At 41.2% G+C, this 144,179-nt stretch overlaps 1 long non-coding RNA gene across 2 annotated transcripts; it reads left to right on the forward strand.

Annotated features, from left to right (window-relative positions):
• The first annotated feature begins 10,804 nt into the window (after window positions 1–10,804).
• On the forward strand, window positions 10,805–100,531 carry LOC138753863 (uncharacterized). 2 transcript variants are annotated; one of them, XR_011351469.1, is made up of 5 exons: window positions 10,805–10,885; window positions 47,842–47,934; window positions 56,651–56,748; window positions 94,970–95,094; window positions 100,355–100,531. It is a non-coding gene; the product is annotated as an uncharacterized lncRNA (long non-coding RNA). The 2 variants fall into 2 exon arrangements; XR_011351464.1 differs by lacking the exon at window positions 56,651–56,748.
• Window positions 100,532–144,179: the final 43,648 nt, after the last annotated feature.

Below are 144,179 nucleotides of genomic sequence, written 5' to 3' on the forward strand. Positions count from 1 at the left end.
ATATGAACTGCTCCAAGACCATCCGCACATTCATCTTCACCGCTGGGTGAGCAAGGTTGAGGATCATGCTGAAGACTCTAGCTCTCCAGCGCGATGGGATTTATGGATGTGGCGTACCTGTCGAAACATCGCAGAGCAGCGTGTCTGGGCTGTTGGGCACTTGAACGCCCTTGAGTTCGAGGCCTGAGATGGCGGTCCACAGGGCTTGTATCTCCACATCATTTTTCTGGTTCTGAGCCAGTTGAGCATAGTCCAGGCCAGGGATGAGAGTGTTGATGGCTGGGCGTGAGAGTGCGTCTGCCACCACATTGTCCTTGCCGGCCCTGTGCTGGATGTCGGTAGTGAACTCCAACACGTACGAGAGGTGGCGCTGTGGTCTGGTTGACCACAGGTCCTTGGCCATTACCAGTGTCTGGGAGACAGGCTTGTGATCCGTGAAAACAGTGTGTGGGGGGGATGTGTGGGGGGCGGGTTTGGGGGGGGTGTGTGGGGGGGCCTGCTGTCCAGAAAGTAGCGAAAATGTTGGATGGCCAGGAACAGCGCCAAGAGCTCCCAGTCAAAGGCGCTGTATTTGAGCTTCGGCAGGCACAGCTGATTGCTGAAAAAGGCCAGTGGGCGCCATTGTCTGTTGAGCCACTGTTCCAGGACACCCCCCACTGCTGTAGCTGAGGCGTCCACAGAGAGTGCCATGTGCGCATCCGGTTGTGGATGTACCAGCAGCATTGTGCTAGCCAGAGCCTCCTTTGTTGCCACGAATGCGTTGTCCGCCTCTTCCGGCCAGGCCAAGGTTTTTTCTTTGGTGGCCATGAGCGTGAACAGTGGGTGCATGGTGTGAGCGGCCCCAGGGATAAACTGATGGTAAAAGTTCACCATCGCCACGAACTCCTGCAGACCTTTCAGGGTGGAGGGTTTGGGGAAGTGTTGGATGGCCACCACCTTCTCCGGCGCCAGGGCAGCCACAGCCACCAAATGGTGTGCCCCAAGAACTGGAGAGACTGTGCCGAACTGGCATTTGGTCACGTTGACCGTGAGGCCAAAATATGCCAGCCGGGCAAACAAGGTGTGGAGGTGGGCTTTGTAGTCTTCACTGTTGCAACTGGCAATCAGTATATTGACCAAGTAGATGAACACAAAGTCCAAATCATTTCCCACCACGTCCATGAGGCGCTGGAATGTTTGGGCCACGTTCTTTAGACCGAAGGGCATGCGGAGGAACTCAAAGAGGCCAAAGGGGGTGATGATGGCCGTCTTACCCATGTCATCTGGATGCACCGGGATCTGATGGTATCCTCGCACAAGGTCCACTTTGGAGAAAACCCGTCCTGTATGTGGGGCACCAGGTACCTGTCAGGAATTGTTGCATCATTCAACCAATGGTAGTCCCTGCAGGGTCTCTAGCCCCCAGACAATTTCAGGACCATGTGGAGCGGTGATGCCCAGGTGCTGTCTGAGCGCCGGACTATTCCCAGCTCCTGAAGCCTCCTCTTTTGCCTGCTGGAGATTTTCGGACAGCAGTCATCTGGGCCTAGCATGCAGAGGGGAGCCTTGCATGGCGATGTGGTGGAAGACCCCATGCCAGGGCAGGATGGCGTTGAAGCATGGCTCCAAGATGGCAGGGAACTTGTGGAGGATGTCAGAGAACTCGTCCCTAGCAGCGGCTACAGTGGTGATTTTGGGCCGGAAGGTGTCTGCTGTGTCCAACTGTATAGAGTTGAACGTGCGGGCGTTGACCTGCCTCTTGCCCTTCATGTCAACTAGGAGACTGTGAGCCCTCAGGAAGTTAGCCCCCAACAGTGCGGTGCCCACTGAGGCCAGGTTAAACCTCCAGTGGAATTTCTCCCTCCCGATTTGAATCTGTGCCCTGCAGGGGCCATAGGTCCTGATGGTGGAGCCGTTGGCCACCCGGAGAGTTGGACTGCGAGATCGGGTGCGAATCTCTAAGGCTGTGGGGGGGGGGGGGGGGAAGGCGCTCAACTCTGCCCGTGTCCACCAGAAAGCAGCGGCTGCTGGATCTGTCTGTAACGTGAAGGAGGCAGTTCACGTGACCAGCCGTCGCAGCCATCAACAGCGGCTGGCCTGGCCATTTCCATGAAACCCACAGGGTTGCCGGCACTTACAGGTTTGCGCTCCCCAGTAGTGGTGGTAGATACACCAGACTGACTGGCTCTCCTCTGCCTTGGTCTTGGGTGCGGCCTGCAGATGCTTGGGTCCCGGTTGTGTTACCTGGTTGAGGGCTGCCTCGTTCTCCCTCTTTATTCGCCAAAGGGCATCCGCGCGGGCCATTGCTTTTCATGGGTCTGAGAAGTCCTCATCCATAAGGTGCAGTCGGATGTCCTCCGGCATCTTCCCCAGGAATATCTGGTGAAAGAGAAAACACAGTTTGTGGTCTTCCGACAGGGCCAGCATCTTGTCCATCAGCACCGAGGGACTATGGTCTCCAAACCCAGCCAGGTGTAGCAGCCTGGGGTTGCTGGGGAGTGAGCCTGTATGTTCCCAGCATCAGATCCTTGAGGGCAGTGTAGCTTCCCACAGCCAGGGGAGTGGTAGATGAGGTTGTCCACCCTTGATGCTGTGTCTTGGTCCAGCGTGCTCACGACGTGGTAAAACATTGTGGCGTCTGCAGAGATGTTGCGAAGCTGGAATGGCACATCCACTTGCCCGAACCATGTTCTCTGATGGTGGGTCCAAAAGGGGGGAAGCTTGATGGAGACAGCGATAACCTCTGCCGAATCCATGTTACTTGAGTCCAGAAAAATGTCTGGGGTCATGGGGGTCACCACTGGGGTGGTGGGAGAAATGTAAGAACCACAACCACCACATGCTCTTGGGTAGTGTGATCAGATCCGTGGGGTGGTCAGCGGCAGGCAGGGCCGTTTCGGGATCTCCGGCTCTTGCCAGGTCATGGATCGGTACAATGTCCTCGTGGCCATCAGGGTACCTCACAAACGTGTATTGGGGGTTAGCCTGTATGAGGTGCACCACTTCCACCGGTGGATCCATCTTATGGACCCAGACATATTTCCGTAGCAGGACCGGCCCTGGGGTTGCCAACCAAGGAGGGACGAAAGAACCGTTCGCCGATCTCCTAGGGAAAGCAAAGAGGCATTCATGCGGGGTGGTGTTAGTTGTGGTGCACAGCAGCGATCGGATGGCGTGGAGCACTTCGGGCAAAACGTCCTGCTAGCGGGACACTGGCATGTTTCTGGACCTGAGGGCCAGGAGCACTGCCTTCCAGACAATGGCATTCTCCCTTTCCACCTGGCCATTACCCCTGGGGTTATAGCTTGTGCTCCATCCTCAACATTCATTAGAGTGACTTCATCCCTAACATCGAAGTACTCGAGATGGCAGAGGCCGACAGCATCGAGTCCTGCGCTGGGTGGGTCACGTCTCCAGAATGGAGGACCATCGCCTTCCCAAGATCATGTTATATGGCGAGCTCTCCACTGGCCACCGTCACAGAGGTGCACCAAAGAAGAGGTACAAGGACTGCCTAAAGAAATCTCTTGGTGCCTGCCACATTGACCACCGCCAGTGGGCTGATATCGCCTCAAACCGTGCATCTTGGCGCCTCACAGTTCGGCGGGCAGCAACCTCCTTTGAAGAAGACCGCAGAGCCCACCTCACTGACAAAAGACAAAGGAGGAAAAACCCAACACCCAACCCCAACCAACCAATTTTCCCCTGCAACAGCTGCAACCGTGTCTGCCTGTCCCGCATCGGACTTGTCAGCCACAAACGAGCCTGCAGCTTACGTGGACATTTACCCCCTCCATAAATCTTCGTCCGCGAAGCCAAGCCAAAGATAGCTTGTGGTCCTGCTGGTGGCTATGCCTCTGGCTAGGAAGTACCGACGCAGTTCCTCACTCATGAACGAGGACCCCCGGTCGCTGTGAATGTAGTCAGGGTACCCGAACAGTGTGAAGATGCTGTGCAGCGCCTTGATTACCATCATCCATGTCATATCTGGGCAGAGAATAGCAAAGGGGAACCTGGAGAACTCATCCACCACCATAAGGAAGTAGGCATTCCTATTTGAGGTGGGAAGGGGGCCCTTGAAATCAACACTGAGTCATTCAAAAGGGCTAGTGGCCTTAATGAGGTGTGCCTTTTCTGGCCGGTAGAACTGGAGCTTACATTCCGCGGAGATCTGGCAGCGTCTGGTCGTGGACCGGACATCCTCTACGGAGTATGGAAGGTTCCGAGTCTTGACAAAGTGGTACAGCGTCATGACTCCAGGGTGGCACAGATTGTGATGTAGGTTCTGGCAATAGTCGAGATAAGGTATCTGGGGGATCATTGAGTTTACCTGGCCGATATAAGATGTCATAATTATAGGTGGATAGATGATCCTCCACCTAAGAATCTTGTCAAATTGTGTGTAATAAACTGTTTTATTACAAGCCGCAGTCACTAGGAACATCTGTCCCGCAAGCTTTTCATTCATTTGAATTAGTTTGGGCTGACCATCAACCTGGCCAAGTGCCAATTCGGGTTAGCAACCATTAACTTTCTGGGCCAAAGAATCGACAAATATGGAGCAAAGCTGCTACTGGCAAAGGTTGAAGCAATCCGGGCATTCACCAAGCCCAGCAGTTAAAGGCCTCCAGGAGTTTGTTGGAATGGTGAACTTTTATTGCCAGTTTGTACCATCAGCAGCTCGCATCATGTGCCCCCTTCTTTGCCCTGGTGTCAGGCAAGGCAAGGGATGTCACTTGGGATGAAGAATCGTTGGCAGCATTCGAGAACGCCAAGGAAGCACCAGCGAATGCTGAATTGCTGGTCCACACAAGAATGGATGTCCCAACAACACTGACAGTGGATGCATCCAGTACGACAGTAGGAGGGATGCTTGATGGGCAATGGAAACCATTGGGTTTATTTAGCACGCACCTAAGTCCACCAGAACTCAAATGCAGTGCTTTTGATTGAGAGTTGTTGGCATTGTACAGTCATTTCAGGAGTCAGGTATTTCACAGCTTTTAAAGATCACAAGCCACTTACATTTGCCTTCACTGAGGTATCAGATCCATGACAAGCACTGCATTTGAGTTCTGGTGGACTTAGGTGCGTGCTAAATAAACCCAATGGTTTCCATTGCCCATCAAGCATCCCTCCTACTGTCGTACTGGATGCATCCACTGTCAGTGTTGTTGGGACATCCATTCTTGTGTGGACCAGCATTGGCCATCAACACATCTCAGAGAAGGCCAACAGTGGAAGATTTGCTGTCTTGCCTGGCCATACAATTCATGCAGACTTTAGCCTAAGGGGTAGACTATGTTGTACTCATGAAAGTGCAACAGGCAGATGAAGAAATTCCACGATACAGAACAGGAGACTCGAACCTGCAGCTGGAATAAATTCCAGTAGGCCCGAGGGAGATCAAACTCCTGTGTGACATATCTACAGGTTGTCCTTGCCAATTGTTCCAGTGGCCTGGAGGGTGCAGGTATTTGACACAGAAACCGGGTTGGCACATCCATCGATCAGAATGACTCTCCGGATGGTAGCCAACAAATTTGTGTGGCATGTCCTTTGAAAACAAGTCAGCAATTGGGTGAAAACATGCATTTGTTGCCAGAAATGCAAAGTGCAGCAACATACGAAAGCCCCACTACAATCTTTTAGGCCGACGTATTGGAGGTTTGACCACATACACATGGACATTGCTGGTGCCATGTGGTTCCAGTTTTCTTCTCACTATAGTGGATCGGGCCACGCGGTGACCAGAAGGGGCTCCACTGACAGACATGTCTACTGACACCTGCACCAGGACCCTCATTTCCACCTAGATAGCACGTTTTGTTCTGCTAGCACACATCACATCTGACTGGAGTGCCAAATTCAGGTCAAACCCGTGGTCAGCAATGACCACCGTGCTTGGAACAAAGTTGCACCACACAACTGCATACCACCCACAATCCAACAGATTAATAGAAAAGTTCCACAGGCATTTGAAATCAGCCCTTATGGTGCATCTGCAGGGCTCTTACTGGGTTGACAAATTGCTGTGGGTACTCTTGGGCATACGAACGGGAACTAAGGACGATATAGGTGCCTCATCAGCAGAGCTGGTCTACAGCGTGCCCTGATGGTTCCAGGAGAATTTATACCAGACACTTGAGGACAGGAGGAGGCACCACAGTGGTCCTAAGCTGGCTCCGCGAGAAGTTAATTTTCTTTAGGACCCATACTGACATCTCAACATGGTCAGGCCAAGTCCTATATACCTCTGAATTTGGTTTGAAGTACAATTTAGACATCGGAGGTAAAGAGGAAGCTTTTGCAATTGACTGCCTCAAACATGCCCATCTGGATCTGGACGGACCAGTCATGGTTTGGGAGCCTCAGCAGAGAGGGAGGCCGCCCAAATAAACAAAAAATATAGACTTTGGAGGTCTGCAGCAGGACTGCCAGTTCTGGGGCGGGGGGGGGGGGGGGGAGGGGGTTAGGGTCGTGTGGTGACCCACTTACCAGCAAGCAAACCGACTCCCAAAATGGTGGACATGCTGTGGAAAATGTGGGAAATTGACCTACATCCAACACAGATTTTTTCTGAGCTGATGACATCACTGTTGACATCACTTCCTGTCCATGTGACAGAAGCAGTGATGTATATAAGCACAGCGGCAAGCCTGCAGGTGTACATCGACTTCCCCGTGTATACATCACCTTGACAATTTGTACAGTGATTCCACTAAGCGTATACCAATGTCTAAACTTCGCTATAGGTCTTTAATTACACACACACACACACACACACACACACACACACACACACACACACACACACACACACACACACACACACACACACACACACACACACACACACACACGCACACACACACACAAGTGTGGGCCAAGTGAAATTGTCCAAATGGATAATGAAATGTTTATGGAAACACCAAACTTTCAGATATGAAAAAGGAGAGAAAAGAGGAGTTGTTTCTTCTTGTTAAGGAGTTGAAACTTACGGAGATAAAAGTGTTGATGAAAAAAAGTGATTCAGAAAATTATGGCTGACTACTATATAAAAGACGGTATTTTTGATGAGAAAGAGTTAAAACAATTTTGTGAGAGTAGATCTCTGTCCAGCAGTTAAGCTGATAGAGCATGAACTAGAGAGAGAGAAACAGAAGTTGTATTAAGAGAGAGAAATGGAAGTTGGAGGGAGAGAGGAAAAAAAGATTTGAGGGGTGAGAGAGAGAGAGAGAGAGAGAGAGCGAAAGAGAGAGAGAAACATTTAGATTAGCGGAGACAGAACAGCAAAGGAAATTTGAGGTGGATAATGCTAGGAAACAAAGGAAATTTGTGCTCAGGGAGCCAGGAAAAAAAGAACTTGAGCGGAATTGAGATTTAAAAAAAATTCAGTTAAAGTTTTAGGTGGCTATGATGTGTTAAATGCAGATCTTAAATTAAAGCGAAGTGAAACTTTTCAAAAGGGACAAAGTTCTGCTACATTTGTAGACAATTATCACAGTGTGAAATAACTTTTCAAAAGGATAACATGAAGTACCAAAATAAGGTAGAAATGAGGTAAATGAACCATTTGGTTCATTTTGTAATTATTGTAAAGTTGGACATGTGTTAGCTAATTGTCTTTTTCTTGAAGAAAAAGAGAGCGCATGCACCAGAAGCTTGTGTTAAAAGAGGTGAAATAAAAAGAAGTAAAATGGAATTTGTTGGTAAAAGTAGAAAGAAATACAAACCTTTTGTGTCAAGATAAGGTTGTCTCTGCAATTAAGTTTAAGGATGAATGGGATACTGTTGCCAACCAGAATGTTAGACAAACTGATTTAAAGTTTAAAAATCTTGCAGTGAAGAAACTACTGGACAAATTGATTTTCAGAAAGCTTGCAAGATACAGTAGCAGAAAGAAGCAGACTGTCAGGTCCAGAAAGAAACAGGCTGTGAGATAAAACAAACAAGCTTCAGGTACAGGGATCAAACTGATTGTGAGATCAAAGAGATCAACTGTGAATCACCAGTCACTTTAAATATTTATTTGTTAAGTCAGAATTCTGATTCTGATTTTAAACTGGAATGTAGTGACAGAGAAGACAGTGATGTCCAAAATGATTTAGAAGTCTGTGACAGTGCACAGCAGCTGGAAAAGGATTTTTTCAGAATCTAGAGCAAAATTGATAGAAAAAAAAGTTAGGAAAGTGATCTTGTTGAAGTTAGAGAGAAAGCACACTGGTGAATGAATTTTAAAATGTGCCAGTTGGATATTATTTCAAAGGAGGTCTATTAATAAGAAAATAGAAGTTACATGAGATTATTGCCTAATGAAAAATAGGCAGTGGTTCACCAAGTTATGAATCAATATACTGGCTTAATTTAAAAAAAGTTAAGGATTTTTTAAAGACTTTTCACACTTGTCAAGTTGCAAGGAAACCTAGTGAAGGTCCACAGTTGTACATTTAAAAACCGTTCTTTGGAGAATTTTTATCTAAAGTTATTGTGGACTGTGTTGGTCCAATGCCCAAAACAAAAGATGGAAAAAATATCTGTTGACCAGTATGAGTGCCATTTCCAAGTTTACTCAGGAATATTAAAGCAAAAACTGTGTCTGGGGCTCTGGTAAAAAATTTGTTTGTTGGGTCTGCCTAAAGAAATAAAATCAGATCAAGGAAATAATTTTATGTCATGTGTATTTCAGCAGTTAGTTTATAAACTGGGAGCTGAACAAATTGTGTTGTCTGCATATCACCCAGAATTTCAGGGAGATTTGTTGAGATTCCATTCAACTTTGATGAGAACTTATTGTTGTGAAAATGAGAAGAATTGGGGTGAAGGTGTTAAGTCTACTTTTGTTTGAAGTAAGGGAATTGTTACTTGGACATGAAGTTAGAAGAATGTTGTTAAAAGAACAGTGGGGAAATGAGGATGTGCAGATGAATTTTTTGGATTATGTTTCAAAGTTTAAAGATCACTGGTTAAAAAAAAATTGTATAGTAGCTGAAGAGAATTTAAAGTGGTTCAAGACAAAATAAAGGTTTGGTGCAACAGGAAATTTTCTGAGAGAAGTTTTAAACCAGGAGATAAAGTGTTAATTCTGTTCTAATCATCATAGAGCAAAGACCTTCAGGCACAATGAGATAACATCTCAGGTGAATAAAGCTAAAAACTCTTGACAACACACAGGATTTGAAAGATTTTTGAAGGCCAGTTTTAATGTTAATTTTACTAAGAGTGAATTTTGTCATGCTCAAGTGAGTTGCCTTGGATATGTTGCTGGCCAAGGAAAATTGGAGCAAGTTCAGGTTAAAATTCAGACAATTTCTGAATTTTTTATGCCCATGAATGAGGAAATTATTTTGAGATTTTTAGAAATGGATATTATGTGAAATTCTATAAAAATGTTGACATTGATCTTCTCTTTACTAATATTCTAAATCGAAGAAATTCAATAAACACTCAAAAGAATTATTCTGCTATTGGAAAATAATTATTGCCTCTTCTATTAGCTTTGCAACATTTTGAAGTATATGTTTGCACTGCTATGGGATTAAGCATTGTTTACATTGACCATACGCTTATCTTTGTGAGGTTTTTCAGTTGGTTGTTTTTCCAGGCTCTTTTGTGTAGGCTTCCAAAGGCGCTATTTGCCTTGGCGAGTCTGTTGTCTATCTCATTGTCGATCCTTGCATCTGATGAAATGGTGCAGCCACACTCCTGTTCGGCTCCGAATCATGGGTCCTCTACCGGCATCACCTACGGCTCCTAGAACGCTTCCACCAGCGTTGTCTCCGCTCCATCCTCAACATCCATTGGAGCGCTTTCATCCCTAACGTCGAAGTACTCGAGATGGCAGAGGTCGACAGCATCGAGTCCACGCTGCTGAAGATCCAGCTGCGCTGGGTGGGTCACGTCTCCAGAATGGAGGACCATCGCCTTCCCAAGATCGTGTTGTAGGGCGAGCTCTCCACTGGCCACCGTGACAGAGGTGCACCAAAGAAAAGGTACAAGGACTGCCTAAAGAAATCTCTTGGTGCCTGCCACATTGACCACCGCCAGTGGGCTGATCTCGCCTCCAACCGTGCATCTTGGCGCCTCACAGTTTGGCGGGCAGCAACCTCCTTTGAAGAAGACCGCAGAGCCCACCTCACTGACAAAAGGCAAAGGAGGAAAAACCCAACACCCAACCCCAACCCACCAATTTTCCCCTGCAGCCGCTGCAACCGTGTCTGCCTGTCCCGCATCGGACTTGTCAGCCACAAACGAGCCTGCAGCTGACGTGGACTTTTTACCCCCTCCATAAATCTTCGTCCGCGAAGCCAAGCCAAAGAAGAAGACATTGACCATAATTTTTGAGTAAGATTAAAAATAAGTGTAGGTGATTATTGAATTGGAGTTTAATTTTGCAAGAATATGACTTAGGTATAATGAAATTACGAGACAGTGTCTATCTAGATGTGGAATTTATATGTTTCTGAAATATTTATTTTTATGATACTGTTTAAGGCTAGGAAATCTATTAAAAACAAATGGGAGACTGCATCTTAAAATTGCGACATATTAGAAGTTCAAAATTTTCTCCGTGGGAAGGAGGTGTAACAGATGAGTGATAACCTTTAATCAAAGGTTAAACTGCTGTGAAGTATTTTATAATGAGTAACTATAGATGTCAGTGTACATATTGTGGAATTGTTGTGCATGTTGTCGAGTTGATGTATCCGCTGTGGAGTCCAGTGCAAGACTGACACCCCCAGGCTTGCATGCTGGGCTGATATACATCACTGCTTCTGTCACATGGACAGGAAGTGGCATAATCAGTGATGTCATCAGATCAGATTGAAAACCTGTGTGGGATGCAGGTTAATTTCCTGTGTTTTCCACAGCATGTCCATTATTTTGGGAGCTGGTTCGCTTGCAGGTAAGTGGGTTGCCACTTTTCTTTTATAAAAATGTCTTGGAAAAGTGTCCTGGGTAAACTTGTACCTCTTATTTTGATCGTTTTAGATTGGTCACAGTGTTTGAGCTACCGAAAGAAAATAGACACACACACCGAGAGCAGTTCAGTTTATACAAATGTTTATTACAAAATCTTAAGCTGATTTCAAACTACAATATGCTAGCCCTTCCCAACTATACTTATCAGCGCCTGGACTGGTCCCAACTGCCGAAGCGAGGCAACGACTGCACACTTGTAGTAGGTTGTCAGGGCGCCGGTAGCAGCTTTTCCACCTCCCTCGACTAGGACGTTAGCTGGACTCTAGAAGTTCTTCTTCTTGCTGAGAGATTTTGCCTCCTCTCGGAGAGTCTCCAACTTCAGCAGTGGGACCATGGCTTATATTACCCAAAAGTTGTTTACTTCATAGCTTATCTCTTTGAACAAATGATTTAATTATCTTCAAGGTCTTCTGACAGTCTGCGACCAACAAAAGAAAACTGCATCTCTGGGCCTCATGGTGGAATATAGATGTGTCATATGCATCCCTGGGCCTCATAGTGTAAATTAGATTATGTCTGCTGATTCTAAAAAACAAGCAGCTTCTCAGCCTTACAGAAGCAAAGGCTGCAAAAGTAAAAAACACAGTTTAAATTTTCCATTACAAAAAGTAACTTATAGAGTTAAAATATTGTATCTGTATTCTTAGTAAGTTAGCTGTGGGTTGGTCTAGGGTCGCACACAGATTACAGCACATTTATAGAGAACTATGGAGTCAACATATCTTGGATAGACAGAGCTAATAGCTTCTGAAGGAAGCTATCTGCTTTTAATCCAAGCCACGTAAGCCTCTTGAACAGAGATGTTATGGATATGGAGTGTTTTTGATAAAGGAACAGAATTTTGTTAGAAATAAAACTGATGGGCATGCGGTTTCCAAGAATTGGGATTCACCTTGGTGATGATATAATGGTCACATGATTAGGAGAAATATATTACCGAATTCAGACATTTTGAGTTCAGTTTGGAAGAGTTCAGTTTGGAAAGTTCAGTAGTCAAACCCATTGTCACAAAGGGGTTGAAACCTTGTGTAAGGCAGGGTTGAGTTACAGTAACCAGAATTAGTGCTGTTGTGTGTTACTCCTGGGAAAGGGGGAACACAGAATCAGTAGCTTTTGAAATAAAGAAGACCATTTTCCGGCCCTTTGGAAAAGAGGACAAATTTCTACTGGGTCTATTTTTGTGTGGCCCCTTCATTTAACCCTTATCTGGTTTGTGAATTCATCAAAGAAGAAAATAGCCACTTCGTTTAACCCTTGTCTGAGTTTGAGAATTTATCATGGAAGAAAATAACTACATTGTGAGTAAAAAGGCCTGAATATATAATGTTTAAAAGCATTTCATAATTATTTATGAATTGAGGATTTAAGACCTTCAAGCAAGATTAAAATGATGCTAAACTTTTAAAGAATGACTTTTTATAGTGGGACTTTAATTATACAAACACATACACACACACATTTACATCTGCGCACAATGGGGTTATGTTTAGAGTTAAATAAGTAATATTATGTTGTTAATAGTTTAATTAAAACTATTATTTTGAATTTACCCTAGTCTGGTGGATTTTCCATTGCTATTCCTATATTAGTACTGTTACAGGTTACATTATATTTTATATTATATTATATATAAATATGTCTTTTAAAAGAGATAGATATGGGGGGATTGGGTTTAGTGTAGGTTTCTACACACAGATATTGACATTTCACAAAAGATATCTCATTTGAAATCCAAGAGCTATGCATAAGCAGAGACTTCATGTCCACAGTGACTTTACAGAAACTTTGAAAAATGCCTATGGAGACTTCACAAGTAGGTGTTAATTGGACTGATGTTGTGCAATAAATGGAATAAATTATCTTTATAGCAACAGATGTCCAGGCTCAGAAACTGATTCCGATGCTAGCAATCTGTCTGGCTGTATTTTGCTGTTCTAAGAGGGGTATTGTGGTTTTGCAAACAGAGAAAGAGAAAACATGATTCTTTTGGGGAGAGAGAGAGAGAGAGAGAGAAAGAGAGAGAGAGAGAAACGTCAGTTCTACATTAACTTTTGGAGGCTGCAGCATGGCAAGCTGGTAGGCTTGTCGAAATCCCCATTTTGAAGATGGGTTGTGAGTTCTGTCTGTTGAACGCCCTTGTTGTCCTTAACAGAGGAAATGGCTGGCTGTCTAGAGTGTTTCTCTCTTGAAATAAGGGAAACAAGAGGAACTCTGTGGTGACCTAGAAGAAGAGGTTATCATTTGGAAAACCCATGATGGGGCAAGTTTCTTTGCCAAGACACTGACGTGACTGATCGGAAGGAATCAGTTGTGGGTGTCTAACAAGCAACAAATTTCTCTCTGAAAACCGACAAGAGCCTTCCTTAGTGGTAACCTTTTACCTTTCAAGCACCAAAGCCTGGTGAAATTTATAAATGTTAAATTCTGTGCAAAGTATAAGAATTCCCTGATACCAGTGAACTTGGAGGAGTGAGAAGTGAGATTGGACTGTCAATCAAAGAACTTTTATTGAACTTGTATACACATTACATACACATATGCTTAGAATTAGAAGGGGGTTAAGTTATGTTAAGTTAGGTTAATAGTAATAAGTTTGATCCTGTTTTTATGTTTAAAGAAAATTAAAAGCAATTTTGTTTAAGTAGCCATTTGTCATGGTGAATTTTATTGCTGCTGGATTTTGGGGTCCTCCAGACTCATAACAGTGCGAACAAAGTCCCTTTAGTCTCAAAAATAATTGAAAGGGTTGTTAATTCATAACAATATAGAGGTAGGTGGAGGAGCAGGTAGTATGGAAGAAACATGAAGGCTGCAGAAGGACTTCGACAGATGAGAAGGAGCAGAGAAATGATAAGTGAAATATAATGTCAGAAAGTGTACTTTAGTAGAAAAATATAAATGAGCAGACTATTTTTTAAATGAGGAGAAAATTGAAAATACCCAGATGCAAAGGGACCTGAGAGCTTGAAGGTAAGCTTGCACGTTGAGATTGTGGTGAAGAAGGCAAATGCAATACTGCCATTCATTTCACAGGGAATAGAATATAAAAGCAGGGATGTGATGTTGAGGCTTTATAAGGCACTGGTCAGACCCCACTTGGAATATTGTGGACAGTTTTGAGCTCCTAATTTAAGAAAAGATGTGCTGACATTGGAGAGGGTTCAAAGTTGACTAGGATAATTCCAAGAATGAGAAACATTTGACAGCTCTTGGCCTGTATTCATTGGAATTTAGGAGAATGAGGTGCATTTCATTGCAACATTTCAAATGTTGTAAAGAGTGGACAGAGTAGGTTGTTTCCCATGGTAGGAGACTAGGACAGGGATGGCCAAACATGTGGCTCTTTGACATGAATGTGTGGCTCACAGAGATATTTTGGCTGTGTAATATTAGTGGTGTGGCTTACAATTGCATGATTGTGGCGTGTGTGTCTGCTGTGGGCAGTAGAATTAGGGGAATGTAAGTGTGATCCAAGCTCCCATTGAAGCTCCCAATGCCCCAATCTTATGTCCATCTGAGCTCTCAAAACCCTAGCCAGCCGTCCATCTGAGTTCCCATCAGATCCTGGCCTGGTCCACCATCAGAGCTCCGAATATCTCAACCATGGGCTTACCACCAGGTACCAACTGGCCAGCTGCCCATGTCAGCCCCTGAAGCCTCAAACAATTCAGGTATTTACTGCCCCTGAAGCCTCAAACAACTCAGGTATTTACTGCAGTCAAAAGTTGTATGCATGTAAGCGTCGTCCCCTAAATTTTGCCCCATGATATGAATATGGTCTGTGTACATTTTAATTATTGAAATGAATGCAAATTAGCATTTTAAAACATTAATATTATCACATACATGTATTTCTTAATATATAATATCTTTTGTAACAAATTGTGCATGTATGAATAAACACATGTATGTAATATTTTTTCATGTCTTTCGGCTCTCAAACATCTGAAGTTTGTCGTATGCAGCTCTTGCATTAAGTAAGTCTGGTCTAGGATAAGAGGGCACTGGGCAGAGGGAGGTCACATCACCTGTCCTCCATCCCGCTTGGCAGAGAGAGGTCGCATCACCCGTCCTCCATCCCGCTTGGCAGGGAGAGGTTGTGTCACTGACCCCCATCCTGCTAGGCAGGGAAAAGACCCCAGCCCCCATCCCACTGGGCAGGGAGAAGTCCCCATCTCCCATTCCACTAGGCAGGGAGAGGTTCCCCTCCCACTGGGCAGGAGAAGTCACAGCCCCCATCCCACTGGACAGGAGGAGGTTCCCATCCCCTTTCAGTGTAGATGTAATTTTGTGTAGGTGCTTCCCCCTCATTGCACATGCGCCAGCCGGCACTATTTTGGAACACGCACAATTTAGGGCCCCTTTAAAATAGTTGCTACAAGCCCCACAATACATTAATCTGGCGCTGTATGTCTTACATCCCCCCACCCCACCTCCGTAGTTATCGCCAAGCACCTTAAACCTATGCCCACTCCTGTTAGCAATTTTACCTCTGAGAAAAAGCCTCTGGCCATACACACAATTTAAGCCTCTCATCATCTTTTCCACCTCTATCAGGTCACCCTTCATCCTCTGTTGCTCCAAGGGGCAAAGACCATTCATGAGATTGCTCTAAATCTAAGACCTGGCAGATTTGTTGGGATGAATGATCTCCCTGCATATCACATGAGAATATGAAAAAACAGCAATATCTTACTAACTTTATTAACATTACCAATAACCCCTTTCATTACTTTGAGTCCATACTATTGTGTTTGACAAGGAGTTGAAGCAAATTTGTCCTGCTCTTTTGTGCACTCGTACCTCATGCAGTTTCCCATTTATTACGCAGATGGCAGTGTTGTAGCAGTCTTCAGCTTCATGGCTCAAGATCTGCCAGATTATCGAGCACATCTCCAGCACTGATGCTGTCAAGACTGATACCCTTATCCACACCCCTTTCTGGATATCACTGGTTTATGTTAAACCATCTTAAGTACGATTTTTTTTTTAAAAACTGGCAATTCCTGTTTACCACACTTCAGAGGCAGTTAATTATATTGCACGGACCTGCACTCGTATATAAACCAAAGTTCATAAAAGACGGCAGAATTCCTTCCCTGAAAGACACCAGTAAAGCCAATGGATCTTTTTGTTTACAGCCCAGCAATTTCATGGCACCAGCGATCGGGACTGGGATTCAAATTCCACGCTGTCTGTAAGGAGTTTGTATGTTTCCCCCGTGTCTGCATGGGTTCTCCCTGGGGGCCCCGGTTATCTCCCACCACTCAAAACATACTGGGGGTGTAGGTTAATTGGGTGTAAATTGGGGGCACAGACTCGTGGACCGAAATGGCCTGTTTACCATGATGTATGTCTAAATTTTTAAAATCTTTTACTGCTGATTTCTAGTTCAATGTGAGGGCTCCATATATAAACTCCTGCTGCCTTGGAAAAGCAGCCAAGATATTAAAAGACCACACTCTCTCCATGCCCCTATCCCATAAGGAAGAAGATTCATAAGTATGAGATCACACCGCACAAGATTCAAGGACTGTTTCTTTCCTGCTGTTATCAGACTCTTGAATAAATGCCAAATTAATAAAATGATGCAGTTTTTGCTCTGACCCGCCTGTTCTCTCTTTCTAACTATAATTCTTTACCGCATTGTACTGTACTGTGCACGTGATGTCTAATTGGTCTCCTCGCAAAACAAACTTTCATCACTGCATCTTGGTACATAGGACAATAAACTTGGACTTAACCAGAATCCTGACTTCAATGATGGGAACTTCCAGAGAAGGCCAAGGAAAGTCATGCGTTCAGTGCACCAGACTGAAGATGGTGGCAGTGATCTTTTACACACATCCAGATTTCAGCATCTCTTTAATCTGTGAGCTAGGGGACTGCTTTGCTCTTATTATATTATGCTGGTTTGAGAACATGGACAGTCCCGGATAGTACATTCACCAAGTCGAAACCGCAATTTTAGCTGCACTTTGTACTGCTCTCCATATTTTAAACTCTCCATTAAATCAGGGTTGATCTTCTGATTTGATGGTAGTGGCTGAGGAATATACCTGGACATGGGATTACATCCTGCAGTTGTTCATAATTCTACAGCAGTGATGGCTGCCGCAGCTGGGGTCAGCAGACACTGGGGAGCAGCAGACTGGCACAGGACATCAGAAACAGGGAGAATGTCTCCTGTTTGAGGAGAACCAGAGGAGATGACTCTAAAGCACAGTGACCTTGGCAGCAGATCAACGAGAGGCTCAGCTGCTGAGGGACCTACACAGGCTATGGGCAAATTATGGTTGGGGACCTGCATGGGCTGCGGGCTGCTGGAGGCTGGCTCAAGGGAACCAGGTTTTGGAACTGGGATTTGAGAGGGTGCTGATGACAAGAAGGGCTCCCGAAAGGTCTCGTGTGCTGAAAGCTTCCTGTTGGACTTTGAGTTGCCAAGCAATTGAACAGGATTCTGTGCAGCTACAGATGCTGGCAACCAACAATAATGGCTTATGGACAGGCATCATGTATGTTACATTTTTTAATATATTATCACATGACAATAAAAGGAACTTTGAACTCTGTTCCAGAGATAACCTGCTGTTTTGAGCTTCCAGATTTATTATAAAACTGGCAAACTGGCACTATGAAGTCCATACCAACTACCAATCACCCATTCACATTAATTCTATATTATTCCCATTTTTAAATTCTCAAAATTCAAATTTATAGTATTTTTAAATATCTTCAGTAATAAATAACGTTCAAAGTAAGAGTCCTTAAATGAATCTCAAATTGAGTGTGTTGTTTAGCAGTCTGATGGTGGAGGGGTAGCAACTGTTCCTGAAGCTGGTGATATGAGTCTATACCTCTTTCCTGATGGCAGAGCCATCAACTACATTCCCAGTAACTACTCCCACTCACTTACACAATTTGCAGTAACCAATTAACTTCCCATTGGTATGAAAGTGGAACATCCAAAGGAAAACCACATGGTCACGGGGTAAGTGTGTAACCTTCACATGGGCAGCACCTGAGATCTGGGCTGAAACTGGAGTAGAGAGGCAGCAGCTCGATTAGATGTGTCGCTGCAACACTAGTTCAACAGGAAGTAGTGCCACTGATCTATCTAGGGTGAAGGACATTGAAGCCCCTCACAGTGGGGATCCTGTTGCTGCAGGTGTTTCTTCCATCTCACTCTAATCTGTGAAGACACAGGAGGCTGCAAGAAACTAACTGCCAGAGGATCCCAGCAGGACAAACACCATCCATGGACTGAAATGGACAGTAGATATTTTGAGTGGAATCCTTGTTTCAGAGTGACTAATTCATTCTGTCATAAATTTGCAGCTGACTATTTACTACAGAATGAACTAATTTATTGTAATCAATAGTTATTTGGTTCATTATAATCAAATTAAACGAGTTGTTCAACAAGGCAAATAAAGGAAAATTCAGGGGAGAAGTGAGAGATCAGTTTTTTTACTTAGAGGCTGTGATGGAGGCACAATAGGGAGATTCAATAGACAGACACATGGATGTGAGAAAAATAGAGGGTTTACAGGTGTGAGATAGGGAGAAATTAGATTGTTGTGGAGTTGGCTTACATAGGTCAGCACAACATAATTGGGTATAATGTTCTATGACAATTTGATATATTGTTATGAATAAGTTTCTTTTACAATAAAATCCATGCTATCTGGAAATCAAGCAACCGGCAGCCTCAAGCAACCAACAAAAAAAAATTGCATAAAATAAATAGGTTAAAACAAATGAAGTTTAAAATTGGCATGACTCGCTGTTAGCTCACGAATCATGTAATACGCAATCTCAAGCAACCGAGAAATTCACTTATCCAGGATCTACCAATCCCCATTGATCCCAGATACCGGAATTTTACCGTATATCATAAAACATAGAACACTACAGCACAGTACAGGCCTTTCAGGCCATTCTAGTAATGCATAGGGTTCCTGGTCAGAGTAACTGCCACGATGATTACGAATAGAGAGAACCTATTGGGGCCTCAGCATAAAAGAAAGAATGGAGCTTTAGTCCAAAACATTGATGCAGGTTAGTTATGAGATTACATGTCCACAGCTTTAACCTGTGCCCTTAAAGATTCAGTGTATCCTTTTTAAAAGCTTATACTTCATATTTCCCAGCATTTAAAGATTTGTTTTTGCTTTGGTGTGGCCTTCCTGTTATAATAAATAAATCCTGCAGGGGGCAAACTCAGCCTCAGATGTAAGGTTGATGCATCCACTCTCAACCAAACTGGCAGCTTTATTGTTGCAAATAAAAATCTAAGCATTTGAGTTTTATGAATATGATATAACCACTCTGCACAATTTCATGGCTACAAATCAGACCTTATTTTAGCCTCGAAATTCACCTGCGGCTGTTTTGAACAAAACTGGGAATTCATCAATATCTTTTTTCAAAATAGCAATTTTGCACAACTTCATTTAAAAAAAAAATTCTTTTTCAGAAACAATGGGAATCACTGGACAATGTTTTGGCGTTATTTGCACCTTTCCTCACAGTCCTGAAGTCAGAAATTAGATCAACAGTCAGAGAGGGAGTAAGAAAACAAGTCAACCTATTTACATAAATAACACCCAAAACCATTTTACTCTCCATACTTTCTTATCTACAACCCATCCAGACACTACCATTAACAGTGGCCCATTTTTCCATGTCTTTGGGATTTGAAAGGAACCCAGAACATACCCACACAGTCACAAGGAGATGAGCAAACTCCACACGGGCACTATTGGAGATCAGGAATGCTGGAGATGAAAGGCACTGACTAGACAACTGCTTCAAAGGATGAACAGTCTATACAAATAAAATTGTTCCAACCACAGCAGCTTTGACTAGAGAATGTTTTATGCTCCTATGGTAGGGAGAACACAACAGAGACATCTCAAGGGGCAGAGAAGCCTACTCAGAACAATACGTTCAGGAAGGAACCTCCAAGTGCAAAAGGCACTCAAGTTAGGAGCTTGCCAAGTAGATGCCATTCAGGATTTGAGTGGCAACACCTTTAGGAGCATTGTTGTACACCAATGTTTCACTTCCAGAATGAATGGAATTAGTATAGTTTTACAGCACAGAAACATGCCCTTCTGCCTAGCTTGTCTACGTTCACCAAGTTGTCTACCCACGCTCATCCCATTTGCCTGTATTTGCCTCATATGGCTCTAACCCTTTCCTAATCATATGGTACTTGGGTGGAGATAGTTAAACTGGACTTGGACAATATAAAAAGTAAGCAGAATATATTAAAAGGAAATATTTTATAAATCTAACCAAAGGTACATCCTGGTGAGAAATAAAGGCTTGCAAGAAAGTCACCAGCTCAGATAGTAGTAGTTCCATACACAAAAGTGCTGGAGAAACTAAGCAGATCGCAAAATGTTTCTTAGGTAGTGTGTTTGTATTGTACATAGATATGTTTTTGGGAGATAAATTGAGGCAGGTTTTTTAGTGCAGGACAGACACAAACACTTCAAAACAGATCTCATTTAAAATACTGGAGCTCTGCTCAAGCCAGACAGGGTAGCTCCTGGGGGCCTTTGCAAAAACTTTGGGGAGTGCCCAAGAGACTTCACTAATTGATTGATGTTTTGAAAAGCAACAGATGAAAGATATTGGAGGAGTAGTTCAGAGCCGTAGGCTGTCTGGGAATCCAGCTTGCTGTTCTAAGAGGGTCATGTGGTTTTTGCAAGCAGAGAGAGTTGAACAGCTTTTTCTCTGAGAGAGAGAGAGAGAGAGAGAGAGAGAGAGAGAGAGAGAGAGAGAGAGAGAGAGAGAGAGAGAGAGATCAGTTCTACAGTGATACAGTCAGCAGTAGCAACCGGGACTGGAACAGGACAAGCTGGCAAGCTTGTGGAAACCCCATTTGGAAGACGGGTTATGAGTGCTTAGTTCAGCCTGGTCAAAGCCCTTGTGGTTCATGCAAGAGGAGAGGACTGGCTACCTAATGTTTCAATTGAAATAAGAGAAACTAAAAGGAACTCTGTGGTGACCTGAAACAAAGAAGTTATCATCTGGAAAACCCTGATGGGACAAGTTTCTTTGGCAAGACACTGACATGGCCAGGAACAACAAATCTCTCTCTGAAAACTGACATTCCTGAGTGGTAACCATTTACCTTTCAAACACCAAAGCCTGGTGAACTTCATAAAGTTTAAATTCTGTGCACAATATAAGAATTGCCTGATATCGGTGAACTTGCAGGAATGAGAAGTGAGATTGGACTGCGAATCAAAGAATTTTTCTAAACTTAAACCCACATTACATTCATGTGTGCTTAGAATTAGAAGGGGGTTAAATTAGGTTAGTTAAGTTAATAGTGATAAGTTAAAGTGTGATTCTGCAAAAGTGACTTTTGTTTAAGTAACCGCTTGTCTTGGTGAATATCTATTGCTCCTCAGTTTTGGGGATTTCTGGGTTCATAACAGTAGCAAAGATATGTATGAAACCAACATTTTGGGCCTGCACCCTTCATCAAGGTATGAGCAAAAAAACAGACAGGTACCTGAATATAATAGTAGGGGTAGAGGCAGGCGGAGGAGCATAGGCCCATAGGCAAGTGGTCATATGTGGATTTGGGTGGTAGGCCAGGTGAAAAATGCTGGAGTGATGGAGGAGTGGAGAGCACTCTTGTACAGAGAGGGAAGGGGGGGTTGGGAGCTGGAGGAAAGGAGACAGGGGGCTAGGGAAAGAGGTAGGGGAGTGGCCTAATGGAAAACAGAAAAGTCGATGCTCATGCCATCTGGTTGGAGAGCACCCAGACAGAATATTAGGTGTGAGGCAGCAGATAACATAATAGTCAGTACAACACCGTTACAGCGTCCGCTACCCGGAGTTTGCACGTTCTCCCCATGTCTGTGTGTGTTTGCTCCAGTTTCCTCCCACCCTTCAAGATGTACAGGGTTTGTTGGTTAATGAGTTGCAAATGAGCAGCATGGGCTTGTGAGCCGGAAGGGCCTGTCACCGTGCTGCTTCTGTAAATTAAAAGTAATTCTCAAACAGCAGCAGCACTACTTGACGATGCCCCTCACCCAGCCAGGCAACATTGCATGTCCTTGTCATTCTCACTGGGCCTTCAGTGTGGTGTTAATCCCACAACAGCACCAGATCAGCAGCTGAGAGAGGAAAATCAATACCGATCAGCAGGAGGTCTCCTCACCCAAGTTAGATCTGATGCTATGAAACCATAAGTACACAGTCAATGCTGTAGATTGCCCTTGGGTGGCAGGTGGATTTATTCTGATGTGGTCTCTCTGAGGGTCAGAGTTGGAAGCATCTGGGGCATTGGCAGGATGATGTAAGTCTGTCCTGGCCACTGAAATTACCTTGCCGATGTTGTACTGAAACACCAAGTGATCCTAATTAAAGCCAACATCTGCGAAAGGTCATTACCACACAAATAAGAAGGCTACCACCTATCCTGTTAGTGGGACAGGAGTCACAAGGATGTTTACGGAGGAGTGTGGGATGTGATTTTGTGAGTACGATGATGGCATATTAGTCCGTGGCCACTAGTCTGTGACCTTGTGGGGTCAGTTGAGTTCAAAATAAATCGCATCAATTCTGATGCAAGGTCTTGACCAAAATCTCTGACTACCCCTCTGCCTCCACATATCCTGCTTGACCCTCTGTTCATCTGCTTTATTTTTACTACATCAGTTCACCACTTTTGAACGCTGTTCATTTGATCGATAAATAAATTAGATTTCATTGTGTAACCCAACTAATTCACAACAGAGCCTCTGTCCATGAATCGGCAGTTTGGAAGTTCAATTCAACCAGAACAACTTTAGAGCCAAGTTTTCTATTTTGACAGAATGAAATATATGCTCTCATGTTGGTACCTGCAGGTTAATAGTCAGGTAGGTTAGAACACATGGGATCGAGAGAGCTCAATTGGATACAAAATTGGCTGGGTGGCAGTGGAAGGTTATTTTCAGATTGGAAGCCTGTGACCACTGGTGTGTTGCATTACTGGGTTCTCTGACTTGGTCACGTTCCTTAACAATTTGGATGAGAATGCAGCTGGCATTTAATTTTAGTTTTTTTTTTAAATTAAATTTAGAGATAGAGCACAGTAACAAGCCCTTCTATCCCACAAGCCCATGCTGCCCAAATGTCCCCAACATGACAATTAACCTTCCAACTCTGTACGTCTTTAGAATGTGGGAGGAAGCCAAAGAACCGGGAGGAAACCTACTTGACCCAGGGAAAATGTACAAACTCCTTTCAGACAGTGATAGATTCAAATATGGGTCGTTGGCACTGTAATAGCGTTGTGCTATTGGCAGATGGAATTTAACTCAGACAAGAGCAAAGCGATGCATTTTGGAAAATTAAAACAGGGCAGGACATACACAAAGAATGCAGGACTTTAGGGAGTGTTTTTGAAGATGGAGATCTTGGGTTAAAAGTAAATAGTTCTCTAGAAATGGTAATACACATAGACAGGCTGGTGAAGAAGGTTTATATCACACCTACCTTTATTGTCTTTAAGTACTGAGTACAGGAATTGTGATATTATGCTACAGTTAAACAAAACATTGGTGAGGCTGCACGGAGTACTCGAAAGATGTTTAAATTGGAGAAGGTGCAAAAGCTATCTCCACAGCTTCTCGAAACACAGATAGGTTAGACCAGGGGTCCCAAAACATTTTAGACCATTGACCTCTTCATGGAATGATCCTTCATTGAATCCCGGTGCTGATTTGTAGGGGAGGGGGGTGGGTGGGTGGGGGAGTGGTGGTGGTGCTGGACGGGGAGGGAGTGATGGTGCTGGATGGGGGAGGGGGTTGCTCCCGAAGGTACAAAGAACATATGCATCTTTCTTCTATGCTCAGTCATTCCTCCTGTTTGCTCTCAACTTATTCAAAGGCCAAAGCCAAATAGAACATGATGGCCACTAAGGCTCACTTTCATGATCGGTTAGCCACCACTACCATAGGCGCTATTTTCCGTTGATCCGCCCCTGCTTTCCACCGCAAAAGTTCAATCAACTCCTTGGCATTATCAACTTTCATCATTTTAAATGCCTTCCTATGATATCTTTCAGCCTCCTTGACTCCATGAAGAACAGACCTTTGCCTTTCAAATCTCTCACTATGACGCAAACTCTCTGATCCAGGCAACTTAGGACAGTGAAGAAATATGTCTGCGCTGAATGTGATGCCAAAGTTAAACTAAAACTCTGCTGCTGGCACATGATACATATTCCTCAATTCCCTGAATATTTCCTGTGTCTATTTAGAGCAGTGGTTCCCAACCTTTTTTATGCCCCACACCCCTAAAAATTTTTAATATGTTCTCGCACCCCTGAAAGTAATAATTTATTTAAGAATAAAGGTGAAGGTGACCAAAACAAATTTATATGATCAATTTTTAATATATAAACAAAAATGAAACATATGGAAAAGAAAAAATATTGCAACAAATTAAAAGTTGCATAAACCCTACAAAAAATTAAATTTTCATCCATGCATGAAATTTCTTTAAAAAAATTAAAGAACTAAGCCAATTTAAATTTAATGACTCTTTTGTTCCTGTTTATTGCTTAAGAGTTTTTCAAAAAGTGGCACTTTGTTGATGATACCAGTCCGCGCGTCTGCCTATGCACCCAAGCGATTTCTAGATTTTGTCTTGATTGACAAAAAGGGCACTAAATCCAGACTCGCACAAGTATGTCGTTGCGAATGGGATGAGCACAGTTAGTGCTTTTTCACAAAGTCTTGGAAACATGTCCATTGCCAAACACCAATATTGTTCCAAAGTTTTGCTTTCAAACTGCATTTCAAGAACACGATTTGTGCGCAGTTCAATAAGATCTTCCTTCAGCTCTTCATCATCTGACATAATATCCAAATTGAAGGAGTATGGATTTATTAAAAATGAAATGTTATCTCGCACACCCTGGGATGCTATCTTGCACCCCCAAGGGGTGCAAGCACCCCTGGTTGGAAAACCCTGATTTAGAAGTACTTTAGTCATGACCATTGTATCTCCTGACAGCCCATTCCAGGCAACCATCACTCTCAATTAAAAAAATACATTTGCCCTCCTTCATTTCCTTCTCCTTCACCTTGAACACATTTCTGGTATGTGATATTTTTACCCATGATAAAGATTCTAACTGTCTAACCCAGGGGTCTCCAAAGTGGTCAATGTTGACCCCTGGGGGTCAATGGGTTATCCAAGGGGTCGAAAAATGCCAGGGGGCATTTAACGTTAGCATCACATTCAGCTCAGACATATTTCTTCACTGTCCTACGTTGCCTGGATCAGAGAGTCTGCGTTATAGTGAGAGATTTGAAAGGCAAAGGTCTGTTCTTCATAGAGTCAAGGGGACTGAAAGATATCATAGGAAGGCATTTAAAATGATGAGAGACACAGATAGGAATATATCAAAGTTTCCCATGATAGGGGTACATAAAACTCGAGGACATAGGATTTTTGTAAGAGGGAAGGAGCAAGGTGAGGGGCAAATCTGAGGAGAAAATTTTTCCACACAAAATAGTTATTGGCAGTACTTAAGAGTTATTTGTACAGGTATTTGATTGAACAAAGCATAGCGGGCTATGGAATTAATGAAGCCAAGTGGGAATAGTATAGAAGGACATGATGATCTGTTGAGAGGAAGTGGGCTGAAGGGCCAGTTTCTGTTGTACAATTATATCACTTGATGCTTCAAAGGTTTGAACCATAGTTTTAATATTTAATCAAATCCTCGTGCACTCTATTGACTGAATTAACTTGTTTGGAGTTTAAGAGGAAAGTATACAGTAAATGGGAGGACACTGAGCTTCTGGACAAATTGAGATTGTTTTAATTTGAGGGGTGGACTGGTCAAAATGCATAAAATTATGGTATCTCCCCTTCCCACTTAAGTACCAACACAGTGGCCCAACCTGAAATGTTGACCAACCATTTTTCTCCATGGATGGAACCTGACCCACCAAGTCTTCCAGTTTTTCCTTGTTCACTCAAGATTCCAGCATATACAGTTTTAATGTTTCACTAAAATGTTAAGCTTCTTGAACTACGTTATGATCTGGCTGAGAAGTCTGAATGGATAATCACCTGCCTCTATCATTCAGAGCATGCGACGAGAGGCAATTCACTGAGTTTCTGTTGAAGCCTTCTCTATTCCTTACATTTAATACTGATTTGGATGAATGAAGGTCACATATTTTAAATCATCTGATGATATAACAATAGATGCACAAATTACAAAGATATTAATGGTTGGATAAAACAATGGCAAATATGAGGTCATCTACTTTTGGCATATAAAAGATAGAACAGAGTTATAAGTACTAAAAGGTTCAAGGCCAATGAGATTTTAGGGGTCTAGGTACAGACATTATTAAAATGTCGTGGATAATGAATAATTTAACATTGCTAATGGTAGGCTAGCCTCTATGTCCAGAGGATTAGACTACAATGAATCAGCAGGCTTGCCAATGCTATACAAATCTTTAGTTAAAACTGATTTAAATACCATGTCTCAGAACAAAAATGACCTGGGAACAATAAGCTGAATAAAACCTGGATGACAAAATGACAAGTATTTGGGTTATTTTCTCTGGTGTTTGAAAGATTAAGGTACAATATGATTAATGCTAAAAAGGAAACTTGTAGTGAGCCACTGAACGTGCCACACCCGAAGCGGAGACCCGACACCGTGACCTAAACAGCCGGCCAAGATGGGCTATGCGCTTCAAAATTGGCGCCCAACCCAGCAGCACGCACCTGCAGCTCCCCACTCCAATGGGCTGGCCAGCGGCAGCCAATCAGGTGCAGCTAGAGAAACAGCCACACTCGGAGATGAGAGGGGCTCACTGATTGGCTGCTCCCTGGGTAGCACTAAACGACCAATCCCAGGAAGTGGATCGTAATGTCACCAGTCAGAGGGCATGATGACATCAGAGATGGGCATCTGAGCTCTTTATAAGTAGAGTTGCCAGCACAGTAAATCAGTGTTGAATTCACTCCCATAGTGAGTGTCTCTTCTTTGAGCGATACCTCTCCAGCAGTAGCAGCTGCTACAGTGGTGACCCTGACTGGTCCAACTGCCATCATGGACCTGAAGAATGAGCAACCAGCCTGCAATCCACACGGTCTAATTGAAGCTGCCTAGCTTCTGGACATCACAGCCACAGGTGTGATTCCAGCAAGCTGAGGCGCAGATTGCCATATGTTACATCACAGCCGATGACACATGCTTCTACGATGTGGCCGGCGCCCTTGAGCAGGACACGGTAGTTTGCATTACCAACTTCCTTCAGAAACCTCTGGAACACGGGAAGTATCAGGCCAACAAGGAGGTACTAACCCAAGCTTTTGGACTTTCACACCGCAAGCATGCTGCGCATCTGCTACACATAAACGGTTTGAGGGTCAGGGCCCCATCCACCCTCATAAGTGCATGCTCACCTTGAATAATGGCCATACCCCTTGTGCTCTATTCGAGCAAATTTTCCTGGAGGGGTTACCTGAGGATATCAGGCTACTTATAGCTGACGAGGTTTTCGTGGACCCAGAAAGGTAGCCACTAGAACCAATCTGCTCTGGGTGGCAAAAGGGATGCCTGCATTTCATTGGACCACATGGCCTTTTCTTGTCAACAGTGGCCTACCAGGAAGCCACTCGACAGACCGACCAGCAAGCCTTCCCCCAAGTCTGAAAAGCCCGGTGAGCTGTATTGTTTCTACCATCAGTGATAGGATGCTGAAGCCTGCAATGCCAGTCACCCTGCGGGTTCCCAGGAAATGCCAACACTGGCTGTTGTTAGTGGCTGCAGCGGCGAGCCTACACAACACCCTTCTCTACGTCTAGGATACAGTACCAGGCTGATGCTTCCTGGTCGACACTGGGCCGAGGTCATCGTCCTTCCCCCCCCTCCCTTCACCTCTGACACTCGCCAACAGAAGGCAGGGCATGGGTTACGGGCTGCCAATAACTCTTCATTACAGACTTAAGGCACCTGTACTATCCCCCTCCATTTTGGCAACCAGTGATTCACTTGCCAATTTGTCTTAGTAGATGTCCACCAGCCTCTCCTTGCACCAGACTTCCTGCAGGTCAACTTCTAACTAGTCAACGTCAAGGGCCGCTGGCTGGTACGTGCAAACACCTTTCAGACCCTTGGACTGGAAGGTACCACACTGACCGCTTCCCACCTACACTCAGTGACAAGTCAAACCAATGAGTTCACCAAGATTCTAGCCAAGTTCCTCTCCATTGTGATGCCACACTTTAATTCCACTGAGCCTGAACATGGAGTAAGACATCACATCCTCACTAAAGGCTCCCCCACTTCACACCAGAGCAGGCTACCTCATGCCAGATAAACTCAACTTCGCCAAGAAGGAGTTTTTTAAAATAGTGGAACTCGGCATTGTCTGCTGCTCCAACTGTCCCTGGGCCTCCCCTCCCTCCACATGGTCCCTAAGGGTTCAGGGGGTTGGAGACCATGTGGGGACTACTGCCGGCTAAATTAAGCCACCATGCCAGATAGATTCCTTGAACCCCATATTCAAGACTTTGCTGCAAACCTGCAGGGGGCACGGATATTTTCCAAAATCGACTTAATCTGTGGCTATTATCAGATTGCTGTCCACCCTGAGGATATCGCAAAGACTGCCATTATTACACAATTTGGGCTGTTTGAATTCCTCAAAACGCCCTTCAACCTAAAAAACGCTGCATAAGCCTTTTAAAGGCTTATGGATGCTGTGGGCAGGGATTTGAAGTTTGTGTTCATCTACCTCGATGACATTCTGATTGCAAGCCGCGACCATGCCAAACACGCCATTCACATCAGACAATTGTGCCACAGGTTGAGTGAGTTTGGCCTGACAATTAATCCAGCAAAATGCCAGTTCAGCAAAGACTCAATTGACTTTTAGGTCACAGGATCAACTGCCACGGGGCTAAACCATTACTCGACAAGGTAGTGGCTTCCCAAGCCTACAACAGTAAGGGGACAACAAGAGTTCATCAGCATGGTGAATATTTACCACAGACTCCTGCTGGGGTGGCTCGCACCATGAAACCTTTATTCTCCCTTATGACCGGTACGAAGATGATTTTGTGGAACCAGGAAGCATCTGATGCGCTCCAGGTAACAAAAGATACCCTAGCTAACGCTGCCCTCCTGATACACCATAAAACTGGTGACGTAAATTGTGGTCCTCTATCCAAAATAACATGCACCGACCGGTAAACCAAAATGAGACACCCAAGAACTGAGGAACGCCCGAGCACAAGTGTCTGTGGTAGCATCGACCACAGGCACAGCTTTGGGCCACTGCGTAAACCTGTTTATTACTGTAGAAAGATAACTGTATGCTCTTGAAACAGGAAGCGGACCAACAATGTCCATGTGGACACGTGCAAAATGCCAAGTAACTGCAAGGAAGGACTGCAGTGGTGCCTTAGTATGCCGCTGAACTTTTGCTTTCTGACAGGCAATGCAGGCTCTCACCATTTGTGTAATGTCATTTTTAAGGCCATGTCACCTGTCCGAAACCATACAAATGGTTGATCAAATTGATGGATGTGAAAGACCATAGCTAGAGTCAAATACTTGACATTTCCATGATGCCAGAACTACTGGGCGTGGGTGTCAATTGCAGGTTCGTGATTGAAAATCCAATTGCATTCATCTCATGGTCATGTTCTTGGGCCGAGGCCAAAGGTGTGCAGTCAATACCTTGGTCTACAGACAAAACCTCAAGTGAAGCAGAGCAGGAAAATACATCAGCTACTACATTGTCTTTTCCAGAAATATGTTGATGAGCTGACCAGGGCTCTGCGACATTGGAAAATGCAAATGTTCAGGGCTTGTGGTTGGTGTACATAGTAAACTCTCTGCCCTCCAACAATTAATGGAAGTGTTGAATAGACAAGTAAATGGCCAAAAGCTCCTTATCAAAAGCACTGTATTTCTTCTCTGCTTCATGAAGATAGCAGCTGAAGAATGCTAATGGTTTCCATTGCCCATTGACATTTCCTACGGCCATACTGGAAGCATCTGTAGAAAGGGTGGTGGCTGCATTTAAAACTGGGGAGATGAGCATAATGGCAGGAGTCAGCAAATCTTTCGTTTTCAAGCATTGTTTTTCTCTTCATTCCAACGGAGGGTTCTGGTATTTCCAGACAGTAAATAGAAAAGAGGCTTCATGATATGAATTGCTCCTAGAAGAAACCAATGGTAAAATTCACCATTCCCAAGAATTTCTATAGGCTTTTAACTGTAGCAGGTCTTGAGTATTTGTTAATGGCCTCAACCTTGATGGCAGTGGAGTCATGCCTTCCTGAGTAATCCTATGCCCAAAGAAGTCAATAATTCTTTGTCCAAAAATGCATTTATCTGGATTGATGGTCAGTCCAAAGTTTTGAAGATGAATAAAAAGTTTACGAAGATGTTCCAAATGCTCTTCCTTTGTCCTACTGGTCACAATGTCATCGAGGTAAATGAAGACATTGGTTATACCATGTCCTAAAGCATCCATCACCCATTGAAATGATTAAGCAGCATTCTTTAATCCAAATGGCATTCGTAAAAATTTGAACAACCCAAACAGAGTAATTATTGCTGTTTTTTGGAAATGTCCTCTGTCTCTACTGTTACTTAGTGATAGCCATACACCAAGTCTATTTTGGAGAAGATCTTTGCTCCATGCAAATTAGCCGAGAAATCCTGAATGTGAGGTGTCAGATAACAATTAGGAATGGTGGCGTCGTTAAGCTGCCTGTAATGTCCACATGGTCGCCAAACTCCATTGTGTTTCAGGACCATATGTAATGGAGGTCCCAGGGACTGTCGGACCTACGGACTATGCCTAGTTCCACATTCTTTGCAAACTCTTCCTTGGCTCAAAGCAGCTTCTCTGGAGGCAAGTAGCACAATTTAGCATGGATAGGAGGGCCCTTAGTACAAATACGGTGAGTGACACTGAGCTTTGCAGTGGAGGTAGAAAATTGTAGAGTAGTAATCTCAGGGAAATCTTCCAACATTGGAGAATTCATCTACTGGTTTACTTGATGTTAGGAGTCGCAAAGCAAGGGTAAAGGCATCTGCCAGAGACATAGTCTGAAAAGTTGCTCCATCTATTAGCCCGACACACTTTTAAGTCGATGAGAAATGAATGAGCCCGAAGAAAATCTGCACCAAGCCAAGGTCGGGTTACTGCTGCAATAATGAATGGCCAAATGTAGAGATGATTCTCGAACTTGACAATCATCTTCCTGGTGCCAAAGGTTGGAATTTTGGAATTGTTAATTGCTCATAGTTTCAGATCCAGGTTAGGAATGAATGTGTCAAAACCGATGGGTGGAAATGCACTAACATGTGAACTCGTGTCTACCAGAAATGTTCCCAGGGACAACTGGTCCCATATATACAATAGGCTTGCAGGTTTCTCACCAACCGCCGAAGCCCTTACTGGCGGTTGGCTTTGGTGTTTCCTGCAAATGAACAGTGGAAGGCACTTGTGGGCATTTTCTCCCCAACGCCTGTGGTAATAAAACCAAAGCAATGTCCACGAGCTGCTTGCTTGTCTTGGGGCATTGCCTGCTTATTGGGAGAGATGTGCTAAGAGCACTAGAGTGTGACACAGGGTCAAAATCGGAGGAGTTGATTGTGCAGACTTATTGTTCCTTGCTGTGCCGCTACAGCCCTTGGATCTTCAAATGGACACTTGGATAACAAGCGTCAAATATCATCTGGCATTTGCTCTAAGAAATGCTGCTCAAATAACATATTGGGACTTCCCCAACTGCCAGGAACAGCATCTCATCCATTAGTTCTGAAGGGACGCAATCTCCCAACCCATTGAGATGTAGTAGCTTGGCAGCCTTTTCTTTACAGAGCATACCATATACATGTAATAAAAGTGCTTTCAAAGCATCATACTTGCTGACACGTGGTGAATCTCGTAGAAAGTCATCGACCCTCTTAGTGATTGTCTGGTCCAGGGCACTGGTGAGATGGTAATAAGGGGTGGTATCCTGTTCAACTTTGCGAAGGTGAAACTGTGCTTCAGCCTGTTGGAACCACAGTTCAGGCTCAGCCATCCAAAAAGGTGGTAGAATCACAGCATTGGCTACAGAGTCCATATTTCTCCAAAAATACATTTTTTTAACTCATTAGAGGTCACCTATTGTGGCCACTGGAATCACAGTTGACACGATGAAATAACTACACAAGGCATTTTTAGAGCAAATCAAACAGATTTACTCTTCATCACCTGCACAACCTTTTAAAAGCCAGAATCACACACTCATCATGCCCTGACATCATCATGCCCTGACATCATCACACCCTGACATCATCATGCCCTGACATCATCACGCACTGACATCACATAGCCAGTTCGATGAATTCTAGGCCTTTTAGTGCCACCATAGAGCTGCTTCTATAGCGAGTTGCTACAGCAGAGAGTGGAAGAATGACACACACTAGATGCAGTTATAGACAAGATTGGTTTATTGCACTCTCTACCCCACTTATATAGGCCCAGTTTCCTGCCGCTAGGCCCGGTTTTCGCACCATTGTCGGCGGAAATGACGTCAACGACATTCCAGTCCTTGATTGGTCAATGTTCCCACCGTGCAGGTAGTAGGACGAGGAGGAAGGTCATTAGTCAATGTGGGCCTTGTGCAATTGCTGTGCTTGACTGCCATTTTGTGTCGACCTGCCACCTGGGTAGCTGGCCGCTACATGAACCTCCTCCCCCCTAGAACCGGAGATCCGAATATTGTCCTTTTCCTTTGGTGGCCTGCCCCTGCGTTCCAGGACCCATGTAGAGACCAGCTGGCTGGAGTCTATATGTGCTGGCTTGAGGCGGTCGATAATGAAAGTCTCTTCCACACCGCTGATATCCAGCACACATGTGGACCCATTGGGCCTGGTCACTTGGTCAGGCCCCTATTATGGTCATTGCAGGGACAAAGGGTGTGCTCTCTGTCATACAAAGACATATTTACATGTCTTTATATCCTTGTGGATGAAAGTCTTTGGTTGACCGTGCGGCAATGACTGTGCTGGGGCTAAGGTGCCTAGTCACTCTCTTAGCTTATCCAACGTTTCTGCTGATGGTTCTTCTGAGTCCTTGGCAGCGGGCAAGAACTCCCCTGGTATGACCAATGGTGCACCGTACACCACTTACGGTGCCAAAGGGTTGAAATCCTCCTTTAGTACTGTGTGGATACCCAGGAGGACCCATGGTAGCTCATCTGTCCAATGCAGTACGTTGAGAAGAGCCTTCAGGTATCTGTGGAACCGCTCCACCAAATCGTTGGCCTGTGGGTGATATGCCGTTGTGTGGTGGAGTTGGGTTCCCAGAAGGTTGGTCAGTGCTGCCCAGAGTCCCGAGGTGAATTGTAAAGTCATATGCTCTGTTACCCCAAACCTTGCCACCCAGGTATTAATCAATGCTCTGGCACAGGTTTCGGTAGTTGTTTCCTCTAGTGTAACCACTTCTAGCCACCTTATGGAGCGGTCAACCATCATCAAAAGGTACCTTGCCCCACCGGGAGACTGGCAGCGGTCCTACAAAATCAATGTGGGCGTGAATGAACATTCGCCATGCTGGGAGAATGCTTTGGTGTGCGTTTGTACCTTTGATGTCTGACAGGGTGTGTAAGTCTTGGCCTATTGACTGACCTGCTTACGGAGGCTGTGCTAGATGAACTTGCTGGCTACCATCTTGATGGAGGTTCTGATGGCCAGGTATTTCAGGATGTCACCACTTTGAAAACCTGCCATCTCCAGGACATGTCGCATAGGAGCATCTGGTTGCCTGAGCCGATGGTGACGTCCTCTAGCCTGAGCCCTTAGAATGCCATCCTGTATGCAGGAATCTCGAGGTATGTCTGTTGTGCTTTGGCCAAAGCCGTGTAGTTTATGCCCAGGACAGGATCTAGGTGGTCTGAATCACCAGTCATGACAGTGCATCAGCCACTACATTGGTTTTACTGGCGATGTATTCTATGTCTGTGGTAAACTCTGATATGTAGGAGAAGTATCTTTGTTGCCTGGCTGACCAAGGTTCCAATACTTTGTTGAAGGCAAAGGTTAGTGACTTTTAGTCTGTGAAGACCTTGAAACACCTCCCTTCCAAAAAGTATCTAAAGTGTCGGACCACCGGGTATAGTGTCAAGAGTTCATGATTGAAGGCACTGTATTTGAGTTCAGGACACCAGGGGCTGATAATGTCCTTTGGCCAGCTGTTCAAGTATGCAGCCGACCGCCATGTTGGAAGCGTCTACTGTGACGGGCGGTTGGGGCATCTGTCCTAGGGTATTCCAGAAGCATAGCATTGGCAAGTGCGTCTTTTGCTTGTTGGAATGCCCCTGATGCTTCCTTGTCCCAGGCTACTCCTTTTTGTTCCCCTGCCATGAGTGTGAATTGGGGGGGGGGGGAGGGGCGCATGACGCAAGCTGCTTCTGGTATGAAATGGTGGTAAAATTAATCATACCAGTGAATACCTGGAGGCCTTTCATCATGTGGGGTTTGTTGAATTGTCTGATGACCTCTAATTTTTTAAGCAGAAGTTTTGCCCCGTGACTGTTGATTCTTTGGCCCAGAAAGTCAATTGTCTCTAGCCTGAAGTGACATTTAGCTGGGTTGATTTTAAGATAGAAGTCACTCAGGTGAGTGCACATTTGTCTTAGGTGGGCTCTTTGCTGGCTATCACGATATCATCCAGGTAAATGAACGCAAACCTGAGGTCCTGGCTTACCACGTCCATGAGTTTCTGGAAGATTTCTTGAGCCTGAAGGGCATCCTTAGGAATTCGAACAACCTAATGGTAGCAGTTTTAGGAATGTCATCAGGGTGGTCCGATATTTGATGATAGCCCTGGATGGCCAAGGTTGACCTTGAAAAATATTCATTTCCACCCCCCCTGCGCACCGCCCCCCCCCCCCCCCCCCCCCCGTCTCCACCTTGTAGATTTGCAATGAAATCCTGTATATGTGGTATAGAATATCTGTCTGATGTGGTGGCTTTGTTGAGGTCGTGGTATTCTCCGCATGGCCTCCACCCTCCCATTGCCTTTGGTACCATGTGTAGGGGGGAGGTCCAGGGATTGTTGAACTGCCGCAATATTCACAATTCCACCATTTTTTGAATTCCTCTTTTGCGAGGTTGATTTTCTTGGGAGGAAGGTGGCTCACCCTGGCATGGAATGGAGGTCCCGCTGTCAGGATGTGGTGCTGTACCCAATGCTCAGCTTCGGCCAAGATAAACTGGGGTGTCGTGATGAAAGGGAATTCAGCCAGGATACATGTGAACTTGTTTTTGGACACCATGACAGAGTCGAGATGGGGGGCCGGTAGTTTGGCCTCATGCTGAGAGAAAGTCTGGAAAGTCCTGGTGTGCACAAAACACCGTCCTTTGAGGTTCACTAGCAGTCAGGGGGCTCAGAGTAAGTCTTCCCCCTGGAGTGGTTGTGCCACCACCGCCAGTGTAAAAGTCCATGTGACCTGCATGTTGCCAAAACAAAGTAGGATAGTGCAGGTGTCAAAGATACTAATACTGCTGCTATTCGCCACCCTCAGAGCCAGACTTGGTTTCCTGTTCCAGGGAAGGACACTAACCTCGGCACCCTTGTTGACCAGGAACCGCTGTCCCGAGAGAGAGTCCCAGAAGTGGAGGAAGCTGTCTCGTTGGCCAACCGCCATAGCCACTAGAGATGGTTGGCCACAGCATTTCCCTGTAACGTGCAGGGAAAGGAGCATCGGCCAGCTTCCATACCCCAATTCTGACAGTAGCAGTACTGATCGGTGGGGGAGTCCACTTGCCTTTCTGATAGTTGTTGCGGCCTTAGCGTTCTCTGTGTTTGTGACCTAGCAGTTTGTTCCACCATGAAGCTGCCATTTCCAGAGTCTGCCCGAGTGGCGACTTTCCTAGGGTCGCTAAAATCATCATAGGTGAGCAGCAGTCGGATATCCTCAGGCAGCTGTTCCAGAAAAACCTTGTCAAAAACCTTGACCTCGGCCAAGGTCAGCATGTCACTCATGAGGACGGATGTGACCCTGTACCCCGGGAAGTCCATTTGCAACAGTCGGGCGCACTCACGCCATGAGAGTCCAAAATGTTTGGTTAAAAGCTCTTTAAGGGCCCCATATTTGTCTTGTTCTGGAGGCTGCCACAGAAAATTATCGACTCGTTCTGCTGAGTCCTGGTCGAGTGAGCTCACCATGTAATAGTACTTCTTGGCGTCAGCAGAGTTTTGTCGGAGCTGGAACTAGGCTTCGGCCTGCTCGAACCACACCAGTGGCTGCACTGTCCAGAATGTCGGCCGTTTCAAGGAAACTGTGCGTAGAGTTGACTGGTCAGTCATCTTCAGGTAAAATGTCATTTGAACCGGTCGGGGTCACCAATATAGCGAGTCACGACAGCAGAGAATGGAAGAACAACAAACACTCAATGCAATTATAGGCAAGGCTGATTTATTGCACTCTCTGTCCCTGCTTATATAGGCCCAATTTCCTGCCATTGGGTCCATTTTTTGGCGGAAGCGACATCAGTGGCATACCAGTCACTATTTGGTCGATGTTCCAATTGCATGGGCAGTCAGCCGAGGAGAAAGGCCATTAGCCTGTACGGGCCTTGGGTGATCACCACATTTGACCACCATTTTGTGTGTTGGGCTGCCACCCAGTTAACAGGTCATTACAATACAATAAATGTATAGGTGGAATATTAACATGGCTGCTTTCACTGCTTTTAAAATCATACAAGATTTACAGAACTCAGCCTTTTGTAATAAATTAAAGCTGCAGTCAACTTTTTAATGGTGGAATAGCAGAACATATTTTTGCAAATCACAGTTAAAAAATTGATTTTTTTTAATTTGAAGCAATTTTTAAAGTCTCAATCTGGAGAATACAAATTGTCTGAAAATAAAGCTCGTAAGTGTGCTTTGTTCATTTTAATATACCCAGTAGGCCACAAAAGAGGCAATTACTTTTTGTGTTCAATTATGACATGTTTATTCTTTGAAATGCCTTTTCTTGATTCAATGCAGATTGAACAATTATATGCAGGAACTAATTATCTTTGCACTGTGACAGAACCTAGGGACTGTGTAATGGACAAGGGAACAGGAAGATTAATCTCAACTAAAAACTAATTCTTCACTTGGCAACAAGATTAACAATAATAGTGTCAACAGTGTGTACTTTTAATGGGGTACAACTTCCAAGGTCAAACATACACAAAGAAAGACAAATAATTACCATTTAGCACCTCCTTCGATTGATGAATCAGTCCTCCACTACTGACTAATGCTTTGAAGAAGCACCAAAAGTGGTCAGAGCACACGATATACTTCACACAGGAAATTTCAGTATTCAAAACCAAATATAGGATGGCCACAAATTTACAATGCTGGCAAAGCCTTGAATGATATAGCTATCACTCTTACGTTAAAATCGAAAGGTCTCCTCACCAGCCGCTTGGAAGGTGTGCTGCCAGAAGCATTAAACTCTATCCGTACACTGCTTTGTACAGCTACCAATGACACTCCTCACCTACGTCTTTTTGTTTTCCCTAGAAAATCAAAAACAGGATCAATCTTGCCAACTGGCTATCTAGGCCTGGAGTTTTATTAAGAAAGATTGTTAGACTCAGCAAAGCTGACCCACTTGTAAAGCGTGTTCAACTGCTTCATGCTAATCCACAGTATGCTCATGTTACTTTTCCTGATGGAAGAAAAGACACTGTTTCCCTTAGGGATCTAGCCTCGCCTAGTCTATAGCCTGCTAGTCCTTCCACTAAACTGACTCCTTCTCTACCCTCCTCATCACGAGCAACACTCGAAGAGCAATACTCTCTTCATGGGAATGTTTCCTCATGCTCTCCACTCCCTTCCACACCTAGCGATAGAAGTCCTTCGGTTAGAGATAAGACTCCTCATCTGTGCCCTTACGAAGAACAACACGAATCTCAAAGCCTCCACAGAGGCTCTGTTATGACCATTTCTAATCTTAGCCATAATTACAGTGAGTGGAATCACCCTGTATTACCTCAGGTTTTCAGACTTTTTTTTCTTTCTGCTATGTGTTCTCATCAATTTCTAACTCTTGAGATTCCTTGATTTTTTTTTGCTTTTACCATTATTGTATTTTATTAAAATTGGTCAATTTTGTGGAAGGGGGAGGTTTATTATACTGTGTGCTTGCTATTGGCTATGGCTGTAGAGATACTCCACCCTACTGGTATAGCAGATGGAGATGCTTTCCCACTGGCCAGTTTAGTGGTGGTTATCTTTTCTTTGGCTTGGCTTCGCGGACGAAGATTTATGGAGGGGGTAAAAAGTCCACGTCAGCTGCAGGCTCGTTTGTGGCTGACAAGTCCGATGCGGGACAGGCAGACACGATTGCAGCGGTTGCAAGGGAAAATTGGTTGGTTGGGATTGGGTGTTGGGTTTTTCCTCCTTTGCCTTTTGTCAGTGAGGTGGGCTCTGCGGTCTTCTTCAAAGGAGGTTGCTGCCCGCCAAACTGTGAGGCGCCAAGATGCACGGTTTGAGGCGTTATCAGCCCACTGGCGGTGGTCAATGTGGCAGGCACCAAGAGATTTCTTTAGGCAGTCCTTGTACCTTTTCTTTGGTGCACCTCTGTCACGGTGGCCAGTGGAGAGCTCGCCATATAATACGATCTTGGGAAGGCGATGGTCCTCCATTCTGGAGATGTGACCCATCCAGCGCAGCTGGATCTTCAGCAGCGTGGACTCGATGCTGTCGACCTCTGCCATCTCGAGTACTTCGACGTTAGGGGTGTAAGCGCTCCAATGGATGTTGAGGATGGAGCGGAGACAACGCTGGTGGAAGCGTTCTAGGAGCCGTAGGTGGTGCCGGTAGAGGACCCATGATTCGGAGCCGAACAGGAGTGTGGGTATGACAACGGCTCTGTATACGCTTATCTTTGTCCTGCTTTGCGGAAACTGCCAAAATGTTTGGCCTGGAAGTCAGCCTGAAGAAAACTGAGGTCCTCCATCAGCCAGCTCCCCACTATGACTACCAGCCCCCCCACATCTCCATCGGGCACACAAAACTCAAAACGGTCAACCAGTTTACCTATCTCGGCTGCACCATTTCATCAGATGCAAGGATCGACAATGAGATAGACAACAGACTCGCCAAGGCAAATAGCGCCTTTGGAAGACTACACAAAAGAGTCTGGAAAAACAACCAACTGAAAAACCTCACAAAGATAGTTATAGTCTGTTAATAAAACCCCTGTATTAGTATAACACTTGTCTGGTCCATGTCTATGACATATCAATAATGTAGTAAAGAAGGTATATGGCACACTTTTGAAACATATTTTATTTACAAATTTTAAACCATAATAATAATTACATTACATTTTTTATTTGTAAAAACCCTACAGATTTGCTTTCACCCCAAAATCCAGCAGCAATAGATATTCACCAAGATAAATGGTTACTTAAACAAAAGTTGCTTTTAATTATCTTTAAACATGAAAACAGAATCACACTTTAACTTATCACTACTGACTTAACTAACCTAACTTAACCCCCTTCTAAGCGCACGTGTATGTAATGTGTGTGTAAATTCAGAAAAGTTCTTTGATTCACAGTCCAATTTCACATCTCATTCCTCCAAGTTCACTGGTTGCAGGCAATTCTTATACTGTGCACAGAATTTAACATTTATAAAGTTCACCAGGCTTTGGTGCTTGAAAGATAAATAGTTACCGCTCATGAAAGTTCTTGTCGGTTTTCAGAGAGATTTGTTGTTCTTGGAGACCCACAACTGATTCCTTTTTAATCAGCCACTCCAGTGTCTTGATAATGATACTTTCCCCCTCAGGGTTTTCCAGATGATAGCCTCTTCTTTCAGGTCACCACAGAATGCCTTTTCTGTTTCTCTTATTTTAAGTGAAACATTAGACAGCCAGTCCTCTCCTCTTGCATGAACCACAACCACAGGTTGAACCAAGCACTTATAGCCTGTCTTCCAAATGGGGTTTCCACAAGTTTGCTAGCTTGTCCTGTTCCAGTCCCAATTGCTGACTGTAACACACTAGAACTGATCTCAGTCTCTCTTTCTCTCTGTGAGAGAAATCCTGTTTGACTCTCTCTGCTTGTAAAACCACATGACCCTCTTAGAACAGCAAGTTCCACTGCAGACAGAATGTAGCTCTGACAAGCTCTTTCATCTGTTGCCTTTTGTAAACAACAATCCATTAGTGAAGTCTCTTGGGCACTCTCTCCAAAGCTTTTGCAAAGACTGGTGGCCCCAACATGTCTAGCATGGGGCAGAGCTCCAGTATTTTAAATAAGATATGTTTTAGTGTTTGTATGTGACCTACACTAAAACCTGCCCCAATTTATCTCACAAAAATATATATATATTGTCACACATTGAATTCAAAAATTAATACATGTGGTATATAAACACCCCCACCCTCCCTCCTCAGCTCCCCAAACTGCTAGAAAGAAAAGAAAATAGAAAAATAAAGACCAGAGAATGCCAAGGTTATATTGCATTTATATCACAAAGTCTAATATTGGAGGTTACCACTAGAGAGGGGGCTGTGTTAGACCTACTGTTGGGGAATTAAATAAGGCAGGTGACGGAGGTGTGCGTTCAGAAGCACTTCAGATCCATTGATCATAGTTTCAGCTTAATAATGGAAAGGAATAGGTCTGGTCCGAAGATAAAGGTCTTTGAGTGGGGGAAAGCCAGATTTGAAGAAACGAGAAGGGATTTGCAGGAATAGTTTGGGTTGCTCTTTTTTCTGGAAAGGACGTAGAGGAGAATTGGAGAGCATTTAAAGGTGAGATGTTGAAAATGCAGAATCTTTATATTCCTATCAGGACAGAAGGCAATGCCAAATGTTCGAAGGAGCCGTGGTTTTCTAGAGAGATTAGGAAGTTGGTTTGGGATAAGAGAGCAGCCTATGTTAAATACAAGAAGCAAAGGATTGATGAGATGCTTGAACGATACATAGATTGTAGAAAGAACATTAAGAAGGAAATTAGAAAGGCAAAAAGAAGGAACGAGGGGGCTATAGTAAATAGGGTGAAAGCAAATCTGTAGGGTTTTTACAAATATGTAAATAGCAAAATAGAGTTAAGGATGGAATAGGTCCAAAGGAAAATTGGAACAGAGGAATGTGTGAGGAACCATATGAGATATTGAATGAATTCTTCTTGTTGGTATTCATGAAGGAAAGAGATATTGAATTGTGTAGGATAAGTGAGGCAAAAGATAGGGATTAGTAAAGAGGGGGTTTTAGAACTTCTGTGGTATATAAATGTAGATGTCTCCTGGTTCTGATGGGATTTTTCCCAGGACCTTAAGGGAGGTCAGGGAGGAAATAGCAGGGCTCTGACAGTGATTTTTCAACGGTCACTGGAGGATGGTGTGGTGCCACGGGATTGGCGGGTTGCAAATATGGTTCTGCTGTTGAAAAAGGGCACAAGGTGTAGGCCAAGTAATTATCAGCCAGTAAGTTTGACATCGATTGTGGGGAAACTAATGGAAGGTATTCTTAGGGATAATATTTATAAATATCTGGAACTGCAGGGATTGATCAGGGGCATCCAACATGGGTTTGTGAGGGGAAAGTTGTTTTTGACTAATCTTGTTGAATTTTTTGAAGAGGTGACTAGAAAGATTGAAGATGGAGCAGTTAATGTGGTCTATTTGGATTTTAGTAAGGCTTTCGATAAGGTTCCATATGAAAGGTTAGTGAGGAAATTTCAGTCTCTAGGGATATTAATATAGAGATAGTCAGATGCATTCAACGGTGGCTGGAAGATAGACATCAGAGTCATGGTGGACAACTGTCTGTCAGGATGGAGGCCAGTGGTGAGCGGTATGCCTCAGGGATCGGTGTTAGTTCCTTTGTTGTTCATCATTTAGGTTAATGATTTTGATGACGTGGTGGTAAATTGGGTGAGTAAATCTGTGGACGATACAAAAATAGGAGGAGTTGCGGATAGTGAGAAGGGTTTTCGTGGACTGCAGAAAGATTTGGACTGTTTGGAAAAGTGGGCTGAAAGGTGGCAGATGGTGTTTAATGTAGATAAATATGAGGTGCTTCATTTTGGGAAGAATGACCAAAATAGGATGCATGCAATGAAGGGGAGGGCATTGAGGAATGTAGAGGAACAGAGGGATCTTGGAATAATGGTTCAACATTCTTTGAAGGTGGATTCCTATGTATATAGGGTGGTGAAGAAGGCTTTTGGTATGCTGGCCTTTATAAAGCATAGCATAGAATATAGGAGCTGGGACATGATGTTCAGACTGTTTAAGGCATTGATGAGGCCAAGTTTGGAATATTGTTTGCAGTTCTGGTCTCCAAATTATAGGAAGGATATAAATAAGGTAGAGAGGGTGCAAAGAAAGTTTACAAAAATGTTGTCTGAATTGCAGTATCTTGAATGCAGAGACTGGGTCTTTATTCATTGGAGTGTAGAAGGTTGAGAGGGGATTTGATGGAGGTATTTAAAATTATGAAGGGAATGGATAGAGTAGATATGAATAGGCTCTTTTCCCAGAGGGTTAGGGGGAAAAACTTTAGGAGTAATATAAGAGGATGCTTCTTCACTCAGAGAGTGGTGGCTGAGTAGAATAATCTTCCAGAAGAGGTAGTTGTGGCAGGGTCAATTCTGTCATTTAAGAGGAGGTTAGATGAGTACATGGATGTGAAGGTGTTAGAGGGTTATGGGCAGGGAGTGGGTAGATGGAACTAATGGATTTTCACGTAAATTGGTGTGGACTAGTAGGGCCGATATGGCCTGCTTCCATACTATGAATTGTTATATGGTTATATTGCTATATATTTCCTAGAAACTACTAAAGCAATTTGATACATAGTTAATTTTAATTTACATCTTATAACCTTAATATTACTCAATAAAAATAAAATTGATCCTGTGGGAACCTAACCACCGTAATTTGTTCCAAAAATTTATCGACTTCCAACCAGAAATATTTAACTATAGGACACTGTCAAGTAGAATGCGAAAAAGATCCAATCTCATGTCCACTCCTAAAACATAAATCTAATAATGCAGGATTCAATCTGTTTAGTTTTTGTGGAGTCAAAAAATTGATGCAAAAACAATTATATTGAACTAACCTATACCTAATGTTTATAATTTTTGTCATATTATTTTTACATAATTCCATCCAATCTTTCTCATTTATTTGTCTATTTAAATCCTCTTACCATCTTCATCTCAATTTATGCACCCCTAGTTTGGTGGATTTCCTTTGAAGTAAATTATACATTACAGAAATAAATTTATCTACAATACTATTATGAATTAATTCCAATTCACTCCAGCTAGGTATTATCAAACTTGGACCTATTTTATCAATCAAAAATGCCTTAAGTTGATAATAGCAAAGGAAAGTATTATTAGGAACATAAAATTTATTCTTCATTCACTCAAATGTAATAAATCTTCCAGCCTCAAAACAATCCTCTATCAATTCAATATCCATCAGCATCCAAATCCTCAAAAATTGATTATCTTTAGAAAATGGAATAAGTCTGTTTTGACAAAGGGGCATTTTTCATGAAGCTAAACCTTTCATACCTTTCATACCTATTTCAAAATCTATCTTATTTCTCATTCAATCAAGTGTTTCAAAATTGGTGTTTCCCTACTAGCCACCAACAATTTAGAATTTCATTTATAGATAAAATCCTGTAAATTTATTTCCCCTGTTTTACTAAGTTCTATATTAACCCAAACAGGAATTTAATCTAAACAGTACATTAATAAATCTCAATGAGCAGCTTTATAATAATTCTTAAAGTGGGGAAGTTGTAAACCCTCCAATTCAAACATAACCATATAACCATATAATTCCAGGTCAATTTTTCCAAAGAAACCCTCACCATTTTCGCTTTGCATAAAAACTTACTAAAAATTGCATCTAAATCTTTACATTTTTTAAGGCGTTGAGATGGGGATCAACTGAAAAAGATATTGAACTCTCAGAAAAATATTCATCTTAACACAATTTACCATACCAACTAAAGTAATAGACAGGGTATTCCACTTTTTTCAAATCCTCAGCAATTTTATTAAATAAAGGTAAATAATTTAATTTATATAATTTTTTAAAATCATTATCTACCTGAATACCTAAATATTTAATTCCAGTATTTGGCCACCTAAATTCAGTCACCATTTTACACTGAGTATAGTCACCCTTAACTGAAGGCATAATTTCACTTTTCTCCCAATTAATTTTATACCCAGATATTTCCCCATATTCTTCCAATCTTGCATGTAATTGAGAGAAAGAATTTATAGGATCATTCAAATAAACCAAAATATCATCAGCAAATAAATTAATTTTATATTTCTCTCAATTAACCTTTATACCTATAATCCTAAAATCTTGTCTTATAGCTTTGCTAAGGGTTTTATTGCCAAAATAAACAACACTGGAGATAAAGGACAAATCTGCAAACTTAATCTAATTAATTAAAAAGTAGAAGCTTGTCTATTAGTCACCACCTTTGCACAAGAATATTTACAGGACTTTAACAAATTTATAAATGTCAACCCAAAGCCAAACTTTTCTAATACTTTAAACAAAAAGTCCTATTCTAATCTATCGAAGGCCTTCTCTGCACCCAAGGCTACTGCCACACTTAAATCACCTCCTTTCTGAGCTATAAGAAATAGGCTAATAAATCTAGCAACATATCAGTAGATTGTTGCTTTTTGACAAATCATGTTTGGTTCATATGAATTAAATTTGGTAAATATTTAGGGAATCTATTTGCTAAGATTTTTGCAAAAAATTTATAATCAGCATTCAGCAATGATATTGGTTGATAAGATTCTGGTTTTAATGGATCCCTATCTTTCTTTAATATAACTGTAATTATTGCAGTTGAGAAAGATTCTGGTAAGGAATGAGATTCCACTGTTTGATTTAACATCTCCTTAAAAGGAGGTATTAAAAAGATCCTTAAACTTCTTAAAAAGTTCAGGCAGAAAACCATTTTCCCATGGTGCCTTACCATTTTTGCAATGAACTAAGTGCTTCACTGACTTCTCTTGCCACGAAGGGAGCATCTAAACCTCTTTGATCTTGACATTTCAAACTAGGTAAATTTATCTGAGATTAAAAAAAATAATTTTAATGATCTCTATTAGAATCATATTTATATAAATTAGAACAAATGTCTTTAAATAAATCATTAATTTCTTGAGGTTTATAAGTAATGATCTTTGGGCTTTTTCTAATAATTATTCTCAAAGTTTGTTCTGTTTTTAACTGCCAATCAATAACCTTATGGGCCCTTTCTCCTAATTCATAATACCTCTGCTTGGTTCTCTCAGTTAATTTTTCTTTTTTAAGTCTGAATCATATTATAGTGAAGTTTTTTATTATTATTTTCTTGTCTAAAACCTTTCTTTGTAAATCCTTCTCCAACTCTTCTATTTCCATTTCCAATTGATCAACCTCTTTCATATAACCTTTCTTAATTTTCATTGTAAAACTTATTATCTGACTTTTCAAGTATGCCTTGAATACATCCCAAACAATAAACTTATTAACTACTGAATTAGAATTTATTTCTAAAAATTCTTCGATTTTCTTTCTTATAGTCACAAAAATCCACTCTCTTCAACAATGTAGAATTAAATTTCCACCTATAAACCAATTTCTCGTTCTCAGGAACCAAATATGTCATTAAAAGCAATGAAGGATCAGACAAAATTCTGGCTTTATATTTCACGTATGTAAATCTTCCTTGCAGTTGTGCTAATATCAAAATAAATCTATTCTTGAGTAAGAGTCATCCTTGTGTGAATAAAAAGAATAATCCTTTTCTTTAGGATTTAACCTTCACCAAATATCTATCAAGTTCAACTCTTTCATTACACTCAAAGTTACCTTTGCTGCTTTAGCTTGAATAATTGATTTTGTCATTTTATCCAAAACCGGATCAAGACAACAATTAAATTCTCCTCCTATCAATATTTTTTCATGCACTTCAGCTAAAAATATAAAAGTATCCTTCACCATCAACATTTGGTGCATAAATACTCATAGTGTCCACATTTCAGAATAAAGTTGACAGTGGATCAAGACAAACATCCCCATAGGATCAGGAACCACCCTTTGAATTTTAACAGGTAACATCTTAATCAATATCGCCACACCTCTTGCTTTAGAATTAATCATTGAAGACATATGGCACATTTGAACTGGAAACTTTGGGTCTGCTTATGGCACAAATTCAATGCATTACATCATGCTGGTTCCTGCTATTAAAAAAATAAAGAGTTTGTGTCTGTGATAAACACCCCTTGGCTAAATATCATCTTACACTGTACCTTCCTTCTCAGAGGTTATGATGATCAACTTTAATTTAACTTTGCATAAAAATGTATTTCTCTTATCCATCTTTTTAACCCTGAATTGCCCTTGTGGATAATAAAAAGTGGATCGTATTTATAATTAAGATACAGGCAATAAAATTACACTTCTGCCATAATTAGTGAAATCAAGATTTTCTACAGAAGTAATGCATCTCAGCATCAAGCATGAAATTAGTAAACCGCAACTCTTTGAACTATTGAAATTTATGGGACGGGGAATCAACCGGAATAAATTAAAGTGGAAATAAATGACTATTTTTGGCAACTTCACCAACTTGAATTGAAATTAGTGCTTGTATTGATTCAAGGTTATTAACAATAATTCAACATCGTCCCTGAGGCTGAAGTGTCATTGAAAGTACAATCTTTCTTTATTTTGATTATTATAGACAGTATAGATGTCCTATCTCTGAAAATGAGATGAACAATTTTATTCCACTGCCATGGTTATTAAAACCCTTATTTCTCAAGTTCCCTGTGAAAATACTGAGGTAACCTACAGTGTAATGAAAAGTAATAAAACCTTATGTAATGATACTGAAGTTGAGATGTGTTTTATTGCTTTAATACTTGTAAGGAAATATCAAATACAATTCACAAAAGCAAAGAAATTCAGAGATAATACTTTCTCCTGGGTAAACTAACTATTGACTATTGCTTTATTGAAAAATAATGTAGAGTGCAATACATTATTAAGTGAAGTTATGAAATTTGCTTTTGAAACTTTACTTGTCAAACTTTCACCACCAAAAAGTTAGTCTTGAAGGTTAGATCACATAGGAACCAAGGGGAGGTATCTCATTGGATTCAAAATTAGTAGCAGAGGCTTGTTTTTCTGATTGGAGGCTGACGACCAGTGGCACGTTGTTCGTTATCTATAGCAACTATTTGGAATGCAGTGTAGTTAATGTGATTAGTAAGTTTGCAGATGACATTAAACTTGGTGGTGCCATAAAAGTGAGAAAGGATATTTAAGTTTACAACAGAAGTTTGCATTGGGTTGGTATGAAACTTTGACAAATTTCTACAGATGTGTGGTGGGAAAAGATGACCAGCTAAACCAATACCCGAGTGCAAAGCCCTGCAAAAGCTGGTGGACACAGCCCAGGATATCACAGGCAAAACCATCCCCACCCTTCAAGAGCAGAAGCAATCATCAAGGATCCACACCACCCTGCACATACTCTGATCTCGCTGCTGGCATCAGGAAAGAGATGTAGGTGCCACAAGACTCTCAACCAGCAGGTTCAAGAAAAGCTGTTCCCCCTCCACCATCAGACTCCTCAACAATAAACTCATTTAATGACACTATTCCACTTTATTGTGGATTTTTTTCCTCTCTGTATTGCAGTAATTTGTTTACATTTATTTGTTAACATGTGTACATTGTATACAGTTTTTTTTTGCACTACCACTAAGTGGTAATTCTGCCTTGCCCGCAGGAAAATGAATCTCAAGGTTGTATATGATGCCATATAAGTACTCTGATGCAGGGCACAGTCAGATTTGGACAAGTTCAGGTCAAGTGCAATCAGGTAAGACTTTATCTTTTGTTGGGGGGAGGCACTGTCCAGTGAGTGAGGGGCTCAGAGATGGCAAAGGGATAGCAGATCTCCAAGGGGGAGGGGTGGGGTGTAAATACCCTCACTTGGCCCTGGACACATTGGCTCGGTGCTGGGTCGCTGGAGCCCGATGCATCCCTCCTTCTCTCCTCACAGCCCTCCTCCCCCCCCCTCTGCTTCCCCCCCTTTCTGTGGCTTCTGCTCTAATCCCCCATTTGGTTCCTGCTCCTCCCTTCCTGGTCCCCACTCCTTCCATTCCCCCAGTCACCACTCCTCCCTCCCTGGTCCCTGCTCCTCCCGCTCTCCATTCCCACCCCCCACCCCCACTTCTTTGGTTGTCGCTCCTTCCTCCCTGGTCCCCGCTTCTCCCAATCCCCTTGTCCTCACTCCACCCTCCTTGTTCCCTGCTTCTCATGCTCTCCATTCCCCCACCCACATCTACTTCCCCGGTCCCCGCTTCCCCCCCACCCCCAACCACACCTCCCCAGTTCCCACTCTCCTGCTCTCCATCCCTGGTCCCCGCTCTCGCTCTTTCCCTCTTCAGTCTCCAGTCCCCACTTTCTCTCCCTGGTCACTATTCTCCCCCCTCCAGTCCTTCCCTCTCCCTGCCCGGTCCCTGCCCTCCACTCTGGTCCTCCCCAGTCCCTGTTCTCTCCCTCCTGTCTCCTCTCTCTCTCCCTGGTCCTCCCTCTCTCTCCTTGGTCTCCATTCTACCCTTGACCCCAGTCCCCAACCTCTCCTTGTCCCAGGACCCCACCCACCCTGGTTCCCAAATAACCCCCACATCCTAATTTGTTCCCCCTTCCCCATGCTCCCCCCACTCCCTCCCCTCCCTCGTCCCCATTCCTTACCACTCTCCCCATTTCCCCCACCTCACATCATGCCCCGATCTCTGCTTTCCCATCCCTTTCCCCACTTCGTCCCCAGTTCTTATTCCCACAGTCCCCGGGCCACCCTCCCTGGTCTCTGATTTCCCTGATGCTCCCCTGATTCCCACTTCCCCCTCACTGCTTCCCTCCCCCCCTTCACCCCCAAGGCTCCCGTTCAATGCTAAACCCTGGATGGATGGTTCAGATTCCTGCAGTGATCCTATGAACATTCGTAGGCTAGACTTTAATTTTTGGGGGGTTGCAAGTAGCTGGCCTTGCATAGGGCACAAAATAGTCTGGAACTGGCCCTGCTCTCATGATAAATCTGAATCTGATCGAGATCAGTTGAAACAGTGGGCCAAGGAGAGTAAAATATATTTCCATCTTGGAAAAAAAGTATGACAATCTACCCTATCTATGTAAATCATAAAATTCTGTAGACATTGTAGTTGAAGTAAAACCACAAAATGCTGGAGAACCTCAGCAGGTCAAAGAGTGTAACAAAGGCAAAATACATAACTGACATTTTGGCCTTGAGCCCTTCATCAAAGTATGAGAAAATGCAGGCAAGCATCTGAACAAAAGAGTAGGGGGGCGAAAGCAGGGGGGTTGGCAAAAGCAGTAGTTGATAGGTGGAGAAAGGAGGGAGATACACCAGCAGAGAAAACATTCTAAGTTTGTCCAAACTCTCCTTTTTGCAAATATACTCTGATAGAGGCCAAATATACTCTGATAGAGTGAACCTTAATTGCATCCTCTCCAAACCTCTACATCTTTCAGTAACCAGAATGACCTACAATATCCCAAATATGGCTTAACCAAAATGTTATACCCTTCATCAATACTTCTCCATTGTAAACTCAGGACCCAAGCCAATGTCAAATATGACATATGCCTACTTAATCTCCCTATTTGCTTATGTCACCCCCAAGATCCCTCTGCATATCATTGCTACAAAGAGTCTCATTGATTACATACTTTCTTCTGCATTTGACCTCCCCAAAATACAACACCTCACATTTGTCCAGATTAAACTCTATCTGCTATTTCTCTATCCAGATTTCCAATTGCTCTACATCCTGCTGGATCCATTGATAATGTTCCTTGCTATCCCCACAACTCCAGCAATTTTCATGTCATCTGTGAACTTACTAATCAAACCATCCACAAGTACCAGCTCTGATCCTTGTGGAACTGCTCTGATGTCAAATCTCCAGTCAAAAAACTAGCCCTCCGTCACTATCCTCTGTCTTCAACATCTAACATTCTGCTGGGAACCTTCTAACCAGATGGCATTAATATCCATTTCTCTGGTTTCCGCTCCCCGGACACTCCCCTTCTCCTATCCCTATGTGTCATTTCTTCTAGCTCTGGCTCTCTTTCCCTCCATGTCCTTTCTTCTAGCTTTGCATTCACAGGCCCACCCCCATCTCTTGATCATCTCATCTTTCCTGTCCAATCCTTCTATTCATGTCCAATTATGACCTTTTTCCTCTTGGCCTCTTCTCTTCCCCCTGCCTTTTATTTAAGCACCTGCCCGCTTTTTGCTTTGAAGAAGGGCTCAGGCCAGAAACATTGGTTATATATCTTTATCTCCTATGGTCGCTGTGTGTTTTTACCTCTGTTTTCTATGGACAAGCCTAGTTTGAATGCAAACTATCAAGTCACCCTTGTTATAGAGTCCAGAGGACCCCAGAAACCAACAGCATCACAAGGTTACTTAAACAAAAGTTGTTTTTAATTATATTTGAACCAGAAAACAGAATTAAACTTTAACTTATTACTTAACCTACCTAACTACTTAATCCCCCCTCTAATACTAAGCGCAGGTGTGTGTAATGTATATTTAAGATTAGAAAAGTTATTTGGATCACAGTCCAAACTCACTGGTTGCAGGTAATTCTTGTACTGTGCACAGAAGTTAGCATTAACAAAGTTCACTAGTCTTTGGTGCTTAACAGGCAAATGGTTACGACTCAGGAATGTTCTTGTTGCTTTTCAGAGAGAGATTCCTCTTCCAGGACATCGGCAACTGATTCCTTCTCAATCAGTCTTGCTGACGAAACTTGCCCCCTTCAGGGTTCTCTAGATGATCCTCTTTCTTTCAGGTCACCTTTCACACTGCTCATTTTCTCCTTTGACCAGGCTGTCTTCCAAAGTTTGCCAGTGTATCCCTCTGGAACAGATTTCTGTCTCTCTCCTCTGTTTCACACCCTCCCTCTCTGAGAGCAAAACTCTTCTCTGCCTGCCAAGATCACATGCTCTCCCAGACAAGCTGCCGTCCATACTTTGTTGCCTCCTGCAAAAAGCATTCTGCAAAAGTCCTGCAAATATTCTGTGATTTAAAATGTGTCTGTACAAGTTGCTCTAACAATTCCTCCCAAACCACCTCTAAATACTCTGTCACACCCTGCATTCCACTTGCCTTAACTTTTGGATCAGATGACCATGAGGGAAGTTATTTTTCTGTGTTCCAAGTAAACAATATATACTGCCATGCTTTCATCTCTCATTTTTGTTACTTCTACAAGAAACTCACCCAAATAAGAAATACAGCATTGTAAAGCTCGTCGAAAGAATCAAAGACTTGTTGATCCAAACCAAGGCTTTTATTAGCAAAAGACAGGAGTTCTTCACAGGTTGCCGACCAGTCCGGAATGGTCCAACCTGGCTAGGGACACAACCCTTTAAGGCCCAGACAGTAGATGTGGCTAAGCTCTCAGCCATTCGCTGTAAGCACAGTCATTACATTCTCTAGATACTGTAACTATATACATTGGTGATAGGTCTGTACTATAACATTCACCCCTTCTTGGAAAACTGGCCCTTAGGTGGAAGGGCTGAAGAGGGAGAAGGGAAGGAAAAAAAATGAGGGAGAGAATGAAAGGAAGGGGTAGGTTAAGTACTGTAGTGGTTAGGGGGTCTGACCATCCGGCGTGACTGCCGTGGTGCCGGGATTGGGGTCGCTGGAGTGGTGTCGCCAGTGGGCTTGTCGGGTGCGACCGCTCCTTCGCTCAATTCCCCAGCCGTGTTGTCGGCGGGGTGGCCCGGGTCGTCGGGGTGCTGTTGGTCCTTCTGTTCTGGCATTGGGCCTGGGGAATAAAGAGTTGGGGAAGGTTGGGTTGGGGGGGTTGCTGGGCCTACCGCGTCCTGAGCTAGGTCCCGCACCGAAACAGTGTCCTCCCGCCCGTCTGGGAACTCAACATAGGCGTAATGCGGGTTCACGTGGAGTAGAGTCACTCGGTCGACCAAGGGGTCATTCTTTGAGTGCCGGACGTGGCGTCGCAAAAGGACAGGGCCAGGGACGGTGAGACATGCTGGTACAGTGGTTCCTGATTCGGATTTCCTCGGGAAAAGGAATATCCTTTCGTGGGGGGTGACATTTGTTGCGGTACATAGGAGGGAGCGGATGGAGTGTAAGGCACTAGTGAGAAACTCCTGCCAGTGAGAGGAGGGGAGATCTTTAGACCGGAGAGCCAGTGTAACCGTTCTCCAGATGGTGGCATTCTCCCTCTCGACCTGGCCGTTACCACGTGGGTTATAGCTCATGGTCCTGCTTGAAGCAATACCACACTCCAGAAGGTACTGTTGCAGCTCTGCGCTCATGAATGAGGACCCCCCTATCACTGTGGATGGAATTGGGGTACCCAAAAATGGCGAAGATACTGTGAAGAGGCGGTGGTGTCTGGGCAGGGCACAGCGAACGGGAAGCGGAAGTACTCGTCGATGGCCGTAAGGATGTAGTTATTACGGTTGGTCGACGGTAGGGGCCCCTTAAAGTCTACGCTAAGACGCTCGAAGGGGCGGGTGGCTTTGATAACGTGGGAGTTTTTCGGACGGAAGAAGTGGGGCTTGCATTCAGCGCACACCGAACAGGCTCGGGTCATGGAGCGAATCTCCTCGACTGTGTAGGGTAGGTTGCACACCTTCACAAAGTGGGCAAACCTAGTGACCCCTGGATGACAGAGCGCCTCATGGAATTTCTGTAGTCTGTCCATCTGTACGCTGGCGCACGTCCCCCTGGAGAGCGCGTCAGGTGGGTCATTGAGCTTACCAGGCTGGTACAGGATGTCATAGTTAAAGGTGGAGAGTTCGATTCTACATATGGTGATTTTGTCATTTTTTATCTTACCTCGCTGGGTGTTGCTGAACATGAAGGAGACCGCGCGTTGATCAGTCAACAGTGTAAAGCGCCTTCCAGCAAGGTAATGTCTCCAACGACGCACTGCTTCAACTATGGCCTGGGCCTCCTTCTCGACCGAGGAGTGTCTACTCTCTGGATCCTGGTGACCAAGGTGGCTTCCAGGGCGAAGTCGGATGCATCGCTCTCGACTTGAAACGGGACAGACTCATCGATCGCGTGCAGCGTTGCAGCGGCGATGTCGGATTTGATTCGATCGAAAGCTGCTCTGGCTTCGGTCGAGAGGGGAAAGGAGGTGGTCTTGATAAGAGGACATGCCTTGTCGGCATAGTGTGGAACCCATTGGGCGTAATATGAGAAAAAGCCCAGGCAGCGTTTGAGCGCTTTCTGGGTATGGGGCCAGAAAGTCCATTAGGGGCCGCATGCGGTCAGGATCTGGCATCACTACCCCGTTCTCCACCACGCAATCTGGAATCACAAGTCATGTGGTCCGGAAGACACACTTGTCAAAATTGTAGGTCAGGATCAGCCAACTGGCAGTTTGAAGAAATTTGTCTAGGTTGGCGTCGTGGTCCTGCGTGTCGTGGCCGCAGATGGTGACATTGTCCAGATACGGGAAGGTAGCGGTTAGCCCGTTCTGGTCCACCATCCGGTCCATTTCCCGCTGGAAGACCGCAACACCATTCGTGACCCCGAATGGTACCCTGAGAAATTGATACAGCCGCCCATTCGCTTCGAAGGCCATGAATGTTGTTTTTCTGGCCGAGTCAGACGCTCCATCCCTTTTTAAAAAAATTATTTTTGCTAATAAAATTGTAGAGCTCGTTGAAAGAACCAAAGACTTGTTGATCCAAACCAAGGCTTTTATTAGCAAAAGACAGGAGCTCTTCACAGGTGGCCGACCAGTCCAGAATGATCTGACCTGGCTAGGGACACAACCCTTTAAGGCCCTGACACTAGGCGTGGCTAAGCTTTCAGCCAATCACTGTAAGCACAGTCATTACACTCTAGATACTGTAACTATATTCATTGGTGATAGGTCTGTACTATCACAAGCATATACTGGAAATTTGGAGCAACCACAAAATATCAGAGGAACTGAATCAACCTTGTGATGTAGGATCTGCATAAAACCAAACCATGCTGATTAACCCTGGTTGGCCCATGCTTTTCCAAATGCAGTAATTCTTGTCCCAATGAATCTTCTCCAATAATTTCCCTACGACTGATATTAAGGCTTGTTGTCCTATTGTTTGTGATTTGTCCCTGTTGACCTCCTTAACACTGGCTAATCTCCTGCTTTCTAGCATCTTATCCATGGCTAAAGAGGATACAAAGATCTCTATGAAAGCCTTGGCAATCTCCACCATTGCTTCTCTCAGTATCCTGTGATGGATCTTATCATGATCTGGGGTTCTTACTCCATCTCAAAGTTTTTCCAAGTCACCCAACACCTCCTCTTTCTTAATATTGACATGCACTAGTTTTATCAGCATTTTCCCTATCCCCTTATCTCACAGTCATCCTTGTCCTTCTCCTTGGTGAATACTGATGTAAAGCACTCTTTAAGGACCTCACTCACTTCCTCTGACAACCTGCATAAAGTTCACCCTTTCTCCTTGAATGCACTTCCCCTTCCAGAAGCATCAAAATCAGGACTGTCAGGCTGGAAAATAGCTTCCCTCAGGCTGAGAAATTGATGATCGTGTCCTGGAACCTTGGGTCTCTTATCCTGAAATTGAGTAAATTATTCCAAATGTTTATATATTTATTTGTTATTACAGTTTTATGTACATATGTGGTTATTATGAGCTGTGTGAAAAGCATATTATGTGTATGTGTGGGCACCGTGGTCCATAGAAATGGTGTTTTGTCTGATTTTATATGTACAGTCAGATGATAAGAAACTCGAAAACTTGCCCTTTATATTATAAACTGCCATGGAATTCTCCTTAATCTACTTGATAAAGACATTTCATTATTCCTTTTCGCTCTCTTGGTTCTTTTTTATGCTGCTTCATTTATAATCATCAAGAGCCTTGTCTGATTGCTTCCAAAACCTTAAACATATTTTTTTCATCTTTCTGACTAAACCTATAATATCACTTGTCACCCTGCCATCCTTCCATTCTTCCTCAGAGGAGATTTACCAGGATATTGCCTGGTTTGGAAAACGTGTCAGCTGGCAAGGTTAGCCGAGCTAGATGTTTTCTCTTTGGATCAAAGAATGATAAGAGGTGACTTAATAGAAAATAGGTGCAGAAGTAGGCCATTCAGCTTTCAAGCCAGCACTAGTGATTATAGATGATTATCCACAATCATTACCCCATTCCTGCTTTCTCCCATATCCCTAGACTCTGCTATCTTTGAGCTCTAGCTAACTCTTTCTTGAAAGGATCCAGAGAATTGGCCTCCACTGCCTTCTGAGGCAGAGGATTCCGCAGATCCACAACTCTCTGGGTGAAAAGGTTTTTCCTCAACTGCATTCTAAATGGTCTATCCCTTATTCTTAAACTGTGGCCTCTGGTTCTGGATTCCCCCAACAGCAGGAACATGTTTCTTGCCTCTAGTGTGTCCAGACCCTTAATAGTCTTATATGTTTCAATCAGATCCCCTCTCATCCTTCTAAATTCCAGTGTACACAAGCCCAGCGCTCAAATCTTTCAACATATAACAGTCCCGTCATCCCGGGAATTAACCTCATGACCTATGCTGCACTCCCTCAATAGCAAGAATGTCCTTCCTCAAACTTGGAGACTAAAACTACACATAATATTCCAGGTGTAGTCTCACCGGGGCCCTGGACATATGTAGAAGGACCTCTTTGCTCCTATACTCAACTCCCCTTGTTATGAAGGTCAACATGACATTAGCTTTCTTCACTGCCTACTGTACCTGCATGCTTACTTTCTGTGACTGATGAACAAGGACACCTAGATCTCATTGTACTTCCCCGTTCCTAACTTGACACCATTCACATAGTAATCTGCCTTCCTGTTCTTGCCACCAAAGTGGATAACCTCACATTTATCCTTATTAAACTGCATCTGCCCATTCACCCAACCTGTCCAAGTCACCCTGCATTCTCATAACATCCTCCTCACATTTCGCACTGGCACCCAGCTTTATGTCATCTGCAAATTTGCTTATGTTATTTCTAATCCCTTCATCTAAATTATTAATGTATATTGTAAATGGCTCCAGTCCCAGCACCGAGCTTTGTGGTACCTCACTAGTCACTGCTTGCCATTCTGAAAGGGACCCCTTAATCCCTACTCTGTTTCCTGTCTGCCAACCAATTTTCTATCCACATCAGTACCCTACCCACAATACCATGTGCTCTAATTTTGCCCACTAATCTCCTATGTGGGACCTCATCAAAGGCTTTCTGAAAGTCCAGATACGCTACATCAATTGGTTCTCTCTTGTCCATTTTCATAGTTATATACTCAAAAAATTTCCAGACGATTAATCAAGCATGATTTCCCTTTCGTAAATCCATGCTGGCTCGGACCGATCCTGCTACTGCTATCCAAATGTGCCACTATTTCATCTTTTATAATTGACTCCAGCATCTTCCCCACCTCTGATGTCAGGCTAAATGGTCTATAATTCCCTGTTTTCTCTCTCCCTCCTTTCTTAAAAAGTGGGATAATATTAGCTATTCTCCAATCTGCAGAAACTGATCTATATTTTATGAGAGGGGGAACAGCCAGCAACTTGTCCCAAGGACAACAGTAGCAAATACCAGAGAACATCTATATAAAGTGAGGAAAGGTAAGTTCAGGGGAGATGTCAAGGTTAAGTTTTTTAATTATTACACAGTGAATGCATTGCTGGAGTGGAAATGGAAGCTGATACAACAGGGACATTTAAAAGATCCTTAGACAGGAATATGAATCCAAGAAAAATAGAGTTATGGGTCTGAGGTAGGGAAGGTTTAGATTGTTGAGCAGATTTATATACATTGCACAACAATGTGAGCCAAAGAACCTGTACTGAGCTGTTCTGTTCTAAATAACATGCTGGTCCTGAACTTTAATCAACAAGGAGGAAAAAATTCCATCAGATGGAATTTAATTTAAAAAAAAATATTGAATTGAATTGTTTACTGTGAAATATATCAAGATATAGTGGAAAACGTTGTTTTGCTTGCTATCTAGCCAAGTCCATGTATAATTAAATATAGCAAGTAATAAAATAACAACATGTAAGTGCGGGGTGAGGTGCTAGAGAGAGAGCAGCATCATTTTACCAATAAGAGGTTATCATACAAGGAATTAGATATGAATAACAATTATAAGGCTCTGCTCAAAGTTAGCAAAGGATTACACAAATAAGGCATGTTTTAAATTCAGATATTTTTGTGAAATTTTGATGCAAGTCTTCAAAGTCAGTTTATTGGATATGATCCCTGCATTTGCAAGCTTCAAACAGAAAGGGTTAGACTTTTAATTTTCCTGGAAATCTTTACTGCTCCTTTTCAACAGATCAAAATGATCCATCAATAATAAATTCAGGTACTAAGGTGTGCTATTATACACATAAACCCGTGAGAAAAATAGCAAAGGATGGCCAGGTCTTTCTTTACCAAGACTAAAATCTAATTTCTTGATCATTCAAGCAAGTTTGATACCTGTAAGTCTTGTCACATGAAGTCATCATGAGAGTGTTATTATAGGTTTATAGTTAATTGACCATATTACCATATTAATTACATTCTTAGTCATCAACAGCTGCATGTTCCAAAAAAGTTTCAGTACTGTTTGTGCACTATAAATGCACAAAAATAATGGCGTGACATTCTTAAAACAAATTAATTACATGGTGCCTCTACAAGAGTGTGAATTTAGTTAACCATATAGCTACATTCTGCTCTAGATTCTAATTAAGCTAAACTCTCATTCATGATAATTATAGTGAGACGAGACATTCACTGAATTGACCACGATTGTACACGATGCTACAAGTGGAGATTTGCTAAAAGGCAAATGTTGAATAAGAGAGATAATGCATGTTGACTACATCCATCTGAGTGGGTCTTTTGCTGAGAATCCTAATGGTTGCCTTGATCAATTTATCAGAACTAAGGGAGATTTCAAGTGGCCATGAACATAATCCCAATTAACCTTTGCTCTTGCTGTATTTACCAACAGTGGTACACCAGCTAATAATTCCAAAGATAAGTTAATACCTATGGATCAGTTTGTGCATTCAGCATATGAATGTAATGGTTCAAAGAGGTTGCTCATCATCACTTACCCAAGGGCTATTTGCAATGAGTAATAAACGTTGACCCTGCTAGCGACCCAAAATAACTATAAAATATATGAACCGAGGCAACTGCATTCAGCTAAATTATATCCTTTATTGGTGCAATGTAATTTTGTACAATACGAATATTCACACGAGTTGGCAACATTATGTCTGCCTCTAGACTTTCTTGCATTTAATTGACCAAGATCTGATGTCAAAGACCAAATGGCAAAATTTATCATGAGAAGGTTTAGAAGAGAGTTGAGGAATTCTTTCCACTCAGAGGGAGACTGCAATCTGGAACACACTGCCTGTGACATTGAAGCATTGGAAGTCCCAAGGCAAAACAGGCTGTGGATCAAATGCTGGCAAGGTGATTGGCAGACAGGCATTGACAGTCCACATAGATGTAGTAATCTGAATGACCTGTTTCCTTTCTGTAAGACTCTGTGGCTCTAAATGCACTGTTACTGTACTTAGTACCCATTTTAATTTAGTAATTCATTGATCTCCAGGTCTGAGCTTTACATTCTTTTTTTTTAGTTATTTCACTAAAATAATATTGTGTACTATATACAGTAAACTCCACAATCTGGTGAGCTTGGGACCATTATGGTGCCAAAATGAAAGATTTTTTAATTTAAATTTTAAATTTAGACATATAGCATGGTTACAGGCCATTTTGGCCCATGAGTTCATGCTCCCAACTTACACTCCAGTCCTGGTACTTTTTGAATTGTGGGAGGAAAACAGAGAACCCCGAGGAAAACCCACGCAGACACAGGGAGAACATACAAACTCCTTACAGACAGCGTGGGATTTGAACCCCAGTCCCCATCACTGGCACTGTAAAGGCGTTGCGCTAACTTCTATGCCAACTGTGCTGCCCTCATCAACCATGCTGCCCCACTTATTTGGATATTATTTTTATCAATACCTCAACACACTTTGAATCACTCTACATACTACAGAGGATTACAATGACATTTCTGTACAGTTTTGGTCACCTATCTAGAGGAAAAATATCAATAAGACTGAAAAAGTGCAGGGAAAAATTATGAGAATGTTGCCAGGACTTGAAGAGATGAGTTCTAGGGAAAGGTGGAACAGGCAAGGAGTTTGTTCCTGTCATGATAATGAATATGTATGAGATGTACCGGAAGTCATGTAGTATGAGAGAGAGATAAGAGCACAAGCAGGAGAACAAAGGAAATGGGAGAATAAAGAACCTGAGAGGTTTACCTGATAAAACTTGTGTTTGATGTTTTATTAACTTCACATTTCGGGCCACAAATGTGACATTGGCGACGAGGTTGAAAGAAGCTTGAAGAAAATTAAAGACTAAACAAGATTACAGAGGATTACAGAGAACTTCAAGGTGATAAGAATTTTCTCTTTCTTAGTACTTTTGGGGCTGGAATATTTCCTCATGGCTGGTGCAGACGGTGACTTTCTTACACATAGTGGAATTGCTCATTTTGACCCAAGGGGTGATGCAAGCACTGTAAGTGTGAAGTGGAAGGCATGGCTGGAAGAATTTGAATCCTACGCCGACAGTCGTGGCCTATTTCTAGATACCGGTACAGTTGAACAAAAAGCGCAGAGAAGGGCGTTACTTCTTTTCACCGCGGGACCCGCAGTTTGGGAAACATTTAAGACACTTTTGAATACTGGAAGAAAGGACGAGTACCGAAAAGCGGTAGATGCATTAAATGCACACTGTGTAGTGACACCGAATTCTACATTTCAACGCCATTTGTTTCGGAGAACGAGACAAGAAGATGGACAGACAATTGCTCAGTACGTGATGAGACTACGCCAGCTAGCTGTTGGATGCAATTACATGCCAGCTGATTTGGACAACCAATTATTGGATCAAGTCGTACAGCACTGTAGATCAGATAAACTCAGAAGACGTCTACTGGAAAGAGGGAGTGAGTTGGAACTCACCAATGCTTTAACCATTGCTGCTGCATTAGAGGCTGTTGAAGAGCAATTTCATACCATGACCCTGAAAGACAACTCAAGCCAGCAAATTAAGAGGCTCTCACATCGCCATAATCAGCCAAGATATGCGTCGACACAGGACGTGGAGTATTATAGATGTGGAAATCGAGGTCACTTTGGAAAAGACCCATATTGCCCGGCCAAAGGCAAAGTTTGCAGAAAGTGTGGAGGTAAGGACCACTTTGCAAAGAAGTGCAAAAGCAAGTCCAATGCAGACCAGAAGAGGAAGAGTACAACTTCCAAAGGCAAAGCCTGAGGGAAAGGAAAGTATCCTGGAAAGAAAGATACCATTCGCCAGATAGACGGTGACAATGATGATACCCAGGAGGAATAGAGTTGTTACCAATTTACGTTGAATGAAGTACATCATGAGAAGGTCCCAGTGATCATTGGTGGAGTGACAGTGCAGGTCATTGTAGACTCAGGCAGTGACAGTAATGTGATTGATCGACATTTATGGGAGAAGTTGAAAAGGAAAAAGATCATTTGTACCTCAAAGAAGTGTTCCAAGAAACTGTATCCATACACAGCAACCAAGCCATTGCAGACCATTGGATGTTTTACTGCAACTGTTGAAGCTGGAGATAAGTACACCGAAGCAGAGTTTATGGCCATAGAAGAGAGGGGAGAAGCATTGCTGAGTATAAGACCTGGCAATACTTCATATTGGAGCTTGTGTCAATTCAATTCAGTCATACGAGGATATGAAGCAAGAATTCCCCGCAGTCTTCCAAGGAGTAGGAAAGCTGAAAGGTCGACAATTGAAGCTAGCGGTAGACGAAACGGTCAAACCCAAGGCACAACCAATGCGCTGAACTCCGTTTGGACTTCGTGGGAAAGTCGAAGCCAAAATTAAAGAATTAATCGAACAAGACATTATTGAACCGGTGGAACATTCGACACAATGGGTCAGCCCAGTAGTGATTGTGCCCAAACCAAAGGGTGACATAAGACTATGTGTTGACATGAGAATGGCCAATGAAGCTATTATTAGAGAACGACACCCTATACCAACAGTGGAGGAAATACTTCAAGAACTAACTACCAGCAAGGTATTCTCAAAAATTGATCTGAAATGGGGCTATCATCAATTAGAGCTGGATCCAGGTTCCTGAGATGTAACAACATTTGTGACTCACTGTGGATTGTATCGTTACAAGAGACTATCATTTGGAATTAATGCAGCTTCGGAGATCTACCAGTATGAAATCCATCGAGTGATTCAAGGCATTCCTGGAGTTGCCAACATTTCTGACGACATCATAGTCCATGCACCAACGAAGGAAGAGCATTACAAACGGTTGAGGCGTATACTATCTAGACTACAGGAGGCAGGCCTTACCGTGAATGGAAACAAGTGCCAGTTCGGTGTGTCAGAAATGGACTTCATGAGACACAGACTTACACGTGAAGGACTAAACCCTGCAGAGGCCAAGGTTAAAGCTATTGCAGAGGCACGTGCACCTCAGAACGCAACAGAGGTGAGGAGTTTCCTGGGATTGGTCAATTTTTGTGCAAAGTTCATTCCTAATTTCGCTACAGTGGCAGAACCACTAAGGAAACTAACCAGGAAAGGTGTACCATTTCATTTTGGATCTGAGCAGAAGAAAGCGTTCACAGCGCTGAAGCAAAGCCTGACAGATGCAAAAACTCTTGGATATTACGATCCGGCGGCATCAACCAAAGTCATAGCGGATGCCAGCCCGGTTGGTTTAGGAGCCGTGTTGGTCCAGATGCATGATGGAGGACCAAGAATCATTGCCTATGCCAGCAGATCGTTATCAGATGTGGAAAGAAGATACTCTCAGACAGAGAAAGAAGCACTCGGACTTGTATGGGCCTGTGAGAGGTTCCATGCATATTTATACGGCATTGAATTTGAACTCACCACAGATCATAAGCCATTAGAGGTGATCTATGCACCTAGATCCAAACCATGTGCCAGAATAGAGAGATGGGTACTCAGACTACAACCCTACAAATATAAAGTAATCCACATTGCAGGGAAAACAAACATTGCTGATCCGCTGTCCAGATTGGTGAAGGATGGTGGTCCACAATCCAAGTCAGAATTGGGAACAGAAACAGAGAGCTTTGTACGCTTCGTAGCTATTCAGTCGACACCGAAGGCTGTGACTACGAAGGAGGTCGAGAGAGAATCCAAACGTGATCCAGAACTCATGGAAGTAAGAGAATGCATACAGAGTGGACAATGGGACAAGTGTACTCACAAGGCTTACATTCCCATTAGAGACGAACTTTGTTGCATCGGACAGTGTGCATTAAGAGGTTGCAGATTGGTGATTCCGCAAAGATTGAGACCGAAGATCGTATCCTTAGTGCATGAAGGACACCTAGGCATTGTTGGTACCAAGCAAAACCTCAGGACCAAGGTATGGTGGCCAGGTTGTGATAAAGACGCAGAGAAATTTGTCAAAACTTGTCATGGATGTCAAATCACAAGTAGGAGTAATCCGCCAGAACCGATCCGGAGTACGCAACTCCCGACAGGACCATGGATCGACGTAGCTGTTGATTTTCTTGGACCTTTACCGAAGGGTGAATCAATTATGGTAGTGATAGATTACTACAGCAGATACTATGAGTACGTGGTGTTGAAGTCCACGACCACTGAAAAAACAATACAAGCATTAGTGGAGATATTCGCAAGATATGGATTACCTGTTACATTATACTCTGACAATGGTCCACAATTCATTTCAGAGACATTTGCGGAATAAATGAGGACCACAGGTAACTCCGAAATGGCCGCAAGCCAATGGAGAAGTAGAGAGACAAAATCAGTCCATTGAAAAACGATTGAGGATTGCACACGCAGAAGGACAAAATTGGCGAGAAGCATTGCTATCTTATGTGGCTGTCTATCGAGCAACGCCTCATGCAGCCACTGGAAAAAGTCCTGCAGAAGCATTTTTTGGGAGAAAAATCCGTACAAAAATGCCAGAAATAAAGGAAATCCGAGACGACCAGGAGATGAGGGACCACGATGCTGAAAAGAAAGGTGCAGCAAAGCTGTACACAGATTCGAAACGTGGAGCCAAGTACTCAGACATCATGCCAGGAGATAATGTTCTAGTGAAGCATGAAACTGGTGGTAAGCTAGACACACCTTATTACCATCAACCCTATACTGTTGTATCCAGAAGTGGCAGTATGGTGACAGTCAAGTCTCCGACTGGAGTCCTGTATAAGAAAAATGTATCAGGTGTAAAAAGGTACCAGTCCAGAGATACAACGAGCGAAGAGGTTGAAAGGCCAATACGAGATGCTGAAACTGAGAGACCTGATGATGTTCCAGAGGCAGTTACCAGCACTCCTGATGAAGTGACTAGAGCGCCAGAAACACCCGAAGCCGTGGCGAGCAGTATTTCCGACGCCGAGAGTGAACAACCGAGAAGCGACGACAATATCGCAGGCAGGCTGAAACGAAACCGGAAAGTGCCCAAACAATACGAAGACTTTGTGCCATAGTTTTAATAAGAACTTTGGGACAGTATTTAATCTTATATCATAAAGTGCATGTATGAGTGCTGTAGGAAGTAAATTTTATATAGTTGAGTTATAGTATTACCATTAGTTACGATGTTTGTATGTTTCCGAGGGATATTGGTAAGTGAAGGTAAAGTTTATTTCTGATTAAAGGAGGGATGTCATGATAATGAATATGTATAAGATGTACCAGAAGTCACGTGGTATGAGAGAGAGATAAGAGCACAAGCAGGAGAACAAAGGAAACGGGAGAATAAAGACCCTGAGAGGTTTACCTGATAAAACTTGTGTTTGATGTTTTATTAACTTCACATTTCGGGCCACAAATGTGACAGTTCCCTGCAGCATCAGAGAACGTATGTGAAAATGGCAGCACTGCCGGAGCCATTGAGGCGCTCTAGCAGCGGCACTGCTACTGGTGCAGACACATGGGGTGCGAGGGAGCAGAGATGCAGCATTCCTGCGGGATCCAGCCGCCCAGTCAACTGCCGTTAGCTGCGCCCAGGCTTTGAACAGCCCTTGAGGGAGCTAATGATTATTTTATTTGAAATTCCGCCACCGCGGGTGTAAGGTAAAACATCATGAGATGGGAATGTGTAAGGAGTTACCCTGTACAGGGCTGTAACAAGATGTGAATGCATCCTTGTACTTACAAGATAAGAGAGACATTGATGGATTGAGAGGCAGGAAGCTAGCAGGGAAAGGATAGCAACAGTTTTAGTCATTGGACAAGTAATGATATGATGATGTTCTAAGCACGTATCCAAGGGTATAAAAAATCACCATTTTGCTGATAACGGCAGAATACATTCTCCGACTAACATGGTTAGTTGCAAGTGTTATAATCCGGTAATAAAGAACAAAGAACCCTGATTTCGACTCAGTCTGGTGTTTGTCTCACTCATTCATGAACAAAGCAGACCTAACACGGGTCAGCGCCCAAGATGGCATTGCCTATTAATCAGCAGTAGCCACAAGGGGCTGCAGACTCTGGGTAAGCTGGACTGGAGCAGGGCACCAGAGGACAAAAAATTAACCTCTGTCTGAGAAGGAGAAGCAGAGGAGATGGCCCGCAGGGATGGTGACTACAGTGGCGGACCAATGAGGGGGCTCTGCACCTCAGGGACCAGTGCATATGGTGGGATGGTGGGCCCCCACAAGCTGTGGGTTGCTGGAGACTGCTGTCTGGAAACTCGTGCCAGGCTGCGGACTGCTGGAGACTGGCTTTAACTGGCTGGAGGGGTACCTGGTATCGGAACTGGGATGAGAGGAGGTATAGAGGGTGCTGAAGAGGTCCTGACTGTGTTGGAGGTTCTGATCTGGAGCTTGAATTGCCAATGACTGGGGAATGGACTCTGTGTGGCTGCAGGGGCTGTGGAAGCACTCGAGGAAAATCTATGGACACTCAGTGACTTTGGGGGAACACTTTTTTGCTTTTCTCTCTCTGACTGTAGACCGACTGTAAGTCTGACTTTCAGAGGTGCTTAGGCAATTCCTGCAGGTGGCGAATCTGTCTGCCTTGCAGTAGGCAAAAAGAATTTCATGTAATATGAGACTGTTTTATTACTATGAGATAATAAATGGAATCCTGAACCTTGAATGAGGGGAGATTTGATAGAGGTGTATAGATAGGGTTATTGCCAACAGTTTTTTCCACTGAAGTCAGGTGGGACAAGAATGAGAGGACAGGGATCAAGGATGAAAGGTGAAATATTTAAAAGAACTTCTTCACTCAGAGATTGGTGAGAATGTGAAATGGTGGATGCAGATTCATTTTCAACAGTTAAGAGATGATTAAGAGGGGTAATCTAGGGTTATAATCCGTCTTCAGATTGATGAGTCGAGGCAGAATAGGCATTGACTAGATGGGCCAAAGAGACTGTTTCTGTGCTGTCGTGGTCTATGGTTTCAGGTCAAATTTGATGGGAAGGTGCTTTGGAACTGGGGCACCAGTTTATGGGAAGGGAATAGGGGATAGAGTAAAAGAACAAAGGTTCAGTGAGTGGGAAAGGAATGCAGCATGGTTCACTTGGCGAGCCAGGTGCCAAAACATCAAGATGTACAAAAACCAGAAAGCAGATTATCGACGATGATCAAAATAGACGTCAATAACACAAAGTCTCTTGGGATATTTTATTACATTAAAGATATTACTTAAATACTGTTCAACTGTACTTTATAGTTGAAAGCTTTTTGTGTCATATGTTAGTTTATAATTGATCTTGTGGTTGACCAGTAGCATTATCAACTTTGTTTGAAATTAAGATCTCCATGACTGCATACTTAGATCCCACAATATGAGATTACTGAAACCTCACACAATCCCACCTGTAAAGAAAAATTTGACTGAATCTTCTAAAACTTTGAATTTTGTTATTTTTTATTTGTCAGCCAAAGGCATTTTCAATGAGTTACACAGAGAATGGTGTGTACCTGAAATGCATTGCCAGGGGTGGTGGTGGTGGAGGCTGATGCAACAGGGACATTCAAAATACTTAGATAGGCACAGAGATGTAAAAGAGGGATATGAGTGTCAGATAGATAAGGATTAGTTTGTTGTGGAGTTGGCACAACATTATGGGTCAAAGGGTCTGTACTGTGATGTAATGTTCTATGTTCTATATATCTGACCCATCGTCTGCAACATCAGCAGAATGTGAAAGATGCTCATAAAACGTCGATCAACCATGATGAAAGATGTTGGATTATCACAACCATCACAATTAGGCTGAGGTGCATGCACTTCATTGCTTCTTCTCTCCACAGGAAACCATTTCTTGCCTTGATCCCTCATCATTGTAGAATTAAAATTCTTCCACAATTGCCAACAACAGCACCATCTTCAAATTTGCTCACAATACAACTGTAATGGACTGTATAAAAAGGGGGATGAGTCAGCCAGCATACAGGAAGGAGATTGAAAACCACCTCTCAATGTCACCAATAAACCAAGGAGCTTATTGTACAATTTAGGGAAGGAAAATCATAAGGGGATCAGAGGGAGACCGGGTCAGCAACTTTAAAATTCATGGGGTTCACCATCTCAAAGGACCCGTCAATACCATTGTAAAAAAGCATGTCAGCACCTCCACTTCCTCAGAAGTTTGTGGAGGTTCATTATGTCATCAGAAACCTTGGAACATTTCTCCAGACGTGTAGTAAAAAGTGTTCTGACCAGCTGCATTGCAGCATGGTTTGAGGGTACGAATAGCCTTGAGCAAAGACTCCTGAAAAAGGTAGTGCGGTAGTGGAGACGGCTCAATACATCACAAGCAAAAACTCTTTCCCTCTCCACACCGCCCCCCACCCCCCACCCCACATTGAGAAAGTCAACATGAAATGGTGTCACTGGAGAGCAGCTCAGTTCTCGATGTTGCCATCAGGAAGGATGTACAGGTACCACAGAACTCACCTCATACCACGAGGTTCATGAATAGTTGCTACCCTGCAACAATCAGACTCTGAACAATAGATTCATTAAGATACTTTTTTTAAGAACTCATTATTTGCTCATTATTTATAGCTGTATATTTAGACATCTGTATTGGCAGTTTGTTTACAGTTCTTTCTTTCTTTGAATACAGTTTACAATACTGATAATTAGAAATGTTGTCTGACCCACAGAAAGAATCTCGGGGTTGTATGCAATATTATGTACAGTATGTACTTTGACAATAAATTTGAAGTTTGAACTTCTGTAACCAATGGATAGAAGAGACTACATTTACTCAATCATCTTCTGCCAAACCTATTTCAAACTATATTAGAAACTTTACCCATGTACAACCCATCACCACCCTTCCCTGTCAATCAGCATTGCCAACATTTCTTCACTTTTCTCTTCCCCCTTGTCCTACAACTACGGTCAATGTCAATATTTAATTAACCTTTAATTGCAACTTCTTCCAGCATTCTCCATTTTCTTTCATTCACCTTCTGCCAACATTGGTGAAAACCATTCATATTAATTGTTTAACAGAGTCCATCCAATCAAATCCCTCTGCTCATTTTATTTTAAGCCAAATCACAGAGGAAGCATGTCACTCATTCCCATCAATCATGTCACATCATCAATCAAGATCAAATTAATTAATAAGTAATAGCTTTCACTAATCACCCAGGTTGAGTGTCAATTCTCATTAAATCAATCAATGCATGAGCTGCTTAATTAATACATTACTAAGTCAGTTGAATATACATGATTATAAATTTCAGAGGACACAATATATTTTGCCATTTACCCTGATTCTGGATTTCATTCAAGCATAGAACATGACAGCACCAAAACAGGTCCTTCTAGTACATGCCAAACTACGTACTTCACCAAATCCAATCAGCTGCACCCAGACCAAATTGTAATGGATAAATATTGGGAGAATTCGATAAGATTAGTGGGTTACATACACACATTTTAAAACAGATCTTATTTGAAAGACTGAAGAATTCATATTCAGTAATATTGCAGGATCTTTGGAGACTTTTATGCACATTTCACATGTAGGTGCTAATTGAAATGATGTCATGAAATGAATAGCCATTGTTTTGGAGGAGACAAATTAGCTGCAAATACCTACATTGTGCTCACAGAAAGGTCACTCCTGGGTTTTGTTTGTCTAAGACAACATCTTGTCCAAGAAAGGAGAATCCCTGTGGTTTGCTGAAGAAGGTGGGGGGTTTTGCAAATGAGAGAGTCACATGGGCTTCCTGGCAATCTCAGTTGGAGAGAGAGAGAGAGAGAGAGAGAGAGAGAGAGAGAGAGAGAGAGGTGAGACCAATCTCAATAAGCTCTCTCAGCTTGTGTGTCTGACACTGAAAGGAGCTGAACAGTGCAAGTCAGGAAGAGCTGGTTGGAAACAGAAAGTTCCAGAGCAGTGGATGGCTGGAAGAGCTATCTGTCTTATGTTTCTCTTGGAATAAATGGAACAGAAAGGAACTCTGTGATAGCCTGAAGAAAGAGGTTAACATCTGGAAAACTCTGATGGGGCAAGTTTCATCAGCGAGACATTGAGGTACTAATGGTGGTACCACAACTGTGGAAATACTGGAACAATAAATCTCTCTCTGCAAACCCTACAAGAACCTTCTTGAGCGGTAAACATTTACCTTTCGAGCACCAAAACCTGGTGAACTTTATCCATGTTAAATTCTGTGCACAGTATAAGAATTGCCTGCATCCAGAGAACTTGGAAGAAGGAAAAGTGAGATTGAACTGTGAACCAAAGAACTTTTCTTAAATTTACACACACACATCACATATACATGCACTTAGAATTAGAAGGGGGTTAATTTGGGTTAGTTAAGTATAGAGATAAGTTAAAGTTTGATTCTGTTTTCATGTTTAAAGATAATTAAAAACAACTTTTGTTTAAGTAACTATTTATCTTAGTGAATATCTTTTGCTGCTGGGTTTTGGGGTCCTTTGGGCTCGTAACAGTATCTTCCCATCCATGTACCTGCTGAAATATTAAAATTGAACCTGCACCCACCACTGTGCTCAGAGTGCAAAAGTTCCCACGAATGTTCCCCTTAAGCAATTCACATTTTACCCTTAATCCATGCCCTCTCGCTTTTATCTCACGCAACCTCAGTGGAAAAAATGCCTCTTTGCATTTAACCCATCTATATCCCTCATAATTTATATTCCTCTGACACTCCAGGGAATAAAGCCCCAATCTATTCAACCTTTTCCTTTTACTCAGCTCCTCAAGTCGTGGTAACACGCATGTACATTTTCTCTGCAATGTTTCAGTTTTATTGTACGTTTTCTTGTACGTTCAGAAGAAAATGCTTCCAAAAGCAAAAGTTCAGAAGCTTCTAGCATCTACACATCAGTGAAGTTTTACAAAGCCAATATTTGATTTATATTGTAACCTTAAAGATTCAACTTCAATTCAGCTATGTACAAATTGTCCAAAAAAGGTGCTTCACTGTCGATGGCTACATCAAAATGAAGGGCATGGATGTGAAAATAAACTATTCCACACAGAATATTGTGAATTTTTGGAAATTCTCTGAACCGCAGATATTGATCCCCATTGATTTAGAATAATCAACTGATCCTCAACTGAAGGATCACAGGATAAGATAACTGGGCAGGAAAATGGTACTGAGATTACAAGTCAATTAGGATTTTTAGACTGCAGGCATGAAACAGCACAATCAACAAAATTTGCCATTACATGGGCAGTCTAAAAAGAAAAGTACAGGAATTTTTAGTCAATTCCTGCACCATGATTTATCCTGCAGGACCTCCACTCCTTTTCAGGGGAAGCCTGCAGTTTAAATTGCACCGCAAAACTCACCTCATGAATTCAATGTCCAGCTGATGACTCAGACCACATTGCTCCATGTAAAAGCACTGGGACTGACATGCACAGAAACCTAAGGTGTGCAGTGTTAACCACAAGGTGAGTAATTATGTTAATTTTTCACAGATTTTTCCAACGTTGCTGTCTAAAAAAGCACTAATGATTCAATTCACAGGATAAGAATGACTGATGTCCATTGATATATAAAAATACAATTTCAACATAATTGTGGAACTTCAGTAACACATTCTCTCCCATAAGAAACACAAAAGATCGTAGATGCTGGAATCTGTGCAAACAAAGAATTGCTGGAGGAACTGAAATCAGACAGATCCATGGGTAGAAATGGTTGGTCAATGTTTCAAGTCTGGACTCTTTATGGAGTCTTAATAAAGGGTCCAGATCCAAAATATTGACCAACCACTTCCATCCATGGATGCTGTCTGACCAGTTGAATTCCTCCAGCAATTCTTTGTTTGCACAGATTCTCACCTACCTCTGATAAGTTTTCTCCCTTAATAAACAATATTTCTCTGAGTCTGTGCTTGAGTTCTAAGTGTGAGCAGTTCTGATCTACTTACTTGGGGAAGGATGTACTGACTCTGGAAGCAGTGCAGAGGAGGTTCACCAGGTTGATTCCACTGAGAAAGGGGACTGAACTTGCAAGAATTTAGAAGAATGAGAGGGGATCTTATAAAAACACAAAATTATAAAAGGCATAGATTAGAACCATAAAAAATTACAGCACAGAGACAGACCCTTTGGCCATCTAGTCTGTGCTGATTTTTTTTTTGCCTAGTCCCACTGAACTACACCTAGTCCATTGCCCTCCATACTTCTCTCATCCATGTACCTGTCCAAATTCTTCTTAAATGCTAAAATTGAGCCTGCATTCACCAATTCACCAATTCCACACTCCCACCATCACTCTTTGTGCCAAGAAGTTTCCCCTAAACTTTTCCCCTTTCACTCTTAACCCATGTCCTTTGGTTTGTATCTCACACACCCTCAGTGGAAAAAAGCCTATCTTCATTTACTCTGTCTATCCCCTCATAATTTTAAATACCGCTATCAAATCTCCCCTCATTCTTTTATGCTCCAGGGAATAAAGTCCGAACCTGTTTAACCTTTCCCTGCAACTCAGTTCCTTAACTCCAGGCAACATTCTTTTCTGCAATCTTTCTATTTGGCCTCATCAATGTCTTAAACAACTTTACCATAACATCACAACTCCTATACTCAGTACTTTGATTTATAAAGGCCAATAAGCCAAAAGCTCTCTTTACAACCCTATGCACTTGTGACGCCACTCTCAGGGAATTATGTATCTGCATTCCCAAATCCCTCTGTTCTACCTCACTCCTCAGTGCCCTATCATACACTGTGTATGTCCTTTCTTGGTTTGTCCTTCCAGAATTCAACACCTCACACTTGTCTGCATTAAATTCCATCTTCCAGTTTTCAGCCCATTTTTCCAGCTGGTCCAGATTCCTCCACAAGCTTTGAAAACCCTCTTCACTGTCCACAACACTTCCAATCTTAGTGTCATCTACAAACTTGCTGATCCACTTTACCACATTATCATCCAGATCATTGATATAGATGACAAGACAACAATGGTCCCAGCACCGATCCCTGAGCAGGGCCAGCACTACCATTAGGCCAACTAGGCAGCCGCCTAGGGCGCAGACCTCAGAGGGGTGCTGTTGGGGTTTCCAGATACAGGATTGGTGCCAGGGGAAGCATTGGTGGACATTACCCCCCTCAACAAGGTATTGAGACACCCCCACCACTCATGGCTATTGCCCCCTAAATGAGGTATTGTGACCTGCAGCCTAGCGTCAGTAGCATCTAGCAGCACAGCAGGATCAATGGCCACCTTCATTATCCATAATCCCAAACCCAGCTGGAACTGCTATGCCAGTGCCAGCACCAGTGAAATGTCGTCCGCAATGCATCACGGCAATGTTGATGATACAAAGCAGGAGAAATCCCTGGGGGTCATGGGTGAGGAGCACAGGGCAGGAAGGGTCTGCACAGGATGGTATCGCATCCACCCTGTGGTACCAAGGATCTGTCAAACTATCCCCAGTCTCCACACTGATGAAAGCTGTTCCCCTGCGCTGCCTTCCTACCTGCCGCCTGTTGGGAAGGGGCACAGAGGAGGTTCATCATAGGCAGGTAGGAAACTGGTAGCTCTATATTTTTACTTTATATATATTTTGTATATGTGTGATTATTGTGTGCTGTGTATTATGAGTGTGGGTGGGTGTGTCCTAACGTTTTTAAGCCTGTTTGTCTATTTTTTGTATGTTTCTCTCCTGATTAGGGCCAAGTAACCTTAAAAGGTAAAAAGACTTAAAGGTGTGTGAGGTGAAAAGGTTTTAATGTCGCGTTGCCCTTGGTGGAGGTATGCATTCTACCGAGTGCACTTTAGTTTAAAATGATTCTTCTGCCAAAATATTTTATTTTTATTTGAGAAAATTCATCAAAGATTCAAGTATTACTTATTCTTGCAACTTAAAATAAATTTAGCAGTTTCAAGTTTATGTTTTTCATTTTTTATACAAAATATGTTTTTGAAAATCGAAGTTGGCATTTTTTTGTGGTGTGCAAATAGTTGGCCTCGGCCAGGGCACAGGCCTCCAATCTGAGAAGTCTACTACTACTCTTTGGCTTCTCAGGACCAGCCATTGTTGAATCCAGTTCACTTCTTCACCATGAGTACCTAGCATCTGAATCTTCTTGACTAAACCTTCCTTGTGGGACCTTTTCAAAGGCTTTACTAAAGTCAGTATAGACAACACCAACAGTCTTTCCCTCGACAACTTTTGGAGCCTTTTTTTAAACAATGGAACAACGTGAGTTACCCTCTAATCCTTTGTCAATATATCCGTGCCCAAGTACATTTTAAATATTTCTGACAGAGCCCCACAATTTCTACACTAGCCTCCCTCTAGGTCCGAGGAAATATCTTGTCAGGCCTTGGGGATTTATCCATCCTTATTTGTTTTAAGACAGCAAACCCTCCATTTTTATCTGAATAGGTTTCATGACCTCACTTCTTGCTTTCCATGCAACAGAGGGGCTTAACAGATACACCTTTCCTTTGGCTAAATTCTTGGATCGCCAGTGGAATCAACATGACTCAATCTGTCAAATTACTTAAGCAGATGAAAAATTGCTGGAGAACCCAGCATGTTAGACAGCATTTCGGGAAAGGATCCAAACATTGGCTGGCCATTTTCTATCCACAAAAGATGCACGACGCCCAGCAATTCTTCTGTCTACTCGGATACCAGCATATGCAGCTTTTGTATTTCTTTATTTAGTGTGTTTCCAACATAGCAAACCCTAATCTTTGAATAAGTGGGTGGTGCGGTTAGCGCATACCTATTACAGTGCCACTGACCCAGGTTCGAATACAGCACTGTCGATAAAGAGTTTGTACGATTTCTCCATGATGTGCATGAGTGTGCTTCGGGTGCTACAGTTTCCTCCCACCCCCCAAAAACAAACAGGGTTTGTAGGTTAATTGGTGTATTTGGGGAGCACATCCTCATGGGTTGGAAAGGCTATATGTCTAAACATTTTTTTTAATTAAAAATTAAATACACATAGACACAAGAGACTGCACATGCACAGTCATCAGAGCACAAAACCAAAATGATGGAAGAACTCAGCAAATCAAATCTGTGGAGGCAAATATATGGTCAACATTTCAGAGTGTCAGGGAAAGGTAATCAGCATGTAGACATGGGAGGCAGTGTGAGCAGAGGCTGGTCCATAATTTCGGAACAAAATTTAGTCATAAAAGGAAAATATTCTACACAGAAACAGACCATTGAATGTAGTCATATGGTCCAATAGAAACCAATTCTACTTTGCAACTGACAGTTCATCATAATGTTAGATATACTGCATCATCTGATCATCCAGGCATAATTCAACTGTGCCAAGAGTTTGTGCTGCAAACCACCTTTCCAGCAAGAAGTTTCAGACCCCATCGCTTTCAGGTGCTCTCCAGTGTTTGTCTTTTATCATGCACTCCATTGCTTTGTGTCCTTCACTCATACATCACATCATGTTCATTTTCGTAAACTCCATCTATCGCAATGGTCCACCTAAACTAGTGGTTCTCAATGTTTTTCTTCCCACTTACATACAACTTGAAGTAATCCCTATGCCATCAGTGCTCTGTGATTAGTAAGGGATTGCTTAAGGTAGTATGTGAATGGGAAGGGAAGGTTGAGAATCACTGCTTTAGACCCAATTGTTACTGAAAAATTGTCATTGACCCATTTCCTTTGGAGTTATGAAATAGTCCACATAACGAGTCAATTAGGTATGATTAAAACAGTGATTTTCAAACTTTTTTCCTCAACCCACATACCACCTTAAGCAATCCCTGACTAATCACAGAGCACCTATGGTCTCGGGAATACTTAGTGGTATGAGAGTGGAAAGAAAAATGTTGAGAACCACTGACCTGAATAGTATTTTGATGTTTCCTCATCATATGCAGCTTTCTTCCAAGTTTATGAACTACAATTACAAATGTTTTTCAAAATATCATAATTAATTGTTTAATTTAGCCTTTAAACATGAGAACACTATCTATTGTTCCTCAATGAGCCCATATTTGTGACTTCCCATCTAAATAAGATATGGTTCATAGAAATTATACATATGCATTGTATTTTCTTGAAGAGTTGGAAATTAAGTAATTTAACACACAAAGTTCTTCTCAGCAAATTAGTTTATATTCATAGCGAATGAAGTATTTAATCTTTTTCAAAATGTGCCAGAACTAATACTGAAAAGTTTAATGTTAAATTAAATTGCTTTCTAGTTTACATTTTTCCATCAAAAAAATTCTCTTGTTGCATTTTAGTACAAGGAAAATGTAATTTAAATAAAGGATTTCATTTATGCAGTGCCTTATCATATCTTTTTACATGATTCACATTCTGCACATTACTTTAAAGACTGAAATTATGCTGGCCAGAACAACCATTTAAGAATCATTTGATATGAATATAAAATAATACAAGTGCTGGAAATATAAAATAAAAACAGAAAAGAAGTGGCAGAGCACAGCTCTTCAGGTTTCTATGGACTTTCATCGAACTGTAGGGTCCCAAGAAAGGAGATGTGCAAGAAATGTGCATAATTAAATTAACCATAGTCCCAAGGTCACAAAGCAGTTAGTCACCTCACTGCAACTAGCATTTGTAATGTGAGTGATCATAATTGTAATGCAACTAGCAATGCCTTAAGGATTAAAGCTCCTGTTTTATTATACTTGGCTGCCAGCAGGGGCTGACACATAGCAGGAGACTGCAGTATGAAATATCAGTAATGGAGGCTTTGCAGCCTCATGGTATTCCTCAACTTTAAAGAGCCTTTTCCTTCAGCCATGTAGTCTAAGAACTCACACATACGAACACAAGATGAAACATGGTGTCACAAGTGGGATTAAAAGGAAATAATTTAAAAGGAAAAATCTAAAGTCAGGAACTGATCAGTGAAGAGAAGCTAACAAAGTGAAAAAAGGCAGGAATACATCCACCAGCGAAATTTCAGCTGACAGGGTAATGTGACTAAAAATTGGAACAGATTCAAACAACATTTTGGATTGTACTTAATGGCAGTCGGAGCTGATGAGAAAAGTGATATAGTGAAAGTGTCAGTTTTCTTACATGCCATGGGTGATGAAGCCCTGAAGGTGTATGATAACTTCACATTTGCTGCTGAAGGATACAAAATGAAAATGGAAAAAATAATGGAACAGTTTGAGGCATACTGTATACTTAAACATAACATGATATTTGAGAGGCACAGATTTTTCACGTGTACAGTAAACAGAAGTAATGACCAGTATGTGACTGAATTGAGAAACAGAAGCAAAACATGTGAATTTGGTGAATTAATTTACTGACTGACTCACTGATAAAAGACAGACTTGTGTGTGGTATTCCAGATAATAGTCTATGGGAAAGACTGCTAAGAAAGCAAAATCTAGACCTCGAAAAAGCCATAGCACTCTGTAGAGCTACAGAAACTGTAAAATTGCAGGCAAAAGAGATGTTCAGTGAAACTAGCTGCAATGTGGTTGCAGTGAGCAAGAAAGGGCAAAAAGCACGACAAAGTGGAAAGAGAAGCATGGCCAGCGAACAAAAATGCAAGGGGAAATTGAAAGCCATGTTGTTGATGTGGTACACAATACCCAACAAAAAAAATGTCCAGCATATGGAATAACATGTAATCTGTGCAAAATAATCAACCATTATGTCCGTTGCAGAAGGAACCAAGTGCAACAAAGCAAGATTCATGCAGTAGATGAAAGGGAGATAGAGAAATTCTATGTAGATGTTGTGACTGAAAATAAGAAAGAAAACAGAAACTGGATGTTGAGATTAAAAGTAAATGACATATACATTTCAGTTAAATTAGAAACTGGAGCACAAATTAATGTATATCAGAAACTGATTTTAAGAAGATTAAACCCAGACCAAAGATGTATGGAACAAATTGAAGGTGACAAGATATTCAAGTACCAGTATACCAGTGCAAGGAAAATGCACGGTCAAAGTGAAACACAAGGACAGAGAGCAAATGCTAGCATTCATCGTGGTACCAAAGGATGTACTAGGTTTAACAGCCTGTGAGAAATTGAACCTGGTTAAAAAAAAGTCCTCATTGTGGAAAGTGAAGGAGAGACAGTCAATAATGACCTATTTCAGCATCTAGGCTGCCTTCCAGGAGAACACATGATGAAAGTGGATAAACATGTGCCACCAATAATACATCCATGAAGAAAAGTTCCATTTGCGCTTTAAAAGCAACTAAAGGCAGAGTTGGACAGGATGGAAAGCCTGAAAATGATTCAAAAGATAGATGAGCCAATGGAGTGGGTGAATTCACTCATCATTGTGGACAAAAAGAATGGAAAGCTTAGAATTTGCCTGGATTCAAGAGATCGAAACAGAGCAATAAAGAGAGATCACTTTAAGCTTCCAACGCACAAGTAGATCATGTCACAGTTTGCAAATGCAAAGATTTCCAGCAAGTTAGATGCATCATCGGGATTTTGGCAGTTGAAATTGGATGAAACAAGTTCAAGACTATGCACTATCAATAGTCCATTTGACAGATACAGATTCCGAAGGTGACCATTCAGAATTGCCTCAGCTCCTGAAGTGTATCACAAAACTATCCATATGGTCTATGAGCACCTGGATGGAGTTGATACCTCAATGGATGACAACCACGAGAATGGAGCTTGATGAGAAACTAAGGAAAGTGCTGGAAGCAATAAGGAAAGCAAATCGGAAGCTGAATAGAGAGAAATGCCAGCTCAGGGTGACAGAATTAACATTTGTGGGAGATATTATTGGCAGTAAAGGCATCAGACCAAATCCCAGAAAGGTATTTGCCATTGGGAACATGCCAAGGCCACAATGCAAAAAGAACACACAAAGATTTAATGGAATGGTCAACTATATGGGTAAATTCATATCCAACCTCTCAGAAAAGATGGCTCCATTGAGAAGACGAACAGAAAAGAACATTGAATGGGAGTGGAATCATGAACATGAAAAGTCATGGAGGGAACTAAAGAAACTGCTCACAGAGGAACCAGTTCTGAGGTTTTACAACCCAGCAAGACCCATCACTACATCATCAGTCATATCACATAGTGGGTTCGGTGCAGTTCTTCTGTAAAAATATGATGACTGGCAACCCATTGCATATGCATCACGCTCAATGACAGACACGGAGACACGATGCACTCAAATTGAAAAGGAGCTGCTCAGCATCACATACGCCTGTGAAAGATTTCATCAGTTTGTGTCAGGACTGACCATAAGCCCTTGATTGCATTATTCCAAAAGCCATTAAATTAATGTCCACTTAGAATACAAAGAATGATGATTAGGCTGGAACGCTATACTCTGAATGTGGCGTACATTCCGGGTAAGCTAATGTACACAGCAGATGCGTTGTCTAGAATTGTTGACACGAGAAAGCCCGCATATCCCAAAATGGATGAAGACGTGAACACCTTCATAGAGATGATCATAAGTGCACTGCCCATAACAGATGCAAAAATAGAGCTCATAAAGTCAGACAAATAAAAATGCAAAACTTAGACAACTGAGTAAAAACATCTGGATGAATGGCCCAACATGAGGCAGGACTGCTCACCTGACATTGCAGAGTACTGGAGGTGCAGGGTGGAACTATCAGTGGTTGACGACATCATCTATAAGGGAAGTAAAATCCTTATCCCAAAGAGTCTGAGAAAAGAGATGATAAAAAGGATCCATGGATCTTGGAATCAAAAAGTGTAAGAAAAGAGCATGAGAAGTGATGTACTGGCCAAGAATCAACAATGATATAACAAATGAAGTGTCAAATGAACAATATGTCAGAAGTATCAAGCAAGCAATCCTGCAGAACCACTAACGCCACACCCAGCACCACACAGACCTTACCAGAAGGTAGGCGCTGACCTATTCGAAAGTCAAGGGAAGAACTATCATGTAGTCACAGACTATAACTCCCTGTATCCAGAGATGTGTAGACTGAACACCACCACTGCTGATGCTGTATTAACAGGTATGAAAGCCATATTATCCATCCATGCCAAGCGAGGTCTTCACGGACAACGGGCCCCAATTTTGCAATTCAAAGTTCCGACATTTTGCCAAAGAGTGGGACTTTGTACACACCACGTCAAGTCCTCATTTTCCACAGTCCAATAGTCTAGTGGAAAAATAGGTAGACAGGGAAAAGAATGATGTATAAGGCAAAAGACAGTGGAACGGACTTCTACCAGAGCATGCTAGTATACCGCATAATGCTGCTCAAGTGTAGTATGTCACCAGCACAACTCCTTATGGGACATAGGCTAAGATCAAACATACCCAATCAAACCTCCTAAAAACAAAAGAGGGGGAGAAAGTGAGGAAATTCAAAGAACAACAGAAAGAAAAGCAAAAGTATTACTTTGACAGAGGAACATAAAACCTACCAGAACTCTACACTAGTGACCAAGTAAGTCTAAAACACAAAACAAACTTATGGACTCAGAAGGGAACTGTCCTTAGTGAAGTCCAACCAAGATCATGCACCATTCAGACAGATGAAGATGCTGTTCTGCAAAGAAATTGTCGAGATCTTCAAATGTTACCAGCCACAGTGATGGAAAGATGGATACTGTTGAATGACCTGAATACACAGCTAAGAAGACATCATCTGAGGCAGCAACTCAGATACAAGAACAATCAATCAGGAGGTTAAGACATGTGAATCCTCCTAAGAGACTCATTGAGCAAATTTAAAGACTCCTGTTATAGAATGAAGAAGTGCTATCTTATTTGCTCTTGATGTTTCAGTGTATGTAAATGTGAACACACAAAACAAGTTTAAAAAATGTTAGTAAAGAAAATGTAAGTTTCTGGTGCTAAAGTTAAAATTGCAGATTTATACAAGGAAATCATGTTAGTTAAAGTAAGCTACTTTTGTTTAAAGAAAGGGAGATGTAATGATAGTGATCATGGTTACAATGCAATTAGCAATGCCTTAAGGATTATAGCTCCTGTTTGATTATACTTGGCTGCAAGCAGGGGCTGATACAGAGCAGGAGACTGCAGTATGAAAGATCTATAATGGAGGCTTGCAGCCTCATGGCATGCTTCATGGGCTGTTTACATCAACTTTAAAGTAAAGAACATTTTTCTTCATACATGTGTTGTCTAAAAACTCACACATACGAAACAAAATTGGCAGCTGTGAAATGGAGTGAAAGAAAGTCTGCAGGTACTGTGATTGTAATAAATACAGAAAAGTTCAGGAGAATCTCAGCAGGTCCCACACTGTCCATAGGAGGCAAAAATATATAACCAACCTTTCAGACTTGAGCCATTGTTCAAAGTATGGGCAAAGTGGTGGGGGTGGAACACACACCAATAGCAAAGAGGCCATAATTTCACACAATAAGAAAGCATGAGAGAAAAGCTGAGCATTGATCATAGAAAGGGTGAATGCAGAGCTGGAGGAAAGGAGAGAGAGACAAAGACAGAGAGACAAGGGGTGGGGAGCTGGAGGAAAGGATACACAGGGGTAGGGAAAAAGAGAGAGACAGGAAGGGGAATAAAGGGACTAAGGGAAACTGGAGAAGTCGATGTTTATTCTATTTGGAGTGTGTCCTGACACCACGGCCAGACATGTCAGCATGGAAATTAGATGAGGAAATGGCAGCTGTGAAATGATGTGCATCAGGAAAATATTGCTTTATCTGAAAAGAATTTTTGGCGCCCTCGAAAGTGGGAATGAGAAGTAGGTGTTGCATGGGATTGTGTCAGTGGGCTGCAGTTGATAACTGAGAAGTGGGCTGGAAGATCAGGAAGGAAATGAAAAGACAAAATGTTGCAATCATTCAACAGATCTGTCAACATCTGTGCAGAGGGAAACAGTTAATGCTTCAGGTCAATAAGATTTAGGACATAGAACAGTGAAGCAGAGAGGTCCTTCAACCCACCACACCTGTGCCGAACATCTGCCCAAGAAAACTGTGGTTACGTACCTAAATGACTATCAACCAGTGACAGTACATCAGTAGTGATTAAATGTTTTGAAAGGCTGGTGTTGAAGCAGATCACCACCTGTCTGAGCAAAGACATGGATCCTTTGCAATTCACCTACCGTAGCAACAGGTCTGCGTTAGATGCCATTTCACTGGCTCTATACAAAGCCCTGGAACACTTAGACAAAAAAGAGGTATACATCAGGATCCTTTTAATTGACTACAGTTAGCATTCAACACCATCATCACCTCAAAATTGATCAGCAAACTCCAAGACCTGAGACTCAACACCCCACTGTGTGATTGGATTATGGATTTCATCACCTCCAGACCACAAGCAGTAAGGAATGGCAAGAACATCTCCTTCACAATCTCCATCAGTACCGGAGTACCACAGAACTGTGTTCTTAGCCCCCATTCTAAACGCAAAACACCTATGACTGTGTGGTTCAGTACAATAACACCATCTACAAATTGGCTGATGTTACCATGGTTGTGGGTTGTTTAAAAAGGGCTGATGAGTCTGCGTGCAGGAGGGAGATGAAAACTTGGCTGAATGATGCAACACCAACTCAATGTCATCAAAACTAAGAAATTGATGGTTGACTTCAGAAAGGGAAAACAAAGGCTTCTTCAGGTGTATTCTCCGCTAAGAATGCGCCTGAAGAGGAGTCACATGATGGAGTAGTGGCCAGTCGGGAAAACCAGCCCTCTCCAGGAAAATAGGAAAAAAGTTAGGGAAAAGCAAAGCATAACAAAAATAAAATATAAGAAATAGAAGATAAAGATACAGAGAAGAGAAAGTAGATAGCTTCCAAGAAGAAGAAAGTAAGAACAACTGGAAAAAAAGTAGAAAAGTCACCAGAGAAGAAAGAAGAAGGCTTTACCTTCAAGAAGAAACAGGGCGCTGTGGTGGCGAGGAGCGCCCGACCCTCAAGGTCAGTGCCTGCCCTGTAGAGTCGTGACTCACCAGCCAGTGGACTACAAAAATGGCTCTCAGAGCCAAACAAAAGTGCATAATCAAAGGAGAAAGAGTACACTGGCAATAGGGGGCTCAGCAGAGGAGCGGGTTGCCACAGCGTGAACAGCTGAGGGATGCCCGACACCAGGGCTCTCAGCTGGAGGATGAGGAAGACAGCAGAAAAGGGAGGGATGAAACAGACGTGGGAGATAGACGGAGGGATGATCGACAAGAAGACCAACGTCAGGAAACACAACAAATGAGCAGCCCAGGAGGGGAGGACCAGCAACAAGAAGCCCAGCAACAAGAAGCCCGACAAAGGGATACAAGCAGCTCATCAGGGAAAATAGAAGAGACACAGAAGAAGAGGAAGAAGAAGACCAAGATCTTCACAAATAGAAGGTAAAACTGATGGACAAAGAGAAATAAAAGGTAAAACTGAATATAGATAAAGTTTTTTTGAACAAATGAGATCACTAAAAGAATGATTATCGTTAGAATTTAATGCAATTAAAAGGAAAATGAAAAGAACAGAAGATAAAATGCAAAGGTTAGAACTGGTAATGACAGAAATAGGGAAAAGAGTAGAGAATGTGGAAGAGCAGGAAACGGCTGTAAATGACATAAGAGAAAAATTGGAAGAAAGTGACAAAATTAAAGAAACACAAGAGTTGTTATCTCAGAAAATTGATATGTTGGAAAATTACAGTAGGCAAAACAACATAAAAATAGTGGGCCTGAAGGAATTTATAAAAGGATGGATCCTGAAGGTCCTGAGAATGACAGAAATGCAGGAAGAAATGGAAATAGAAAGGGCACACAGAGCATTAGCTCTGAAACCACAGGCAAATCAAAAACCAAGATCCATCTTAGTAAAATTTTTGAGATACATGACAAGAGAAAATACACTGGAATGGCCAAGGAATAAAGTTAGAGAAGATAATAAACAATTGAAATACAAAGGTCAAAATATATTTATTTACCCATATATAAATTTTGAACTCTTAAAGAGGAGGAAGGAGTTTAATGCAGTGAAATCGATTTTATGGAAAAAAAGGTTACAAATTCATGTTAAGACATCCAGCCGTGCTTAAAATATTTATACTCTGGGAGCAAAACAGACAGTTCTCGGATCCGGAGGTAAGAAAAAGAATAAGGGGGGAAAAAAAAGAAGAGAGAGAGCTTTGTTATATGTGTTTTTAAAAAAATGTTTTCTGGAGAGGGCTGCGTAGAGGGGGAATAACCATCACTGCAAAATCAGTTGACGCTGCGAACAAGATCACAATCCAAATGAAAAGGGGAGTTGTAGTTGCCCAGCAAAGGATATGGGGCAACTCAGAGAGCGGGGGAACTTTTGGGGTTAAGGAATTAGTGGATGTGGGAACTGTGGGGGTACTTTATGTCTTAAATGTGTTGTTCTACATCAAGTGTAATAAGAGTAAACTAAGAGATGAAAAGGGGGATGGAGGTGGAAAAGAGGTGTATGCAAGATATAAGATGGCCATGTTGAACTATATGACAATAAACATTAATGGAATACATAACCAAATTAAAAGGAAGAGGCTACTAAATTTATTGAAGAAGGAAAAATTAGATATAGCGTTTGTGCAGGAAACGCATCTAACTGAAGCGGAACATAACAAACTAAAGAGAGATTGGGTCGGACACGTAACGGCAGCATCCTATAACTCAAAAGCTAGAGGAGTAGCCATACTAGTTCACAAAAATGTACCAATCAAAATAGAGGAGAAAATAACAGATCCAGAAGGGAGGTATGCAATGATAAAGTCTCAGATATACTCCGAATTTTGGAATTTACTCAATATATATGCGCCTAACGAGGAGGATCAAAACTTTATGCAGGATTTTTTTTGAAGATTGCAGACACACAAGGAAATATATTGATTGGAGGGGATTTTAACCTTAATGTGGACCCAATGTTGGATAAAACTGGACAAAAGACAAGTAAAAAGAATAAAGTAGCCAAATTTATGGTTAAATCAATGCAGGAAATGAAACTTATGGATATATGGAGGAGGCAACACCCAAGAGAGAAGGAATTTTCATATTATTTAAGTAGACACAAAACTTACTCAAGGATTGATATGTTTTTGTTGTCACCCTATATTCAAGGGAGAGTTAGGAAAACTGAGTATAAAGCTAGACTACTATCAAATTATTCACCCCTATTATTAGCAATAGAACTGGAGGACATCCCACCAAGAACTCCATTCTACTTAAAAGACAGGAATTTAGGGAGTTTATTCAATGCCAAATTAAAACATATTTTGAAATAAACACAGGATCAGTGAAAGATAAACTTATATTATGGGACACAATGAAAGCCTTCATTAGAGGGCAGATAATAAGTTATCTGGAAATCGAGCAGTTGGAAAGGGAGATAGTAAGTACAGAAAAGGAATTAGTAAAAAGGGATGATATATATGTATAACAAAAAAGAGAGAATTGGCAGACAAAAAATTAAATATGGACAAAAAAATTAAATACGAAACATTACAAACATACGGTGGAGAAGAACATAATGAAAATAAAGAAGAGTATTATGAACTGAGAGAAAAAAACACATAAAATATTAGCCTGGAAACTTAAAACAGAACAAGCTAAAATAATGATATTGGCATCAAGGAAAAAAGACAAACAAATTGCATATAACCCAACAGAGATTAATGAATATTTTAAGGAATTTTATGAACAATTGCATCAAACTGAGAATGAAGGGAAAGATGATAAAATAGAGGAATTTTTAACTAAAATGGAACTGCCGAAATTGCAAGAAGAGGAATGAAACAAACTAATAAAACCATTTGAAATAGAGGAAGTACAGGATATATTAAAAAAGCTGCCGAACAATAAAATACCAGGAGAGGATGGATTTCCAATAGAATTTTATAACCTTCTGGGAGAAGGTACCAGAACATATACTTTATAAGTGGGATGAAAAGCTGGTGCAATATAAAAACTCACCAGTACTGCATCATTTACTTAATACATGGAAGAAGATCCACTTAGAAACGAAAAAAACAAATTATCAAATACTAAAATTATTATTGACGCAAAATCCGTTAATCCCTTTTACAATAGACAACCTTTCCTTTAGAGAATGGGAGAGAAAAGGAATCAAAAGAATAGAAAACTTTTTTTTTGGAAAATAATTTATTAACATTTGAACAGTTGAAGTACAAATACGGAATAACTCATGGTACAATATTTGCATATCATCAATTGAAAGCTTATTTAAAAGATAAATTGGGAATGAGCTTGAGATTACCTGAAGGAAACAGCTTTGAATATGTAATTACAGATGCAATGATAATTAAAAGATTTATAACCAACATGGACATTAAGCTGCAAGATAAGGAAAATGAAATAAACTATAAACCTAAGCAGAAGTGGGAAAAGGATCTAAACATAAAGAAAAAAAAATGAAGTATGGGAAAAGTTATAACATATAACATAACATAACAATTACAGCACGGAAACAGGCCATTAGGCCCTTCTAGTCCGCACCGAACCAAACACCCCTTTCTAATCCCACCTCCCTGCACAATGCCCATAACCCTCCATCTTCTTCTCATCCGTATACCTGCCCAACCTTTTCTTAAATAATACAATTGACTCCGCCGCCACTATTTCTCCCGGAAGATCATTCCACACAGCTACCACTCTCTGAGTAAAGAAGTTCCCCCTCATGTTACCTCTAAACCTCTGCCCCTTAATTCTTAACTCATGTCCTCTTGTTTTAAACTTTCCTCCTCTTAACGGAAATAGTCTATCCACATCCATTCTGTCTATCCCTTTCATAATCTTAAATACTTCTATCAAATCCCCTCTCAACCTTCTACGCTCCAAAGAATAAAGACCCAATCTGTCCAATCTCTCCCCATACTCCAGATGCTTAAACCCAGGCAACATTCTGGTAAACCTTCTCTGCACTCTCTCCACTCTGTTTATATCCTTCCTATAATTAGGCGACCAGAACTGCACACAGAACTCCAAATTAGGCCGCACCAACGTCTTATACAATCTCAACATCACCTCCCAACTCCTATATTCCATGCAATGATTGATAAAGGCCAGCATACTAAAAACCTTCTTCACCACCCTATTCACGTGAGTTTCTACCTTCAGGGAACGATGTACCGTCACTCCTAAATCTTTCTGCTCTTCTGTATTCCTCAATGCTCTCCCATTTACCACATATGTCCTATTCTGATTCTTCTTACCAAAATGAAGCACCTCACACTTATCAGCATTAAATTCCATCTGCCATTTTTCAGCCCACTTTTCTAAGCAGCCCAAATCCCTCTGCAATCCTTGAAAACCTTCTTCATTATCCACTATTCCACCTATCTTAGTATCGTCTGCATATTTACTAATCCAATTCACCACCCCATCATCTAGATCATTAATGTATATAACGAACAACAATGGGCCCAATACAGATCCATACAGTTGTCCACCAAGACTCTCTGCTGTCTATCTCCCAGCCACCTCTGAACCCATGTCACAATCTCTCTACTAATTCCTAGTGACTGAACCTTCCTAATTAACCTTCCATGCGGATCCTTATCAAAAGCCTTACTAAAATCCAAATAGATCACATCTACCGCTCTACCTTCATCCACCTTTTTAGTCACTTCCTCAAAAAGCTCAACAAGTTTCGTCAAACATGACTTTCCTTTTACAAACCCATGGTGGGTGCCCCTAATCAATCCCTGCCTATCCAGAAATGCATATATACTATCTCAAAGAATACCCTCCATAACCTTCCCCACCACCAAAGTCAAACTTACTGGCCGATAATTACTTGGCCTCCACCTACTGCCTTTTTTGAACAACGGAACTACATTTGCAACCCTCCAATGCTGTGCTACCACCTCCTCCTCCAGTGATCTTTGAAAAATCACTGTCAGTGCCCCTGCAATTTGTTCCCTGACCTCCCTTAGCGTCCTGGAAAAAATCCCATCAGAAGCAGGAGACTTATCCACCTTAATTGACGCTAGAAGCTCCAAAACTCTCGCTTTACTAATCCCTATTCTTTCCATAACTAAGCCCTTTGCCTCTCTTATCTCGTGAATACGGACGAGAAAAAATTGTTCAATATTTCTCCCATCTCATGCGGTTCCTGACATAGTTCACCGGTCCCATCATCCAGTGGACCTATTCTATCCTTACCCTCCTTTTACTGTTCACATATCTGTAAAAACCCTTAGGATTCACCTTCGCCTTATTAGCTATGGACACCTCATACCTTCTTTTTGCCTTTCTAATTTCCCTCTTAAGGTTCTCCTGCAATCTAAGTAACGACCATACATCTCCACAATCCCTTGTTTTTTTTTAATATTTGGTATAGGCCTCCCTTTTGTCCCGAACCTTAATTTCACCAGAAAACCACAGCTCCCTCGAACCTTTAGTCTTCCCCTTTGGCCTGACTGGAACATAAAGATCCTGTATTCTCAAAATCTCACCCATAAATGCCCCCCAAATTTTCTCTACATCCTTTCCGGCAAAAAGATCAGCCCACGCAACTCTCTGCAAATCCCTTCTCATTTCTTCAAATCTGGCCTTCCCCCACTCGAAGACCTTCAATCCCAGACCAGATTTATCCCTTTCCATCATTAAGCTAAAGCTAATGGACCCATGATCACTGAATCCGAAGTTTTCTCCAACGCTTACCTCCGTCACTTGCCCCAATGCGTTCCCAAACAACAGATCTAACACCCTCTAGTTAACATATGGATCAACCAGACCTACTGGTCAGGAGTTCTTCCCGTCAATAATGCTTCCTTTGTGGGAAATTGTTAGGTCTGCTTTGTTCATGAATGAGTGAGTCAAACACCAGACTGAGTCGAAATCAAGGTTCTTTGTTCTTTATTGCCGGATTGTAACACTTGCAACTAACAGTGTTAGTTGGAGAAGGCGCATTCTGCCGTTATCAGCAAGTGGTGTTTTTTATATACCTTAGGATACGTACTTAGTAAATTATCATACCATGACATTGTCCAATGAATAAACTGTTGCTGTCCCTCTCTGCTAGCCTCCTGCACGTCAATTTGTCATCCCCACTCTTATCTTGAGAGTACAAGGTCACAACTGCATCTTGTTACGGCCCAGCACTGGGTGACTCCCTCTACATTCCCAGCTCATGATGTTTTTACCTAACAGAAATACAACCACCAACCAGAAAACTGTTTCTTCAAAAATTCTAAATGCAACTATTGCAAAACAGAAGGACATATCAAAACTAAATGTCCACTTCTAAAGCGCAGGTGGCCTGTAGATAAGCAGGCAGCTAAAGTCAAAACAATTGCAGCGAGAGAGAAAGAGGCAACCTAGCAATGATGATGATGACAGCCCAGCAGCTGAACTTCAATCTCCTGAAATTTCAGCTCCTGAGATATTACACATCCAAGGAATAAAAGGAGGAAACATAGCAATCTTTATAAAGCTAAAAATAAATGGACACCCCCTGAAGATGGAGCTAGACACAGGGCAGAGGTGTCCCTAATGCCATTACATGTAAAGGAACCCTTGCTACCAGGCCTCCCAGTAAAAACAACTGAAATAACTCTAAGATCTGTTACAGAAGAAGGAATCAAAGTGTTTGGAAAATGTACAGTCCAAGTACAATATGAACAACAGCAACCAAAACACTCTCTTTCTACATCATAGACACCCAGGTACTGCACTTTTCAGAAGAAACTGCTATAACACATTCCCCTAGACATCCTGGAAATCTGTTCAATACTAAATGTAAACCACATGGACACCTCCCACCTAGAACTCGACAAAAGCCTCAACAACCACGCAGTGGTTTTCCAACAAGAATTGGGGAAAATCAAAGGTGTTCAAGCTAAACTGCAATTAAAAGATAATGCAGAACCAAAATTCTTCAAAGCCAGAACAATCCCATTTGCTACGAAAGGGAAAGTTGAGGCTGAATTAAATATACTAAAGCATGAAGGCATATTAGAACCAACGAAATACAGTGTTTAGGTAGTGTTACGAGCCCAGGGGACCCCAAAACCCAGCATCAATAGATAATCACTAACACAAATGGTTACTTAAACAAAAGTTGCTTTTAGAAAACAGGATCAAACTTTAACTTACCATTATTAACTTAACTAACCTAACTTAACCCCCTTCTAATTCTAAGCACACAAGTGGGCAAGTTTTGTCAGCAAGACACTGAAGTGGCTGATTAAAAAGGAATCAGTTGTGGGTGTAGAATGAGCAACAAATCCCTCTCTAAAATCCAACAACAATCTTCCTGAGTGGTAACCACACTAGTGAGTGTTATGATCAGTTCTGGTTACCTAATTGCAGGAAGGATATAATGCTTTGGAGAAGGTATTGAGGAAATTTACCAGGATGTTACATGGGTTGCAGAACATGTCATATGAAGTAAGGTTGACAGAGCTCAGACTTTTTTATTTTGTGTGATGAAGGATGAGAGGCAACTTATAGAGGTGCATGAGATTATGAGGGGCTGAGTCAGGATGCACAGCCAGCATCTTTTTCCTGGGGAGACAATACCAAATACCAAAGGACACTGATTTAAGATAAATGGAGGATCATTGATGAAAGATGTCAGAAGTAAGTTTTTTTTAAACTCAATTATAAGAATGCATTGCCAAGTGTGGTGGTGGAGGCTGTACAATAGGGGCATTCAATAGACACATGAAAAATAAAAGTTTATGGCATGAAGTCAGGAAAAGTTAGATTGTAGTGGAGGAGGTTTCCATAGGTCATCACAACATTGTGGGCTGAAGGGCTTGTTCTATGCTGTAATGTTCTGTGTTCTCCATTCTATGTAAAACTACTGAGAGTTAGCATGGGAAGGATACATTCATATTGAATGCATTCACTGAAAGTGCCATGTCAGGATGCATACCCAAGTCATACAGGAGCTTCTTTACTGAAGATTGCAAGAAATTGCAGAGAGTTGTGAACTTGAGCCATCACACAATTCCCCCCTCCCCTACATCGATTCCATCTACCCTTCATGCAGCCTTAGAAAAGCTGCCAATATATCAAAAGACTCATCCTACCCTGCTCATACTCTTTTCACCCTCCTCCCATCAAGAAGAAGACTCATTGTATCTGTAATCACATATTCAAGGTTACTTCCCTCTGGTAAACTCAAATTGCTTCCTAATTTATCTTTCAAGTAGGATCTCAGTTGGTAATATGCCAGCGCTGTATCTCCAGTTATATTGTACATTTGTTCAAAGGATAAGAATCTACTTCCTGAAAAACAATTTTCTATTCTTTTAAACCCTTTTTTTTCCCATTCTCTAAAGGAAAGGTTATCTATTGTAAAAGGGAGTAGCTTATTTTGCGTCAATATTAGTTTTGGTAATTGATAATTTGTTTTATTTCTTTCTACATGAATCTTCTTCCAAATATTGAGGAGATGATGTAATACTGGAGAAGTTCTATGTTGTACCAATTTTTCGTCCCATTTATATAATATGTGTTCAGGTAACTTTTCCCCTATTTTATCTAATTCTAATCTCGTCCAGTCTGGTTTTTCCCTTGTTTGATAAAAATCTGATAGGTATCTTAATTGTGCGGCTCTATAATAATTTTTGAAGTTTGGCAATTGTAAGCCTCCTTGTTTATACCATTCTGTTAATTTATCTAGTCAAAAGATTTATAACAAATATGTATATTAAACTGCAAGAAAAGGAGAATGAGGAAACAAATGGTAAAACTAAACAAAAATGGGAACAAGATTTAAATATAAAGATAAAAAAGGAAACATGGGAGAAATTATGTTCTGGAACGATGAGAAATACAATAAATACGAGGCTACGTATGATACAATATAATTGGTTACACAGACTATACATTACACCGCAAAAGTTAAATAAATGGGACTCAACAGTATCTGATAGATGTTTTCGATGTAAAAAAGAAATGGGAACAACAATTCATGCAATCTGGACATGTGAGAGAGTAGAAAAATTTTGGGATGATCTCAGTCAGATATTAAATAAAATAACAGAAAACAATATACCAAAGAATCCAGAGATCTTTCTCCTAAGTAACATAAAAAACAAAGAATTTGGAATTGATTTGGAGGATGCACAAAAAAGATTTGTTAAGATAGCCCTAGCTGTAGCAAAAAAATGTATTATGTCAACCTGGAAATTGGAAGGTAATTTGATAATACAACAATGGTCTATAGAAATGAATAAATGTATTCCATTAGAAAAAATAACATATAGTTTAAGAAATAATATTGAAATATTCAAACAAGTATGGGAGCCTTACATTAAATACAATAGCGAAAACCTACCGGGGACAAACATTACCTAAGTTGATGGAAGGAGAAGGAAAGAAAAGAATGGACTCAGTAGAATTTCTGGTGTATTTTTGTTGAATGACAACATTGTCTGACTGGTTTAATGCAACCTAGATTGTATACCTAAAATGGATGAGAGGGGGGGTGGGGGGTGGCTTGGGAGGTGGGAGGGGGGTGGGGAGAAAAAGTCACTGTATATGTGTGAAAAAGAAAAAGTGTATATCATGGCTAATGTGATTTATGGTGTGAAAAATAAAAAAATTTTAAAAAAAAAGAAGACTCATGAGAGCAAGATCATGCACCAGCAGATTCAGGGACAGTTCACCTTTCCCACCATTAGCAGACTACTAAACAAATGTCACAACAGTAAGATAATGTTGCCTTTCCTCTCTTTCAAATTATAGCTCCTTGCCACTCTGCTCTGTGTCAGTACTGCTATACTATGTAAGGCTGGCTAACTGGACTCTCATACAACAAACTTTCTCACTGTACCTCAGTGCGAGTGACAATAAATATGAACATAATGTACAACACCTGCAGTACATTGGATTCTCAAGTTCAAATCTGATTCCTGCAATGCGGGAAGGATTTCAGAGCACTGCAAAGTGCATCGGCTGATTTGTAAGTGAACCACTACAGTCCTGGCCACACCCTTATCAAAAGAGGTTTCTGAGGCTATTAAGCTGAGGTTCTTTGCCATGAGCAGACGAGGCTGATACAAGATTAAATTGAAATTCATAAAATTATAAATGGCCTAAATAAGAAGGGCTTATTTTCCCTTAGCAGAGAGTTCAGTAACTCAAGGATATAATGACCGAGGGATTGAGGAGTTCAGTTATAATAGAGAACAACACAATGGTATGTCAGTTTTGGTCATTAATATATTGATATAACATTGGGTATCCCTGATGGCCTTAGGTCTTGTGCACGATCCAAAATACATTGCATATTCTGGTTGTCAAAGAAGGGTAGCACACTTAGCATAGTAGTTAATGCAATGCTCTTACAGTGCCAGCAATCCAGACTCATATCTGATACTGTCTGCAAGGTGTTTTTTTGTTCTTCTCCGGGTGCTCCGGCTTCCTTCCATATTTCAGAGTGTACAAGGTTAGTACGTTAATTGGCCATGTGGGTGTATTTGGGTGGTGAGGCTGTATCTCTAAATTAAATTAAAATGCTGTTTGGTGAGAGTTTCATTGCTCCTGTTCGGACAAAATCACAACAGGAATAGATCAGGTAAAGCAGGAAGTCTTGTCGAGTGCAAGGACATAAGTGACCAGAGGACAAAGGTTTAAGGTGAGGGAGGAGAGATTTAACAAGAACCTAAGAGGTAATTTATTTTAAAAATACAGAGAGTGGTGGGTGCATGGAACAGGCGGATGGAGGAGATGAATGAGATAGATCCTACTGCAATACTATTGTATTTAAGAGCTGCAAAGCATTGGACTGGAACCTAATACAGAGGATCATCAAGAAGACTTTGAAGATCACATTCACCAGAAGCATTGCCCAAAAAGAGCTGAAAAAATTATTAAGGACCCTTTCAATCCACTCTCAGTTATCTTTGACCCACGGCCGTCAGAAGATTCATAAGTATCAAATTCAGGACTACCATGCTGGAAAATAACTTGTCCTGCAGCTGAGAGATTGATGAACCTGTAACTGAGTAAATTAATCCAAACTATTTATATGTATGTATTTTACATTACATATTTCTGTATATATATGATTATTTGTGCTGTGCATTGTGTGTGCACCATCGTACAGGAAAACACCGTTCTCTCTGATTGCATAGGTACAGACAGATGATAATAAATCTGAACTCTTATTCTTTATATGTATAAATTCCTTTGGAATTCTCCTTTTTGCTCTCCTGGTCCTTTTTCATGCTTTTTCATTTATAATCCTCAAGAGTTTTGTCTGATTGCTTCCTAAACCTTACACATTTTGAAAATAATGGATAGGTATATCGACAGGATGGGTTTAGAGAGGGATATGGGCCAAATCCAGGTCCATGGGATGAATGTGAGTCTGACATTTTGTTCAGCAGGGGAAAATTGGGCCAAAGGGTCTGTTTGCATGCTTTCTATCTCATTGACTCAGACCACCAGCATCTAGGTGAGTGGTGACGGTGACCCTGACATCTCCCAGCATTTCAAAACAAATGTTGAACAATGGGTGGTATCATCAAAATAAGACATCAGCACACAGGTTGACGAAGGCAGATGCATCAAGGTAAATTTCTGGCATAGTGTTGACCTCGACTGAAAAAATTCCCCTGGTGTCAATTATTTATCAAGTGATTTAGGATGCAGTTGGAGGTATTGTGAACAGTGAAGAAGGTTTTCAAAACTTGCAGAGTGTAATGGTATGGATTGTGCTTGCTAATTGGCTCGGGCTGGCCTGCCTTCTGATGACACTGTTCACCTGGACTCCTCCCCTGGGATCCTGGCAATAAAGGTCGGGCCACCTCTCCCTTCCCTGCATTTCCCTAGTTTGGATCCAGGCCAGCTCGAATCTTCTGTACAATAAAGCCTATCTTTCCCCTCAGTCTTTGTCCTTGTAATTATTGGGGCAACTGATGGTGTCCAACACAGAGGAATCTGGACCAGTTGGGAAAATGGGCTGAACAATGGCAGATGGAATTTAATATAGACAAGCAATCTTCCCTCTAACTTTTAGTAGTTAGTGCGCGCAAAAATCTATGTTGTGCATTTTTTTTCCTGTGACAAAAGTACGTGCGTACTGAATACTTGTGCAAATGTAAACTCAAAATAGTTTCAAGATAATTTTGGCACTGACTATTTCTCATGGCTAATTAAACTTTATTAGCTTGTTTTAATATAATACAAGTATGATTAACTATTTGTTTAACCGACTAACTGGTTAACAGAAATAGTTAGCTAAGAGATTATTTTCAATAAGTGTAATTATTACATTTTCTTCATCTTTATGACTGTTTGACTCTGTTTCTCCAGGCCATCTGCAACTCCTGTTGACAGGAGAGCTGGTATGGCTCGCTTGGGTGTAAGCTGTATCTGCACCACCTCCCTCGTTGAGGGCTTGAACCTTCCACTCCCACTTGATGATCTTCTTTAGTTGAATGAAGAGATTCTGCAAAAGCCCTTGCTTCTCCTGCTGCCACGAAAAACCTGGATTGATTATTGTCCAAAAATACCTTTAATGTAACTAAATGTCTCAACGTAAACTTGTAACCTTTCTTCCAAAGAATCATCTTGACTGGATTAAACTTTTCCTCTATCCACTACTGCCTTACTCAAATCTGCATAAAATATTTTTTTCCATCAATTAATCATAGGTCCCATATTTTGTCTTGCTTTATGGACCACTATTCTTAACTTTTTTTTTGTCTTGATAATTTAAGCATTTAATTAATATAGCATGGTATATAGATCTATGAGCTCTTTCCAATTCAATTCTATTCTATTGGGAAAATTTTCTTCTCCCAGAATTCCTTAGGAATCCATTTTTGGAAAAATTCCACATGATTTTTTACTTGTTTCAGAATCTTCTTTAAGACCAACCATCTTAACATTGTTACATCTACTACGATTTTCCAATGTGTCAATTTTTTCCAACAATTCATTCCTCTATTTTTCCCAAACAGTTTTAGAACTTTCAACCTTTTCAATTCTATGAAAACAAATATCCACATCATTTTTAACAATCTGCATGTCCAGTTCCATTCTCTGAATTTTTTCTTTACCTTTACTAACCTCTGCAGCATATTTCATCATGTCTAACATCCTTACAATTGACCCATCATTAATGAGGAAAGATCCTGTATAGTTGAATCTTGATCTTCTTCCTACTCTTCATCTGATTCTTCTTTGTCTACCTATCAAAAAAACCAGGTGTTTCTGACATCACTGTTGCAAGTCGTAGTTCCTCATTTCTGACAGAGCTAGAAGTGGCTTTGTCGAGTCTCCATTCAGAAGTTTGTTGTCTGTTTCACACATGCATGGGAATAAATCTTCATGCACGCTCTCCACATTTTTGTGCTCCTCCAGGGAGATCTAGACAGCTCCAGCACCATCTTCTCCGGTTCCCCATTGTTACCCGTTTCAGGTAAGCCATCATCGCCCGCGTCTTCCGTGAAGGCCTCGGAACCTGAGCCCCAGGCTCCAATGTTAAGGTAGGCTGCATGTTCTCCATTTTCTTCATTTTTAATTTTCTCATAGTTAATTTGGTTTTATGTGTCTTCTTTCCTCTACCAGCCATACCCAGCATGATACAGCTAAGTTCCAGGAGTTTTTAATAAACAAATATTTTTTTTAAAAAAACATTATTATTTTTGGCATTTAATTTTTTTCCCCTGGAAAAGACTTCATTCCACCTCCTTTCCTCACGCCATCATGCTCCGCCCCCAGGTTTCAATAAGATTGAAAGAGTGCAGAGAAGATTTACTAGGATGTTAGCCAGACTTCAGGAACTGAGTTACAGGGAAAGGTTAAACGTGTTCGGACTTTATTCTCTGGAGTGTAGAAGAATGAGGTGAGATCTAATAGAGGTATTTAAATTTATGAGGGAGATAGACAGAGTAAATGTAGGTATGCTTTTTCCACTGAGGGTAGGTGAGATACAAACCAGAGGACATGGGTTAAGGGTGAAAGGGAAAAGTTTAGGGGACATGAAGGGGAACTTCTTCACAGAGAGAGTGATGGGAGTGTGTAATAAGCTGCTAGCTGAAGTGGTGAATGCAGTCTCAATTTTGACATTTAAGAGGAATTTGGACAGGTACATGGATGGGAGAGGAATGGAGGGCTATGCACTGGGTGCAGGTCAAAGGGACTAGGCAAAAAAAAAAAAGTTTTGGCACTTACTAAATGGGCATAAAGGGCCTGATTCTGTGCTGTAATGTTCTATGGTCCTAAATCAAAAAGACCATTCATGGTAGATTTAAATTTTAGGTGATTGGAAAAATAATTAGAGGGGAGCTAGCATCTTGTTCATCTCAGTATTTAAATTTTTTTTTAATGATATAGCGAGTAGCAGGTCCTTCTGGTCCATGAAACCCCTGCAGTCCAATTAACCTACCAATCCCGTGTTTTGAAGAGCGGGAGGAAACTGAAGCACGCGGAGAAAATCCATTTAGGTCATGGAGAGAACGTACAAATACCTGGCTGCCACACTTAACCAGGCAGGAGCCCAAAATGCTCACAATAGTCCAAGTGAGATCTCACCAGTGCATTATGAAGCTTCAACATCACATTCCTGCTCTTATATGCTATTCCTCTTGAAATGAATGCCAGCATTTCATTTGCCCAGTGGCCAACCATTTTAATTCTGCACCCAGCGCCTCATTCCAAAACTGACATGTTTGTCCATGACCTCATGTACTGGAGGAGCAACACCTAATTTTCCGCCCAGTCACTATCCAACTGGATGGCTTAACATCAACTTTGCTGGTTTCTGCTAACCTACTCTCTCTTTTCCCCATCCTGCTTTACTTTCCTCCAGCTTTCCACTCTCTTCCCTCTCAATTCACAGAGCCATCCTCCTCCCTTTGTCTGCTGGTGTGGCTTCCCTTCCTTATCCTCCTATTACCTCCTGCCTGTGGCACTGTATCCTCCCTCTGTCCCCCCTATTTTGTTCGGAAACCTGCCTACATTTTGTTCATACCTTGATGAAGGCCTCAAGCCGAAACATTTGTTACATATCTTTATCTTTGCCTCATAAATTACACTGATTGACCTGCTCAGTTTCTCTAGCATTATATTTTTACTTCAATCACAGTGTTTACAGACTTTCATGTTTTATGCCAGCATTGCATTTGGATTCTTCACCACTGACTCAACCTGCAAATTTACCTTCAGTGTATTTTACATGAGGGCTTCCAGATCCACTTGCATCAGGATTTTTTCAATTTTTTTCTACCAAAATGTATGACAGTACAATTTCCAACATTGTATTTCCTATCTGTGTACTTGTCCAAATTTCTCTAAAATGCCGTAATTGTACTCGCCTACACCACTTTCTCCGGCAGGTCATTACATGTTCCCACTACCCAGTGTGCAAAAATGATCTTTTAAATTTTCTCCTCCCACCTTAAATCTACCCTGAGCGAAAGGCTGTGACTATTCACCTTATCTATGCCATGGATGATTTTGAATACCTCTTCAAAGTTCCCCCTGAACCAGGGAGAAAATCCAAGTATCTCCTTATAATTCTAGCCAACCAGTCCTAGTAATGCACTGGTGATTTATTTTGGAGTGACAATTTTAATATTTGTACTATTTTAATATGGCATCCCACCTCCTGTCCTGAATGCTCTGACCATTGAACACAAGCCTGCCAAAACCCTTCTTCATCACCTTGTCTATCTGTGTCACTACTTATTAACACCTGATTAATACCTGAACTGATTAATACTTTTGATTTTCAACCAACCATTTATGCTAGGAGTAATTACAGTCACCAGTTAACAGCCAGAATGTCATTGTTTGGGAGAAAAGGGGAAAACTCAAAGATAACCAATATAATCACAGGAAAATGGGCTTATGCCACACACAAACAATGCTAAAGGTCAGTCTTGCGTGATCAATTACACAAAGACTGAAATTGCCGACACTGAAGACTTTTATTTACAAGAGATGGACAGCATCCCTGTGTTGGTCGCTTACACTGACTTGGACTCAAACTGGGGGCAGGGTGTGGCATGACAGCCTTTATGGGAAGGGGGAGGAGTTACGAGCCTGCCAGTGAGAGCAGGGTCAACCAGGCATGCAAATATATACATTAGTGGTTTCACCACTAATGTATATATTAGTAATGTGGTTAACTGCCCCTTATAAGTTCAGTCTGTCCAGTGGTCTTCTTTGATGTTGTGTCCAGCAAGTCCCCGTCCGGGGATCCATGGTAATCTCTGCTGGTTTTGGCTGATCCATCCTGGCTCAGGGGGTTTGGGGTGTGTGTGTTGACTGTCAGCCTGGTTGGGGTGGTGAACATTGGGAAGGTGGGCCCTGGAGAGCTGGGGGAGGGGCGTACTGTGACAGAGTATATAGAAATATTTTGGGGAGATAAATTGGTGAAGGTTAGAGTAGGTTACATACAAGCACTTTAAAACAGATCTTATTTGAAATACTGGAGACTTCATGTCCACAGGGACTTTACAGAAGCTTTGAAGAAGGCCTATGGAGACATCATAAGTAGGTGTTAATTGGACTGATGTTGTGGAATAAATGGACTATTGTCTTTTAAAGCAACAGAGGAGACATAGTGGCTTCTCACATTTTTTGCAGGAGCTTTGAAGAGTGCTCAGAGAGGTCACTGCTGGGTTCTTGTTTACCCAAAAGCAATAGATGAAAGAGCAGGCTGGTGCCCCATTGTCGACAGAAGACTTGTTATTGTAAGAGGGTCATGTGATTTTGCAAGCAGAGAGAGTCGAACAGGCTGTCTCTGCCTCAGAGTGTGTGTGAGAGAAAGATAGAGAGACAGCAGTGTCAAGCAACAGAAGTTGCTGGAACTGAAACAGAAACTCCAGTGTGGAAGATGGCCTAGTTACAGTCTTGTTGTTCATGCAAGAGGAGAGGACTGGCTGTCTAATGTTTCACTTGGAATAAAAGAAATAAAAAAGGCACTCTGTGGTGACCTGAAATAAAGAGGTTATCATCTGAAGAACCCATCAGCAAGACGCTGAGGTGATTGTGGGAAGTAACTAAGTTGTGGATGTGCTGGAACAACACATCTCTCTCTCTGAAAACCGACAAGAACCTTCCTGAGCAGTAACCATTTATCTTTCAAGCACCAAAGCCTGGTGAATTTTATACATGTTAAATTCTGTGCACAGTATAAGAATTGCCTGCAGCCAGTGAACTTGGAGGAATGACAAGTGAGATTGGATTGTGAACCAAAGAACTTTTCTGAACTTATATACACATTACACACATGTGCGCTAAGAATTAGAAGGGGGTTAAGTTAGGTTAAGTAAGTTAATAATAGATAAGTTAAAGTTTGTTTCTATTTTCATGTTTAAAGATAACTAAAAGCATCTTTTGTTTAAGTATCCTTTTGTCTTGGTGAATATCTATTGCTGCTGGATTTTGGGGTCCTTTGGGCTCCTAACAATACCTGTCCACTGGCTGGGGGTGGGGGGGGGGCCCTATGCTCCCGCGTGTGCCAGGTTCCAGATAGACACCATATCCTCGTGCCCATCCGGGAATGCCACATAGGCATACTGTGGGTTCGTGTGGATCAGCTGTACCCTGTTGACCAGAGGGTCGGTCTTGTGTGTCTTCACATACCTATGGAGTAGAACCGGCCCCAGGGATGTCAGCCAGGTAGGTGAGGTGGTTCCTGAAGCTAATTTCCTGATGAATGTAAACAGATACTCATGGGGTGTCTCGTTGGTGGCCATACACAGGAGAGACCAGATCGTGTAGAGCGCTTCTGCAAGAAGCTCTTGCCAGTGGGGGTTGGGGAGGCCCTTGGACTTTAAGGCCAGTAGAACTGCCTTCCAGCCTGTGCCATTCACCCACTCCACCTGGTCATTCCCTTTGGGATTATGGCTCGTGGTCCATTTAGGGGCGATGCCCTTGGTCAGCAAATATTGACCCAGCTCGTTGCCGATGAGGGATGAACCCCTATTGCTGTGGACATAGCAGGGGTATCTGAAAATGGTGAACAAATTGTTCAGAGCCTTTATGACGGTAGCTTCAGTCAAGTCCAGGCAGGGGATGGCAAAGGGGAACCGTGAGTACTCATCGATGATCTTGAAGTACACATTGCGGTTCATGGAGGGTAGGGGTCCTTGGAAGTCCATGCTTAGATGTTCAAAGGGGCGAATAGCCTTGACCAGGTATGACCGGTCGGGCTGGTAGAAGCACAGTTTTCACTCCCCGCAGACACGGTTATAGGCGCGTCTTCTGCGTCTTGCATAAATATCTTCTTTTTGAAATTGACTTGCTTTCTCATGTATATGTCGAACAATCAATTCAGAAATATGAAATTCCTTAGCTAATATAATTGGATGTTTCACTTCAAGCATTACTGCTTTTTCTAATCTTCCACCTACTTTCAATACATCATTGATAAGAATAAGATTTAGCTTGTAAACATTACTTGTTTTTTGTAACATTCAGATTCTTCAATTTTGATTTCTCTTTATCAAACATCCTTTTCTGACAAAAATGAATTATTTCCAATTCAGCATTCATCAACTCATCAACTGTTAGGTGACGGCCCTTTCGAGTCTTCAGATTGTCTATCTTGATATGATTTAAAAGCATAGCTTTTATCCTAAAAATCCATGCTACTGCCTTTTTCAAACAAAACCATGAAGTGTGATAGGAAGTTAACTGAGTGATCAAATCATTTTCATTAGATATTTGAATAATACTTACACTAGTGTTTTGGATTTCTGGATCCTCCATTGAAATTTCTTTTAACTCTTCCAGAATTTGAGGCCACTCTTCTTGAGATCACAAAAGAAATTGAGGACCGGACACCATGTGTTAACTCTTTTCAGAAAGGATTGAACCTTTGATCCTTGTGATGCCATATCAGCTGGATTTTACCACATCTCCAATGATTAGCATGCAAAACCTTTCTGATTTCATTAAATCTGTTCGTCACAAAAGGTACAAAATTGAGGCTTAGTTATTAATGTATTTAAACACTGATGCACTATCAGTCAAAAACATAGACTCTGCTAACTCCAGATGTAATTCTCTTTTTAACATAGTGTCCATTTTGGTTTGGGATTTACAGGGGGAAGGAGTCATGAGCCGGCTAGTGAGAGCAAGGGTCAACCAGGAAAGGTCATGACATTTACCTATGGCATGCAAATATATATAACAGTGGTTTCACCACAGTCAGAATCAAACCCAGATCATTGAAGCAGCAGCACTAATGTGCTATCACGGTCATTATTCCGGGTACCAGGACAGCAAACGTGCTTGAATGGGAGATTTGCCCTCAGATGTTTCTGAGACCTCTGTTTTGCTTTACACAGAGGGTGGTGAGTGTTGGAGGAGCTGGTTGTTACAACCACTACTTCAATGTTTAAAAAAAAATTTGAATAGATAAATGGAGTAGGGGGATTTGGGAAAAACATAGGCAGGTAGGACAAGCATGTCTGGGACATTTTGATTGGCAAGTTGGACTTAAGGGCCAGTTTCCACTCTGTATGACTTTATGACTTCAGAAGATTGTAATAAAGAGCAAAAGAAAACAGTACAAGCAAATCAAATTTGGCAGCATGCTTGGGAGAATGTAGCTTGGGAGAATGTACCATAGCAGAGAACATATCTGTAAAAGAACTATCAATGACTTGAGGATTAGACAGGAAATTCTGCAGACAATGAGAAGCTGGAGGAACTCAATGGGCCAGACTGCAATCATGGGTAGAAATGGTCAGTCAATGTTTTTGGAATGGGACCCTTTACTGAGTTTTGAGAAAAATAAAAGTGATGCTGTATTTCAGATGCGGCCTCACCAGTACCTTGTACAGTTGCAGCATGACCTCCTGCTCTTGAATTCAATTCCTCTAACGATGAAGGCCAACATCCATTTGCCTTCTTAATAACCTGCTGAACCTATAACCCAACTTTTTGCGATAAATGCACAAGCACTTCCAAGTCCTTCTGCACTACAGCATGCTGCAGTTTTTCACCATTTAAATAATAATCTGCTCTTCCATTTTTCCTACCAAAGTGGATGACCTTGCATTTACTAACATTGTACCTCATCTGCCAGACCTTTGCCCACTCACCTAACTTAACTATATCCTTCTGCAGCCTCTCCACATCCTCTGTACAATTTGCTTTTCCACTCAATTTAGTATCATCCGCAAACGTGGCCACACTACACTCTGTCCCTTCTCCCATATCATCAATGTTAATGGTGAACAGCTGCAGGGCCAGCACCGACCCCTGCGGCCCCCCCCCCCTTACCACTGTCTGCCAATCATTTATCCCGATTCTCTGCCTTCTGTCATTTAACTAATCCTCAATCTATACCAATATACTTCCCCTGACTCCATTCATCTGGATCTTAATGATAAGTCTCTTGTGCAGCACCTTATCAAAAACCTTCTGGAAATCCAAATATACAACATCATCCTGTTCCTCTCCAACTACAGCACCTATTATATCCTCAAAGAACTCCAGCAAGTTTGTCAAACAAGACCTGCCCTTTCTGAATCCATGCTGCATCTGCTTAATGGATCCTCTTCATTCTAAATGTCTTGCTATTTCATCCTTAAGAACTTCAAGCATTTTCCCAACTACAGATGTTAAGCTAATTGGCCGATAGCTGCCCGTCTTCTACCTACATCCCTTTTTAAAAAGTGGCATGACATTTGTTGTCTTCCAATCTGATGGGACCTGCCTAGAATCCAGAGAATTTTGATAAATGACTACCAAAGCATCGCCTATCACTCTCACCATTTCCCTCAGTACCCTGGGATCCTATCAGGACCAGGGGATTTGTCCACTTCCAGCCCTATTAGTTTGCTCATCACTATCTCTGTTGTAACAATTATTTTATCAAAGCCCTTACCTCCCTTTGTACCCCTATCACCACTCTTTAGATGGTCACATTGTCCAGGTAAGGAAATGTGGCCTTGAGTCCATGGTCATCTACTATTCGGTCCACCTCCCTCAGGAAGGCAGAAACTCCATTGGTGACCCCAAAATGGACTTGGAGGAAGTGGTAGAGGCAGCCGTCTGCCTCGAAGGCAGTGTACGGGCTGTCCTCGGTGGTAGGCCGACTTGAGGTCAATGGTTGAGAAGACCTGAAACTGGGTAATATCGTTTACCATGTCAGCTATGCGAGGGAGTGAGTAGGCATCCAGCTGGGTGAAACAGTTTATGGTCTGGCTGTAGTGAATGACCATGTGGTGTTGCTCTCTGCTCTTAACAACCACCACCAGTGCACTCCAGGGGCTGGTGCTGGGTTTTATGATCACCTCTGCCAGAAGCCTTTTGACTTCTGCTTTGATGAAGGCTCCGTCCCCCGGGCTATATCACCTGCTGTTGGTGGTGACCGGCTTTCAGTTGGAGGTGAGGTACTCGAACTGGGGCGGCGGTGGGACCCGAAGAGTAAAGAGTTCATAGATCATGTTCTGGGGGTGGGGCGAAGTGGGTCGGTTGGTTTAAGAATTTGCAGTTGCAGACCGTGAGGGGTAGGAGTGGACCATCAAACTGCATTTGGATGCTCTTTATCTGACATTGGAAATCCAGACCTCTGGCATGATAAGGAGTTTAAAGTTCTTATACTCCATGCCCCGAGAAGTCAGTATAACAGTGTAGAAGCCATGGATCTCAGTCGAGTGGGATTTGGAGGCCAGGGAGGCTTTCCATTGTGCCAGGATTACCATGAGGGAGTAGCACTGCATTGTGCCCAGATAAATGAAGCTCTCCATGTGTCCTGTATCGAATAAGCTGTTTGTGATACAAACATTTACTTCAATAATCATCATGGCCCTAGCCAGTTGACGTGGGCTGCCCTGATCCAAGGTAATCTAGGCCAACGTCTGGTTGCTGTCTGAAACTCTGCTGTAGAGTTGGTTCGGAGGCACCCACCAAGATGGCTTCCCCCATGCCACACACGTGTTGCTGCTCCTCACTGCTGGAAGTGGTGCCATCCCAGTTTGCCACTCCCATGGCCCTGCTGAGCCATTTCATGTGATCAGAAGTGATACCAGAGGTGAAGCAAGAAGTGGCACGGTCCAAGATGGTGGTGGCTGCCAGTACACGCAGCACTGCTAGAAGAAGGTTTGGACCTACATGCCTTCCCGTCGTGTCCCTTCTTCCCGCAGGAGGAGCATGTAGTGTTTCAGGCCGGACAGTTCTTTCAAGGATGTTTTGCGTGCCTGCAGAAGTAGCTCTTCAGGTGCTCGATGGTGGCGGCGGTGACTTGCCATCTCGTGTCCCAATATGGTGGTTCCCAAGCTCCCCATGTGGTGGCCGCATTCCCCGTGAAGACCTCTGCATTCAGATGCATTATCTTAAGCGCTTTAGCCATGTCAACTACTTCTTGCAGGCTTCGCTCACACTTTCCCAGGAGTCTCTAATGTGATCAGACTTGAACCCAGCCACACATGCATCACATATCAGGCCTTCTAGATGGGCACCAATAGAGTTCTTGGCAGTCGCAAGCTCACCCCAGCTCCCACATGTACTTGTCGACTGACTGACCAAGCACTTGTCTATGACTTCCAAGGAGGAATCTGGCATAGATGACATTGGTTGGGGTCCAATTCTGTTTCTGCAGCAGGTTCATTGAGGCTGAGTAAGTAGTTCAGTCTCTTATCATCTGTAAGACTCGGTGGCCGACCTGAGCGAAGAATAGATCTCGTTTGTCTTCCTCACTCTGAACATAGTTGTGTCTTATAAAAGTGTTGAGGCAGTACAACCATTGATCGAATTTGACTGAAGCCTCTGGATCTTTAGTGTCGGTGCAACAGAGGAAATGGACCAATCAGCAATTGGTGAATCATAAAGCTACCAATCAGCAATCGGCGGAGCCTAGGCCATGCCCGCTGATGACATAGCAGCAAGGCTCAGCCTGCCTTAAAAAGTAGAGCAAATGACCCAATAAATCAGTATTGTTTGTACTCTCGAGTGTGCATGTCTTCTCAAGAGCTCTAACCCAGTGCTATAACCGCAGCCGCACGCCACAATAATTCCCTTTATTTCCTTATTTAACCAAGGTTGACTCTTCCCTCTCTCACTGCCCTTATTTTAATGGGAATATATTTTTGTTGAGCATTGTGAAAATCTCTTTAGAAGTCTTCCACTGTTCCTCAACTGTTCTGCCAACTAGTTTGTACTCTCATTCCACGCTGACCAATTCCTCCCTCATCCTGTTGTAGTCCCCGTTCAAGCACAATACACTAGTTTTACATCTAACTATTGCACCCTCCATCTGTATAAGAAATTCAATCATACTATGATTGCTTTTACCAAGAGGGTCCCTTACAACTGCATCATTAATTTTACCTATCTCATTGCACAATAGATCTAAAGTAGCATTCTCCCTTGTTGGTTCCTTAACATGCTGCTCAAGAAAGCGATCACAGATGCGTTCTATGAAATCATCCTCCAGACTCCCTTGACCATCTTGATTTTCACAATCTATGTGTAAGTTAAAGTCCCCCACCACAACTGCCATTCTGTTCCTACATGTCTCAGTTATCTCTCGGTTAATTGCCTGTGCCACTGAAAAACCCAACACCCAACCCCAACCAACCAATTTTCCCTTGCAACCGCTGCAACCGTGTCTGCCTGTCCCGCGTCGGACTTGTCAGCCACAAACGAGCCTGCAGCTGACGTGGACTTTACCCCTCCATAAATCTTCGTCCGTGAAGCCAAGCCAAAGAAAGACAACTCCTACCAGTGATTTTTTTTCCCTTTACTATACTTAATCTCTACCCAGATGGACTCAACGTTCTGTTCCTTAGGTCTTGTATCGTCTCTCACTATTGCCCTGATCTCCTCCTTGATTAAGTATGCCATCCCACCACCTTTACCATCCTATCTTTTCATACTAGAAGGGCCAAATGGCCTGTTTCCATGCTGTAATTGTTAAATAGTTATATGGTTATTTTTTTCTTTGTAGGTTCCCATCCCCCTGCTCCATTAGTTTAAACCCTCCCCAACAGCACTAGTAAACAATCTCCCTAGGACATTGATCCCAGCCCTGTCCAGAAGTCGACTGGTCTGCTCTCCAAAACAACTTCTATCACTGCACACTTAAATTCAGGTTCCAACCCGAAATACTGACCGATCATTTCTGCCCTTGGATCCTGCCTGACTTACTGAGTTCTTCCAGCTTCTCATTGTCTGCTCAAGATTCCAGATTATGTAGTTTCTGTTTCTCAGAGTTAAGTGTTTATTCCTAACTTACAAGTCATAAGAGGAAGCCATCAGTGAACAAACAGGAGTAGAGATGTTCATACTGAAAGTGTGTCTCTTATCAAAGAATGCCACATTATTAAAATCCATTAATACCTTTTGGTACACAATCATATCTATTGCAAGTATTAACTGCCATGGAACTTCCTTCTGTTTGCAAGATTTTTTGTTTATAGAAGTGCTTCCTGATTTAACTACAGAATCCTGTCTTGAATTTTAAGATCTATCCCCATTCCCTGAACCCCTCAACAAAAGAATAACATTGTCTCTAATCAAACTCATTTCATAATCTTAAATATCTCAACTATAACTACCCAGCAAATTAAGGAGAATGCAATGCTGCTTGTGAAACTCAGATTCTATTTGCGCTACTGTATCATTCTGATGAGATGGTGCTTTAGTTCTCCCAAACCGAATCTATACTCCTGAATTTAATTTAAAGTAGTACTCCAGATGGGAGAATGTTCCAAGTTCAGATTTATTGTCAGAGAAGATACATGACATTACGTGCAATCTCAGATTCTTTTTCCTTTCGGAGAGGTAGCATTCCTGTGCAGTACCAAAATATTCAGTAATAAATAATGTGCAAAGTAAGAGCCCTTAAATGAGTCTCTGATTGAGTTTGTTGTTTAGGAGTCTGATGGTGGAACGGTAACAACTTTTCATGAACCTGGTGGCACGAGTTTTGTGGAACCTATATAACCATATAACAATTACAGTACAGCAACAGGCCATCTCGGCCCCTCTAGTCCATACCAATTTAAGTGATCTCCTCTAGTCCCATTTACCTAAACCCTGCCCATAACCCTCCAATCCCCCTCACATCCATGAACCTACCCATCTTTTTCTTAAATTGACCTTGCTGCAACACCACCTCTTCTGGAAGGTCATCCCACTCAGCCACCACTCTTTGAGTGAAGAAGCTTCCTCTCATGTTACTTCTAAACTTTTGACCCTTAACTCATGACCCCTCATTACAAACTCACTTACCCTCAAGGGGAAGAGCCTATTCACATTATCTCTATCTATCCCCTTCATAATTTTATACACCTCTATCAAATCCCCCCCTCAACCTTCTACACTCCAATGAATAAAGACCCAGTCTAATCAATCTCTCTTTGTATTCCAGATACTGCAATCCAGGCAACATTTTAGTAAATCTTCTCTACACCCTCTCTACCTTATTGATGTCCTTCCTATAATTTGGAGACCAGAAATGCACCAAATTTGGCCTTACCCATGCCTTGAATAGTCTTAACATCACTTCCCAACTCCTATTTTCTATGCTTTGATTCATAAAGGCCACCCTTCTTTACCACTCTATCCACATGAGATTCCACTTCCAAAGAACAATAAACCATTATTCCAAGATCTCTCATTTCCTCTGCATTCCTCAATGCCCTCCCCTTCACTGCAAATGTCTCTTTCCTGACAGCAGCGAGAACAGAGCATATATTGAATGGTATGGATCCTTGATGATAGCTGCTGCTCTCTGATGGTAGCATTCCTTGTAGATTTTCTCAACGGTAGGGATAGTTTTGCCTGTGATGTACTGGGCTGTGACCACTACCTTTTGAAGGGCTTTCTACTCAAAGATATTGGTGCCTCCATGCCAGATCATGATGCAGCTGTTCAGCACATTTTCCACTACACATCTGTAGAAGTTTGCCAATGTTCTGGTATCAGACTAAACCTCTGCAAACTCCTGAGAAAATAGAGGTGTTGACATACTTTCTTCACGATGACATTTGTGTATGGGGAAAATGTAGTGTTAGACATTGTCTTTTAAAGAACAAGGCGAACATTTTTTTCTTTTTTCAACTCTATGTACATGATCAGCACGATGGAATGTGGCAAAAGAAAAAAAGCTCCATGATCCACATTGAATCCACACATTGAATCCACACAACTGATCAGAAAAACAAGTCTTTAAACAATTGAAAATGAAATGTAATGTTATGAATCAAAAAGTGTTACACTTTGGTTGGAAGAACAAAAATTAAAATAAACTACCATACAAAGTGTGATTAATCATATGAGGAAAATCTAGGAACAACCCTGCATAATTAAAGTGGCTTTACAGGTCAGGAAAGTGTCAAAAAGTCAATTATACAGAACAGAAATGACCCTTTCATGGCAACCTTTTTGCCCATTTACACTAATTCCAATAAGTATGAGGCATTTAAAGCATATCATTCAATGGAAGTAAATGCTTTTTAAATTAATGGTTCTACCTAATTTCACCACTTCCTGAGGCAACTGTTTCCCTCAAATCCAATTTAATACTCATTCCTCTCAGCTTAAACCTATGCCCTTTTTTTCCCGATACCATGAGAAAAAGATTCTGACAATTGACCCTCATGATTCCTGCATCTCTCGAAGATACCCTCCTCCCCCACCTCATCAGTGTCCTACATTTCCATGGACAAAATCCCAGCCTCTCTTTGTAACTCCGGCCCCAGTAAAATTCTCATCAATTCTTTTTTGCACCTTTTCAAGCTGAAAGGCATTTTACCCAGCAGAATGGAATAACAAAGACTTGCCATCATAGAGCAAGACCTCCCAACATCCAATGAGTCATGTTTTGATTGTTCAGAGCAAGCTGTTCCATGCAGCATGTTCATTGGAACAGGCTTCCCGTGAAAGAAATGCGGTTGTTTTGCACACTGATAAGTTACAGTGACCTCTTCATTCATGCAGACACAAAGATAGAGGAAAAGCAGTTTGAACAACTTTAATGATACGTATTAGTCAGCTAAAAGGCTGCAATTCAGACAAAGAAAGGCAATAGTTTGTGATTGCAGGTTTTTTTCAAGAGTGGTGTTGATGGATGCATTTTGAAAGGAATTAAACAATACAAGCTGAGACCTCACCAGGGGAATACTGCAAGGTTCTCTGCAGTCTGTATCGCAGTGGTTGGCTTGTGTGGTGCACGTACTCCAGAGAAGCGAAATAGTCAAATGCTCTGTTTCTGTGCTAATGATTGGCTGGCAATTTGAGTACAGACATAACTGAATCACCAATTGTTCTCTCCCAAATTCACAAGCACAGGTCAGACAGGAGAATTGCCTGCAGGAGAAGGCATATTTGTCAACATCCTCTGATGTTTGCATAGTAGTGCTCTGCTCAGAAGTGCAGTCAAGTGGAACAAAGATCTTCCATGCCCAACGACGCCCAAATTTTGGAAAAGACATATTGATTTGGTTGTTCAATGGAATGCAATTTTAATCCTTCAAACAAAATTCAAGCATGTATGACCAAGATATCTGGCAAGAAACATCATCAAACAAGAACAAAGAAAATTGGAAAAGGTTGGATTTTTACTCTGCCCTGACATTTCAGCAGAGAAAGTTCTGTTATTGCCATTCACAAAACAGCCAGAGGCACTTGGAACCTGCTCAAAAATTAATAAAAAAGGAACTGCTGGAGAAACTTAACAGGCCAGGCAGTTCTGTATCTGTGGAGGCAGAGAAATGGTTAGATTTTGAGGTCAACAACTAGCACCAGAACCTGTGTCCAAAATGGTGAGAATTGGTATAAAGAGGAGGAGGAGAGCTGGGACAAGAGATGGAAGGTGGATGCAAGTGAAAAGGGGTTTCCAGGCAAATGAAACCAGCTGGCGGAGGGAAGGATGGAGATAGCGATAGAGGCTGGGGGGTGTTGTAAGAATTATATCACTGTACTAGTATGAAGTATCACAGCATAAGCCCTTCATCCCATGATGTTGTGGAACCTGTGGAACCTACTCCACAACAATTTAATTTTTCTCTCCCTCACACCCAAAAACTCTCAATTTTCTTACATAGTCTTTTAATGTTCTTATTGTATCAGCCTCCATCACAACCCCTCCCCCACTCGAGGCAATGCATTACAGGAGCCCACTACTCTCTGTGTAAAATAACCTCTGACACTCCCTTATACTTTCATCCACTCACCTTAAACAGATGTCCTCTGATAGTTGTAATTGTCATTCCAGGACAAAAGTTCTGGTTGTCGCCTAGCCCCTCAAAATACCTCTATTAAGTCACCTCTTAATCCTTCATTACACCATAGAGAAAAGTCCAAGCTCTATCAAATTTGCTTCACTAGACGAGTTCTCCAATCGAGGCAACATCCTGGTAAATTTCTACACCCTCTCAAAAGCATCTTCATCCTTCCTGTAATGAGGCAGCCAGAACTGAAAAAAGGGGCAGAGATGACGGAATCTGAGAAAGGAAGGTGAAGAGTGGAACCAGAGAAGGGAGGAAGGGGGGAAAGATGGAAACTGTAGGATGAGGGGCATAGGAGATTCAGTGGAATGAATGGGGCCAAGGAATTAGAAATTATTGACATTTGTTGACCTCCAATTCCCTCACCTACTCTAACCTCACTCTCTCTGAATACACACTCTCAGTTCCTCTCCCAAGTTCATTACCAACCCCACATACAAGGGCACTGCTATTGTGGTGTGACACACTGACCTCTATCTAGCTAGACAATACCTCCTTATATATCTCCTGGACCATGATCCACTGACAAATATTAGGCCACAGATCATCACAGATCTCATTGACCATTCTTTCTCTTTTTAAAAAGGGATGTAGGCAGAACACAGGTAACTATTGGCCAGTTAGTTTAATATCTGTAGTCGGGAAAATGCTTGAAGCTGTCATTAAGGATGAAATAGTGAGACATTTAGAATGAAGGAGTTCCATCAGGCAGATGCAGCATGGATTCAAAAAGGGCGTCTTGTTTGACAAACTTGCTGGAGTTCTTTGAGGATATAATTGGTGTGGTAGATAGAGGGGAACAAGTTGTTATTGTATATTTGGATTTCCAGAAGGCGTTTGATAAGGTGCTGCGCAAAAGACTTATCAATAAAATACAGATGAATGGAGTCTGTATTAAGTATATTGAATAAGTATATTGGCATCGATTGAGGATTAGTTAACTGATAGAAGGCAGAGAAGCGAGATATATGGATGTTTTTCTGATTGGCAGACAGTAGTAAGTGGGGTGTTGCAGGGGTCTGAGCTGGGCCCACATCTGTTCACCATTAACATTGATGATATGGGAGAAGGGACAGAGTGTAGTATGGCCACGTTTGCGGATGATACTAAATTGAGTGGAAAAGCAAACTGTACAGAGGATGTGGAGAGGCTGAAGAAGGATATAGTTAAGTTAGGTGAGTGGGCAAAGGTCTGGCAGATGAGGTACAATGTTAGTAAATGCAAGGTCATCCACTTTGGTAGGAAAGATAGAAGAGCAGATTATTATTTAAATGGTGAAAAACTGCAGCATGCTGTAGTGCAGAAGGACTTGGAAGTGCTTGTGCATGAATCGCAAAAAGTTGGGTTACAGGTTCAGCAGGTTATTAAGAAGGCAAATGGAATGAAGGAAGGCCTTCATCACTAGAGGAATTGAATTCAAGAGCAGGAGGTCATGCTGCAACTGTACAAGGTACTGGTGAGGCCGCACCTGGAGAACTGTGTGCAGTTCTGGTCTCCATACTTGAGGAAGGATATACTGGCCTTGAAGGCAGTCCAGAGGAGGTTCACCAAATGTTGAGGGTGATGAGGGTGTTGACCTATGCTCGTCTGGGATTATACTCACTTAAATTCAGAAGAATAAGAGGAGATCTTATAGAAACATATAAAATTATGAAATGAATAGATAAGATAGAGGCATGAAAATTGTTTCACTGGTAGGTGAAACCAGAACTATGTGACACAGCCTCAAGATTCAGGGGAGCAGATTAAGATGGAGTTGAGGAAAAACTGTTTTTCCCAGAGAGTATTGAATCTGTGGAATTCTCTGCCCAGGGAAGCAGTTGAGCATATTTAAGGTTCAGTTCGATAGATTTTTATATAAAAAAGGAATTAAAGGATATGGGGAAAAGGCATTGAGTCAATGATCAGATCACCCATGATCTTATTGAATGGCGGAGCAGGCTCAATGGGCCGAATGGCCCACTTCTGCTCCTATTTATTGTGTTTCAATGTTCTCATGTTCTCTCCCACTGACACTACTCAGCTTCCCCAGTCTCATCCTACCTACATCTGAGACACCTTGCATTCTCACTATCTTCCAATTTGTTGGCCTTCATGCTCCATTTTCACTGTGGATTTTCAGTCACAGTACACCTGAAATCACCATCAGGAAGGCCTTAAGTCCTCCATTTCTTTCCAGAACAGATCTAAACTCCCTTTAGATTGTACTTGACAAGAAAACATTTTCATTTGATTCCTTCAATTTTTCATTTTTCACAAATCCAGTATGTAACCCTTCTACACTTTCCACAACTCCTCCAACCTTTGCATTATCTGCAAGCTTACTGACCCACCCATCTACTTCTTCATCCAAGTCATTTATAAAAACAATCTCAGACAGAACAGAACCTTGAGGAACACAACTAGTCACTGACCTCCAGTCAGAATATATTCCATCTACTACCAATTCAGAATCCATGCAGCCAAGCCTCTGTGGATCCCATGCCTCATGACTTTCTGGTTGAGCCTTCTTTTGTCACTGAAAAGCACAATCAGGCTCATGAAGCATAACCTGTCCCCTCACAAATCCATGCTGATTAGGCAACCATTTTGCTGAGCACCTGCATTCGGTCCTCAATGGCTCCTTTATCTTTTTTTAAATTTACAACATGGAAGAAGCTGATTCTGGTCATTGAGACCCGTGCCACCCAATTATCCTAAAACCCTGTATGCTTCGGAGGGTGGAATGAAACCAGAGCACTTGTGGAAATCCCATGCTGGTCACAGGGAGAACATAACATACTCTTTATTGGGTGGGGGGGGGGGGCGGAGAGTGGCGTGATGGTGTAGGGAGAAGACATGAAAAAAACCTCTCCTGGCAGAATTAATTAATATCCAACATTTTTTAATATTAAAGTATTAAATAACTTTAAAATTTTTCTAGAGGTCTTAAAAGATGGCTGCAAAAAAATCTAGAACACAAACTACAAAAAAACGGCTGTAACGAGGCTTCAGCAGAAAAAAGAGAATCCGCCTCCCCTGTGATGAAAGAAACTGGGCCTATTTTGAAGACTCAGCCTCCAATCCTGGTTCCTCTCCAACCTCATTCTTCAGAGGTTCCAAGGATAAAAATCTAAACTCCAGCACCACCTTCTCGGGGAGCTGGAGAAGATGGCACTGGAGCACAGAAGAAAACTACAGAGCTGACTGTGGAAATAACATGCAAGCACGGAATTCGCACATGCACAGGGCGGAAGTGATCGAGTCACAGTTTGTGGATCCGACTTCTGTGGTTGCAGGTCAAACAATTTCAACCATTGGCAATTTCCACAGAGGAGAAAGAAGAAGTGGTAGGAGTGGAAGAAGAAAGCCTTGTGCCATAATCACAGGGAGTGGAATCAGAAGAAGGAGGAGACCAACATATTCAAGGTAAAATGGGTGCATATTATTTTACCTCCAAAACCTCTTGATCCACAGATTTTTGACAAGACTTTTGAAAAAATGGATTCAATAAGTGAAAAAAAATTGATGCATATTTTGCTGATGAAAGCAGATTTTACCACTCATTTGGGAGCTATTAGAGAAGAAATGACTGTAATGAAGACAGATATGGCAAAGTGTAATAAAACTGTTGACGAAAATAATATTAAAATTCAAAAATTTTAGAAGATTTTCAGGAATGTCATATGGAGGTAGAAGATGAAGTTAATAAGATAGAAGGTTATTTTATGGCATAGGAAATTCAGAAGATTTATTGCATGAAGTTGATATGTTGGAAAAATTAGAATAGAAGAAATAATATAAAAATTGTTGGTCTGCCTGAGGACTTTGAGGGCAACAATCCAGTACAATTTTTAAAAAATTGGCAGCCTGAAAATTTTGGACCAGAGACATTTCCAAATGGTTTGGAACTTGATAGGGCACCTAGAGCACTAAGGGGAAAAAAAACATATCCGGGACAACTACCACACACAATTTTGATTAAAAATTAACGTTACCAAGATAGAGAAATTATTTTGAAAATGGCAGTTCAAAAAGCCAGGGAACAACAAAGCCCTTTTAATGATCCAGAATAATAGAGAATTCTTCTATGCAGATTTGAATAATGAAATTGTCAAAAGAAGAAAAGAATTTAACCCAGCAAAGTCAGTTTTGTGGAATAAATGGATATAGATTGCTTTTTGATATCCAGCAGTTCTTAACATATTTTATGGACAATTTCAAGCAAAATTTTTTTGCTAATGAGTCTGAAGCTTTGGAATTTGCCAATTCATTGACCTAATAGTAAGGAGAATGGAAGACAAGCTTATTCGTCTCAACAAATGGAAGGGATCAAGAAAAATCAAAGGGAGGGATTTTACCAGGAAGACAGCCGACTGAGGTTCAAGTTGAAATGGATGATGATCAAGTTAATAGAGACCTTGTAGAAGCTTATCGTACTTGACTGATTGAAATTAAATTCTGAAATTCTGTCTGGGGGAGGCGGATTCTCTTTTTTATGCTGAAGCCTCGTGCCACTAGTGGCGAGAACCACCTCTCGTAAATAAAGGAGTTAGCTTGACCTAATCGGCACTTTTTGGGGTTTTTTTTAATTACTTTATTATTTTTGGGGTTTCTTACTTTCTGTCTTTGAAAGTTGGCTGTGGAGCTGGGACAACCCGGGTGGAGAGGAAAGTTGAGTATTTTTAAAATTAAATTAAAGGTTTGAATTATGTAATGTTTAATGTGAAAGGGCTCAAAACCCCAATTAAATGGAAGAGAGTTTTAGCCCACATCAAGAAGTTGAAAGTAGATATTGCTTTTTTACAGGAAACTCATCTAACTGAGAAAGAACATAAAAAGTTAAAGAGGGAATGGATTGGTCAAGTTATAGCTTTATCCTTCTAAAGCACGAGGAGTAACTATTTTAATTAATAAAAACTTTACACTTAAATTACAAACAACAATTATTGATCCTGTTGGTAGATTTGTGTTGGTAAATTGTCAAATTTATTCAGAATCTTGGATTTTTATGAATGTGTATGTTCCTAATATAGATGATGAAAAATGTATTCAACATGTTTTTTCTTAATTTGGCACAAGTAAATGGAAATATAATAATGTGGAGATTTTAATTGCTGTTTGGGTCCAATTTTACATAACTCTACAAAATCTTTAATGAAAAAGAAAATGGCTAAAAGAATATTGACATTAATGGAAGAGTTAAATTTGGTAGATATTTGGAGGAAATTGAATACTAAGAAAGAGATTATTCATTTTATTCTTATTGGTTTGATTCTTATTCCAGAATAGATTTTTTTCTTAATTTCGGCTCATTTACAAGAAAGGATTGAGTATATACAATATAGTATATATAATATAAACCCAGCATTGAATCAGACCACTCATCATTATTGATGTCATGTCTAAATTCTGATAGAATTGAATCAATTTATAGATGGAAATTTAATTCGTCATTATTAAAAAACAGGGTTTTGTGATTTTATGAGAATTCAAATAAAGATGTGTTTAGATGTGTTAATTCAGTTGATAACAAATTTGTTTTATGGGATGCATTAAGGAAGTAGATAAATTAGAGAAGGAAAAAAAATTACAAAAAAAAACCATTGGAAAAAAAAGGTTAGAATTGATAAATAAAAAAATGCATTATAATTAAATTCAGACTTATGGGATTGAGAAATTAATTGATGGAACTAAACAAAATATTATGAATTAGGAAAATGAGCACATAAGGTTTTAGCTTGGCAATTGAAAATGGAGGAAGCATCAAGGATTATTAATGTTGTCAGGAAGAATTCAAAAATTACTTATAAATTACAGGATATAAATGATTTTCTGAGCGTATTATACTAAGTTATATTCATCTCAATCATTGACCAATGAAGTAGAAATTAATGGTTTTTTTACAGAAGCTTCAACTTCCATCTTTGAATTGCCAAGCTCGGAAGGATTTAGATTTTCCATTTATGTTGAAATAAGTTATTAAGGCTTTAAATTTTATGCAAAATGGCAAGTCTCCTGGTGAAGATGGAAGTTGTGACAGAGTATTTCGAGGTGGTTTGGGAGGAATTGTTAGAGCAGCTTGCACACACACATTTTAAAACACAGAATATTTGCAGGACTTTTGCAGAATGCTTTTTGCAGGAGGCAACAAAGTATCGACAGCAGCTTGCCTGGGAGAGCATGTGATCTTTGCAGGCAGAGGTGAACAGTTTTGCTCTCAGAGAGGGAGGGTGGAAAACAGAGAGGAGAGACACAGAAATCAGTTCCTGAAGGACAAACTGGCAAACTTTGGCAGGCTGCCTGGTCAATGGAGAAGACTGGTGGTCTGAAAGGTGACCTGAATGAAAGAGGATCATCTGGAGAACCCTGAAGGGGGAAAGTTTTGTCATCAAGACTTATTGAGAAGGAATCAGTTGCGGATGTCCTGGAAAAGGAATCTCTCTCTGAAAACCAGCAAGAACCCTCCTGAGTGGTAACCTTTTGCCTGTTAAGCACCAAAGACTGGTGAACTTTGTTAAGCTAACTTCTGTGCACAGTACAAGAACTTCCTGCAACCAGTGAGATTGGACTGTGATCCAAAGAACTTTTCTAATCTTAAATATACATTATACACACACCTGCGCTTAGTATTAGAGGGGAGAATTAAGTAGTTAGGTTAAGTAAGCAGGTTAAGTAATAAGTTAGTTTAATTTTGTTTTCTTGTTCAAATATAATTCAAAACTACTTCTGTTAAAGTAACCCTGTGTTGCGGTGCATATCTATTGCTGCTGGTTTTTGGGGTCCTCTGGACTCTGTTACAAAGTATTAAAACAAGCGACTGTAACTTGTTCATTACCAGAATCTTTTTCAAATGCTGTAATAACAGTAATACCTAATAAAGATAAAGATTTACTAAAACCTGAGTCTTATTGGCCTATGTCATTATTAAATGTTGATTATAAAATTGTTGCTAAAGTTTTGGCTAATCGAATGAACAAACATTTACCTGAGTTGGTTCATTTACATCAATCTGGATTTATCAACAAAAGATATTCTGCTGATAATATAGCTAAATTAATTAGTTTAATTCATATTACTCAGAGGCAATCAGATTTAGCATTAGTTTAATCATAGATGCTGAAAAGGTTTTCAACAGATTAGAATGGAATTATATATTTAAGGTTTTACAAAAAATTCAATTTGGGCCAATATTTATGAATTGAATTAAAGCTTTATATAGAAATCCTTTGCCTAGATTAGTTACTAATGGACAACTTTGTTCTTCTTTTTCATTAACAAGATTGGCTAGAAAAGGTTGTCCCTTATCTGCTGCATTATTTGTTTTAGCAATTGAACTGTTGGCACAATCTATAAGGCAAAATGTTAGTATTAAAGGAATTAAAGTGAGTAGCAGGAGTATAAAATTAGTTTTTTTGCAGATGATGTACTGATTTATGATTACTTGTAAATTACAGGATATAAATGATTAAATTATTTAATTTCTTTATATAAAAAGTTACAAGATTATGAGGAAATATCTGGTTATTAAATTAATTGGGTTAAAAGTGACGCAATTAGTAGAAGGAGAAATGATCGCTGTAAACATATCATTCAATTTAAGTGGACATATTGTCCCATTAAATATTTAGGTATTAGAATTAATAGAAATTTAGATAATCTATACAAGTTAAATTATGTTCCATTATTTTATAAAATTAAAGATGCTTTAAACAGATGGAATGACTTACCTATTACCTTAAAAGGCAGAGTGAATTGTATTAAAATGAATGTTTTTCCAAGGATCTAATATATTTTTCAATCTATTCATTGTTTAGTACCCCAAATTTTTTTTAAAGATCTTAACTCAATTGTAAGGAAATTTTTATGGAAGAGGAAAATGAATAGGGAATCTTTGGAGAAATTAACTTGGAAATTTGAATTAGGTGGTTTACAACTTCCACATTTTCAGAATTATTATAAAGCTGCACAATTAAAAATTATTAATGCAATGTTTGATTTAAATAAACCTTCTATTTGGGCAAATATAGAATTAGATAAAATTGATAAGAATTTATTTATAAATGGAATTTAAAATTGTTAATTGGTAAGGATCAACCAATTTTGAAACATTTAATTGAAATATGGAATAATATTGATTAAGAGATAGGTGGAAAAGGAGAGATTTCAGTGAAAATGCCCTTACGACAAAATAAATTTTTTCTTTTCACTATAAATAATCAGTTTTTAAAGATATGAAATCAACTGGGGATTTAAAAAGTTGAAGATTGTTTTGAAGCAGGGAAATTATTTTATCTTTTAATCAAATGAAAGAGAAATTTCAAGTTCCTAGTAGTATTATCAGGTTAAAACTTTTTTTATAGGGAAAATTAGGTCATAGTTTAAAATTACCTATACACTCTGCTTTGGAATTATTGCTTACTAAGGAAGAAACAAATAAGTTTATTTCTGAGATGTATAAATTATTACAAAATAAAATGCCTAAGTTGTTTTTGGGAGATAAATTGGGGAAGGTTTTTTTTTAGTGTAGGTCACATACAAACACTTTAAAATAGATCTTATTTAAAATACTAGAGCTCTGCTCATGCTAGATACACTAGCTCCAAGAGCCTTTACAAAAGCTTTGGAGAGTGCCCAAGAGACTTCATTAATGGACTGTTGTTTACAAAATGCAATAGATGAAAGAACTTGTCAGAGCCGCAGGCTGATTGGAGTGGAACTAGCTGTTCTAAGAGGGTCATGTGGTTATACAAGCAGAGAGAGTAAAAGGTTTTTTTCTCTGAGAGAGAAAAAAAGAGAGAGTGTGAGAGAGAGAGAGAAGAAAATTCAGTTTTACAGTCAGCAACAGCTTGGACTGATACAGGACAAATGGTTACTTAAACAAAAATTGCTTTTAATTATCTTTAAACATGAAAACAGAATCACACTTTGACTTATCACTATTGACTTAACTAACCTAACTTAATCTCTTTCTAATTCAAAGCGCACATGTATATAATATGTGTGTAAGTTCAGAAAAGTTTATTTGATTCACACCTCAATCTCACTTCTCATTCCTCCAACTTCACTGGTTAAAGGCAATTCTTATATTGTGCACAGAATTTAATATTTATGAAGTTCACCAGGCTTTGGTGCTTGAAAGGGAAATGGTTACCACTCAGGAGGGTTCTTGTCAGTTTTCAGAGAGAGATTTGTTCTACACTGGACACCCACGACTGATTCCTTTTTAATCAGCCACTTGAGTGTCTTGCCGATTAAACTTTCCCCCTCAGGGAACTCCAGATGATAACCTCTTTCTTTCAGGTCACCACAGAGTTCCTTTTTGTTTCCTTTATTTCAAGTGAAACATTAAACAGCCAGTCCTCTCCTCTTGCATGAACCACAAGGGCTTTGACCAGGCTGAACTAATCACTCACAACCCATCTTCCAAATGGGGTTTTCCACAAGCTTGTCAGCTTGTCCTGTTCCAGTGCCAGCTGCTGCTGCAGACTGTTTAACTGCAGAACTGATCTCTGTCTGCCTGTCTGTCTGTCTCTCTTTCAGAGAGAAAAACCTGTTTGACTCTGCTTGCAAAATTACATGACCTCCTAGAACACAAGTTCCTCTCTAGACAGTCTGAGGCTCCGACAAGATTTTTCATCTGTTGCCTCTTAGTAAACAACAATTCATTAGCGAAGTCTCTTGGGCACTCTCCAAAGCATTTGCAAAACCTCCGAAGCTGACATGACTGGCAAGAGCAGAGTTCTAATATTTTAAATAAGATCTGTTTTAAAGTTGTTATATGTGACCTACACTAAAAAAAACTGCCTCAATTTATCTCCCAAAAACATATCTATACACAATCAAAACACAACATAAACTGTCACAAAACCAAAGGAACTCCACCTCATATTCCATGTGAGTTGTTGATCATTGGATTCTCCAATATCAGGTAATCTGTGGCCTTTCCGTTCCTGATCCAACCAGATCTCCTATCATACATGCTCTGCTTCACAAACCCTCCCCACATAGCCCTCTGTTACTCAGCCTCTACCCCACACAGTACCATCATCACACATTCAACTGCTGGGTCCCCATTCTCTTCCACTGTTCTCATCTATCAAGCCTCATTAATCTCAACCCATCTCTTTTCCTTCCCCCATTCTGCAATCAAAGACCTTTGACATCTCTACATCACCTCCCAGCTCATCATCATAATCTTCCCCCTTCCTTCTTCTATCATCTCTATCTGCCCATCAAGTTCAACTTTATTACAATCTGACTGTACATCTGTAAACCGACAAAAGTTTATTTGGACCACAATATACACATATACTCATGTAATACATAGTATATAATAATCACATATATACTCGATTACAGGATGCAGTTCAATAATCTCACAACCTGAAGGAAGAAGCTATTTCCAAGCCTGTCATTCCTGATTTTGATGCTCCAGTGCATATTTCTTGATAGTGGTAAGTCAAAGATACTGTGTGCTGGATGAAAAGTGTCCTCAATGCTTTTAGGCCTTTTTAAGCAACACTCATGGTAAATGTCGTCAATAGAGCAAAGAGAGACCCCAGTAATCTTCTTCGCCGTTTTGATGGTTCTCTGTACTGACTTCCAGTCTAATGCTTTACAGATACCATACCGCAAAATGATGGAGCCTGACAGGATGTGGATTCATTTGTTACCTACCAGCTTCTTCCTTACCCTAAATCCTCAGTTCTTTCTGCAGGTTATCTCAGTTATGATGCAGGGTATTGACCACAAACGTCAACTATCCCTTTGCCTTCACAATGCTGCCTAACCCACTGAGAACTCAGGCAGCTCAATTTTATGCTTCGAAAGTCAATTGCTGCTCATATCTTTACTAATTTCAAACAATTACGTGAAACACAAACAGTTAAAACAATTGAATACACTGAACTACAGATCACTACAGCATAGAATCAGACCCTTTGGCCGATCTAGTCTTGACAAATACTATGCTGCCTAGTCCCATTGACTCGTAACCGGACCATAGCCTCCACACCCCTCCTATCCATGTAACTATCCAATTTTTTTCTTAAATGTCAAATTGAGCCCACATTTACTTCAGCTGGCAGCTCGTTCTACACTCTCACCACTCTCTGTGTAAAGAAGTCCCCCCCCCCCCAACCAATGTTCTCTTTATTCATTTCGCCTTTCACCCTTATCCCATTTCTTATAGTTCTTGTCTCACCTGACATCAGTGGAAAAAGCCTACTTCTATCTACTCTATCTGTAGCCCTCAAACTAGCTTACTGGCTGAAGTATTTAAATGAGCTCCACTTACTTTTCCCCCTAACATCTCTCACTTACACAACATTGAACAGTACAGCACAAGAGCAGACCTTTCTGCGCAAAACACACCCAATTTAAACTACAACTCTGCTGTTTGCACCTGATATGTATCCATATTGCATTTTCATGGGTCTATCTAAAAGCTTTTTAAACACTATTATTGTAAATACCTCCATCACTACCCCTAGCAGTTTGTACCAGGAAGCCATCACTAAAAAACTTGCCCCATATGTTTCCTTTAAGCTTCAGATTCCACCTCATCAACCTAATAATAATTTTAATTACGGACCAACTTTTAGGATAGTTGAGCCTGAGAGTTGGGAAGTTTGCTGATCTTTGCACTCTCCCAATGTACTCTAAGCTGTTAGGATGTCAGACCATAAGATATAGGAGCAGAAATAGGTCACTCAGCCCAATGAATCCACTCCATCATGAACTGACCCATTCTCCTCCTCAGCATCACTCCCCTGCCTTCTCTCCACTCCTAACCCTTGATACTCCATCTATTCTGATACACATTAATCTCTGCCTTAAATACACCCAATTATTGGCTTCCACAGCTGCCCAAGATAGGAAATTCCAGAGGTTCACCACTCTCGGCTATAGAAATTTGTCCACGTCTCTTTTTAAATGGGAACCTTCAATCTTGAAGTTGTGCCCTCTTGTACTAGAGTCCCGTACCTTTGGAAACCGCTTTGTCACATCTACTGTCCAGGCCTTTCAACATTTGAAATGCTTCTGTGAGATCATGCCTCATTCTTTTAAACTTCAAGGAGTACAATTCAAGAGCCATTAAATATTCCTCATGTCCTAATCCCTTCATTCCAGGACTCATGCTTGTGAATCTCCTCTGAACCATCCCTAATGCCAACACATCCTTTGTTAAATAAGAAGCCCAAAACTGTACTCTGTTCTCTGTGAGGCCTCACTAGTGCCCAATAAAGCCTCAACATCACATCCTTGCTCTTGCATCCTATTCCTCTAGATATGAATACCAACCTTGAATCAGTCTACTCCAGTAGTAGACACCAGCATTCTGGTGAGGAGCATGAGGAAATCTTGCCATCCCTGACATGGGAATGAGAGAAACAAGCTGAGGTTTTCGGTGAAGGTCTCATCACTACTTCTCAGTTCAGCAACAGTGGAAAGGATGTACAAAGGGACTTTGGGACTATATATATTGAATTTTAGAAGGATGAGGTGGTGAGATTGAATAGAGACACAAAATTATGAAAGTAATATAGAAACAGGGAAATTATTTTCATTGGCAAGTGAAACCAGAATTAGGGACATAGCCTCAAGGTTTGGAGGAGTAAATTTAAGGTAGAGATAAAGAAGAACTGCTTCTACCAGTGAGTAATGAATCTGTGGAATTCTCTGCCCAAGGAAGCTGTAAAGCCTGCCTCATTTAATGTACTCAGCATAGAGAAATAAAGGTAAAGGCTCCATTATTGTCATGTGTTACAGAGTTCTGTGTTGTGTATTGGCCTATGTGTTGTGTGGTTTTATGTTAAAAAGTGACACTTTGCCTTTAAGAGCCAAGGTCAAGGTGGACTGCTGAGAGAGTGAGAGACGGACTGAGCATGCGCAGAAAATGATCTAAAATTTTCTGGACTTGAATGATAAACCACCACTGGATGGTGCTGTGGAGTGGAAGAAGTCATGGTCTGGAGCACAGTTTAGAATGTTGGGATTTCAAGAAGGATGAACATTCCGAAGCCAGCCAGAAGGATCCGGACCAAGCCAGTTGTTCCTCTCTTTGCAAGCAACACAAGACAACTTCAAATTTTGTGCTCTCTCTCTCTCTCAAAGATCTTTTGGCTTCAGTTTACCAAACAAACTGAATTTTGTTTATGATCTTTGCTTCGGTTGAGATCAAAGTTTTGTGAGTCTTGTGTGTTTTGTGTTATTTTTCTGTGGGCTGGTTGGAAATATAACTTAGACTTTAATTACATATATTATATTTAGGCTAGGGAATTTATTAGTTTTACACTGTTATAGAAATTTGCATAGTAACCAGTGGACATTGTTATAAAAGGGGGGATTTTTGAATTAAAGTTTGAAGGTGAATTTATGTTAATAAAGTAATTGTTCATTTTTACCCTTGTGTGATATGCCTTCTTTGTGGTTGCTAGTTTGATCTTATAATACATGTAATACTTGATTTACAATATAACATACATGAAATTCTTTAACTTTGTCTACTGTAAGGAAGACAAGAGTCCTCACATTGTCAAGCGCCCCTCATAGAAATGAGACCCCAGCGAGGAATGAACTTACAACCCCTGGTTTACAAGACCAGTGCTCTAACCACTGAGATATATTTCTGAATAGGAGAATTAAGGGTGATGGGGTACAGGCAGGTAAATGGAGCCAAGTCCATGGCCAGATTAGTCTATTCAATGGCGGAGCAGGCTCGATGGGTGAAATGGCCTATGTCTGCTCCCATTTCTCATCTTCTTAATTGTTTAATGCATAGTATTGATATGGGATAGAAAGAATAATGGAAGTAGAATCGAGAACTATCGAAATGGATATGTGGGGCTCTGCCAAATGAAGAACTGAGATGGCACAGTCAGGTATTTCAAGTATGGTTAAAGGCTGAATAGTTTCTGTTGGGCATTACAAGTTGCCCCAATAATCATAAGGACAAAGACTGAGGGGAACGATAGGCTTTATTGTACATAAGACTTAAGCTGGCCCGGATCCAAGCTAGTGAAGTGCAGGGAAGGGAGAGGTTGCTCGACCTTTATGGCCTGGGTCCCAGGGGAGGAGTCCAGGGTAGAGTGTCATCAGGGGGTGGGCCAGCCCGAGCCTTTACCGGCCAATGAGTACATACAATCCATACCATTACAGTTTCCTTCAATGTTATAATGATTCTCACTTCATTACAGTGAGTGACTGCCAAATTAAATGTAATTTCTAGTACAGGCCACAGAGATAAAATGAGATAGAATTTTAAAGCTTAAAGTTAGATGCCAATCTAGTGCTAGTCTTTATTACTTTGGAACAAATAGATGGGCAAATTTTGCAGAATTTGGTTCCTTGAAACTAAAAAGGGTGAATACCAAGTTCTAAGTTGTTTCCCAGATGTGGCACCCACACCTCCTCCCTCACCACCATTTAGGGACCAAAACAGTACTTCCAAGTGAAGCAACACCATTTCTGGAACTGTGGGGGTCATCTGCTGCACCTGGTGCTCCTTTTGTAGTCTGCTCTGTGTCAGAAAGATTGGACGCAGACTGGGATATTGCTTTGTTGAGCACCTCAGTTCTGCCCGATGCAATAGCAGGGATCTCCAGTGCAGTGGCCACCCAGTTCAATGCCCTGGTCCATTCCCTTCCCGACATGTGTGTCTACAGACTCATACAGTGCTGGACTCGATTCACTCACAATTCCATCTGGGCACGCTCCAACTGCCCCCCCCCCCCCCATCCACCCATCTTTCTGCATGCCTCCTTTCTTTTCACTGTCTCCCTCTCTTCCCTTTCACTGATTCCTTTCCTGCAGCTGTGCATTGACAGAGCCAACCCCCACCCCACAATCAATTCTTTTTTTTATTTGTTTCTTTAATATTTCACTGTGAACTACTACAAAAACAATATATACAAATGTTCATCATTAAAATATACACAGTGACATTTTTCCCCTTTACCCCCACCCTCTATAACATTAAGCAAAAGTAAAAGAAAGAAGACAATTAAGAAAAATAAACAATAAAAGAAAATGAAAAAAGGTGTGTCATTGTAAATTGTATATTTAAATAGTTTCGTATTTGTTATTGATAATTTTAAGAGGTGGAGGTCTGAAAATGGTAGTTTAAAGTATACTCAATGTATGGTTTCTAAATAAAGTATATTTGTCTTGTATATTGTCGGTAATTTTTTCGAATGGAATACACTTGTTCATTTCTATGTACCATTGTTGTATTTTTAAAGTTGCTTCCATTTTCCAAGTTGTCATTATGCATTTTTTTGCTGCTGCGAGCGCAATCATAAATCTTTTTTGAGTCCTGTCTAATTTTAGACCTAATACATTGTCATTTATGTTGTTTAATAGGAAGATTTCTGGATCTTTTGTAGCTTATTTTTTGTAATTTTATTTAATATTAAGTTTAAATCTTCCCAAAAAGTTTTTACTTTTGTGAATGTCCAAATTGCGAGTAATATTGTTTCAATTTCTTGTTTACAATGGAAACATCTGTCTCACATTGTTGGATTCAATTCTTTTAACTTTTGTGGTGTCACATATAATTTATGTAGCCAATTATATTGTATCATATGAAATCAAATATTTATTGTGTTACTCATGGTTCCTGTGCATAGTTCCTCCCATGTTTTGTTCTTTATTCGTATTTTTAAATCTTTTTCCCAACCTTTTTCCCAACACTGTTTCATCATTTTCCTTGTGTTGCAATTTTCTGTACATATTTGTAATAATTTTTTTTACTATCGCTGTGTATTCATAGCAGCTACTCTCAGGTATTCTTAAGCTTGTTCACAATTTTTCTTTTAAATAAGTTTTTAACTGATAATATGAAAATATTGTACGATGTGATATTCCGTATTTGTCTTTTAACTGTTCAAATGTTAATAAATTATTTCCCAAAAAGCAATCTTTTATTCTTTTAATTTCTTTTCTTGCCCATTCTTTAAAAAAATAAATTGTCTTTTGCAAAAGGAATTAATTGGTTTTGTGTTAGTAGCATTTTTGGTATTTGATCATTTATCATCTTTCACTCCAGATGTATTTTCTTCCAGGTTTTTAATATATTATGTAGTATTGGTAAATTGTTGTGTTTTACCAGTTTTTCATCCCATTTATTTAGTACATGTTCCAGGATGTTTTCTCCTAATTTGTATAATTCTATCTTGAGCCAGTCTGGTTTTTCTCCAGTCTGATAAAATTCTGATAGTTATCTTAGTTGTGCTGCTCTATAATAATTTTTGAAATTTGGTAACTGTAGTCCTCCTTGTTTATACATCTGTGTTAATGTTTCTAAAGCCACTCTTGATTTTTTTACCCTTCCATAAAAATTTTCTTATTAATTTGTTTAGTTTCATAAAAAATTCTTCTGTCAAGGGAATTGGTAATGTTTGAAATAGATATTGTATCCGTGGAAATATATTCACTTTGATGCAATTTACTCTTCCTATTAAAGTTAATGGTAAATGTTTCTATTTTTCTAAACTATCTTGTATTTTTCTATTAATGGTTGGTAGTTTAATTTATACAAATGATTTAAATTGTTATCTATCCTGATACCAAGGTAATGTATAGCCTGTGATTGCCATTTAAAAGGGAATTCTTTTTTTAAATTTTGTATAATTGAGATTGTTCATTGGTATCACTTCACTTGTATTAATGGTAACATTGTATCCTAATATTTCTCCATATTCATTCAGTTTTATATATCATCTTTATATTGATTTATTTGGGTCTGTTAAATATACTATAATGTCATCCGCAAATAAGCTAACTTTAAATTATTCTTCTTTTACTTTTATTCCCTTTATCCTAAGTTCCCTTCAAATCAATTCTGCTAATCGTTCTATGGCCAAAGCAAACAGGGAAGGTGATAGTGGATATACCTGGCTGGTTTATCGACTCAATTTAAAGTAATCTGAAATGTACTCATTTGTTATTACTTTTGCAAAAGGTCCATTATATAATACTCTAATCCAATTAATAATTTTTTCAGGTAATTTGAAATTTTGTAGTATTTTAAATAAAAAAATCCATTCCACGCTATCGAAAGCTTTCTCAGCGTCTAGAGTTACTGCTATAGTTGGTGTATAATTTATTTGTGTTGTGTGGATTAAATTAATAAATTTACAAACATTATCTGCTGCTCTTCTATTTTTACCAAATCCTGTCTGGTCTCGTTCTACTAATTTCGGTATATAATCTGTCAATCTATTTGCTAGTATTTTTGCAATTAATTTATAATCTGTATTTAGCAAAGATATTGGTCTATATGACACTGGTGATAGTGGATCTTTTCCCGTTTTTGGAATTACTGTAATTATTACTGTTTTACATGAGTTTGGTCAATTCTGGGTCTCTTCTACCTGTTTCGTTACTTCTAAAAAGGGAGGAATTAATACATTACTAAATATTTTATAAAATTCTGTAGGGAATCCATCTTTGCCTGGCATTTTATTATTCAGTAATGTCATTAATGTATCGTATATTTCTGCAATTGTCAGGGGTTTTAGTTAATTTATTTTGATCTTCCAATTGTAATTGGGGTAATTCAATGTTTGATAAAAATTTAACTATTTTGTCATTTTCCCTGAATTTTCAGTTTGATATAATTGTTTATAAATCTCTATTGGGTTATATGACATCTGTTTATCTTCTTTCCTTGTTGCTAAAGATTGTTCTTTGGCTTGTTCTGTTTTTAGTTGCCAAGCTAATATTCCTCTCCTAATTCATAATATCTTTGATTTGTTTTCATAATATTTTTCTCCACTTTGTTTGTTTGTAATATGTCATATTTTAATTTTTTTCACTATCTTCCCTTCTCATTAAATCTTTTTTTCTATAATTACTATTTCTTTTTCCAACTGTTCCATTCCTCGATTATATTCTTTTTTAATCTTAGTCATATAACGAATTATTTGTCCTATCTTTTCTTTGGCTTGGCTTCGCAGAGAAAGATTTATGGAGGGGTAAAGTCTACGTCAGCTGTCAGCTGCAGGCTCATTTGTGGCTGACAAGTCTGATGCGGGACAGGCAGACACGGTTGCAGCGGTTGCAAGGGAAAATTGGTTGGTTGGGGTTGGGTGTTGGGTTTTTCCTCCTTTGTCTTTTGACAGTGAGGTGGGCTCTGCGGTCTTCTTCAGAGGAGGTTGCTGCCTGCCGAACTGTGAGGCGCCAAGATCCACGGTTTGAGGCGATATCAGCCCATTGGCGGTGGTCCTTGTACCTCTTCTTTGGTGCACCTCTGTCTCGGTGGCCAGTGGAGAGCTCGCCATAGAACATGATCTTGGGAAGGCGATGGTCCTCCATTCTGGAGACGTGACCTACCCAGCGCAGTTTGATCTTCAGCAGCGTGGATTCGGCTGAAGATCTGTCCTATAATAAAGGCGTTAATTGCATCCCATAATATAAATTTATCTGTTACAGAATTTGTATTTAATTCAAAATATATTTTGATTTGTTGATCAATGTATTCCTGAAAATCTTGCCTTTTTAACAGTATAGGGTTAAGCCTTCACCTCTATGTTTTCGGTGGAATATTCTCTAAATCAATTGTCATTAATAAAGGTGAGTGGTCAGATAATAGTTTTGCTTTATATTCAGTTTTTTCAGACACTTCCCTGAAACTGGGACAACAAAAACATATCGATCATAGAATAGGTTTTGTGTCTCTTTGAGTAATATGAATAATCTCTTTCTTTTGGGTGTTGTTTTCTCCATAAATTAATGTCAATTATATTCATATCATGAATTGAATTTAATGTACATTTGGCTGCTTTATTGTTTATATTTTTCTTGCTGGTTTTATCTAACAATGGGACTAGGTTAAAATTAAAATCTCCTGCAGTAAAATATGTCCCTGTGTGTCTGCTATTTGTAAAAAGATGTTTCACATAAATTCTTGGTCATCTTTATTAGATGCATAGGTAATCATCAAGTTCCAAAATTCTGAATAAATCTGGCATTTCATCATTACGTATCTACCCGTGGGGTACATTATTACTTCATTTATCTTAATTGGTAGATTTTTATTAACTAATATAGCAACTCCCCTTGCTTTTGAGTTGTATGATGATACCACTACATGACCTACCCAGTCTCTCTTTAACTTGCAGTGTTCTAATTCAGTTAAATGTGATTCTTGTATAAATGCTATATCTATTATCTTTTAAGTAATGTCAGTAACTTCTTTCTCTTAATTTGATTGTCGATTCTATTAATATTAATAGTCATATAATTCAACACACTCATCTTACTCATCTCTTTTGAGTTCTGTTCCACCTTTTCAACCTTTCCATCTCTCTTCTTTTAAAATTAGTCTTTAAATTGTTCTTATTCTTCACTATATATGACAACACAACTAATGAGAAATTAGTAAACACCAGAATTAAATTAAAAAATACTATTAAAAAAAAACATTAATTTCCCCTTTACTGAGTTGTCCTTGCCGCCTTGCAAGACAACCACAACTCCCTTTTCTATTTGGGTTGCGATATTAACCGCAAATGTCAACAGATTTCGCAGAGGGTAAAAAATTTTCCCATTCCTTTTCTTTATCCCAGCCCTCCCCCAGAAAAATACTATATATTGCTCTTATAATATAACAAAGCTTTTCTTAACTTTAAATGTCTGTACTCAAATTTTTAACATTCTAATGTTTATATGCATTATCTTAATACTTTTTTTAATATTTATTTTATTCCTCTTGTTTATTCGGTAGTCAGTTTGCAAAGTGATAAGATTCTTCTGGGTCTGAAAACAATCTATTTTGTCCACCAGGGATAAATAATTTCAACATTGCTGGATGTCGCTACACAAAATTATAACCCTTTTTCCATAGCATATTTTTTGCTGAATTAAACTCTTTTTGTTTCTTTAAAAGTTCAAAACTTGTGTCTGGATAAAATAATTTTTTTTGCCCTTGTGTGGTTGTTTATTTTCTTTCACTTTTTTTCTTGCCAGTTCCAATATTATCTCCTTCATTATATATTGTAATAGTTTTATTAGTATGGAGCGCAGTTTTTGATTTGGTTGTGGTTTTGGTGCCAACATTCTACGGCTCTTTCAATTTTTATTTTTTCTTGGAGTTCTTCCACTCCTAAGATCTGTGGGATCCATGTTTTTAATAAATCCTTTTATGTCCGCTCCTTCTTTTATGCCCACTCTTTTAACATTATTTAGTCTGTTGAAGTTTTCTAAAATATCAATTTTTTGGACTAATAAATTGTGTATTTCCTTAATGTCTTTATCTCTATCTTCTGACTTTTCTCTTAGTTCAATCACCTCCATTTCCATACCTGTCACTCTGTCTTCCACCTCATCAGATTTTTTTCCCATATCTGTCATAGTTTTCTCCATTCTTGGTATTTTTAAACCCATTTCTTGTATACTTTTTTAAAATAATATTGAATTCAGTCATTATTGCGTCCATTAGTATTTTTATTTGATTATTAAAATATTCTTTACTTTTCATCGATTTCTGTTTTTTATTTTGTATTTCTTCTTGTAAACTTTTATCTTTATCTTGATTTCCTTTCTCAATTTCTATTTCTTGGCTTTGTGTGACTTTTTTTGGTGATATTTCTTTTATAATTTATCTAACTGCAGATTCAGTATCTTACTGTAGGCTTTCGTTTTTACCATTTATTTCAATATATTTTTTATTATATATGTGTGAAGATGTCTTCTTCGCGTCCTCTCCAACTGCCATCAGCGACGGCCTTCGTCAGATTCTCACACAATATGTATATCGCGCATGTGCGTTGGAATTTCTTTTTTGGATTTTGTCAGCCCCCCGAGGGACGTCGCCACTCTGGAGGACGTTTCTGCTCACCAACTTCATGATCGGGTGAATTCTGGTGAATTTTAAAACTCTTAAAACTCTTCTTTAGTCGTTATTGTTATTTTTTCTTTATTAGGTGATATCTTTAAGTTCTTCTTGTAGTTTTTATCTTACGATTTGTTAGTAATTTTCTTTTGTGCCTTGTTTTACGATCATTTTTTAACTTTTCCCAACCAGCCGTTACTCTATCCTCCCCCCCTAATCATTCCTCTCTCCCGTCCTCCTATCATATCCAATTTGTACTTCTCCCCTGCCTTTCAATTCAGGTGTCTGCCTGCTTTTTACTCATACATTGAAGAAGGACATAGGCCTGAAATGTTGCTTAAATAGCTTTATCTCTATGTACACTGTAAGATCTGTCAAGTTCCTCCAGTATTTCTGTGTTTTAACTACCATCACAGCATCTGCAGTTTCACTACAAGCATTGCACCTGACCCATATGCAGGGAAAAAGAATTTATTACTGCACTTCAAATTGGAAAAACAAAGGTTATCAAGTACATTCCATGAGGAAAAATATTCCTGTTAGGCAGATTTAGAAGAGAACCTACCTGCTTAATGAAAGGTAATTTACCTGCACATATGGTGATGATGTATAGAGCTGCTCACTGGAATTTCACTGGCCTATGTATTCTTAATACATAAACTGCTCAACATCATCTCCCTGCAGTGCAATAAAGTAGCTTGAACTAGATCATGCATCCCTGATTCACAGATTCTTCAATATAAAGAAGATATGCCTGTTCAGGCTCAAAGGAGATGTGCAGTTTGGAAGAAAATGCTACAGTTGCTATAGAGAATTGGATCAGAGGTCAAAGCTCAGGACTACAAGAGTGCCAGTGAGGGTCACTAGAGTATCCCTCCCCCCCCCCCAGCCATTGACATGATCTATCAGGATCGTTGTCTGAAATGGGCTTGCAAAATCGTTGAAGACCTCTACCACCCTGCACACAGCATCTTTCAGCTACTCCCATCAGGAGACAGATACATGAGAATCAGAGCCAGCGCCATCAGGTAGAGAAACCACTTCTTTCCATGGGCAGTCACTGCCCACACTGACCCTCCGAAACTCTTACATCGTGAAACAATATTTATTTATTTGTATTTCTGAATACATGCCCTACATGTGTATTGTTTGTACGTGTGTTATGTCTAGTTGTGTGCCTGCATGTTTTGTACTGAGGACAGGAGAACACTGGTGCACTGGATTGTACTTATTCAATAAGACGAGAATAAACTTGAAGTGGAACTTGAACTTTTTTCATTACCACACAGCACATAATTTGGGTCATCTACTGCTTTTGGTGCTCCTGCTGTGGTCGCCTCGACATCAGAGAAACGAGATGCAGAGTGCAAGATAGCTTTGTTGAGCACCTTGGCTCCATCCACCACAATAGCATGAATCTCCCAGTGGCCACCCATTTCAATTCTCCATCCTATTCCCTTGCCAACATGTTTGTCCATGATCTCATGTACCGCCTGACAGAGATCGCCTGTAGAGAAATGACATCTCATCTTACAACTGGGCACCCTCCAACTTGATGGCATTAAAATCTACTTCTCTGGCTTTCATTAAAAAAAACTATAACCATCCCCTTCTTCCCCTGTTTCTCTCCATTCCCTGTCTCTTTTCACACTGACATGATAAATTCTATCTAGTACCTTATCATATCCAATTAACATCTTTTGTGGGTCTGGATTCCTCCCCCATTGTTTGAATTCTGAGATTTTATTATATATCTTGCTTCTGCATTTTCTGACTTTTCCTTGAAGAAAGGCTCAGGCCTGAAAAGTTGGCAATATATCTGTCTCTCCTATAGATGCTGAATAGACCAGCTGAGTTCCTCCAACATTTCAGTGTGTTTATTAAGATATAAATGCTTGAGCTTTGTCAATGTTCTCATAATGGACGTCAGTCAATTTTGCCAATAGCAAAATTGGCAGCTCTGAGTGAGGAGATAAATTGATCCTACACTATACAACTGTCTAGCCTGCAAGAGTGATAAAACCTGGAAAGATATCAGAGAGAGTTTGAGAATGCGTGGCGGCAAGCCAGAGGATAGCTGAGGCCCAAATAAAACTTAAAAAATATATTTTTTATATTCTTCTGAGAAATGTTGTTGGGTTGGCCAGCTTTTTAAAAATTTTTCATTCATGGTGGTTGAAGTAGCATCTCACTGTGAATGAAATGGATTTGCCCATTTATGTTAAAATGCAAGGACTCCAATTTGACCATTGCAATGATTAATGTTGTTACTTTGCATTTATCGCTTTTAAATTTTGAATTTTTTTAATACAAAATGGCTCAAGAGCATAGTGACTTCTTGTGACATCTGGATAATGTGCAAAACTAAGTTTTTCACTGCATCTTGATACATACAGTACCCTCTATAATGGTTGGAACAAAGACACTTTTTTTTCCTATATTTGCTACTGTACTCCACAGTTTAAAATGTGTAATCATATAGCCACGCACACTACTCAAAAGAGGATGCACACACACACATTGTGTAGTCAGGTTAAGGTCTGAGTTTTATTAGGGCTCAGGCCCGATTTTTATACTTGCACTGCTCTTGCCACGCCCCCCCCCCCCCCCACTTGGCTGATGCATGTTTCCCATGCGCAGGTATTTTCCTGCATAAGCATGCCCTTCCTTCTCTGCGCGTGGTCCCTATCTGTTGGTTGCACAGCAAGGCCAGCACCATTTTGGGGTCACTGGCCTTTAAGCTGCCCTTGCCATTCACCTGCCAGTGCTGGGGCCAGTGCTGCTGTGCGGGCCACTGGCCTTTGATTGCGCTTGCCGCCAGGAGCGCCGGCTTGATTACCGCGGCAGCAGGCCACCACAATCAAATCATTCACAAGGGATTAAAGTGCACATTTCAGATTTTATTCAAGGTTATTTGTATAGATTTTGCTTTGTCCATTGAGAAATTACAGCAGTTTTTATACATAGTTCCTACATTTCAGGGCATCATTATGTTTGGGCCATTGATTTCACAGGTGTTTATGAATACTCAGGAATGTTCAATTGTTTCACTGGTGAAGGTATAAGAGTAAGGCTTAATTCTAAGCTTTTGATCTCCTTTGGAGTCTGCAGTTCCTATTTTTCAACAGGAGGACCAGAGTTGCGCCAATGAAAGTCAAAGAAGCCATTATAAGGCTGAAAAATAAGAATAAAACAGGAAGGGACATCGGCCAACCCTTAGAATCACCCAAATCACCTGCTTGGAACATCATTAAGAAGAAAGAGTGCACTGTTGAGCTCAGTGATCACAAGGGGAGGACAAGAAGAACCTTGATTATTAATGACAGAAGAATAAGAATTCTCATCATCATGAAGAAAAATTCCAAAGCGCCTGTCTGACAGATCGGAAACATTCTTCAGGAGGCAGGTGTGATGTGTCAATGACATGAACAGAAACACAGAGGCTACACTGCAAGATCCAAACCATTAGTAGTTAGCCACAGAATCAGGATGGCCAGATTACAGTTTGGCATGAGGTATTTTAAAAAGCCTGCAGTATTCTGGAAAAACGTCTTGTGGACAGATGAGACCAAGATTAACCTGTATCAGAGTGATGGTAATAGCAAAAGGAGGAGTTGTAAAGGAAGATCGAAAGCATACCACCTCATCTGTGAAATATGCTGCAGGGGAAGTTTTGGCCTGGGCATGTATGGCTGCCACAAGGTACTGGTGCCCCAATCTTCATTGAATATTTAACTACTATAGGGAATAGCAAAATCAATTCTGAGGTGTATGGAAACATCTTATCTGCTGAAGTTAGAGCAAATACCTCCAAACTCATTGAACAGTGATTCATCCTACAGCAAGACAATGATTCCAAACATATGCTAAAGCAACAAAGGAGTTTTTCCAAAGATAAAAACTGGAAAATCTATGAATGGCCAAGTCAGTCACGTGATCTAAATCCAATAGAGCATGCCTTCCATATGCTGAAGAGAAAACTTAAGGGGACAAGCCCCCGAAACAAGCAGGAGCTGAACATGGTTGCAGTAGAGGCCTGGCAGAGAATCACCAGAGAAGATGCTCAGCATCTGCAAGCAGTCTGTTTCAAGGGATTTGCTATGTCCCAAATATTATGGTACTCTGAATGAGGGGACTATGCTTTAAAAAAATGCTATAATTACTACATTGTCAAATCAAAATGTATACTAAAAACCTTAAATAAAATCTGGAATGTGCACTTTAATCATGTAATTTTCTGATTACAAATTTTAAACTGTGAAGCACAGGGGAAAATAAAGAAAAAATCTGTCTATCCCAAACATTATGGAGGGCACTAAAATAATAAACTAAACTAGTGAAAAATCATCCACCTTGTTTGTTTAAATTTGTTAGAGTGAAGATGGAACACAACAGCACAGAATAAGATACTTCACCCCAACTTGCCTGTGCCGAACTATAATTCTGCTTAGTCTCATCAATCTGCACCTGAATCATATCCCTCCATACCCCTCCCATCCATATACCTTTCCAAATTTCTTTTCATTGTTGAAATTGAACCCACATCCACTACTTCCACTAGCAGTTCATTCCACACTATCACCTCCCTCTGAATGAAGAAGTTCCCTCTTAAACATTTCACCTTTAATTAATATCTTCCAGTTCCATCTCATCCAACGTCAGTGGATAAAGCTTGTCTTTTTTTTACCCCATCTACATACCTCATCATGGTGGTACAATTGCTGTAATGAATTGGATCACAGGATTATAAAATCTCCTTTCACTTTCTGAATTTCCAAGGAATGAAATCCAAACCTTTTTAATCTTTCCCTACAAGTCCTGGCAACATCCTTGCAAATTTTTTTTCTGCACTCTATCAATCTTATTTATATCTTTTCTGCAGGTTAGTATCCAGAACTGTACACAATACTGAAATTTTGGCCTTGTAGCGGCCTGCAAATCAAGTTATGACTTGGCTCACAAAATGGGCAGCGAAAGCAGCGATCGTGAGGACCCTGGGTGGACGGCGCTGCAATGACATCACTCCTGTCATCAGAGGCAGGGAGTGAATATAAACAGAGGTGGAAGAGCAATAAATCAAGTTTTTGACCTTGACTTGACTGTGTGTGTATTCTTACTCCACACTTCACGTAGCGCGTATGCTACATTGGTGACCCTGAGAGGTCCAACCAGAAGTTGGACCCAAAGATGACAGACCTAGCAGCTCTCCACTTGGTCTCACTTAAGCTGCCAACATTCTGGGTTCTGAGCATCGCAGCCACACATGTGGCTCGAACAGGCTGAGGCCCAGTTCCACCTTCGACAGATCAACACTGATGACACCCACTACTGCTACGTAACGTTATGGGCCCAGAGGACCCCAAAACCCAGCAGCAATAGAAATTCATCAAGACAAATGCTTACTTAAACAAGTTACTTTTAATTATCTTTAAACATGAAAAATTTTATCTTATCACTATTAACATAACCTAACTTAACCCCCTTCTAATTCTAAGTGCATGTGTATGTAATGTGTGTGTAAGTTCAGAAAAGTTCTTTGATTCACAGTCCAATCTCACCTCACTCCTCCAAGTTCACCGGTATCAGGCAATTCTTATACTGTGCAGAGGATTTAACATTTATGTATTTCACCAGGCTTTGGTGCTTGAAACATAAATGGTTACCGCTCAGGAAGGTTCTTGTCAGTTTTCAGAGAGAGATTTGTTACTTGATGGACACAAACTGATTCCTTCTGATCAGCCACTTCAATGTCTTGCTGAAGAAATTTGCTCCATTAGGGTTTTTCAGATGATAACCTCTTTCTTTCAGGTCACCATAGAGTTTCTTTTCTGTTTCACTTATCTCAGGTGAAACATTATACAGCCGGCCATCTCCTCTTGTATGGACCACAAGGGCTTTAAATAGGCTGAACTAAGAACTCACAACCCATCTTCAAAATGGGGTTTTTCCACAAGTTTGCCAGCTTGTCCTGTTTCAGTCCCAGCTGCTGCTGCTGAACTGTAGAACTGAATTCTCTCTCTCACACACAGAGAAACCACATGACTTTCTTAGAACGCCAAACTGAGAAAGTTTCCGCCTGGCAGACATGCTTTGGAGAGACAGACTGTGGTTCTGGACCCAATCTTCTAAGTCTGTTCATCTGATGCTTTCCAAACCAATAATCCATTACTCTGCAGCATGTTCAATTAACACCTACTTATGAAGTCTCTAAAGGCATGTTTCAAAGTTTTTGCAAAGGTACTCGGAGCCTGGAATGTCTAGCTTGAGCCAAGCTCTTGCATTTTATGAGATCTGTTTTGAAGTTTTTGTATTTGCTTGTGACCTACACTAAAAAAATCCCACAATTTATCTCCTGTAAAATATATCTATATACAGTATAAAATATAACATAATCCATCACAGTTGTGAGCTTGCTCAACCAGGACACAGCAGCAAGGGTCATTGATTTACTATGGCAGCCTTTGGAGCAAGGCAAACACGGTGCCGTCACTTTCAGGCTATCACGGCGTGAGCATGCCGCCCGTCTGTTGCACTTGGACAGCTTGGGGGACGGGGTTTTATCTACCCTCATGAGCGAGATGCTTGCACTCACTGAGGGGCACAAGCCTTGCCTACTCTTTGAGCAGATTTCCCTGGAGCAGCTGCCCATGGATATCTGACTCTTGCTCTCCAACGAGGTTTTCAGCGACCTGAGGAAATTCTCAGCCCAGGCAGACATGCTCTGCAGAGCAAAGAAATAAAACAGCACCTAGGTGGAACAGATTGCCAAGCCCCAACCTCAGCTGGCATCAAGACCACAGCAGTTGGAGAGGCAAGTGGACCCCCCCCCCATACCCAGCCATATTGTTATTACCACTAACGATGGGGTGACAGGGCCCATCGATGCTGCCCACCCTGCAGCGGTTGGCCAACATGACAGCTGCCTCCATGTCTGGGACTCTTTATTGGGAAGGTGGTTCCTTGTGGACACCAGTTCTGAAATATGTGTACTTCCCCCCACAGTCTATGACACCCAGAACACCAAACTGGACCCACCACTGAGGGCAGTGAACACTACGATTTGCTGGCCACCGATTTAAGTGGACTTATGCTGTAGCCTGCTGGTAGACTTGAAAGGGTAGCATTTGGTGCATGTCAGAACTTTCCAAACAATGCCCCTGGAGAAGCCAAACTACCAGTCCCTTTGTTGTCTGACACTGACTACACACACATCCTGGCTCATAGCACCACAATTCTTCTTTGTGGAACCAAAGCACAGGTTAAGACACACATCATCATTGAGGGCTCCCACTCCACACCAGGGCACACCGCCTCCTCCCCAAAAAAACTTGCCCTTGCCAAAGAGGAATTTAAGAAAATGGAGGAGTTGGGAATAGTGTGGCAGATGGTCAGCCCCTGGGCCTCCCCCCGCACATGGTCCTGAAGGGAACAGGAGAGTGGGGGCTGTGTGGTGATTACCGATGCCTCAACAAGGCCACCACAGCAGACAGATACCCCGTGCCTCATATCCAAGACTTTACCACCAACTTACAAGGGACACAGGTGTTTTCAAAGGTTGATTTAATCAGATTATAATCAAATCTCAGTGCACCCCAAGAACACACCAGAAACTGCCATAATCACCCCTTTTGGCCTGCTTGAATTCATGAGGATGCCCTTCAACCTTAAGAATGCTGCTCAGATTTTTCAGCGGCTGATGGACATGGTGGCTGGGACCTTCTATTCATGTTCATCTACCTAGACGATATCCTTCTTTCCAGCTACAACCATTCAGAGCATACAACCCATCTCAGACTATTCACCTGGCTTCAGGGGTTCAGACTGACCATCAACACCTCCATGTGTCAGTTCAGGCAGGACACAATTGATTTCCTAGGTACGGGGCGAAACCACTGCCTGAGAAAGTGGAGGCCGTTTGGCACAATTGCAAGTAAATTGTAAGGCCAGAATTTTATCTTATCATTCACCATTTTTAATGTAGTATTTATCTATTTATTTATTTTGAATATTTTATTTAAAATATAAGCAACCATGATTACACCAATAACACAATAATACAGATATATTCTTAAATTTAACATGGTTTATATATAATAAACAAAAAAATCCTTCTACCCCTTCTTCTTCTTCTTCTTCTTTGGCTTGGCTTCGCGGACGAAGATTTATGGAGGGGGTAAAAAAGTCCACGTCAGCTGCAGGCTCGTTTGTGGCTGACCAGTCCGATGCGGGACAGGCAGACACGATTGCAGCGGTTGCAAGGGAAAATTGGTTGGTTGGGGTTGGGTGTTGGGTTTTTCCTCCTTTGCCTTTTGTCAGTGAGGTGGGCTCTGCGGTCTTCTTCAAAGGAGGCTGCTGCCCGCCAAACTGTGAGGCGCCAAGATGCACGGTTTGGGGCGTTATCAGCCCACTGGCGGTGGTCAATGTGGCAGGCACCAAGAGATTTCTTTAGGCAGTCCTTGTACCTTTTCTTTGGTGCACCTCTGTCACGGTGGCCAGTGGAGAGCTCGCCATATAATACGATCTTGGGAAGGCGATGGTCCTCCATTCTGGAGACGTGACCCATCCAGCGCAGCTGGATCTTCAGCAGCGTGGACTCGATGCTGTCGACCTCTGCCATCTCGAGTACCTCGACGTTAGGGGTGTGAGCGCTCCAATGGATGTTGAGGATGGAGCGGAGACAACGCTGGTGGAAGCGTTCTAGGAACCGTAGGTGGTGCCGGTAGAGGACCCATGATTCGGAGCCGAACAGGAGTGTGGGTATGACAACGGCTCTGTATACGCTTATCTTTGTGAGGTTTTTCAGTTGGTTGTTTTTCCAGACTCTTTTGTGTAGTCTTCCAAAGGCGCTATTTGCCTTGGCGAGTCTGTTGTCTATCTCATTGTCGATCCTTGCATCTGATGAAATGGTGCAGCCGAGATAGGTAAACTGGTTGACCGTTTTGAGTTTTGTGTGCCCGATGGAGATGTGGGGGGGCTGGTAGTCATGGTGGGGAGCTGGCTGATGGAGGACCTCAGTTTTCTTCAGGCTGACTTCCAGGCCAAACATTTTGGCAGTTTCCGCAAAGCAGGACGTCAAGCGCTGAAGAGCTGGCTCTGAATGGGCAACTAAAGCGGCATCATCTGCAAAGAGTAGTTCACGGACAAGTTTCTCTTGTGTCTTGGTGTGAGCTTGCAGGCGCCTCAGATTGAAGAGACTGCCATCCGTGCGGTACCGGATGTAAACAGCGTCTTCATTGTTGGGGTCTTTCATGGCTTGGTTCAGCATCATGCTGAAGAAGATTGAAAAGAGGGTTGGTGCGAGAACACAGCCTTGCTTCACGCCATTGTTAATGGAGAAGGGTTCAGAGAGCTCATTGCTGTATCTGACCCGACCTTGTTGGTTTTCGTGCAGTTGGATAATCATGTTGAGGAACTTTGGGGGACATCCGATGCGCTCTAGTATTTGCCAAAGCCCTTTCCTGCTCACGGTGTCGAAGGCTTTGGTGAGGTCAACAAAGGTGATGTAGAGTCCTTTGTTTTGTTCTCTGCACTTTTCTTGGAGCTGTCTGAGGGCAAAGACCATGTCAGTGGTTCCTCTGTTTGCGCGAAAGCCGCACTGTGATTCTGGGAGAATATTCTCAGCGACACTAGGTATTATTCTATTTAGTAGAATCCTAGCGAAGATTTTGCCTGCAATGGAGAGCAACGTGATTCCCCTGTAGTTTGAGCAGTCTGATTTCTCGCCTTTGTTTTTGTACAGGGTGATGATGGTGGCATCACGAAGATCCTGAGGCAGTTTACCTTGGTCCCAACAAAGCTTGAAAAACTCATGCAGTATGGCATGCAGAGTTTTGCCGCCAGCCTTCCAGACTTCTGGGGGGATTCCATCCATACCTGCTGCTTTGCCACTTTTCAGTTGTTCGATTGCCTTATATGTCTCATCCAGGGAGAGCAGCAGCGGCCCCGGCCCCGGTCCGGGTGAAGGGTAAACGGCGGCGGCCCCGATACGGGCAGGAGCAAGGGGGAGACGGCGGCCCCAGTCCGGGCACAGGGAGAGCAGCAGCGGCCCCGGCCCCGGTCCGGGCGAAGGGTAGACGGCGGCGGCCCCGATCCGGGCAGGAGCAAGGGGGAGACGGCGGCCCCAGTCCGGGCACAGGGAGAGCAGCAGCGGCCCCGGCCCCGGTCCGGGCGAAGGGTAGACGGCGGCGGCCCCGATACGGGCAGGAGCAAGGGGGAGACGGCGGCCCCGGCCTCGGTCGAGTGAGGCAGGCGGAGGCCCCGGTCCGGACAGGGAGTGGGAGGCGGCGGCCCCAGTCCAGGCACAGGGAGAGCAGCAGCGGCCCCGGCCCCGGTCCGGGCGAAGGGTAGACGGCGGCGGCCCCGATACGGGCAGGAGCAAGGGGGAGACGGCGGCCCCGGCCTCGGTCGAGTGAGGCAGGCGGAGGCACCGGTCCGGGCAGGGAGTGGGAGGCGGTGGCCCCAGTCCAGGCACAGGGTGAACTGCGGCGGCCTCGGCCCCGGTCCGGGCAGTATGGACCGACCTAGGAGGGGAGGCAGGCCCCTCCAGCCCGGGTAAAAAACCTGCATAGGAGAAGGCCACTCCGATATAAAACCTACGACCCAAGGACCTCGCTGCCACGTTCTACCCCTAACCCTATAATAATTCACCACCACCACCTCCCATCTCTACCCCACATATCCCAACCAACCCCTAATAGGAAAAAAGTAAAAGAGGAGAAAACCAAAACAAGGAATAAGGAAACCCCACGACATCCAGATCAAAATCTTCATATTTTCCAATTAAAATAACCCAGATATGGGCTCCAAATATTCTTAAAAATATAACATTTATCCCTCAAATTATATGTTATCTTTTACAACAGAATACAGGTCCTTAATTTTAAATGCCATCTCTGTAAACTAAGTTCTATCTGATCTTTCCACGAACTTCCTATACATTTCCTTGCCACTGCTAATGTCAGTCTCAGAAAAGCTATTTGAAATTTATCCAATATATATACCAAACAAAATTCACTTATGTCACCAATTTTAAAAAAAGTTTGAGTCTAAAGAAAATTTTATTTTCAAAATATTCTATGAACAATCATTAACCCGAGACGAAAAAGGTTTAACCTTATCACAAGACAAAACAGAATGTAAAAACGCACCTTTCTGACCACTACATCAAAAACACAAATCAGAAAAAAATCAAATTATATCTTTTTAAATGCTCCAGAGTTGTATATAATTGATGCATAAAATTATAAGTTACAAGTCTCGACCAGATATTTATAATTTTTGTCACACTTTCATTATAAATAGTTTTCCAATGATCCCTATCGCTCAAATATATTTCCAATTTAAGTCTTGATTTATGTAAATCAATTTTATGCATCATCTGTTGCAATAATTTATACATTTCAGAAATAAATCTTTTCTTCCCTCCATCATGAACCATCATTTCAAATTTTAACTCTTTTGGAAGAAACAAATTTTTCCCAAAAAATTCATACATCATCGATTTAATTTGATAATAACAAAAATAAGTCAGAACTGGTATTTGATATCTTTCTTTCATTCTTTCAAATTCATAGCAATTATATACCATTTTAATCCCTTTCTACTCCCAAATCTTAAGATAATTATTAACCATAAAAGGAAAAAGTTTATTCTGATACAAAGGAGTATATCTAGATGTTTTACCTTGAATACCAATTTCTTTATTTATCCCATCTCAAATATCCATCAAATGAGATAAAATTGGTGACTTATAAGAACTTAACTATTTAACATTTCATTTATAGATAAATTGATCCCTTCTATCCTCCCTAATTCTGTTTAATTCTATATCCGCCCAAGTCAAAGGACTATCAAGATCATACATTCTATTAATAAATTTTAACTGAGTGGCCTTTTTGTCATTTTAAAAATTTGGAAGTTGTAATCCCCCTATTTCATATTTCCATGTTAACATGAATATAAACTCTTGCCAATTAACCCTTGCATAAAAATTTCCTATTATATTCAAATCTTTAAAAAACTTTTTAAGAATATTACAAGGAATAGTTTGAAAAAAATACTGAAGCTTGGAAATATATTCATTTTTTATACAATTCACTCTACCAACTAAAGTTATTGGTAAGTTTTTCTATTTAATTAAATCCCCTTTAATAACAGAAAATAATGGCAATTAATTTAAAGCATATGCCTATCTATTTTAATACCTTAATATTTAATTTGATCAGTCCATTTAAAACGAACTACTCCTTTATAAAGTGAAAAATCAGCTTCAGACAATGACAAAAATTCACTTTTATTTCAATTCACTTTATACCCCGATATTTCTCCATATTGTATTAACTTTTCCTGGAAAACTTTCAATGACTCTTGTGGTTCCATTAAATAAATCAACATATCATCTGCAAACAAACAAATCTTAAATTCATTCAATACTGTTTCAATACCTTTTTTATCCCTTTCCTGCCTAATTAATTGTGCTAAAGGTTCAATCACCAATGCAAATAATGCTGGTGACAGAGGGCAACCCTGTCTAGTAGATCTCTCTAAATTAAAAGATTCAGGTAAAAGCCTATTTGTCATAACTCTAGCTTTTGGTTGTTTATATATTGGCTTAATCCAATTTATAAATATTGGTCCAAACCAGAATTTTTCCAACACTTTAAATAAAAAACACCATTCCACCATATCAAATGCCTTTTCAGCATCTAATGATAAGACCATTGGTAAGATGGATTTTTCCCATGAAATATTAATTAAACTAATTAATTTAATTACATTATTAGCAGAATATCTACTCTTAATAAAACCTGCTTGATCAATATGAATCAACCTTGGTAAAAATTGCACTATTAGCCAAAATTTTAGTCAAAAGTTTATAATCAACATTTAATAATGAAATTGGCCTATAAAACCCAGAATTCAAAGGGTTCTTACTTTTTTTTAAGAATTACTGTTATAATAGCCTGTGAAAAAGATTCTGGTAAAGATTGTGTAAAACTTCAACAAACAATATAAGTATTTCTTTTTAATTTCTTCTAAAATTCCACAGTAAAACCATCCTCTCCTGGAGATTTACCATTTGGCATTGAATTATGAACTAACATAATCTCTTTAGTATCTATTGGCTTCTCCAATTGTGCTTTAATCCAGTCATTCAATTTAGGTAAATGTAACTTATTTAAAAATCCATCTATTTTACTTTGATCTTGCTGCACTTCTGAAGAATACAATTTTTTTATAATCCTTAAACTGCTCATTAATATCCTGAGGTTTATAAGAAATTTTCAAATTTTTATAACTGCCTTTATTGTTCTAGATACTTGCTCAGATTTCAATTGCCATGCCAAAACTTTATGTGCCTTTACCCCAAACTCATAATATTTTTGTTTAGACCTTTGCAATAAACGCTCAACTCTATAAGTTTGTAATGTATTATATTTCAATTTCTTAAAGTATAATTGTACTTTTTTCTTTTTATCAAATGGATTCTTCTGTAACTCTTTTTCCATAATACTTGTCTTTATCTAACATATCAACCTCAACTAAACATTGCTTA

This window comes from Narcine bancroftii, chromosome 1 (genome assembly GCF_036971445.1).
Source record: "Narcine bancroftii isolate sNarBan1 chromosome 1, sNarBan1.hap1, whole genome shotgun sequence".
Lineage (NCBI taxonomy): Eukaryota > Metazoa > Chordata > Chondrichthyes > Torpediniformes > Narcinidae > Narcine > Narcine bancroftii.